The sequence below is a fragment of the Vanacampus margaritifer genome, chromosome 7 (assembly GCF_051991255.1).
Source record: "Vanacampus margaritifer isolate UIUO_Vmar chromosome 7, RoL_Vmar_1.0, whole genome shotgun sequence".
In the NCBI taxonomy this organism is placed as follows: Eukaryota; Metazoa; Chordata; class Actinopteri; order Syngnathiformes; family Syngnathidae; genus Vanacampus; species Vanacampus margaritifer.
In genome coordinates this window covers 21,744,112-21,888,290 of record NC_135438.1, presented here as the reverse complement: position 1 = coordinate 21,888,290, position 144,179 = coordinate 21,744,112, and the positions used below count along the sequence as shown (strand labels likewise).

The 144,179-nt window shown below is 43.4% G+C and overlaps 6 protein-coding genes and 1 long non-coding RNA gene across 7 annotated transcripts; 5 read left to right on the top strand and 2 right to left on the bottom strand.

The window, feature by feature from the left end:
- The first annotated feature begins 43,674 nt into the window (after positions 1-43,674).
- LOC144055104 (E3 SUMO-protein ligase CBX4-like) lies at positions 43,675-51,825 on the top strand. The gene is made up of 5 exons (XM_077570799.1): positions 43,675-43,934; positions 44,068-44,111; positions 44,459-44,524; positions 46,006-46,072; positions 49,238-51,825. Exons 1-5 carry the CDS (start codon positions 43,680-43,682, stop codon positions 50,636-50,638), a joined length of 1,833 nt encoding a protein of 610 aa, XP_077426925.1. The 5' UTR covers positions 43,675-43,679; the 3' UTR covers positions 50,639-51,825.
- A 3,033-nt stretch (positions 51,826-54,858) lies between these two features.
- On the top strand, positions 54,859-58,790 carry cbx8b (chromobox homolog 8b). Its single transcript, XM_077572129.1, has 5 exons — positions 54,859-56,094; positions 56,194-56,237; positions 56,441-56,506; positions 56,592-56,658; positions 57,487-58,790. The coding sequence occupies exons 1-5, from the start codon at positions 55,825-55,827 to the stop codon at positions 58,234-58,236; spliced, it is 1,197 nt and encodes a 398-aa protein (XP_077428255.1). The 5' UTR covers positions 54,859-55,824; the 3' UTR covers positions 58,237-58,790.
- A 640-nt stretch (positions 58,791-59,430) lies between these two features.
- c7h17orf67 (chromosome 7 C17orf67 homolog) lies at positions 59,431-62,070 on the bottom strand. The gene is made up of 4 exons (XM_077571332.1): positions 61,991-62,070; positions 61,119-61,219; positions 60,285-60,415; positions 59,431-59,632 (listed from the first exon to the last, which is right to left on the bottom strand). The coding sequence occupies exons 1-3, from the start codon at positions 62,043-62,045 to the stop codon at positions 60,299-60,301; spliced, it is 273 nt and encodes a 90-aa protein (XP_077427458.1). The 5' UTR covers positions 62,046-62,070; the 3' UTR covers positions 59,431-59,632; positions 60,285-60,298.
- A 1,513-nt stretch (positions 62,071-63,583) lies between these two features.
- dgke (diacylglycerol kinase, epsilon) lies at positions 63,584-77,050 on the top strand. The gene is made up of 11 exons (XM_077571385.1): positions 63,584-64,213; positions 66,010-66,169; positions 66,269-66,388; positions 67,400-67,543; positions 67,683-67,840; positions 69,211-69,259; positions 70,137-70,250; positions 70,377-70,448; positions 71,743-71,870; positions 72,446-72,557; positions 74,461-77,050. The coding sequence occupies exons 1-11, from the start codon at positions 63,795-63,797 to the stop codon at positions 74,683-74,685; spliced, it is 1,701 nt and encodes a 566-aa protein (XP_077427511.1). The 5' UTR covers positions 63,584-63,794; the 3' UTR covers positions 74,686-77,050.
- Positions 77,051-77,292: 242 nt separating this feature from the next.
- On the bottom strand, positions 77,293-89,905 carry trim25 (tripartite motif containing 25). Its single transcript, XM_077570693.1, has 8 exons — positions 89,201-89,905; positions 87,126-87,221; positions 86,202-86,435; positions 84,075-84,243; positions 82,163-82,252; positions 81,930-82,079; positions 81,778-81,834; positions 77,293-79,819 (listed from the first exon to the last, which is right to left on the bottom strand). The coding sequence occupies exons 1-8, from the start codon at positions 89,807-89,809 to the stop codon at positions 79,287-79,289; spliced, it is 1,938 nt and encodes a 645-aa protein (XP_077426819.1). The 5' UTR covers positions 89,810-89,905; the 3' UTR covers positions 77,293-79,286.
- A 1,014-nt stretch (positions 89,906-90,919) lies between these two features.
- Positions 90,920-96,621, top strand: LOC144054612 (uncharacterized). Its single transcript, XM_077569757.1, has 5 exons — positions 90,920-91,157; positions 91,595-91,637; positions 92,567-92,680; positions 93,850-93,941; positions 95,965-96,621. Exons 1-5 carry the CDS (start codon positions 90,982-90,984, stop codon positions 96,056-96,058), a joined length of 519 nt encoding a protein of 172 aa, XP_077425883.1. The 5' UTR covers positions 90,920-90,981; the 3' UTR covers positions 96,059-96,621.
- A 1,040-nt stretch (positions 96,622-97,661) lies between these two features.
- On the top strand, positions 97,662-102,036 carry LOC144054613 (uncharacterized). Its single transcript, XR_013294682.1, has 3 exons — positions 97,662-97,954; positions 99,321-99,486; positions 100,889-102,036. It is a non-coding gene; the product is annotated as an uncharacterized LOC144054613 (long non-coding RNA).
- The last annotated feature ends 42,143 nt before the right edge of the window (positions 102,037-144,179 follow it).

Here is a 144,179-nt window from a genome sequence, read left to right as displayed (position 1 = left end):
TCAGTGGCTGCAGGGACTGCCCCAGGCGCCACCATGCATCCTCATTGTTACAAACCTGGTGGTCACTTTCTGCCGCACTCCTGTTAAAGAGTGTATCAGTGCACCTTCTAGGGCTGGGTTTAAATAAATCGAATAATCCATATTGAATCGATTTTCCTTTTCGAGCCTGATATTGATCCTTAAAACCATGAATCGATTATTTTAATATCGTTATTTTTCATGATATCATAAGAAAATATCATTTTTGAGGGCTTTTTTTGTTAGTATTTTACTCTTTTATTTACCTAGTTACTGCCTTCGCAAAATTTTATTTGGAATTTTTATCATTCCTTGATATTTAAGAAGAATTGATGTTTCATAATGAATCAATATCGGACTGAAGTGTAGTAAATCGGATCGAATCGGAAAAAAATCCAATCGAACTGAACTCAAAATCAAATCGATTGAGGAAATTTGAATGAAGCCTCTCGTACCTTCCACACTCTGGACTCTGGTAGTTTTAAAAATTCCATCCTAAATATCAAATGTGAATGTCATGTTTACACCCTCATATTTAGGAAGGTTTTGCAATAGGACAAATTATGCATTCTGTTTAATGAAAAAAAATTACCAATTGGCATCACATTAGAAAAAAAAAGTTGTCAAAATGTCCAATGTAAATTAATACATAACCTATTTTTACTCAGGGCCACGTGACAGGTGAACACTTTTAACATCCTGGATAGTCCACTTGATGAATGAATCTTCTAGAATCCGAGACAATTATATGACGTCCAATGAAGAGTGGTTGTCATTTACTGTACATTTATTTATTTGTCTTGCTTTATATGCAGTCTACATGCATAATCTGCATTTATTACTGTATTTACTTTGTAATGCACACAAATTAAATACATAGGATTGAACAAAATGTTCAGGAAAGATATCACCTCCATGTCCTAAGTGTACTAAAAATGTCTGCCCATAATGTTGAAACCCTGGGACAGGACCAGAACATATAGAAATGGTCAACTTGCGTCTATTTCATGTGTCGGCCGAATGAGGGAAATCCCAACATCATTTTGAATAAATGTAATGAATCTTGTGCACCTCTTTACATTGTAAAAGGCCGTGCCTTACACGCGTCAAAGGGGACTGAACCAACCATGACACCTGTTGCCAGAAATTGTCAGGAATAATGGTAACTAGTTCTGTCTCTCAGAATTCCCTTGAAGATGGACTTGATGTCGCAATATCGAGAAGACCATACATGCTAGAAATCTACCATTTGTCTTGCAGATCGAGAGCTGAGAAATAATTGGTCAAACTTTTGGGAGGATTACTTGTGTATGAGGGTGGGTCCTGACTTGAGCATGTCATAAGACGATTCATGGGTTGGAGCAAGGTTATTTTAGTTAAAACTAAAATTAAAAAAACAATTTCGTTAATAAAATAAAAACTAAAATGCTTTTTAAAAAACGAAAACTAACTGAAACTGCACTAACTATAACTATAGCAAAACATGTCCTCCGTTTTAGTTTTTGGTAATCAATTTAATGCATGGGCTTTTGGGGATGACTTATTTTGATATTAACCGAAATAAGGACATTTGAAAGTGTGTCACACAAAAGTGACGTCGTCTGATCCAGATGACGTTGCTCCCATGGTGTTTTTTAAACAATGCACAATAATACACATAATAATACACACTTTAAATAAAAAAGACTAAAACTAATACTGAAACTAACTAAAACTAAATATTTATGAAAAAACTAAAACTAATAAAAACTAAGTCCAGCAATTGTGTAATATATACAACATACGCGTATCTAAAATATACCCTCACACCCACAAATATACATACATATATGTACATACAGTGTTTATACATACACACACAAACACATGCACGGCATCCTACCCTTGCATCACATTTGCAATCGGCGTTTACCAGAGGTGGGCATTCCCTCGATCCCGGGCCCTGATCCCGGTCCAGGCTTTGTGTACTCGAGCTCCGTAGGATTGGGGAGTGCCTCGGGGCCAAGGTTTTTCACAAGCAGCTCGGATATAAACTTGGCCGGGTCCCAGGCCTCTTCACTCCCCTCAGGAACATTAATTATCCGTAGGTTGGTCCTTTCAAACCTATTCTTAAAGTCCTCAAGCCAGTCTTGTAGCAATTGATTGAGGACCTCAAGTCGCTGCACTTTTGTCACTGTTGACGAGATGCACTCAAAGTTCTCCCCCTGCCAAGGTTTCCATCGCCTTGAGGCGGTCATTAAAGCTATGCACCGTCTATTAGAATGCGTCCAAAGATGCTTGTAAAGGTTTAAGAGTGGCCTGTTAAATAATCCCCACAGTTTTGAGTGGGAAATGCATATTGGAGGTTTATCTGCCTTTTTTGTAGAATTGAGTTTAAAAAACGAAATATTCGACTTTTTTTTTTACAATGCATTCCAATGGGTGTCAGTTGTATGCAAATTTTCACTATTCGTGGGCCAGCCCAGTTCCTATCCCCCATACACACTTTGTATGAATTTTTGATCTTTTATATTATATGTTACAAGACCAAATTTTGCACGTATGTACATTTTTGGTCATTATTTAAAATGTCATTTTTGTCATTCACTGTCCATCCGGTTAGGAAGTGCATGATTCTCTGTGGCTCCCCCGTAGCACTTATAAAAAACGGTGGCCTCCTCAATTATTTAAAATGCTCATTACTGGTTTAACTGAATCTTGGGTTAGCACTTTTGTGTGTTCAGTCATCAATCCACCTTTATTTTGTCGTCATTCTGGTTACTTCTTATTAAATCTGGTCTGTATTAGACATAGGCATCACGTCTCAATGAAAAAAAAAGGCTAATAAGGTGTAGTGGGGCAACTTTAATCATACTGTATGATGCATGACATAATCATAATTACTGATTATGATCTTGCTTGTGGGTAGCATCCCCATATAGAGCCATGGGATGTAATTATGGGTTAAGTTGACATGAATCCTGCACAACACATTTCTTTTGGGTGCTGTGGGTCTAATAATGTAGTTAAAGTCTGTTTTTTCCCCCCCTTTCATAATGTCATTTTTAACAAGCTAATAAAAACGGTCGCACATTTTAATTTCTTCCTTCTATGTTGTCTGTATTATGTCAGCCGTTGTTTTTTTGTGTCATGTGGAAGTGGTGAACCTCCGCAAAGCAGCACACTTGACACTTCTTCGGGTAATGGCAATAATAGGCTCATGTGTGTGTACGTGCGTGTGTGTGTGTGTGTGTAACGGTGTTTGTTTAGCAAGCCAACACATTGCTGTTAACCCGTGTGTCCATGTTGCTACGGACAATATGAGCGTAATAAGAGGAATTTGCATGTTAAAGGCCCCCTTCTCGCTCACACTCTCTTCACATATTGAGTGCAGAGTGTCTCACTCTGCTCGCATACGCATCCAATATTGCACTCTTTATACAAGGATTGCACACATGTAATCTTGCTCTTGTGGAGAGGAGCCGAGCGAGTACATGAAGCACCAGTTGAGAAACAAGCAGCGAGAGGCCTGCAGGGCAAGGTTGAAATAAGAGAGTGAGAGCACAGAAGAGACACTTGAGAAGGGAATTTCTCGACAAGGATGAAAGAAGCACTAAAAACCATTGCAGGACTTAAGGACATATTCATTTTCAATTTACGGCCACACAGTCTAGAAATTGTTTTTTATTCACGGAGGCCTCTCCTGCAGTTGAAGGTCGAGTCTTGTTTAACTTGCTTTTGATTTGTTGTGTTTAAGCAATCGGTACATTTTGAAAAACTTACTTTGTGTTTATTGTTGAGATGCTTTGCACTTTAGAATTACAGCAGGATGTTTGAGGTTTCGTGGTCGCACCAACCACTTAACAAAGTGCAGTGGTGGATTTTCTCTAATGTCATGGTTGATGTGCATTTCAGCATCTTTATGGCATCCTTTCTTTTCAACACTTTTAACTAATTCTCTTTCAAATATTTTTTTAAAAACTGGTGTTCAGAGTGCTACTTTAATAACTGTGGAAATGTTGAAAGAAAAAAAAATCCTAATCTTGGTTGTGAAGCTGTTGTAGAAGTGTTAGTGTAGCCTTATATCTTAACCTACCTCTTTGATAAAAGTCCATGGACCATTTAAAGTATAGCACTTAGGGACTTTTCAACCTTAATAAAATATTTTCATAACTCTTGTGATGAAAGATCAACTTAAACCTAGTTGAATGGTACCTTTGCCATGGCCTGAGGGGGTCAGTATCCTTTTTCCTGGCAATAAACAACTTTGAGGAGAATGGTAGGAACACTGCCACACAAAAAACTACAAATGTGCTGACTGCTTTATGGCATACGTCACTTCCCCCTTTCCCAATTCGTTACAAAGACGGAAGTCAATTTGAATGTCGGCGCAGAAGCTGCAAAACAACTGATTAAAATTTCTGAGGAGCCAAAAAAAGGGAAGCTACATGGATAAAAGGACAGTCAAGGGTCAACATTGGCCAGGCTTTCGCAATGCGCTAAACGACGCAATGCGCTTGTCCTCATGGGAAATGAGGTCTTCCTTCAGGCATAACATACCGCTTTTGTTCATATGGCGGCGCCATAATCAACATAAACTGAAGGTTCCTTAGTGTTGCTTTAATCCAATTGCATGTCAATATGATGGAGGACTGAGGAGCAGGCGTGTAATGGTGTAGCATGACATGCAGAAGAAAATGAAAACTTTGAGAGAGCCCAGACAAATGAAAGAGCCGACGAAGAAATAAAAATACTTTACAGTACATTACAAGAATAAAAATTGCCTTGAAGATGTGAATTAGTTAGAATTTACTTATAATTAACAATTGCTAATTGACTTTGTTGGGCAGGATGATCTTATACTCTAGCTCAGGATTTAGAGTATTGGTCTTGTCAACCAATCGGATTGTGGCCTTGTGGAAACATCTCACTGCAAGTGTCATCAATTTGTACAAGGTCACCACTCACCACTAATGGGTTCATGCAAATAATATCATTTGCATTAACCAGCAGGAATGCAACACATTTGACAAGCACTCATGCACAGAAAGAAGTCGAATTTTGTTATTACAAATCAGAATGTGATCATTTCGGCAGTGTGTAACAAAAGTGTGACACTATCTGACATCATTTCATCATAGGTACTTACTCTTATGCTGGCTTCCTGGCAAAAGACAATTTGAATCATGCGTTTTCCATACAATTTGATCTTACATGCTACTACTAAATTGATGCAAAACCTTCGCAGGGAATTCAAGGTGCCTAAATAGAATCCTCTTTCAATATCTACAGCCCATAATCTTTACTCTTTTGCTCACTCTATCACTATACAAGGTATTTGTATACATACATTATACACACATGGACAAAATTGTTGGTATCCCTGGGTTAATGAAAACAAATACATACATACATACATAAAAAGAAGAAAGTAATATTAATGATAATATTAAATATAAATATACAATATATATACTGTGTATGTCTATATATATATATATATATATATATATATTAGTGCCGTCAAAGTGTTAATTAATTAATTACTTATGATGATCATGAATTAACGCAGATTAATCGCACTATTAATTTTGGCCATAGATTAGCCATTAGCGTGACAGCGGATGTCTACGTTTAAGGTAGCACAGGTTATGTTTGAGCAAAAAACATAATTTCATGCATTAAAGTAAAGCGTATAATGAATGTTTGTGTATTACATTTAGAATATTTGTTCATGTCAAAATATCGGGGTCTTTTTTTTTTCATTTTAAATTATGCAAGTAATTAATTGATTAGAAAAAGATGAGGATGAGAGCGTGTAGAGGATCAAAAGATGTTGAAGATGTCCTCATAACATTAACATTAAATGTCAAACGAATTAACACATAACCGGTGCTCTTCAAATTTGGCGGGGAAATTTTTTTAGATAAAAAAGCAATTTATTATTAAGCGATTAATCGTGATTAATCAAAATTCTAAGATGTGATTAATGTGAATTTTAAAAAATTATCATTTAATAGCCCTAATATATATATATATATATATATATATATATATTAGAGCTGTCAAACGATGAATTTTTTAAAATCAGATTAATGATTAATGTGATTAATATGAATAAAAAATTTGATCGTTTAACATATATATATTAGAGCTGTCAATCGATAAAAAAATGTAATCAGATTAATCACATCTTAGAATTTTGATTAATCCCGATTAATCGCTTAATAAAAAAATAATTTTTATCAACAATATCAACATTTTTTTAATCAACATTTTTTCCCGTATATATGTATAAATTTATGTATATATTAGGGCTGTCAAACGATTAAATTATTTAATCAGATTAATCACATCTTAGAATTTTGATTAATTACAATTAATCGCTTAATAAAAAAGGGTTAGTTAAAGTAAAAACAAAGATCATATAGCAATTTCCTCATATATTTTGAAGTATATTTCATTTCAGCTATCATTGAGTACATGCTACAAGTTTGGAGTCTTCTGGAAGAGTTTGTTAAAATTGTAGCCGAGAGTTACAAATTTCGACATATTCTGTGTACCTTAAACGCATCAGTAGTTAGAGCAGAAGCTGTACACACTACACAAGCTCCATGCTCTTCCCACCTTCCCAATGGAAGAGGAATGTTAGTTTTACCGGAGATTTTTGCCGTGACGAAAGTGGATGGGAAGGAGCGTAGTCTTTATGAAACTGAGGGGGTCATCTTACCCGCATCTTAAGAGCTAACTGCGCCTAAATGTCAGGCATCATTGTAGTTGCGAGGCTGATTACAACTTGTGTTATACATTTCTTTGAAGCTGGGCTAGCACACAGCATGTTCTGTGATCATGTCTACAAGATCTATCAAATAAAGACATGTGTTTTGCTTGAGTTTTCTGCATTGTATGACCTTGGCTTTTGTTTAATGTGCCTGTGCCCCGGCACCCATAGCCCCCCTTCTGCATGTGCGTGATATATATAAATATATATACAACAACAACAACACTATGATAAAAGAAATTTAAAAAAAAACAATAGGAAAGAAAATGCAATAATCACCATTAAAACTAGAAATTAAAATAGCACTGAGATAAAACACAATAAATAAAAAAAATACAGATGAAAACAATAATAAAATAAATCCAGGTGTCCAGATCAACTTGTGTTAAAAGGCAGCATAAACAAATGTGTTTTTAAAAGTGACTTGGAGCACTCGATAAATGAGGCAGAGCGGATCTTCAGGGTAAGCTTATTTTAAAGTTTGAGTCCAGCGAGCGCAAACGCCCTGTCACCCCTAGTTTTTAACCTTTTACGGGGACAGGTTAACAGCAATTGGTCACATGACCGCAGGGATCTTGTTGGGGCATACAAACACAACATTCTGAGATGTATGGAGAAGCCAGACCATTCAAAGCTTTAAACACAAACAATTTATTTTGGAATTGAATTCTAAAATATATTGGAAGCGAATAAAGTGACTTTCATTTATGAACATTGAACTGAACTAGTTCTTTTTCAAATTTGTGAGCTGAACTTTGGAATAGTTCACATAGAAAATGAACTTTCCAAACACTGGACTATACTATGCAAACCTTAATAGTCTCAATCAACAAAACAGATGTGATCACAACATGAACTGTGGTGCAATTGCAATTGAAAACTTCATGATAGCAGAGTGATTAAGACCACCATATGAGGTTTAACGTCAAGGTCAGCCACTGTGGACTGAAAACAGCTGAATCTGCTGCCGCTCTGGGAATGATGGTCCAAAGAGAGGTGGGGGAGGCTAATGTCCCAAACACACACACACGCACACACTTGCAGGATGTTTTCTACAGCTGTGATTGAAATGTATTACTCCCACAGACATCAACTGAGACGCTGAATACCACTCACACATTATCTCCGACAAATGTGCATCTGTGGCTTACATGTATCTGGCTGAGCACAAAGTGCTTTACAGAATCTCACACCAGCAGGGGGCTCACGTATTACAAAATTTGGACTGACTCTCACATTGCTCCATGTCTTCTTACTTACAGCACATCTTGTCAAAATCATATCTAACCTGAACAAGTCATAATTGTAAAAAAAAATAAAAATATTAGCATCCACTCTAAAAGCACTTGGGTCAAAAATGGACTGCTTGGGTCGATTTGACCCAACTTTGAGTCAAGAAATGGGTCGTTCAGCGTAAAACTCATAAATGTTGGTCAGATCCTTTACTTGGGTAAAAAAATTGGGTCAAAAGTAACCCAAGTATGAATCAAAAATGGACTGATCCACTTTATGGGTCAGTTTGACCCCACTTTCTGGGTTGTTTTTTACAAAATGACCTAATTTTTTCCAAGATTTTTTTTTAGAGTGCACACGCTAAAAAAAAGTTGGGTCAAAAGTAACCCAATTATGGATCAAAAATGGACCGATCAACTTTATGGGTCAAACTTATCCAACTCTCTGGGTTATTTTATACAATATGACCCAATTTTCTGACCCAAGTAAAGGATCTGACCAATATTTATGAGTTGTTTCATGCTTAAAGACCCATTTCTTGACTGTTTTTAGAGTGTGCACTCTAAAAGTTGGGTCAAAAGTAACCCAATTATGGATCAAAAATGGCCCGATCCAATTTATTGGTCACTTTGACCCAACTTTCTGAGTTGTTTTATACAAAATGACCCATTTCTTGACTCAAATTGACACAAGTAGAGGATGGGTCCATTTTTGACCCATAGTTGGATTATTTTTTACCCAACTGTTTTTAGAGTGTGCACTTTTAAACATTCTCAGTTTTCCAACTGAGCTGTCACACATGATTAAAGTACAGTCAACCGATTGACAGCCCCACTAAATTGCAGATGTGTAAGTTATTATTGTTATTATTATTATTATTCCATCCATCCATCCATTTTCTTTTACCGCTTGTCCTCACAAGGGTCGCGGGGGTTGCTGGAGCCTATCCCAGCTGGCTTCGGGCAGTAGGCGGGGTACACCCTGAACTGGTTGCCAGTCAATTGCAGGGCACACAGAGACGAACAATCATACTCACAATCACACCTATGGACAATTTGGAGTGTCCAATCAACCTGCCATGCATGTTTTTGGAATGTGGGATGAAACCGGAGTACCCGGAGAAAACCCACGCAAGCACGGGGAGAACATGCAAACTCCACCCAGGAAGGCCGAAGCCCGGACTCGATCTCACGTCCTCAGCACTGGGAGGCGGACGTGCTAACCAGTCAGCCACCGTGCCGCCATTATTATTATTATTATTATTATTATTATTATTATTATTATTATTATTATTATTATTATTATTATTATTATTATTATTATTATTATTATTATTATTATTATTGTTGTTGTTGTTGTTGTTGTTGTTGTTGTTGTTGTTGTTGTTGTTGTTGTTGTTGTTGTTGTGGGTTTTTTAAGGCAAGTCCGAATTTATAGTGCACATGCAGCATACTTAACAGCAATAAGAAGAAAGCCCCATTAGTATAATATATGCTCTGTATGTGTTCTGTTCCAGGTGTGTTAAAGTAGCAATTGAGGAGGTACATCGACTTACAAGAGCCCTATTTTATTTCCAATGACTTGAGTTACAAGTGCGCTTCAGACCCTACACCCTCAAGTGAAGTGAAAAACATTGAGCAATGAATGTGCGGAGCTTCTGAGTGTAACCTTAGCTAACTAACCAATCAGTTTACAAACACATTTTTCAGACAAATATTGCTTAGGTTTGCAAATTGGGCTTCCTGACATCCATGCGTTTAGTGCTGTAAATTAGTCATCAATATGGTTCCCACTACCCAATCAAGTGAAATGTGCATGTGATTATGGTATGAAGAAGTTTAAAGGCCTCGTTATACTTCTGCAACAGGCTACGGCAGAGGTGTTACGTTGTGCACAATACACATCACGTTCTGCTGCAGTTTCACTCCAAGTCGTGGTGTCGCTAGACAGAGTGGAGGTTCCTCTGCATTTTACGGCCAATTCAGGAAGTTGTTTTTCGTTTCATATAACTGAAAGCAGTCAACATAGAGAATCACAACAAATGTGTCCTAACAGTGTAAGCGTAGAAATAGACACATAAAAACACTGTGCTACCAGTACTGTTAAATTTACTGTAAAATCCAAGAAAGAAAGAAAGAAAGAAAATAAATCAGAATAAAAGCAGTTAAATATTCCATCTCTATTTGCCAAGTTGGATCTGGCCAGAGACTTTCATAAACATCATCTAAATAGCAATTTAATTTTGGAGCATGTGAATGATCTAAGAAAGGCTTACTGTATCACATCAGGGTCACAAACATCATCTCACTTGCAAGTAATCAAGGTAATGAACAAATAAACAGTAAGATGGCATCACTTTCAAATCATTTCTGTCTAAATGAGCTTTAACTCATTTTTAAATGAATAAACCAGGGTCATCATTGTTCTTAGGTCTGATCACCAAAATTCCAACCTCTCAGTGACTTGAGGTTCTGTAAGAGATGAATGCAAGACTTCCTTCTGACAGTCCAATTTCTCCTTTAAAGGAGCCAGACTCGGATACATTTCTCACTTCTCCGACAGTCAAGGCTGAAGAGTGAGTGATCTTAATATTTTTGGCACAATCCTAAAAAAGAAAAAGGTTCAAGTCTGGACTGAACTGCTCACACGGTAATTTTAACTGCTTTTTTTTTTCTATGACTCTCCATAGACAAGCGTTGCTGTTTTTGTTGGACTCGACAGGAGAACCTGTTTCGGTTCCCCAGAGATGCGTCTTTATGCGAGACATGGAACGGCACCTGCTACCGATCGAAGTCGTTCAGGAAAGAGAAACAAACAGGTAACAACTAAAATACAGTATGTTAACACACACAAGCGCACTCATCTCTCGGTCCTGTGTCTTAACAGCGTCAGTGACAGAAAGACGAATGAACAAATGGGGCTTTATTCCATCCCATTTCAGCAGCAAACGATTTGCTATGGCAATCTGTTGGCGGAATAACTTGTTTGGTCGCTGTAGGTCACAATCGATCTCCTCATAACGCCTCACTTTACTTCTCTTCTGCGTTCCAATATGAATAGCATTGATTGGAATTAGCATCAACACGTTAGCTGAAATGACTCGTCCGCTAGCTTCGCTGCTAATGAATGAGCAGTGATGGATTATTTCAGCGGACACCGGGCGTAACGCTGCCTGATACGAATAACAGCGATTGGGGTTAGCATCAAGAGCTACAAGATCTACAAGAGCGATCAAATAACGAAGCATGTTTTTTGCATTCAACACGACTATGTCATTTGGCTTTTGTGTACGGTGAGACTGCTTCAATTAATCAATAAAAACAGCGCAACTGATTTACTGACAATTTCGTCATCACCAACTTCAGATGGCGTCTCCAGTGAGCTGTCAGGGCTTGCAAAATGCACGAAATATCACATTTTTACGAGGGCTTTTCATGCCGTTTTTACCCAAATAATCATTGGAAGCGTATTGTTTATACTTGTACTCTTTCTTAAAAATGCTTTGAAGGTGATTTTGTCTCATGCCTCTAACACTTTACTATGGAAAATTAGAATGCATATAAAAAGTGTATTGGAAACCTGACGAGAGACAGAAATTTATTCTTCATGATGCACATTTGTGTTATGAGTAGTACGCTGGCATCATATATGAACATCACCCTCACCCTCCCACCAATGACAGCTTCTTCTTTTTTCTTTTATTATATGGTCGGCAACTTCAAAATATTTTGGCACACCACTCCCAAGGGTTAGCCCCTGAGTGTTTCATTCTTTTGTTTTATGGTTGAGTTTTACAGCGAACTTCAACTGGAAGTGACAAATAAAAAGCTTGAATCGGTCACATTTTGCCTTTAAGTTCACTGTAAATTTTGTAGAGTAAATTTGACTCTGAAAAAGACTATAGTCGGTCCCAGTTTAAACAGATTAAACGGAAGAGAGTGAAATATTCCACACACAAAAAAATCACTCAACAGTCAAGGAACAATCACAGAACCTTCAGGTTGGGAGACAGCCAATCTACCCCCACTGAGCCATGCCGCTCCTGCTGTGTGTCAATATATCGGAGGAATCCTCGTAACTCCATTTTTGGTCTCCTTTTGGACACACCAGCAGGATGTTAAACAATAAGTCTGGCATAGCTCAAGTGGCAGAGTGGCTGTCTGAAGATGGTGGGATCGTTCCTCAACCCTTGAGTGTTTTTTTTAGAGCTGTCAAACAATTAAATGTTTTAATCAGATTAATCACATTTTAGAATTTTGATTAATCACGATTAATCGCTTAATTAAAAAGGCTTTTTATCAAAAAATGTTGCCCGCCAAATTTGAAGAGCACCTGTTATGTGTTCATTCTTTCGACATTTAATGTTATGAGGACATCTTCAACACAGTTTTGATCCACTGCACGCTCTCATCCTCCTCTTTTTCTAAATACTTGCATAATTTAAAATGGGGGGGAAATGACCCCAATATTTTTATATGAACAAATATTCTCAATGTCATACATAAACATTTATTAAATGCTTTACTTCAATGCGTGTAGTTATGTTTATTGCACAAACACTACCTATGCTACCTTCAACATAACAATCAGCTGTCAGCTAAAGGATCATCTAAAATTAATAGTGTGATTAATCTCCGTTAATACATGGTTGATGCAATAATTTTGGGGGGGATTAATTAATTAATTGATGCTTTAACTTTGACATCACTAGTTTTGTTGTTGTTGTTGTTTTAGTATTTTACTCTCTTCCAAGTGTAAAATTTACTCTGTTCAGACTGGAACCGAATATAGTCTTTTTTAGAGTAAAATTTACTGAACGAAATTTACTGTTGAAAAAATGTGTGAGCGAGAAAGTCACAGCAGTCTCTCAGGAATTTTTTAAAATGTGTGTTTTTATCAGTTCAAGTGTGTTTTAAAAAGTTAAAATGCATTTGTGTGTGTGAAAAATGACATTTGCGGAGAGGGAAAAGGGAAATCAAGATGAGAAAAACAGTATGTTTACATTGGTAGTTGACAGTGGACGCTAAATCTTATCTGTAACTGGCAAGACCAGTGTGTGTGCGTGTGTGTGTGTTATCAGCATTGGAATGGTTTACTGCCTGTTTTAAAGCGCTTCCACCGCAAAAATGTTTTGATCCGTTGCCTCACATGGTTAAGCATTCATCACTTCACACTGTGCTCCTTTCGACTGCAACCCAAGGACAAAAAAACAGACACACAGCAGCGAGAGGAACACAAAGTTCTAGTTGTCCTAATGCCGTTGGTCTAGCAGACCTTTCACTCCTCTTTATGGAGAGAGATATTTTTTTTATATTGACTTTCTCCACTTAAAGTGTCATTCTTTTTTTTCTAAATAATTCTCTGGCTTCACCTCTCTCACAGCAAGGGGAAATCCTTCAGAATCCATAATTCACGCTTCACGGCTCCTCTCCCTTTCTCGTCTCCCACTATTTCTGCCTCTGTAGGCCTTGTTGTGTGCGTGCGTGCGTGTGTGCAAGAAGGAAATCAAGACCTGAATACAGATTTTTATTTTTTTCCAAACAAGCACATGCATTTGCACCTTTGCACACACACACAATCTCACACTCCCTTGTGCATGTAGTTACCAATTTTAATGATTCAGTTTGCAAATTAGAGCAGGATTTAAATGCTTAGAGCACCAGCTGTATATCAAAGAGAGTTCTGTGGCACACAAATCAAATTGTGTGCAAACTCAACACTGCATGAGCAAGTCAACAGGGAAAATTCAATAAACGTGAAAATGTTCCCCAAATGTTCTGTTGAAATTCCTTGCAGGATTTTTTTTAAAGTCAGAACAAAACAGATGCTATCAGTGTTTCTGTCCAAACTAGTGGTGCAACGGGTCACAAAAGTCATGGTTTGGATTGGATCACAGATTTGAGTCACGGATCGGATTGTTTTTCAGATCAGAAAAAAAAAAAAACATAAATAGTACTTTATCTTCATTTATTTTGTAAAATGCTTTTTCCCATTAATTTAAAAAATCTATTTAAAATGTCTAAATATAGTCGTTTAGGAACACAACTTTACGTGCAATAAGAGGCAGAAATTAGTATTATTATTATTATTTTTACATGGTCCATGTGTGAAATACTAATGTATGGCTTAAAGTTGTGTTTCTATAATTTAAACAGCTAAGTATGTCATTTTGAGTTGAATGTCCTTTTTTAATGGGCAAAAGTCTTTTCTAAAATAAATGAAGACAAAGTTCTATTTATCTTTTTTTTTTTGTCTGTTTGTTTTTTTTAATAATGAAAAGGCACATTCCCTTCCTTTAAACATGGAGAGTGAATTACAAAGTAATAAAAGTCAAACTCACTCACCAGCCAGACGCTCGTTGGTAATGCTAACAGTTAGCCGCTAGCCACTTACATCGGAGACTTCTGCCATTTCATACAATGACGGAGTAATTAATTAGCGGTTTCTTAGCATCCTAAATTAGCGATTGAATATGAATTTGAGATAGCGTTGTGTTGATGTTGGTCAGCGCAACTACAATGTCAATCAATTACAATAAAGAAATGTCTAAAAGGGAAGTCAAGCTAGCCATCACGCGACAACGTGGGCCAACTTCAAAGTAAAAGTATAATAAGGCTATTTGCATTGCCGTCAATGTATTACTGTATTTGTCAACTTTATTTTGAAGTTAGGTTTAACATGTTACGTTGAGTATGTTTCAGCTTCCTTGACACGTCAGAAAGGTTTCCACTTTTGACAGGTTGATGAAAATGCTATACCAGAGTATTATTGTTATATTTTAAATTCCATGATTATGTTGTATTTTCTTTTTAATCTATTATGCAAATTATTTTAGAGAGTATGTGTTGTCGAACCTATAAAAATCTAAATTAAAGTATAAAGAGATCTTCACAATTGACACTGTCAGACATCTATTGGTATTAATTGAACAAAAAGTTCAATACTGTTGCCTGTCATGTAGCTAAATAAATAAACTTACTCAGATGGGGTGGCACGACCCAGGTGATATAGTGTGGGTCTCCCTAATCGAAGTTTATGGGTTCGATAGACAACCTCTTATGACCATGCGCAAGTGCCAGATACGGAACCTCTCAGTAGTCGTGCATTGGTGAGTTAAATGAGGACGTTAAACCTAGAAGGTAAATAAATAAGTGATATCCAAGTAAAAAGCTAATGGATAACAAACATATATTTAAGTGACAATGCCAACTGAAGAGTTTTAGTGGCATTAAAAAAAAGAAAGAAGCTGAAACACTGTTCAATAATACAATACAGCTTCTTGTATTTCGTCCATACTGATGATTTGTTTTTGAATGAAGCTATCATCTGGCTAGACTTGCTTTACAGGATGCCAAACAATTCTTTACTTTTGCTATCGGTTTAAAGTGAATTCATTCCTTTTGCATGATGGTATTTGGCCTCATGGTATGAGTGTCTCGGTAACAGCCTCAATCTCACACACACAGACACACGCACACACACAATGATTGGCCTCATAAATCAGCAGGCTCCCTGAGAGCGCGAGAACCCAAGGACAGCCCCGACACGTGGGGCTGACATGGCCAAGACCTTCTGGTCCCATGCCACCCTCTCTCAGCGTGCGTGTGTGTGTGCGCACGTGGGTGTGCCTGTATGTATGTATGTGTGTGTGTGTGTGTCCATGTTTATGGCTGGCTCACATTGTCTCCTGTGCGCTGCCTGCCTGAATGAGCACGTTGATCTGGCCTTTGAGCATGTTCTGGTGTGTGTGTGTGTGTGTGTGTGTGTGTGTGTGTGTGTGTGTGTGTGTGCGTGTGCGTGTGTGTGTGTGTGTGTGTGCGTGTGCGTGTGCGTGTGTGTGTGTGTGTGTGCGTGTGTGTGTGTGTGTGTGTGTGTGTGTGTGTGTGTGTGCGTGTGCATGCGTGCGTGTGTGCGTGCGTGTGTGTGTGTTGGCAAATTGGACTCTGAACCATAGAGACTTGCGCAATGCATTAGAGATTTGAATCTGTTCTTATAACACTTGCATGGTTTTTATTATTATTATTGTCATCATTTTGGGGGTTAATTAAAATATATTAAAGGTGATGTCAACCTTAAACATTTCTTGAGTAGTCTAAAGATGACATTCGGATTAATTTTACATTATGAAACAAAATTTATCCATCTCAGGGGGCGGCCATTTTGCCACTTGCTGTCGACTGAAGATGACATTACAGTTGCTCAGGCAATGACTAATCACAGCGCACCTGTTTTTTGAAGCTGAGCTGTGATTTGTTGTTAACTGAGACCTGAGCAACTGCGATGTCATTTTCACGCCACAGCAAGTGGCAAAATGGCCGCCTTCATATCTTGATAAGAAATGCTGGATTTTCTCTAGCGCATAGGTGTCGAACTCCGATCCTCGAGGGCCGCAGTCCTGAAGGTTTTGGATTTTTCCCTCTTCCAACACAAGCTGATTCCAATCAGCAGGATCGTTATCAGGCTTATGCAGAGCTTGCTGATGAGCTGATCATATACCAGCTGTGTTGGAGAACGGAAACATCCAAAACCTGCAGGACTACGGTCCTCCAGGACCAGGGTTTGACACCTATGCTCTAACGCAATATTAACCAGAATAGCGTATTTAGACTAGTTGGATTGCATAGAACATATTATTGTCAAGAAAATATTTTGGGGTTGACTTCTCCTTTAAGATTCTGTTCTGTACAGTGGTTCAATAAAAATAAGAAAATTAAAAAAAGAAGAGATACATGCACACATTTTGTCCGTCTTTAAAACGGCATGAATGTCAGTTTTTTCATTTTTCTGGTTAGTTGCCCCCAACCCAGCCACCCCATCCCAAAAGAGCCCCCCCCCCACACACACACACACACACACACCCCGATGTTGAAGAATATCCTTGAAATATAAAAATAAAGACGTGAAAATCCTTGATCCATTTCTACGTTTTATAGGTTCTTCCTGGGAAATCTGCATTTCTTTTAGCTTGGTTATTGTTGTTTGTTTTAGTGGTAGTGGCTTTTGCAGAATCCTGCTAATTGACCAAAAAAATAAGGTGATGTAAACATAACCTCCTTGGTGGCGCTAATGAGCCGTTAATGACCACCTGTGCAGGGCCTGTGGGGAGCGTGCCGTAGCCTGCCAGAGTGTTGTTTAAACATGATTAGCACCCAACATTGTGGGCTGGCGGGCGCACGATGGTGCGTGCGTCGAAAGGGAACCATTGGGTTTTAATGATGTTTTGGAGGCTCAAACAGACTTCGGAGTTGAGACTATTCAAGTGACACAGAGGCAGCGTGGCTCTTGTTGTCTTCTCTGTGTGGATGATGCCACTGGGGGGCTATTTATGAGCTCCATAAAACCTACAGAGAGCACAGGATTAGGTGACAGGACACGGGCTAGGCCTCATTTGGCGCTACGGTGGACTTCAATTTATTCTATTAACTGCTAGCTGATAACTTTAGAATTTTCCCCACTAAGTGAACTTAAGTGGCATTAAGCCTTTCCAACACTACAATTGTTTTTGTTACAAAAATAGAACTTAAATAAATATAAAAAATGTGAAAAAAGTGATAATGACAAAAAGATATAAACTGGCTTTATATTGCGTAATGAAGTCAAACACACACATATTGTAGCATTTGCATGACAGCCTTTAAAGGGGGTGGGGCCTTGTCAGTGACTACGTTTACATGCAGGCAATAACCCTTTTAAAACCCAAATATTGGCAATATTCTGGTTTTGTAAGCCCATGTAAGCATGCGCAAAAACACGAATATGCTCTTATTCAGGTTTTTAAAAACCCAAATAAGAGCCCTGGGTTACTCCTTTCATAACCGGAATTCTTGCACATATAAACGCGTTTGGAATATCTCGATCGATCGGGCATTGTTTTTCGCGGTGCGCATGCTAGCTATTTTCTTCCTTGCTGATTTGATTCGCAAGGCATCTTGGTCTATGTATTTACGACTTGTATGCGCAGCTCCGTCCTACTTGCTAAAGGAGCCTCCCTTGAGTACATTGATTTCTCCACTGCGTTTTCACATTATTTTGTGTCTCTATAGCGAAAACGCCACAGTTTGTACCTATATACACATGCAGTAAATACCACTATATAAGTCCGTGCTTCTGGCGTGTAAGGAAATACATAAAATTACTCAACCGGAAATTCTCAAGCTGTTGTCAACAACCATGATGTTTGCAGCAAAGAACCGCACTTTTGGAGCGAGGAGGAAATCTGCCAACTTTATTTAGCGTGAAGAGTGACATAAATATGTCTTTTATTGAACGTATAGTAAGTTAAAAGCGGAATTCACGTTATTTATGTAATTACGTTGTCCGCGCGTCGCAGTCCAAATGGGTTATTCCAAACGAGCACAAATGAGCATGTAAACGGGAGTAACTCTTTCCGCCACGCATGTAAACGTGTTATCTCGATTGTTTCAGAAACCGGAATTCGGACCTTAACCCGAATATTGACTGCATGTAAATATAATCAGTGATAATAGGAACTGCAGTCAGTCAGGTTCGCCTTTTTGCATGTGGTTAGTTCAGTTAGCGTCTTTTCCATGTACTTTATGATTGCTTTCATTTTGTATTTGTGTGTGTTCCAGTCAATATACGTCTAAAAGTGCCATGTCGATGTTGGCTTTCCTTTCTTGGGGGGGGATGGTCAAGGACCGATACCCGGTATTGGCATTGGGCATAACAGGCCTTATTTCAAGGTATCAGTACTCGCGCCGTTTGTCGATACCAGTATCAGCTGTTCTCTTGTGGCTGTTTTACAATCAGAAATTAGAAGAATAGAAAATTGCCATTTATTTCATGTAATGTTAAGGAAAATGCTATATTTGGAAGTATAGGTCTTTCTTAAAAAAATATCTGTTGTTTCTTTTTTTAATTTTATGTATCAAAAGTACTATTGGTATTGGTACTTGGTATCGATATCGGAGACTACTCAAGAGATGAGTACTTGTACTTGATTCTCCCAACACAAAGCAAACAAATCCACCAAATAATCACCTAAGTCATTTTTTTTATGTTTTTCAAGAAACACACGAAAAAAATTGATTTAGGTTCCTCTGTACAGCTTTATTCTTATTCCGTTGACAAAATTCCATCCCATTTCTCCTCTTCTCACCCACTTTGACTTTTTCCTCATCCGACTTCCCACAGATCTGAAGGATAATGCCCTTTTTCCCTCCGCTCAGCCTCTGAATCAAATCTAATTTCTCTCAGGCCCACTCCTGCTAATTTCGCCTTAATGCTCCAAATCTCCCTCCTTCACCCCCAGCGCTCTTATCTGTCTGCAGCTCTTTTACTCACAATGAAATTCAAGTGTAATTTGAAAACCTCCCTCTGAATCTAATCAAATTCTTCTCACCGTCTCTCACTCTAATGTCTGTTTAAAAAGATCTAATGCTATACAGTACTTTCTCCCTCAGTGGTGCAAGCCCTATCCGCTTCCTTATACCCAATTGTGTCTATCAAGGAAATGGGTAGGAGACCAAGAATGAAAAAAAGGAAAGTTTAACCATATGAACAGTGTTTGAAATGCCAGAAAAAGATGTGTGTGGAGGGAAATATGTACATTTCGTAATATAAAGACTTGAGAGCTAATCCGATGCCTATTCCACATATGATATTACAGACCAATTTCTTCACATTTTTTCCACACTCTGCTTTTTTTCCCCTTCTCGCTCTCTCTGACCTCCCCTCCCTCCTCTCCAGCCCATCCTCTCGTCTAAGGTGTTACCAAGGGTGCGAGATGTCTGGTCAGAGAAAATGTTCCCACATATCAAAAAGGCTCCTGGGTTCTGAGTGGATGTGTCCAAGAGGAGGAAAAGGTCAAGTTGAATACAGTGGCAGAGGAGAGAGCCATGTGGCCGAAGCTGGGACTGAAGGTGATTAATAGCAGCAGAGCAGAGGCTACGCTGCTGAAAGGAGGGCGCTAGGAACGCTGCACTGCTTTGTATTTTATTTGCTCCTGAAAAATCAATTTTTCCATGGTGTTAAATGTTTTAGCACCCTGTCCGTCTTTATTAGGATCTGCTTGGATTATGAAGTTTATAACAGGACAGCATTTTGCAGCTTGCAGCACTTTGTGGCTGGGCAATCTGATTGAGTTCTGCAGTTCTATCGCAGCAGATTTATCGAAACATGTCGGGCTTGTTTTTGTGAACCAGGAAGGCTGGAGAAGAAAAGTACCTTCATTAGATTATTCCCACAAAGCACACATTTATCCGTATTGTGTTGATAAGCTTAAACAATGACTTTTGAGTCAAACAACTAGGGATGGGCGAGTACCGATAGCAGGTATCGGATCGATACCTGGCCAATTTCATGGTATCGATACACGCAACGGATATCGATACTGGAATCGGCCCCTGCACTTGTGGGGGGGAACAAAAGTTTTGTTCTGTTGGTTTCCTGTGTGTCTCCTTATGAGGTAACACTTGTTCATTTCATTACTTCCGGTAGCGCCATTTCAGTGTGCATTACTGAGAGTAAGTAAGTACTCCTGTGGTTCATATTTGTTTGTAGCTCACGTAACTTCGCCGTGTTTAATTGCCTCGTTAAAGTCGTTGGAGCTGCAATGCTAAAAACAGAACAGTTCAGTCTCGCGCTAATTATAGCTCTATACCCCCTACATTATATTTGTAATGTGGTTTTTTTTTCGTTTCCCTTTAGGTTTTAGTATACTAATTCCTATACAGAGCAGACTTCCAAATTAAAAGCATGGATTTCAAAACAAGACTTAACAGCTTGAGGAATTCTTAACATGGTAGATATCACTAAATGACTTGAAGCACTATTGTATTGAATTGAATTATTTGCACTTCACTCTATTCCTTAAAAATAAGTTGTAAAACCACATATTTTGATTGGGACTTTTTTTTTGGTCACTGCATTATTTGTTTCATCATATTTAAAGATTTTTTGAAATTCATTTTATTGTGTGTGCTATGCTGTAAGCGTCTAAAATGACTGAAATTGCAAAAATATAATTGCCATTAATTTCATTCAATTTTAAGGATATTTGCTATGGTTAGGATAAATATGTCATAATTTTTTATTTTTTTTATCTGTCATTGTTTTATTCCAAATTTTATGTATCATAAGTACTAATGGTATCGACACTTGGTATCGGTATCGTGAGTACTGAAGATTGGAGTATCGGTATCCGTCTCAAAAAAAGTAGCATCGAACATCCCTGAAAACAACTAATGATTTATTCTATAGGTCGGAATTTTTGGGGCAGTGGTTTAAAAAAAATATATTAAATTGTTTGTAACGTAGTAATTGTTTCACCTATAAATCTTACCCATTTTGATCAAATCCCACACAAGATCTTGTCAGAATTGTCCAGAAGGTTTCAGCAGTAACTAAGGAGTCTGTCCCAACCCTTGCTTGATGTATTGGTTGAGAGTAGGTATGCCGATACCAGGCCTTATTTGAAGGTATCGGCACTCAATCAGATATCAGTATCAATCACCCTCTTGTGGCCGTTTAGGATTAGGAACTTAAAATTTGAAATGAGAAGAATAGAAATTTGCCACTAATTTAATGGAATTTTAAGGAAAAATGCTTTATTTTATTATTTTTGGGGAAATGTTATATGTCAAACATACTAATGGTATCGGTATTGGTGACTACTCAAGTTGAGTACTCGTACTGGTATCGATTTGTGAAAAACAATAGTGGTATTGTTCATTGCTAATTGAGAGGAGTGCTTAATCCTTTTGTTCATATTTTGGTCACTTTTTCAGCATGAAAAAAAACTGATAAAAGGAGGTAAAACTCTTTTCCCTTGCCTTATCAAGAGTTGTGCCTTTTGTCCATAAAGTGAATTGTCAGCATATGATTGCACAGTTTGCAGAAGGGGATCAATGGGACTCAAGAGCCTTCTTCTGCAGTGGTGAGTCAGATTGTGTTATCACCTCATTCTGAGCATGTGACTGCAGTTGAGCTATTTTGCACGGTGACACAAAAACTGACTCTGGTTCTTGTCATGCAGGTGTGGACTGTCCATATTTCAAGGCTACATCATTTGCTGATGTTTCGCTTTCGTTTTTTTCTTTATTGAACACGTCTAGAAACTAATTAACACTGACCTTAGATTACTGTCGCTTCTCTCCCTCTAAGGCTTGTTTCCTCACGCCATATAACAACCTCTTGAAAAATTAAAATGAACTCACAATAAGCATATTTGCTCCCCCACAGGACACTATTGAGGGGCGCTCAGCAACAGTGCAAGGTGCTCCAATCAAGGGCCTTGTTCCCACAACGCGGGGCCCGCAGCTTGTCATTTGCATGACATTAGCAGATCGGCTCCCTCTCGCTGTCACGCACGCAGTACTGACTGCGTGTTTAGCATATACGCACACTGCGCCCCACCACCGACAAAGGCTTTTCATAAAATACGGTGATGACGTAGGAAATGAAGAAACAATAACACGTTGTGGCTTCCTTCAAACAATAATAGGGACAAATTGGAAACTGTTCGGCAATCTCAACTACTCTGAAGAAGCCGTGCTCCCCCACTCTCTGCCAAGAGCGGAAAAAAAAAAATCCTGTCAAATTTGATGAGTGATATCTGCTACCTACCGCTTCCTGATTTACAGCAAATGATGAGAAATGATATTTTTGTTGCGTCACATCACTCTTTGCTTCAAACCCATCAGTGAATAATGGACGTATTATTTAGTTTTGATATTTAGAATCTTGGGAAATTACCAAGATAGTTGTTACGTTGGACATCATAACAGAAAAGGAAGTGAAATGAGTGTGTTTGCTTAGCAACAGCTCTCAGAGCACGCACACCACATTAAGGCTGAAACTTCTATAGACATTAAGTCTCTCCAACATGTCAACTAGTTGTTAGTGTGAGCATCTGTGGATGTGGCTAATGTCTGGACACATCATAAAATTGTGACATCAAAATCAAGCACACTTGGTGGGTGGGCTGGCGCTTCCGAGTGCTGAGGTGAGTATACAAACAACCCCAAATTCACCTATACATAGTAAGCTACTTTAAAAACAAACACAAAATTATTTCACATTGATCTAATAATTTTTTGTCCATCAGGATAATTAATCATTGTTATTAGTTGCTTCAAGTGTATCATTTGATTGTGATGTCACGGTGATGTTATCTTCAGCAAAATGGCCACAAAAATGTTTCTGCTTAATTCATATTCCACAAATGCAATATTCATCAGAATGCTGTCTTATTTCCTCTTTTACTTTTTTGCTCCTCAGCCACTGTGGTTCTCAGAATTACAAACAACTTCCACATTTGGTAAAACAGGTCAAAGCACTATGGCAGGAGACCAGGACAAAACAACTGTAGAAATATTAAACATCTACACTGTTTTTAGTTTTACACAAGAAATACCATACCATAACCATACAGGATATCTTCATGTAGACATTTATCATACATGAATAAATAAATAATAACCTTTTTCAAAAACATCCACAAGTTTGGGTTCAAATCATGCTAGTTATTGTGGCACACACAGGAAGTCCGCTAACCTGTTTCCCGTATTTGGTCATTGGACGTTCTGCATAAAGCGGATTATGTTAAATATGATTAAAGTTGACTATGGCATGTTAAAGTTTACTTCAAATGGATTTACAACCATTAAATGTAAATCATCCCAATGCTCACTCGAATCAAGACTACATAAGCATTTAACGCTGGTGGCCATTATCAAATAATTAGCTCTCATAATATATTTTTATTTGAAATATATTTAGTTAATAAGACTCTTTCCCTTTATAGGGTTTGGGTTTGAAACCAAAACACAAAATGATTCATCTAGAGCTGTCAAAATTAATGGATTAATCAACAAGTAATCAATTATCAAATTAATCGACAGCGTTTTGAGCCATTTTTTTATTACAAATTGTCCAAATCCTCTGATTTCAGCATATCAACAGTAATTGTTCATGGATTTCTGTAGTCCTTCATGAAAGAAGACTTATTATCTTCTATGTTTAATCAAAATAAGACATTTGCAAACATCTGTTTTTACTTTGAAAAACAATAACAGAACCGGTAACAAGTACAACATCAATCCCGCATTTGTTTAATCGCTATACGAATACAAAGTACGAAATAAACACCAGTCACTGGTTGAAAAACAGTAATCAGGGGGGAAAGTCTTTTGTATTACACGTTAATGCAACATTAAAATGAATCAAATTAGTGAATTAATCGATAGATTAATTAATTCTAAAAATATTCGATAGTGACAGGAAAAAAATCATGTTACCAGTAAGTCAAATCTAGATTTCTCGCAAACTTAATAGGTAGAGTTTGATGGCTTGTTTGTCGCACTTGGAAAACACTAGCATTTATTCTTGATTAGCTAACATTAATTTTTCTGTATTAATATCCAGACTCCATCCTTTAATTTACAAATGCTCATCGTTGTTCATTTAGTAATCCAAGTTTAACTTACTGGCAACTTACTGATTTGAAATTCATCCGCATTTGGTGGGCTTTAATGTCCAGCCCTGTGTAAGGATCATTTGAATACCAGACCTCTCATGAAGTAAAAAAATAAGAGCTGTCAAACGATTACATTTTTGAATCACATTAATCACATCCTGGATTTTTATTAATCATGATTAACATTTTTTCCCGTTAAATCTGAAGAGCACCAATTATGTGTTAATTCTTTTGACATTTAATGATACAAGGTCGTCTTTTACATTTTAGGATCTACTCTACATGCTCATCCTCCTCTTTTTCTAATCAGTTAATTACTTGTATAATTTAAAATCTGAAAAAAACGACTCCAATATTTTGACATGAACAAATATTCTAAATGTGATACGAAAACATTTATTAAATGCTACTGTAATGTATGTAATTACGTTTATTGCTCAAACGCAACCTGTGCTACCTTAAGCGTAGCCATCAACTATTACGCTAAAGGATAATCTCTGGTCAAAATTAATAAATGCAATTAATCTGCATTAATTCATGATTAATGTGATTTTTTTGTGTGATTAATTAATCAGTTAACGCTTTAACTTTGACAGCACTAGTAAAAACTTGAAAAAGTCTACCAGTAGTTGAAATGTCAAACACCCAGTAGGTTGCATACAAATAAAGAAACCCAGGCCATACTAATGAAAAATGGTGTCCCGGGCAAAGGACAAACCTTGGATTGCATTCTGTTCATTTTACAGTAGCCTATGTAAGTTAACTCATTCACTGCCATTAATTCATTTGAACTGTTTGTATTAGTTTAAAAAAAAAATCCACTTCTGTTAACAACAGTATGAAAACCTAGGAAAAAAATTATTGTACATTTAGAACAGATATAAAATTTGTGATTAATTGTGAGTTAACTAGTGAAGTCATTCGATTAATTACGATTGCAAATTTTAATTGCCTGACGCCCCAAATTTTTAATCTTTTTTTTTTTTAAATCACGTAAGGCGATTAAAATTTGTAAAATTGTAATTAATCGCATGACTTCACTAGTTAACTCTCTGGTTGCAATTCGAAAATATAGATTGCTGCCCAACCTTATTTTGATTTGTTCATTTTCAGAATACTCGATGCTTAAAGAAGCACAGCAAAGTAGCCTTGGTGGAATCACGCACAAACACTCACAATTCATCTCCGCTGTGTAGCAGATGAAAAAGGCAGAGAAAAGGTTCGTTCATTTGGCAGCTAAGTGACTCAATGTGATATCGACTAGCTCACCGTGGCAACCTGCAGAATTCCGCCGCCTCCCCGCAAGCCTGGCAGACTATCTCTTCAGTCCTGCCTCCTCCTCCCCTCGCCACCCTCCTCCCTCTCTCCCATCCCCCACTCTAGAAGCTCCGGGGAAGCAATGGCATGGTGATGGTGTGTGTGGAGGGGTGGGGGTGGGGGGGTGGTGGGGTGGGGGGGCTCCCTGCTCTGAGAAAGGAGAGTGAGACACATGGAAAAGAAGACCTGGCAGGCTTGTGGAGGCTGAGGAGAAAAGACAGAGCTGCCTCGCACGGGAGCAGGAAGGAAAAGATGAAAATGTTCCGTCCGTCTCCCAGCCCTTGTTGACAGTGACACTGGGAGAGTCATTTTGAGGCAATGAGCCAGAAAACACAGAGCGGCCACTGCCATTCATCCACAAGCACGACACTCACCGCCGTCCCACAATCACACTCATCTTGACTTGGGGCGATGAAATGTGTGGCAACCTTATCAAAACAGCATTTTTGGATGCACTGACTTTTATTCACCGTCAAGTGTACAAGACAACATAATAACACTAATAACATTTTCTCAGTTTTTTATAAGCTAAACACAAATGTAAGATTTTCTTACATAATCAAATAACATCCTGAATGCTGTACATGGAAATTACACAACTGTAAATGTAAAGTCCATTTTTTTGGTATCTTTTCTCCCCTGAGTATACAAAACTGACAACACATGTTGGATTTGATGTGAAGTGAATATTAATCTCCATCTAGCACTTTCTTGACAAATAGGGGGAAAAAACATGCAAATATCATTTCATTTCCTCCCAATCAGCCCCGGGTCATGCGCTAGTGACGAGAAGGAAAACACAGCGTGTCGTTAAGCTGTCAGCTAATCAGCATTTGCTGGTAATCCTCCTTCCTTCCATCACATCTTCCAAACAGATAGCCACCAAAATACAACCACCTGCCCCCCCACCCCCCTCTCTCCATCTTTCTCCATCTTTCTCCGTATTTCTCCATCTACTGCCGTCCCACTGCTGTAGTCAACATGTGAAATGGATGACACAACCCCTGCACGCCAACGATGGTAACATTTACACCACATGATTTGGTCTTTCTGTGTAAATGGCAAAGTTGTCTTTTATACACAACAACAAAGGTCATCAACATTTGATTGGTGTTCAGACTTCCAGCTTTAAGTGTTTTCACAAGAAGAGAACAATAGCTGCGTTTCCATGACAGTTTTTCGCAAAAATAAAAGCGATATTGTACTATTTCGATGAAGTACAATTTTGACGTGAGTGTTTTACTTCTGAGGCGCAATTCTCGTCATGTCCCGTCTCGCGTGATCTCGCAACATCTTTCTCCCCTCATCGGGCGGGTTTGGGCATTTGGTGTGAGTGTTGTGTGTGTGCACGCTTATAACTTGTGTTATGGTGCGGATGGATGGATTTTAACGAGGACGTGCTCCGTATGTCGCACAATTGCTCGTTGCCCGGGGTAACGGCCATTTGTCATGCAATGCAATGGAACGTGCATTGAACGACGGCATATTGGCTCTATAGCTAAATCGCTTTGTCCTTAAAAAGAATTGTTATCCCCTCAGGAGGCAGCTCCGACACGAAAGCACATACCGTGCTTCCTTTCCTCCGTGACTGGGCGGGTATCACATTACTACAGGGAATGCGCAAAAAGTGTTTCCGTCACACTTTTGCTAAATACTTCTATTTCGACATGTCTCAAAAATCACCTCATGAGAGCGTAAAAATTTTTCTGCGATATTTGAGAGTTTTTTCGAAAATCATGTGTCCATTACAAGCTTGCTTTGGCGCAACTTGCCTTTTGCGCAAAACTGGGGGTAGCGGAAACGCATCTATTGACATTCCAGTTACAGCGTCATTATTTGTCAATAATCCCCAGACTCAGACACACACACACTTTTTTTAAGGTGCCTCTAAATTTACGTTTATCAAATATCAGTTTTGGGAATGTTACTTTAACAAAGTAAATTATAGTTACTCATTACTCATTACTTGCTTGAAAAGTTAGTAATTTAATTACTTCATAATGAAAGTAAAAGTAACTCATTAGCAGGCAAAGTAACTATTTTCACTACTTAAAAAAAAGTTTTATAATGAATAAGATTTATTTTTTGTATATTATTATTATTATTATTATTATTATTATTATTATTAGATTTGTATGCAAAGCATTCCAATTATGTCCAAGCTATATAGGGTGTTTTATTTTTATTTTTTGTATTTGTCACAAAAATGCCTCACTCCATAATAATAATAATAATAATAATAATAAGAAGAAGAATTTGTTAAATTTGGAGTGGTGATGTATGTTCTACCACTGCCAATTACTACAGCAATCGTAATAATAATAAAAATTTAATAAATACTGGATAAATCTATGGTGATTTGTGGCACATATGTCATCTATAGGTAATTTGTAGACAGTCCCAGCCAGTCCCTCCAGGATTTCGCGGGCATTTTTTATGATTGTTGCAGGCTAAAATAATCAATAGTATATAGAAGGAATCACCAATGCTATAAAATATACAGTGCTTAATGCGCTCATGGCCAAAATAATTGCAATAACAACTACTCCATTTCCTCCTCAAAATCATCAGCTTCCACTTGATCTCTCTGAAAACATATTTTTGTACACTCTCAATTGAGAGTATGGTGATATATCTTCGGTAATAATTCTGCACATTTAAAGACATGTTTAATGATTGATTTACGTCAGAAAACGGCCCAACTCTAGGCTTGCATCATTCATATTCAAACTTCGAACTGTTTCTCACTTTAATTAGTTCGGTGCTCCCGACAGACCTCGACTCCATCGCCTCTGTCAGTGTGATTTGCCGAGACTGGATATTTCTTTCAACACTTTTCACGTGTTTAGCACTCATGAAATAAGAGAAATACAATTGTTGGCGCTATTAACTAGCGAGTGTGTGGAAACATGTCGGTCGGTATCTTTCCTTTATCGCTGTTATACAGTATGGTGCTTGTGGAGTTGCAATGTGGCTCTTCTGTGGAACAGAATTGCCAACAAATCACTCCTCTTGGCGGCCATTTTCCGGCAAATCTCTACTGTTATTTTGATTAATGTCACTCTTGTCAAAATTCAAAAAGACTTCCAGGCGAGGCATGTGGACTGTTTGCTAAAATACTAAGCCTTAAGGAAGGAAGACACGTCCTCCACATCATGACACGTTTCTCGCGGCACCTCCAAAATAAAAGTCACTATACATTTCAGCTGTCAAGACACTTTTATTGTGACAAGGTCCGACAACAACAGTGCCGCTAACTGTGCACAAAGAACACTTTCAGAGCAAGATGTCCGCAAAAGACAAACACGACTGCACAATGTCTTGTAGCTTACTTTGAGCCTCGAAACTAATAAATGTATAATTGTAACGCGACGCATTTCACATACAATAATGATAACTGTGTTTCAAATATGGGGAGAATAATTAGTTAGATTAGTTTGTTTATGAAAAAAAAAAACTGAGTTACCTAATGTCGTTAGTTTAAATTCCCAACACTGTCATATATGCGTCAACATGAATCTTCATTCTAGCGGTGGCATTGCACAAGGGAGTGAGGGTGGTGGTTGCCGCAGGCACATTATTTGGGGAAGGGACAAAGAATTTCAGAAGAGAAAATAGGCTTTGTGCAATATGTCACATGAAAAGAGGTTGGCAGACTTCATGTGCGCACAGCGACAACTATGATAACTACAGGCCGTTGACATGACGGTTCAAACCCGATGTTAAATGCAGAAACGTGATAATGAATGCTTGAGAGATTGGAAGTTTTATTATGCAGATCAGGTAGGTGGTTGCTGGTGGCCAAATGGAATTTGTTGAGTGAGTCTTGGGTCATCTGGGAGTCAGAGATGAGCAGGTACACTTTTTTCAATTATTATTATGTTTTATTTTTTAATAAAATATATTAATAATAATTTATTATTGTCATATATTATCACAGTAAAATCCTGTGAATAACACACACGCACACGTGTATAACACCAAAAAATATATATATATATTATTTCTTTACTTTGCTTTTAAATCTGTCATATTTCACATTTGTTGCTTTTGGTTTTGATTAGATATTAGTTTTCATGTTTTTCTTGTGTCCCTGATGTCATTGCGTGTCTCGTCAAGTTTTATTGTGTCCACCTGTGCTTGTCATCCGGTCCCTTGTGTCATCCAATCAGCTTCCTCGGCTACATTCATGTGTCTTGTCCAGGTGTCTCTCGTTGTCTCGTCAGTTTGTGCGTGTTTAGCTCCCAGCTTTCTTTCAGCTTTGTTGGTTCATTGTCCAGTCTTGTCCCTGTCATGTTATGTTTCCTGGTTTTCTTGGTTAGTGAATAGGCTACCGGTCACCACTTCCTCCTTTCATCCGTGAAGCGTATGTGGCCGCGTATGGAAGACACGACATAGCCAGTTCTCCTGCCTCCCTGGCTGTACACAGTGATGACAACTTGGTGACTTTCTTCTTTCCGAAACGCAACTATTTTTTATTAAAAGCAACCAGCGACAAATTTTGCAACTTTTTTTGAAACATGAAGCATATAACTCATAAAGTTATGTTGAGAAGTGGTGGCATATTTCAAAGTCAAAATTAAAAAATAAATAAATAAACAGAAGAAAGTTAATTTGTAGCTCTAAACATATTTAGTGTGCTTTTTGCTCACTTTTTGCCTCTCCTGCAACGTTATTAATCTCTCCTACATATGCAGCGTCTATCATAATTACATGCAAATTGTAAATAATGCAAATTGGGCGATGACGCCATTTAGGGACTTCTAGGACAGTGAACAGCGACTGTCCTTACTGGGGAGTTGGCAATACTGCATATACGGAGACCTGTTTGCTTTCAGCAACACCGCGACAATGGAGTCACGGCGGCTCATTGAGCTACAAACATGACAGACTTAATAATTGAGGGCTCAAGTAAACAACAGTGTCTCTCTCTCTCTCTCTCTCTCGCTCTCTCTCTCTCTCTCTCTCTCTCTCTCTCTCTCTCTCTCTCTCTCTCTCTCTCTCTCTCTCTCTCTCTCTCTCTATCTCTCCCCCCCTCAGAGTTAAACCCATGTATGAGTGGAGATAAACTTCTTACCTCTGGATGAATGCCATTTGTACACTTCTGTTGGATTGTACTGTACTTCCATTTATATGATTTTGCACACTACCAAATGGACTGTCCTAGCCTCGGTGGCCATATTGATTATGTTGTTGACTGTCTGATACCTCTACTACCACTTGTGCCAAAATATTCCTCAAGATGCACTGCCTCGAGATGCCTCAAACACTTAACTATTTATATATTCCCGTACATTCTGCTACACTGTGCCTGTGTGAACTTGCCATCTGTAACTTATCACTTGTCCTTAAATATGTCAAGAAAATGGACCTTACATATTAGCTGTTTTTTTTTCATACTGCTGTTTTTAACTGCGCATGAGCACTATACCATTGTCTGTCTTGTTGTTTTAGTCTTGCCGACACCTGGGTTTGTGAGAAATGTAATTTCGTATGTCTAGTACATATAAAGAAATTGACAATAAACTTTGACTTTGAATTCCAGCATGCAAGCTGCATCCTGCTGATATTGGAGATTTGAGTTACAGTACGGGGAGAGCAGCAGACGAGATATTTTTTCACACGGAACCTCATTCTAAATGCTCATCGTCCAACCAGCGGTGTCAGTTATAAGTCAGAAAATATATTACATATTTCAGAAATTGGAATTGAAATGTTAAAAAAAAATTAAAAATAAAGTCGTATCAGTGTGACAAAGTATGTCAATTCAATTACTTCAAGTAGTTTAATAGTCTAGTTGAAATTTCAGAACTACAAAAGTAGACTACATTTGCCAGCCAAAAGTGATGTCACATCTCCATTTAAAATTTGAGGGTTCGTGTTTCAATTTCAAATTTAGTATCTTCATAGTGGGGAATGATTATGGAAATCATGGTTACACGAAGTTGTTCATTGTGTTAGCCAGGTTAAGAAGTTTCATGAGGCAGCAGGAGAAAATGCAAAATGGCTGCTCTTGTTCAAAATATGTTCTAGTCAAATCCAAATTACAGTGCAACAATTGCATCGTAAGCATTAGGATTTCAGTTCTGATGACGCGCTGCTGGGGTTTCATTTATCGATGTGCAACAGCTCCACTCACAGTATCAACATTACAATTCAGCAAAGAAAGAAGGAATTTTCCACCTAAAATGAGCTGTTAACATTTCAAATTTCTTGCTATCAACTTCAACATAAATGGTTGGATATTCCTCATAATTTCCACCTAACCACCACAGAAGGCACTGAATTTCATTTCCATGTGACATTGTAAGGTTGGAAAAAATGTGACTTCCCCAACCGGCAGGCTATACAATATCCAGGTGGCAGATGTTGAGTTGAAGTTGTACAGTGGTGGTTGGCCGGAAACAACGGCGGCCACAAGAAAAAAAAATTCCCCTCTCTTTTTTATGCTCCTTCCCATGGTGTAACACTGTTTTCAGTACAGACTGAAAGTGCTGTAATTAATTTTGCTCCTATTTTGTAGTAATATACTGGGTAACAAGATTATATTATTATTATTATTATTATATTATTAATTTTATATAAACTATTTCAAGTTTTACAACAAAGGCTTAGTGTCACCAACGAGTTGAGTTTTTGTTTAATTATGCCAAAAGCCATCTGGTATTTCATGTAACCCTAAATTCAATGAGGGATTAATTTAAAAAAAAATGAAAAAATAAATTTAAATACCATATGTTGTGTAAAGCCTCACTCATATTGAGATATTACAGTCTAATTGCCCAAAATGTCATATTGTTATTTTGTTTGTTTTTCCTGAGGCATGATCCTCCCCCACAACTTGGCTTTTGGCTTTTTTAGTGCTTTTTTTGTTGTTATTATTCATTCCTCTTGCAAAAATAGTCAAACTCTTCACTCTAAGCATATTTGCTCCAAATAGCCTGAGAGAAAATATTTTGAAAAAATAGTCTGAATCTGTTTGTCGTTTTCAGCTTTCTGGTAGTCTTTCTCACAAGCTGTCGTCATTCTATAAGATATGTAAGACCTTGTCCGCAAAATTTTGTATCCACGCTTGAGTTTATTTACGGTAGGTGTGAATTATCTAATTTTGTTTTAGCATGTGCTAGTTCATGTGATATTTATACATGTCTGCGCCCTTTTTGACCTAAAACCTGATAATACTGTAAAAGCCAACAAGACTCAGTTGGTCTCTTCTCTGTCAAACACATTTTACTAGATATTGATTCAGGGCCCCGTCTTATGTAGTTGTAATATAAGTGTGCTCCTTTTATATACTGTAGTAAAAAATATTAATAATAATTAAAAATAATAATAATAATTAAAACAATGTTGTTGTTTTTCTCAACTTAATATTCATTGGGAGGTTGTAAATGACATCATAAACCAAACACAAAATCTCTAATCATATGTGTACGCTGTTCCAAAAGCTGTCATATAGTATTGGTTATTTACATAAACGAATACACTGGAGGTTAATCAGTATGACAGCACTTGCCAGGATCATCCTTACAGGCTCTACGTGGTCTGTAAGTGAACATTTGTCACAAGCCAACACTTTTTTTTTAAACTGCACACTAAAAATGCTGGGTTGTTTTTCTGACCCGCTCGCTAGGTAGCTGTAGATTTTGAGCAGATTAGGTTACTATTACCTAAGGTTAGGTTAAATATTTTGACCCAGCAGAATGAGTTGAAGATTTGGATTTGGAGATCGGATTTGGCACCATGATTACCATTTTTGGCACTTGTGTACTCAAGTTGATGTCAATTTAAGGTAACATTTCTAGACAATTTTCCTAGTAACTTAATAACACTGCTGACTTTGGACACGGGGATTGGGGTTCAAATGCAGTCGGGGTGGATGACCCACATATGGATAATGAGAGGGTATCTCGTGTAAAAACTGTGACCAATATGTCATGCACATGATTTGCATCATTACATGGGAACAGTTTCTCTTTCTTTTTCTACTTAGATAATGTTGTTAATCTAATGAGTGTTAATTTTAACCACAGCTTTTATGATAACCTGATAATCCCTTTCTCTGCAGTTTTAACTCAGCAGAATTGACCCAATGTGCTGGGTCAAATCCTCAACCCAATGTGGATCCAGCATGGGTTCGCTATTTCGTCCAAATTGGGTGACTTTTGACCCAGCAGTCTTAAGAGTGTGTGATTGGTTTGAAGCAGGGCAGCCCGGTGGATGTTGGTTTGCAAGTAAGCTGCACAATCCAGAGGTTCTGGGTACGAATCTAAACTCCAACTGTGTGGAGTTAGCATGTTCTCCTGCTTCAACAACAACCTGAAAGCATGCTTCGTAGATACATGGAAGACTCTAAATTGGCCATACAGTAGGTGGGAATGTCTTTTTGTACTGCAGTGTACTGGCAACCAATCCAGGGTGTTCCACGGTCCAGTTCGGTGCTTTGAATGCAGTAGCAATGCACACTTGGGCCCACCTGCACCACATAAAATTGTTTGGTGAACTTCCAAAATCCAACACCCCAAAGTGGTCTAATTTGCATCAAAGTTGGGCAAATATGTGTTTTATGTCGAACCAAACCAGGAATTCAGAAATTCATCATGCGTGACGGCATGTAAAAACAGATCAGCAAATCTCATGAGACTTGAGTGCAGTGATATCTAAAAGGATCAACTCCAGATGTGTGATTCCCCACCCCCCACACCTTAGCTTTTTGTGATACCACTACAGAAGGACTCCAGCAATGGTAAGAAGAAAAGTGATAATAACCATAGAACCTGAGCAATAAGATTAATTTCACTTAACAGATGTAATGTTGAGTTACTGTTATATAATCAGCACAAAGCTTAATGGGCTCTTGAACTGCTTGTCAACAGAAAAACAATTAGCAATAATCGTAAAACACCCACAGGAGCAAGTACAGTAACACTTTGTAAAAACTAGAGGTGTGAGTCGATTTTTTTATCGTAATTAATCGCATGACTTCAATAATTAAGTCATGATTAATCACATTTTATATCTCAATTTATATATAAATTTATAATTAAATGTAAAAAAATATATATATTTTTTACTCTTGTTAACATAAAATGGGAAGAAATTTTAACCTAATAGAAATATGGTTACAAAATGTACAACAAAATATATATTTTTAAATTTTTTCATACTCTTGCTAACATAAAAGTGGGAAGAAATGTTAACCTAATAGAAACATGATTACATTTTTTGGGTCACTGATACAGTAATTCCATAACAATTCATAAGCTTGTTTTAAAATGAAAAATATGTACTGTACTGTAAAAACCGAGTGTGACATTAAATTGTGTTGGTCAAAGTTTTTGCCCCCCCCAAAAAAAACTTTCCATTCCATCCTTAATAAATGTCTTTATTTTTGTTTTATTTTACAGTGATTACCTTCCTTTATATGTAATATAATATAGTATTATTATTATTATTATTTAAAAAATAATATATTACATTAAACATTGCTTATCCGGTTAATAAAGATTTTGTGAAATCGACTAGCACTTGATCATAATCTCCTAAAAGCAATTTTGCTTTGAAATTGAACCGGCTTTGAAGTCAATCAACGTCATACAACTGATTGTTCAAGTACGGAGATTTGACTGTGTAATGGCAAATATGTGTATGTTATCTCACTGTATGTATTAAGCCAGTGATTCTCAAACGTTTAACCCAACTAACACCATCATGGCCAATAACAAAATGTTGTACTGTTGTACGTTATGCAAGGACTTTACATCAATAGATTACGCATCGGCCTCCAACTGACTTTGGCTGAGAGGTTTAGCATACTTTTACTATTCTTCCTAAAAAATATATATTTTGTATTATTGACCCAGCGCATCTCCATTATCTTTGGTTACACCCAAGAAGAAGAAAATATTTGATTTACACCTTGCACACTCTTTGACAATAAGAGCGCCACTGCCACCTACTGCAGTGGAAGTGCACTTACACATTATTCTAGTACAGCAAACAACAACAACAACAAAAACAGTCCTGAGCTTACACACTCAAATATTATATAAGGAGATTATGCACACAACCCCAGAAACTCTGGAGTATGAGTCAGACGTGCTAATAACTGATCTACCATACTGACGCGCTCTTAACTAATTTTCTGCATTAGGTTCATCTCTTGTATGCTGTCACATGCGAACTGTTCCTAATGCCCCTCATGCCTCCCCATCCCGTGTTTTTCGACTGCTGTCCATTGATCGACTGTGCAGAGCTGTGATGCAGGCAAGGACCAATTTCTTTTTTGGTGGAAATGTCATCTGAAATAGATCACCACACCTGCTTCTCGTCCTCTCTGCCCTGTCAATATAAATGTGCCACAAAAATCAGATTTACAACCTGTGACTTGCTTCAAGTTTCACACATTATTCAGTAGACATAAAGCAGAGGCTCTCCTCGTCACTGCCTACTACTGATAAGCATCACATTTTCCCTTCATTTCCTCCTAGAATGATGATGAAATTGGGGGAGACAGCAGAGCAATTACATGCTTTATTGCTTTATAAAGAGTATAGCCGTAAACAATACTTGAAGATGAAGCTGCAGTGATGGAAATAGAGTTGCCATCCTCAACATTAGAAGGGATTCATTTAACAGTGTTTAAAATATTGGTGTTCTACTAAATCACATGAACAGATTTGTAAATCTTTTTAAACCCGCTCAAGCAGCCAAATAATAATATAAATGCTAATAGTTCACATCAGCATCATAGTGTGGCTATGAATTCTTACTCATACTGAACCATTTTTAAAGACATTTCATTCACTATTTGTTATTACTTAACATTCTGTAGCAACAATTTTAGCATATAGGTATAAACATCAAAGAAATGTGTATATGGCCAAGTGCTTGCATATGATTGATCTATTGCCTAATATACTGAACAAAAATATAAACCCAACACTTTTGTTTTTGCTCCCATTTTTTATGACATGAACTCAAAGAAAACTTTTACCACATACACAAAAAACATTTCTGAGTCCCCAGGCACCCCCCAATAAAACAAAACTGCACCTTTCAGAGTGGTCTTTTATTGTGGGCAGTCTAAGGCACACCTGCGCACTAATCATGGTGTCTAATCAGCATCTTGATATGGCACACCTGTGAGGTGGGATGTGCTCACTATCACAGATTTAGGCCCCGTCCAGACGGAAGCAAAGCCGTTCCTCAAACAAATCCAAAAAAGTCCAAAAGAAGACGCTGAGGACGTTTAACGGCTGTAATGTATATGCCAAGTCTGGAGTGGCACTGTAGCGCAGCCACAGGGAGTTAACGGAAAGCGTAAGAATCAGCGAAGAAGGCAAACACTTTTTTAAAAAAAACTTTATTAAAATCTACAGAACAAACATGGCTTTGTATGTAACGAAACAACATGAAAACGACAAACACAGGAGAAGTGACAATGGCGGGTGATTCAAGCACACCGCTTGTTTGAACGTAGGAATAAAGAAGCAAAATATTTTGCTGCAAAAGCATAAGCAAGCTAAGGAGGCTGCGCTAAACGACTACGACACGGATATCCGCCATTGTTGTTGACAGACTGACGGTTCGTGCGCAGACACGCGAGACAATGCGTCGTTATCGAGCTGCGACCATTACGTCATCACTGGAGGAGTATCCTGCATATGGTGTCCAGACGGACGTGTACGGGGCGCGTTTTTGAAATCTTTCCACTCTGAAGCCCGGTTTCAAAAGTGATCGGTTTCAAAAGTGATCCGCGCCATCGTGTGGAAGAACGGCCTGCGCGGTAAGAAACTTGTGAGGATACATTGAAACTGGCTTTCGTGTGGACGGGGCCTTAGGCTACATTCACACTGAAGGGTGTGATGCCCAATTTGGATTTTTTTTTAAATCCGATCTTTTTATGTACCGTTCCATTCCGTACATTACAAAAACAAATGTGACTCGCCCGTGATGCGACTTGCATGCGCAAAGAGCACACGTTGAGTGACGTACACCCAAAACAACGATGTCACGTTGCGGTGTCAACGTTTTACCGCCAGCCAAGCCGCCGAGGCAAGCGACTTCTATCAGTGTCATATGCAAATTTAGCTGTGCCAACGCACACTACAGATTGGTGGACTGGTGGACTCGATTCGCGGACGTCTTAAGAGTTGGATTAATGTGTCTTGTCTGCATACGTTATGCAAATTCAGCTGTGCGAACGCCCGCGCTCCTGGTTGGTGGACCGTTTTCACGCTCGCTCCTGGTTGGCTGCTGTCCTTGGCTTCCTCGTGCGTCAGTTTTGAACGTGCTGTTTACAAACAGTAACATAAAGCCGTCAGACTTATTTTTTTTCATCTCATGTCGCCAGAGTAGCGAGGTTGGAAGAGGTAATATAAATATTTGGGGGAAATGAGGGGACACTCGTCGCGTCATCGCCGTTTGTGATGAACCGTCTGTGGGGCGGCCACACATGTCTTTATGCTTATGCTTCGTGATTAAATTAAAGACAAATAAAAAGTTAACAATGTTACTCAAAACATCTTTGTATATATTCACAGACGTGTCACTAGTCTCCCTTCCAAGCAGTCTCTCCCGCCCGCGCAGAGCACATGTCAGGCTTTTGATGACATATGAATCAGATGCGCGCGGATGAGCATTCATAGTGCAGACGCATCGCATACATATCCAATTTATATCCACATACGAAAGAGGCCCAGGTCTGGTGTGAAAAAATCTGAATTGTACCGTTCACATTGCATGAAAAAAAATTTGATACTTGTGAAAAAATCGGAATTGAGCTGCACTGTTAACGCAGCCTTAAACTGGTTTGTGAACAATATTTGAGAGAAATTGTGATCTTGTGTATGTGGAAGAAATGTTAGATGTTTGAGTTCATCTAATAAAAATGGGAGCAAAAACAAAAGTGTTGCGTTTATATTTTTGTTGAGTGCAAATAATCGTGCAGCTTTTGCATTGTGCAAACTGACAGGACAAGGGAGACTGATCTTATTTGCTAGATGGTTGGAGTGTGAAAGAATGTTCCATAAATATCTGCACCCCACAGAAACATTGAAAAAACATGCATTCAAAAAGCTTTGGACTTTAAGAGATTTTCATTGTTACAAGAAAGATCTTTTTCAAGACATAGATTGTTCCTAGAGTTATTATTTTACAGTGAATGTGCAATCTCTCAATCAAGGAAGCAACCGTCACTGCTACAGGTGCATTCTTATCACCTGATCGAATCAGATCAGGAAGAAATGGATGGGTTGAAAGGGTTCATCTGATCATGTTTCATTTTACCTTCTGACCTTCCTTTTACATTAAATTTATGTTTTTTTTCTGGTGCTTTTGAGCAATATTTGGTTGTGAGTTGTATGATTGTTGCTTAGGTAGGCCTAAACATCAACAATCCATTCTTAACATTAATTACTCCCGAACAGAGTTTTTGCTATAGGCAATGTGGGCAACAGACATAGATATTTTTTTTTTCAAACAAAACTCAATAGTTTACTTGCTAGACTACCGCATGGTTCCATGTCGAGTTAGTGGAGTGTCACGTCCACTTGCTGTGAAGACTCCAATTGGAAGAGGCAAGGTGGAACGGGCAGGAGGTCAATTTGCAACTGCCTACCCATACTTGATTTGGTTCTGTGAAAAATGTAAAAAATAACAATAATAATCATCATCAACGTAAATGATTACATCACGTGATGCCAGTTTGATTGACGGGATCAAAAGTATAAGACAAAAGAAGCCATCAGTTGCTGCAGTTTAGAAAAAGAATAAGAGGAGAAACGGGCAGGAGAAAAGTAGGATTTAGATGACATTTCTATGAGTGACAGTAGGCTATTGGCCAGGTATTAGCCTCTTGCTAAAATGTTGCTAAGCCACAAAAGACAACTCTATTTCATTTGGTATTTAGTTTTGCTGAGCTAGCAACTATTAGAATTGAGATATCATGTGATGCAACTAATGTCACCTGAAGGCAACTTGTTGTTGATTTGTGAATAATGCTGAAACTTAGCTATATTCTAATGCTAATTGCAAACGGAAACAGATACAAATGTACTTTTTCCTGATGAAAGAAGAGACTCTAATGTTTCTTTTGGTATGTTCCATGTTTTTATAGCAATAGAACACAATATTATGTTGAGCCTTGCAAAATCAGTCAAAATCCAGTAAAACAGCTGGGAGCGAAGAGGATTGCTTCAGTGTAAAATTGCTGGGAGTGAATGAGTTCATGTTAATGCCAGTTCTAAACTGGGTGAAAAACCCAGGTTGAAAAATAGTTTACAGCAGGAATCTTTTTTTATGTTCCATAGAGTTGCTTTCTATTTATTTATTTATTTATTTATGTATTTGCTGTCTTCAGGGATTTCTTAAGTGTTGGCAATTTATATACTGTTGTTTTTAATTATGTTGTTCATTCTTTGTTCTAGTTACGTTTTTGTATTTAAGTTTTTATGTAATAAAATAATCAAAGTCATTTAATGTATCGATTGTTGCGTTAGTGTCCATTTTATAGTGGTGCTGGGGGGTTATTGGGGTGTTTATTGGGGGGAAGCCAAGGCAATCTTTCCCCCAGGATGCAAATCCAGAACCGCCTCTGCTCCCAAAAATGATGTGAATGGCCTCCCACCGTGATGCAGCGTTGTGGTAGAGCCAGGTGGCAGTGAATGCTAGACGGATGAAAGCAATCATCTCGTTTATATCCCCTTTTTACATTTTTATTTCTGCAAATGAACTGAGCATGTGCGTGTGTGAGTGTGTGTGTGCGTTGTAATGCGCGCGGGCTCTCTGACGCGCGCGTCCCACCAGACAACCGGTGAAACAGGAGGCCAAATATTCATGGGCGGTTTAGATACTTCAAGTGCAACGGTCGGCCATTACGCGTGATAATCTAGTTTTGTGTCAAGCTTCGCCCATTGCCATATAAGGAAATACAGTCGTGCCTCATTGCAATAGGCCGAGCATTGCAGCCTGTAATCTGCATTTAACTCCTCCACTGCTGTATTTTATTGGGTGCCGTTATTCGGGCCTTTGGGAGTTCTGTTTTTTGTTTACTGTCTCTCGTGATTGAAATCATAACATTAAAGGGCATCATATTTAAGCACCATTTCAATAAGCATCCCGGATGGTGCACGTTCTCCCCTCTTCCTCCCGCCATCTGAAGTAGCCTGCTAGATCCTGACCTACATCTCTCGCAACATGACGAAAATCCACCAGAAAATTGGCGCGACGCGGTGCCAAGAGAAACGTCTTCTCCTTATGTGACCTTGACTTCTTCATTGTCATACGCGCACAACGGAGATCCGACCCCACGCTGAACTTCAACGATTCAAGGCAAAGAATTTCTAACCGTTCCCGAAGCTTATCCTCGCAGGTAGCCTATAATTAATCCACGTGATTCCCACTTCACCAATAAAGCATTTGATACATGCATGATTCAATAACAGTGTTGTATATAGCCTGTAATTTACACCGTCCACGCACATTTATTTTGCATGATCGGGCAGTAGGCTGGCGCATGGAGATGGGGCATCAAAAATGTTGCATTTGTATATATGTGTGCATTGTATAGGCCTACGTACAACGCTCCTAGGCCATACATGCCACTTGATCCATCCATGGCACCCTCCTGCAGCATCTCCACACTCAGAGACCGGGTGATTCGTCCTGATGCCTTCAATGTCTCACCACAGCTCGTATTTTTGAGGACCACTCGACTGCTGCTGAGAGTTAAATGAACGGCAAAGCTTAGAAAAATAGAATCGTTTCTGTCTTGAGGAAGCAAATATCTTTCATAATTTAAAATAAATTAGTACGTTCATCCCATAACCAAGCTCAAACTCAGTTCCTCACATATCAAATCAATTTTCCCAGTTGAACTGAATTTAAATATCTGTTTGTTTCAGCCACAAACTCCCCACAACCCTAAACTAAACAGCACAAGTGTTATTTATTTATTTATTTATTTTAATGGATGGATCATTTACTGTATTTTTTTCCATTGGTAATGGGCATGATACGTACATAAATTATATTGAATAAATAAATATATATACTTACAAATGTGCGTCCTCTCCTCAGCCATTTTGATAGCATCACAAAATGTATCTTGGAATAGTTTCCCAGACGATTTTTTTTACAAGTCACCAACTTATTTATCCTTGGTTTAAGCTACCAGACAAGAACAACATCCGGATATCCAATGTGCTCTTGGTTTATGTGTACTTCAATTGGAACAGGATTTAGTGACGTTTCACAAAAAGCAATCTGATGGAAGAAAAGACAAGAACTCCAGTTGAGAAGTAGCTTAAAACTAAGACTAAAACTAAAATGGCTGACAAAAACAACACTGATGGCATTGCCACTCCAGTGTGCCTTGCACTGCGATGACTCGGTGGGACATTCCATCCAGAGATTAGTGAGGGGTCAAGGGGCTGAGAGCAGGTTCTTAATGGCCGGCTGTGGTGTGTCCCGTGTGACCCGAAGCACCTCTGAAGTGTGGAGCTTTTGCCCTGGTGCATGGGGAAATTTAGTGCTGACAGCGCACACCATCATGAAATGTCGTTATAGTGCATCATAGTCTCATGTATTATGTTGCATTACTTAGTTGCTGAGAAACGTCATGTTTATGGAAATTGCTAGTTTTGTTATACGATACTCCCAACACTGGCAACAAAACTTAAATAGCTTGAATAAAAGTGTTGCCTTGGCCACCACGTAAGCGACGTGATCTGAAGGCAGCATAACATTTAACCAATCAAACATCAATTTGACAATATGGAAATGTGTCTTGATTTAGTAAGTGACAATGACTAGAAAATAATTTGTGTTGGGCTGATCCCATGTTCTGTCTCTCAAGGAGTTTATCACAATTTTAGTCCATCTTTAACACCTCCCTGGTTCTTTCCTTTCTGTCAGGAAATTGTGAGGAAAGAATGGAGGTTTACAACTGCATTTAATCTTTCTATCTTTTGGAGAGCTTATTGAAGCTTTGCAATGGTGTTTTTGACACCAACGATCAAGCCTATAAATACCATTGGTGCAGTTAATAGGGCATAAAGTGCTGAAAGCCTTTTAAAGGGTAAGTCAAACCAAAAACATCCTTTGCAATAATATGTGCTATGCAGCCCTACTAGTCTAAACACATTATTCTGATGAATGTTGTATTTGTGTAATATGAATTAAAAAGCAAACTCCATCCATTTTTTCATCAATCAGTCGACAGTCGTTTTGCCACTTGCTGTCGACTGAAAATGACATCACTGTTGGTCAGAGCTCATCTAACGACCAATTACAGCTCAATTTATGAATGTCACATGACCAAACTCCGAGAGCTGGTGAGCAGTGATTGGTCCTTCCCACACACACCTATTATGACATGGATTAATATCTTATAACTATATTAACTGCGCCACACAATGCATTCTGGGAACAATATACAGTATTTGCAAAACAGGTAGCTATAACACGCCCGGAAGTCATACGGGCAAAGTGCTGTCACGTTTTAAGGTCTACAGTTAGGCATACACTTTTGCACTACAAAACATTTCTTTCTATCTTCCTTACTTCAATGACTGCTCATTTGTTTGGTAGCCATTTTGTTAAACTTGATTCTCACGCATGCAGGGAGGAGATATGTAAGTGATTTATACTCTGTTGTGTGGCAACTGCAAGGCACATCTATTTTCAATTTGCAGGACTTAGAAAATAGTGACAGAAGATCTGCAAACAAAGAAAACAGCTACAGCACAATTTGTTTGCAGTGTATTGTTGTGTACATGTTTTTTTTTTTATCTAGTAGGAAAAATGTCCCTCAAGATTTGTAATAGTCCAACCGTCCGTGAAATCAGCATCCAAGTTACACCGCCCCCTTGATCCCGCCCCTCAACTGACGTCACACAAACGGCTATTTGCATGAAGTATTTTCTGGCTGCAGTTTCCAGCCTTCCTCTGCTGCAGAGAGCGAGGGTCCGAGGGGAAAGCGAGGCGTGTTCTTGTGCTTTTTTTTATTTGAAGGAGCTAAGGTGTCGCAAGGCGAAAGGAACGAGGGAGTTTAAAAAACAAAGAGAACACGAAGCGCTGCTGCACTTGAATGTGAAAATGGAGCTTCCCGCCGCGGGAGAGCACGTCTTTGCGGTGGAGAGCATCGAGAAGAAGCGTAGCCGGAAGGTTAGTCACATGGAAATGAAGCGTCCTCTTAGCGCCGACTGTTTACATGTTCTGACAACACGTGATGTTTTTAAGATGAGCCGAAGAGCGTGTTTTTTGTCGCTGCTTACGCTGCTTATCTCTCCATTCACAGGGAAGGGTTGAGTATCTGGTCAAGTGGCGCGGATGGTCCCCAAAGTAAGTGACCCCGTAAACGTCGGCAATGACAACCGCAACTGTCACTTTCGAACACAAACGACTGCGTTGGATCATGGGCGGTTGCTTGTATTCACTTTGAGATCTTTTGCACGTTGGCCCAAATGATGAGTGCAATGCACAATGGCCCAATTAAAGACGTGCACACACCTCTCCTTTTTGACATTCAGTGTAGGCCCTTCAAAGTTAGTAGTGGTTAGCTCGTAGATGCATCTATATTTGTGTCAGCATGATCACCTATATGATTTAACTAAGCACTAGCACTATCAACATTTTCCCCCCAGTTACGACGTGTCTTGTATTTGTCCACTTATGACCTCTCCCAACAGGTACAACACATGGGAACCGGAAGAAAACATTCTGGACCCAAGGCTACTTGATGCTTTTGAAGACAGGTAAGTTTGTTTTTTTTTTTTGGACAAACCAGCCATACAGGTGTCAAAGCCCTTATTTCGCATGCATTAACATGACTATACATGTTTAAACTCACCGTTCCCAACTTTTCCTGTTTTTCAACACATTACTTGACATCTTTCAATCATCAACATGTTTTAAGCGTGTGTTTATAGCAAAAACGTTGCAGCCTCGGCAAAGAGCCAGGAAAATCCGGTGTTGACGATAAACTGTCCGCCTCACGTGTCAATTTTTCAACACCATCATAAAGAATGGATTAGGATTAAAACTGGTGTCATCAGAGGGTCAAATCGGGGTTAAGGTCAGAGCAAAGTGGAGCATCAGCCCTTTTGTCACATGATCTTTCTTTGCATGTCAGCATCAGGTTATCATGCTTGAGTGCTGCCTGTGTGCCACCATCAAGTCATCACGTGCACCTGCGACAACATCCACATAACATTGATTTTTACTTCATTTGTTTTTCTTTACAAATGATTCCAAGCTACTGTGGAAAGTTGCTGTCCACATTTGTATTGTAACAAATTGACACCAATTTAAAACATTTGCCATCACATTTATTATTGAATACAACAGTGTTTTATTCCTAGCACATTCTAAGCACATTTCTTGCTTTTCTCAGTATAATTCCAATATCTCCATGAAGTACTAGTTTAGGAGGAAGGCTACACATCTTGTCTTCATCTGTTCCTAATTTATAGAAAATGCACATAGAAATGAACTTTTTGTTTACCACTGAACAGATTTGGAGTCATAAATCACATGATCTGTAAATGTCAAAATGTGACTAACATCCTTGTGCTCCATATTAGCGGAGAGTCTTCTGTGGTGAACTTTTGGCTAACTGCTAAAAAGTCTGTTAAGTGGCTGACTGGCCTCAAGCGTGGAACTGAATATTTTAGATGCATATTGTGTTAACCTGTCACTGGCCTTTCTCTAAGCCCTTGTGTTCTTTCACACACTGCAACCTTTTAGACGCAGGTCACACGTTAACATGGACATCACTCTCCCATCTGTTTTAACAATTACCTCCCTCTCTCACTCTCTTTCTCTCAGTCTCTCGCTAAAGGAGATATTTTATTGAAACTAATTGCATGTCTCTCCGGGGAGCCAAATTGTCCGAATGCCAGGTTATGAAAATACGTCACTGTAATTAGATGTGAGGGAGGAGGATGGGGGAGGGGACTGACATCACTTCTGTCTGCAGTATTGAGTTACTGCCGTGGAGAGAAGAGTATAGAGAGTGGGGAAAAAGTCGACAAGGGCCTCTACCCTAACCAGTGGGGTGTTCTTTTGGTGGGACAAGGCTCATTTGACTTCAGTGTTGCACTTTTGCAGATCAGTAGCTCCAGTCGGGCTCACGTTGTCTTAATTTATGATTTACTGTATTGTGTTGCCATGTGACAGCAACTTTGCTCAAAATAAGGCAGCTTCCTTCACGGCCTGCTGTTTCTCTCAAACACAGGGAACGTCAAGAGCAGCTGCTGGGCTATCGCAAGAGAGGACCGAAGCCCAAGCACCTTCTCGTTCAGGTAAGACAATAGTGCTGCATGGGAATGAAGAATTAGTACCAACAACAGAACACTAAAATTCTATATTCTGTTGAGTGTGGGGACTAACATGAGACAGAAGAGCTCAGTGTAGCAAGTCCTTATCTACGACGGTGTATTAGGGCCACGTCTAAATATATATTTTTTAGTGGGTGGGGGCAATATCCCGAGAAAAAACATGCACATTTGCCACTTTATAAAGTGGCAAATTTGCCACTTTTGGCAAATATGAAAGTTTATAAAGTGGCAAATTTGCCACTTTATAAAGTGACAAGCAGATTTGCAAGAACAAAACTCAGAAACTTACGAGAAATACACATAGCGTAGCTATAGTCTAATGTGAGGATTCGTTGGTGGTTAATGGGTCACTGTTTATAAAATGAAAAGGCAGGATGGAGACGGATTCATTCTTAATTTAAGCTTTACTCGTCATACACGGCAGCTAGAGCGACAACACTTTTTGATCCCTGCAGCTGACTAACACCAACCAATCACAAGCTAGCATACTTTAGGTAAATGCAAGTGAATGACGGAGAGCAGCAGATTTGACACATCACCTTAGCTGCTCAGACAAAAAAATACCAAAAATGTGTAAATAATAATTCTGGAAACATAAATGTACAAGTAAATTTACATTTGAACATATTAGCTTAAATGCTTGATTCCCAGGGTGTGGACTTTCAAATTTGTGACTCTATAAAGTGGCAAATATGCAATTTTTTTTTTCCCGGAATATTGCCCCCACGCTCTAAAAATAATTATATTTTTCGTATTTATCTGACTATTCTTTAAAATTGAAGTGTTGTATTTTTTTATTGCTAGGAAGACCCTGTTCAATTCAATTTTCAATGCAGGATCCCCAAAATAAATGAAAATGGCACTCAGTGTGCAGACCTCCACTAAGGCCAAATAAAGAAGTTCATCTTGAAAAAAATCCCTAATGAACTCCAGCCCTGTTACTCCAGTAAGGCATTTTGCAAAGTAGGTGTGTTTTTTTAACCTCAGCACTAGTGACTGTTGGCCTTAAAGCAGGCAGGCTGTAACAGCAAAAAGTTCAAATTATTGACTCCATTTAACATATTACGTTTATTTGGAACTTACTGCAAAATATAATCTTTTTTTTTCTTCTCTCAAATTGGTTAAGTCACTTCTCTGAACAATTTTTTCTTGTTGGCTAGATTTGGCGAAATAAGTATAACCTTGTTCTTTGTTTACAGTACAATAAGAACAAAATGAGATACTACATTTATCTGTAATTGTGACCTAAGGTAAATACAGTAGCTGTAGCTGCAAGAATGTGAATGTCACATTTTGCGCATCCTTTACCCACCGCAAGGTCAGAGGACTGCTTCTATATCTCTCTGGAATGTGTCAATGGTAACACATGCTAAAGTCAGTGACAGGTCACAAAGCGTGCCGGTGGCATTCCTCCTCGCTGAGGTCACTGCCACAGGAAACACTTGAAACAAATGTCGCTAGAGGTGCTCGTGAATGGCAGGGGGGGGGGGGGGGGGGCAGAGTGAAACGCGAGGTTAGCTGGCATGTACAGTATATCAAGTGCAGCACAAGACATGGGCATCACCTCAGGCAAATTCTGAAGATAATAACTTGTTTTTTTCCTCCGACAGGGCATTTTTGCAACATTTCTCAGTGACCAATGCAATACTGTAAAATATTACTAAGCATCTAATTCAGGCGTGTCCAATTTTTTTCCTTCGAGGTCAGTATACAGAGAAATCAAAAATGCAAGGGCCACTTTGACATTGTCCAATTTGATTGTAGCTATTTTTATTTGTTGTTTTTTTTTCGTTTTGTTTTTAGTTCATTTAAACATCCAAGGCAAACTGGATTATTTTTTTTTTATGATTGGTGGATGGCCCACCTGTAACCCACTAGAATAGATACACCCCTTCCCTGAGCAGATGTCAACATTCAGAATCAAAGCAAGAGTAACACAAATTAAGATACCAATTTTTAAAGGTGTGCTTACTTGAGGATCTTAATCAATTAATAACATGATATGTTCACAAATCAGATCTTGACACAGACAGCAGAAAGTAGAGGAGGCATTACGAAGAGAAATGTTCTAACTATTGTAGTTGTAAATAGTTTCTGTGCATGTCTACATGTGTTGCACATGTGGGGGGATGTGGGTGGTGCTACCCCAACACACATACACACACATAAATACATACACTTTTTCAACATCTGTACCAAAAAGGTTGTAAGACATTTCAAAAGTTGTTTTTAATATTGTACTTGTACTGTATATCGTCGCTGCTATGTCAAAAACATTCATGTATTTTTTATTTTTTAGATTTTTATGTTTTTGGGATGAAACTGAATGCTGACATCCCCAAATATGTAAAAAATAAAAAAAATAAATGTGGGTGAGGGGGTGGACATAAGTGTTTTTCACATAGCAGCAACAATATGCTGAAGGCTGCTGGAAAATGGATGATGGGCCACAGGCCATATTTATGACACCACTAATAATTAATGCGTAATCACTGGTGTCAGGCCGAAACCTGGTAAATTTTCTTTCTTTCTTTTTTTCCTTTTTTTTTTTTTTTTTTACAAATGATTGACCAATCTAAAGTATTGAACATGGCTTGCTCTCTTTGATGATGTAAAATTAATGGTTAAATAAACATGCTGTTTTCGGGTCTCCTAAGTGAGTATTTTGAAGGTACAAGGTTTCAGCCCGACCCCAGCGATATGCAGGAGTTTATCTACAAATTCCTTACTGATCCAAATTAGAATTGTTGGACTATGTACTTGCTTTAGAAATCTTTTACTTTCTCTCTACACCAAGATTATGTTACACTCTAAAAACAGTTGGGTGAAAAGTAACCTAATAATGGATCAAAAATGGACCGATCCACTTTATGGGTCAACTTGATCCAACTTTTTGGGTTGTCTTATACAATTTTTGACCCAAGTAAATTTATCTGACCAATATTCATGAGTTGTTTTACACTGACAGACCCATTTCTTGACTCAAAGTTGGGTCAAATAGACCCAAGTAGAGGATCCGTCCATTTTTGACCCAACTGTTTTTAGAGTGTAAGCGTCTTATGAGTGTTTGAAATAGGTTCATCCTTAAACAAAAGTGCTATATTTTTTAATGTCTGTGTCCTTGAACAGGTCCCTTCTTTCGCCCGGAGATCCAGTGTACTTGCTGACCTTCACGAGTCCTCCCTGCAAGAAGACAGCTGTTCCGTTTCAATGCCGCGTCCGCAGAAGCAGCAGTACCAGCTCAACAGCAAGACGCATCATCAATACCAGCCCACGAGTCGAGACGGTGAGACTGAGCAGTGTGCCAATGGTGCCAAGTTCTACTATCAGCTCAACACCAAGAAGCACCACCACTACCAGCCGGACCTGCAGGTGCATGAGTCTGTGTTTGCAAAGCCCAAAGAGGTGGACGCTCCGGAGCGGCCCATCAAGGGCTACAATCTCCCTCCTGTGCTGCAGCAAAAATGGTTCCGGGACAAGACTTCAGGCGTCTTGACCAAAGTCAAGGACATCACCATGGAGCTGAAAAAGCTCCCAGCAGACCTCAACGGCCACAAAGAACTAGAAAAAGCAAAACCTAAAGACCAGGCCTCAGTACAGCATAATGGTGTCAGTGGCAGTAAACTCAAAATTGTGAAAAACAAAAACAAGAACGGACGGATTGTTATTGTCATGAGCAAATACATGGAAAATGGAATAGAGGCGACAGAGGTTACAAATGGCGAATCCAAGCCCGCGGAGACGTTTTCGCAAGGAGACGACACAGAAAGGCACATGGAAAAGATGAAACTGGTCAAACATCTCGGCCTCGTTAATGGATTTGCAAAGAAACCCAAAGCCGTCTCGGGATTCACGGGAGTTTGTACCAAAGAAAACGAACAGCAAACGAAGCTTGCTGTGACGGAACAGGATCAACACTTTGAGGTCGGGGGTCAGTGTCTGCTTCCAGCCCATCAGCCTTCACAATTGACACCCAAGCCTAATCTGGCCTCTTCGCCTCTGGACACTGGAGTTCCCGCATTCACGGACAAAAACACAAGCCAAGATAAGTTTCAAGGATTAAAGCGACACCTTTCTGACAGTTGCAGCGAGGAGCATGTGAGTAACAAGAGGTTTTTAAGCTCCTCACTCTCACAAAGCATTAGCACTGACCAAAATGGCCTCCAGGCTCCTTTTTCATCGCAGTACTTTGACTATGCTGATCACGATCAAGAGGAGCCCATTGACTTGAGCATTGTTAAGTCCAGGCCTCAAGTTGCTGCCTCCGCAGTGAGCCAGCCAGAACTGCACACACAGGATGGAACACAGACGCGCTCGCAAATGAAAGAGCAAACTGCAATTCAGCTCCAGGCTGAAACGCAAAATATTGCAAGTGTGGACGCAGCTGATTCGTCGACCGCTGGTGACGAGGAAAAGGAAAAAGTGGAGACATTGTTTCCATCCGTCCAGCCCTTCCTTGGGAATATAATCATCACAGACATCACGACAAACTGCCTCACAGTTACCTTCAAGGAGTACGTTACAGTGTAACTGTCTAAATGTACATAAGATATATTTGTATTTTCAGAGGTTTGAATGTGCAAACAGTTTTGATATCATTTTGTACAACTCAACAAGAATTTGGATTCTTTACTGCTTTATTTGCTTATTTCCTGCATGACATGTCATTTGTTACGGAAGAGGATTAGGGCCAGTGAAGAGAGAAAAAATAAAGGTTGGCAGGATTCTGCCTTTATTCTAAAAATTCTGACTTTAATCAGAATTCTGACTTCCCCCCACAATTCATAGGTCACAAAGTCAGAATTCTGAGAATAAAGTGAGAATACTGCCAACCTTTTTTCCCCCTGTCTTCACTGACCCTAATCCTCTTCCGTATTTGTTGTGATGTTAGCACATGCAGTAATTTCAAACTTAGTTCAGAAAGCAACGAATGTTAGAACGAACTGAAAATGCACTTAATAGATTCTTGTTGATGTTTTTTTCCCACTTGTGCTCGCTACAGTCTACATTCAAACACTTGTAAAGAATAGAGGCTTTATGGAAATGTTTGTATGGAAGAAATTTATATTGAAACATGGTAATATACACTGTATGTGTGTGTGCGTGTTAGCAAAAAAGAGTGGACAGGTGGACAGATACATGCTGTTTGGAAACATTGAAAGCACCTTTGTCAAGAAGTGTCATTTGTATTTTTGACTTGATCAATGTTGCTTATATTTTATTTGTCCCTGTTGGCGTTGTCTGACACTTGGATGCTCCATTGAAAGGCAGTACAAGCATTGATTTAATTTATTGTTTGCAGCACTGCAATGGGAGTTCTTCATGTGAAGTATCACAATCACAAATCTATGTGTTAGTTGAGCTCCGATTCGTACCACCACCTGGGTTATCTATCATTCTGCTCTCCACGCTCTGTGTGGCCCACACATCTGCTCGGTGGGTTTAGCATGTATTTCATAAGCACATATCAAACCCTTATCGAATAACTTCACTGTGGCAATCTCAAAAGATTGTACAAGCATGTACAGATAGGTCCGCTTGTGTCTTACATTATACTGTATGCCTCTCACTTTATATGGCATGTTTTAACACAACCATTCCAACATGTAATTTGGGTGCATTGAGGGGTGTGCAGTGTTGCACTTTCATGTTTTGTGTGCAGGCAAAGTGAATGCTTCCTAAGTTTTGCAATAATAAAATTATTTGCAAGTTAAAAATGGTCTCTGGGTTGATGTTAGGACTTTTACATTGCTTTGCATATTGACTGCTACACTCTAAAATCAGTTGAGTCAAAAATAACCCAACTATGGGTAAAAAATGGACCGATCTTCTACTTGGTTCGAAAATTTTTGTCATTTTGTATAAAACCACCAGGAAAGTTGGGTCAAATTGACCCATTAAGTGGATCTGTCCATTTTTGATCCATAATTGGGTTTTTGACCCAACTGTTTTTAGAGTGTACGCTCTAAAAGAGAATAGTTGAATCAACTTAAGACTAAAAAGAAATTTGTTGAACAAATTTAATTGAATTACTTCAAGCTGTAACACACAATTAAATTAAGTTAACCCAAGTTAATATATTAAGTTTAATTTTGAGATCATTATGTTTAATTGAATTCATTATACCTAATATATTACATTCTAAAAACAGTTATGTAAAAAATAACCCAAGTGTGGGTAAAAAAAAATGGACCAATGCTTTGGGTAAAAAAAAAAAAAGAATGGGTCATTTTGTATAAAACAACCCAAGAAAGTTGGGTCAAATTGACCCATAAAGTGGATCGGTCCATTTTTGACCCATAATTGGGTTACTTTTGACCCAACTGTTTTTAAGAGTGTAATTTTGTATTAACTTCAATCAATCGTGTGATCCCACTTAAAACAATTAAATTGTTCAACAATTCTCTTTTTAGAGTCTACCTACATTCATGATGAGCACTATTTAGTTTTCATGATGTCATCTCATATGTTTGCTAAATGAGCATCATTAAATAGATTAATCATATGAATGACTATAATGTAACAGTAGCCTATATTTAAACACACACAAACACACTTATGTGTTATTACATGCCAACCAGGGATTGCATCATCGTTTACAGCATGCCCAACATCAAACACCAAGGTAGGTGGTGATATTGGACGAAACTGCTGCCATGTGGAGAGCACATGGTGTATTTCCCATGAAAGTGGTACTTGGCAGCGGTTTTCCGATTTCCTACATTTATTTCACTTCGTTGCTGTTCCGCTTTAAAACGGGAGCTCGCTTTAAAGCAGAAATGTGCGGAGCAACGTGACGCTAATCGCGTTGCGCACCGTTGTCTGTCGGTATACTGCCGTGATCTGCGAATGCCTGTCAAATGCTGCCATTTCCTGTGTCTCAGCCCGCAACTCGAACCAAGTGCGTTTTTCACGCGCGGATGTGCGTAGACACAGAAGAGGAGAAAATGGCTGTCCTCTCCACGCCATCCAATCTCTCCTCTCGCTCGCTCTCGTCCTTGATGTCGGTGGGGGGAAAAGCACCGCAGCAGCTGCGGCAGTATCAGAATGTCATGTTTTGCGTGTGCAACAGCTGCCAAGTCCACAAGGGCGAATAAAAGGCGACCCAAGCTGCTCGTTCGTGTTGTTTTGCGGTTTCGTGCCACGTCGCCTTGTCATGCTGATTGTGTCGCATGCAAGTCTTGCTCACTGCGTGCAGCACGCGCCAGGCCTGCTCTGCGGCTTCTTTTATAAACAATCAACTCTTTAATTCGATATTCGATGAATACTCTAATAAATACAGATGCATAACAACAGTCTGCAGGGGACTGAGGAGGGCATTTGATCCCAATCCCATTCCATGGTTTTGTGAGAAATCACAATAAAGACACGCAGTTCGAATAATCTCATTCTCATGCACGGTCTGGAAAATTATAAAATATGTCTGCGATACATTGTCCCTCTTAAAGCAGGTGAACAGAGAAATAGGATGCGTTATTTGTCCTTGACGGGCCTGCATGGTGTACAAGCAAATGTGACTCAAGCGGCTCAATGAGTGGCGTGTATCTGGCCTGTAGCACTGCGCGCAGGCGCTACCCTGTGCATCGGGATAACGGCTTGCATTGCATTTGAATGCATTGTATGTCAATATACTGAAATTGTCCTGCACATCGCGCATATATTTTAGTAGACTCTGAAATTGTATTCGAACTGCATGCAGCAATTGTTGAGACCACATTCAGCTTGAGGTGCGCCAATCAATTCTCCTCCTCTTTCAGGGGCTTGGAAACCACCCCAAAACGCACCAGTAATGCTCAACGAGTGATTATTAAATTAATCCGCAGAAACCAGAATCATGCCGTGATACATTCTCACTAAAATGCATAAAAAGCGCCCCTTGTGGAAACATGGTACAGTAATTTGTTTCCATCGTGACCAGGCTGAAGCTAATTGGAGAATTTAATGAATAATTCCATGTTTTAACCCAGCGCGTTCGAAATTTTGTTTATATATGTGCCCATAACACAATGTAAAATCATGAAGGCTTATTTAAAAAAAACACACACACACACTCAATTGTTTTTATGTGGGCTCCTCCAAACGAAATTCATAGGCCTATAGTCGCCTAAACGATTTCTGAGTATGTATTATTGAGCTACACTATGAAGTAGGCTACAGTAAAGAGGGTCATACTTGTTTAATAATGTTGGCCTATCTCACGTGTATCCCATCCCTTCGCAAAAACAATTACGTATTTTTTCCCGTGTCTTTTTATTGGTAGGCCTATTTTAGAATGTGTACAGTTCTTACATTCAATACAATTAAAACATACAGTTAACAATAACAGCACTATAACTATCATTAAAATCCTTTTTCTCTTGTATTATTTAAACCAACAACAACGACGACAACAACTTCAAAATAAATCATTTATTAATATCCATCCATTCATCTATCCAGTTTCTATTCCGCTTGTTCTCATTAGGGTTGCGGGTTGATTTAAATTGCTACTATTAACATTTTTTCTTTTTTTACTCATCAATACGAATAATTAAGTAATAATAATAATAATAATAATAAAGATTATTATTGTTATTATTATTATTATTATTATTATTTTTATTATTATTTTTATTATTATTATTATTACTATTACTACTACCAGTATTATTATTATTATTATTACTACTACTATTATTATTATTATTAAAATTATTATTATTATTATTATTATACAATTGTTACATTTATTATGTTTGCTTACATTTTTAAATATCTGTAAATGGACAAATCAACATGTTTGTTATTGGTCTGAACAAATTGGAAGCGGCTGCATTAAGGCTTGACGACTGAGTACATTTTTGCTGTAGTTCATGAACGAACATTTTTATTTATTTATTTATTTATTTATTTATTGTATACTGTAATGCGCTCAGTTCCTGCATGATTTGGCACATCAGGCTTGAAGCAAAGATAAAGTCGCTGTCATTTATTTTTTCCGAGGGGAAGTGGAAGGTGTTTTTTGTTGTTGTTGAGTAATATGTGTGTAGTGTATACCAATAACAAAAGCGGACATGCAATTGTGAGCATGATTTAAAATAACCGACGTTCGTGTCATCATTCTAAGGGGCAATGGGGGAAAAGACACAGCCGTTTAGTTCACTTCCACATTTTATTCTGACGACACAGTTTAATTCATTCAATTGGATTTATCTGTTCTGTTGATACAATCAGATAAAAAGATGTAACCTCTAGCAAAAATTACGTTCGCAGACGCCGCGAGGCTTTGATTTCGTGAATAAAAAGGATTCCTCTTAAACATGTTTTGTAAAAAGCAAAGGAATCCAGAAAAGTGGAACAATTGTGATCAAAGTTGAAAATGCTACAAACGACATTACAAAACGAGCACGCAGGATTGAATGAACGAAAATAGACATATCATATAGAATAGAATAGAATAGAAAGCATTTAATGTCATTGTGCGGTGTAGATTTACGCATTCCCTCTATGCTGTGTGCTTAAAACATGTCGTTATTCGCTTACAGCTAATTTCTTCAAATTTGCAAAACAGCGGCAACCGTAGAAGGGGCTGTTTTTACATAATACATATATATTTATTTATTTATTTACACATCTTGCCATTTGTAGTAATGAGAAATAGCACTGTGGAGCTCTGTCAGACAAAATAAGCTCCTCCCCTCACTTAGCAACCCGATCACGTAGCAACGGCTGGGCCAATGGGCGTCGTCTTAGTGGGTCCACCGACTGCGGTTCCCTGGCAACAGTGTAAAAAAAAATGCGCTGACGTCCATTCTCTGCTCGTTAGTATTATGGTCTGTCGGGAATTCAGAGTGGCAGAGACTGGAGAGAGAGAGAAAAAAAAAAAGATCTGCCTCGCTAACGCTAGCAAGCTAACGGTAGGTAGCACTGGAGTCAACATGGAGCTGTCTGCCGTCGGAGAGAGGGTGTTCGCCGCTGAATCGATCATCAAACGCAGGATAAGGAAGGCACGTACCCGGTCGTCTCACTAGATGTGAATAAAAAATATTGTTTTGTCATACTAATGCACGCTAAGTCACGCCTGTTGTGTTTCTGACGGCATGCAGGGTCGGCTCGAGTACCTTGTGAAATGGAAGGGATGGTCTCCTAAGTAAGTCTCGCTTTATTCTCTTGTGTTTGTGGCGCATTTTGTGTCAATGCACATGTAGCTGTCGTTAGCTTTACGCGGCTAGCACAATTAAAGCTCGACGAGGGAGCGCAGCTCGCTGGGCTAACGAGACGACCACGCCGTGCCGGCTTCCTCAATCCATATCAACCGTCATTTTTGTGTTGTAAATCCCCCCCACCCGACAGATACAGCACATGGGAACCGGAGGAAAATATTCTGGACTCCCGTCTGTTTGCAGCTTTCGAGCAGAGGTACGTTAGCTGTGACGTGGTGTCATGTGCACTTTGCTCGGCTGACACTTGAAAGTGGCGTCTCGCTTTGCTGTGTTCCGAACAGGGAGCGTGAAAGGGAGCTCTTCGGGCCCAAAAAGAGAGGACCGAAACCCAAGATGTTTCTTCTCAAGGTAAGGATAGTCAACGTTTTTCTGTTTTTTCGTTTCACGTGTGGTGTTTCGCTGTAATGAACTGAGCGCAGTCTCACCGGAATTGTCTGGATCGTAATGATGCGTATTCAAAGCAGCGTGTTCTCTTGTTCTCAATCTTTATTGAACCAAAACAAACATTTTGTATGAAAAAAATCGTACTGCACACCATCAAACAAACATTTCACTAAATGTGATGGTTAATTGTTCAGTTGGACAACTGCATAGATAGAAGAACAGACGTACATAATATTTTTGTAATTAAATAATTATTTTCAGACCAATATAGGTGAAATTGGATTATTTCCGTGGCATATCTGATACCTCACATTTAATGTGCCATGGCCCACTCAATCAAGTCTTTGGGAGTCACAAGGGAACATTCTTAGAGCTAGCTATTAACAAAGTTGTACTGTAAAAAAAAAAAAAAAAATGTAAGTCCCAATTACTATCATGACCACAATATTTTTTTTTACTTAAAACTAGCTAATTAAGCAGCCTCAAGTTTATCTTAATTTAAATGGCAGCATGTGTCTTCACAAGAGTGTTGTTAAAAAGGGTCAGTGGAAGTTCAGAGGTGAAGACAAGGTCCAGGAAGGAACTTGGTCCTCTAATTGTCCATTTTATAGCAGTGTCACACCTAAATGACACTGTTAAAGCTTGGTTCCCTGTGCAGCAAATGAAGTCTAGTAACAAAACTGTTAAAAAGGTACAAAATGAGTGAAACAGTGATTCAACTTGACCCATAAACATCTAAGAATGTGTAATATTGTGTGAATTCTTTCTAATTTGTCTTAATTTTTTTTATAGGCTCAAGCCCCCAAGTCTTATGAGTTTAGGAATGAGGCAGTGCAAGGAATACGCATTAGTTACCCCACATCAGAGCCTGTTGTCACCCAGAGGGCCCGAGAAGGCCTGAGAGCTGTTGTTCCCACAATTTTCCCTCCCAGTGATGTTAACCGAGGAGAGAGCTTATGTGTCAGACCACCGAATCTAACCAACCCCGAAGGGCTGGCGCATATGCCCAAAAAGAGAGGGCCCAAGCCAAAGCTGCGTTTCCAGGACAGCATCTCTGCTGCCTCCAATCCTAGCAAGAGGAGAGGCGATGAGCTGGCGGGCCCTCAAAAACATTTGAAGCTGCAGAGTGGTCAAGAAATGAGACTGCTCAAAGTTTCTCATCACGGTTACCCTGAGAACCGCGGTCATGGCCATAAACACCATCGGCAGCACCACCATTATTCACAAAACCGACCAATGACAGCTGGGGGATCCTACACGCAGCTTTACGCAGATGGCAAACTGCACTCATACAGGACTACGAACAGCTCAAGGCCCTCCAAGCACCAGAGTGGCCCCAGTCAGCTCCTGCCCACGGAAAAGCCCTACTTTTTGGACAAGCCGTCCCCGACCCGACTGGACGTCGACTTGGACGAGGTGACTTGGCGGCCATCTCTGTGCAGCGTGGAAAAGGTCCTGGTGACGGATGTGACCGCCAACTTCTTGACTGTCACCATCAAGGAGAGCAGCACTTCAAAAGGCTTTTTCAAAGATAAGAGATGATTTGGACACAAACAGAAAGTTGTTTTTAACTAATAAGGCAAACACTTGGGCATACTGACGAAATGAAGTCCTCTTCCATTTATGCACTGGTTACATGCATGTTTTTGTTTTGTAAAATTTGTACATTTGACTAATAGCAAAATATAACAAGATAGAATGTATTGCCCTCCCCCCACGCCCCTGTTTGTGCTGGGAGATCGTGACAATTGTTATGTTGTGTCTGCTGTGTTAATAAATCTATTCTTTGTGTTGAAATATGTCACTGTAATTTAAAATGATTCGACAGATATTCATTTATGGCCGTTGTTTTGAAACTGTTCTTAAGCACTTTGTGTTAAAAAATATTAATTCGCTTGTGTTTCTGTCAAAGTTCAACTTTGTTCCAATTGTTCAGCATTTTGAAATTTAAGATAATACACAGTTGTGTACAGGCCTAACTGCATTTTTTGTATTTACATTAACAGCATATTTTATTATATGAACAGCAAAAAGCTTTCAACTGGTAAAATAACACTTTTTGTAAAACTTTTTTTTAATAAATGAAAAGTTTTCAACATGGCTTCTTTATTAAAAGTGACGTAATCGCATTATGTCCTTAAATCACTGTGAAAATGCAATAAAAAAAACAACGTTTCGTCATTCTGTGATTGTAAATGTCGGGAAACTGAGCCGCTATAACAAGGCCACATACTGCTACTATAAACCAATTCAAATCGGGCCTATAGTTATTCTCCGCAACGGAAGTGCTCTGTTTTAATTAAATGTTGACTATCTACATAGAAACTCGTCCAACTGTGAATGATTTATATCTGGCAAAAATGACACGTCAGAGTAAACAAATACGTTTGAATTGAGCAGATAGAATTGCATTCCCCGCATGACCTAAATGTCTCTTTGCGTGAGCGCATCTCCCCACCCCCACACCCCTGCAGCTCGTACACGTTTATTCCTACACGGCGACCTTTGAACCAATTTCACCACTGAACTGTTGCGTATTACACTTAAAAAAATAATAATAAAAAATGACCGACATAAATCATGCAGCATCTGGCGAGACGCTGGTATATCTGAACAACACGTCATTGTTTTAGTGTTCATAGGCTACAAAATATATAAAACGAAACATTTCCAACCAAAATGACCACCATTTTGAAATCCATTTTGGACTCAATTATTCACTCATAATTGTTATATTTGTTTATTCACTCATTCCACAACGCACATTTATTTCACCATGTTATAGGATACTAACTGTAAATACATGTAGGCCTATTCTAACAAACTAGCATGCATATTCAGGTAAAATATATATTCACTATCCATTCGCTTGTATTAGATCAGTTTGCGGAAGACTTTCCGTTTCCCATCAGTTATATCGTGTTGACGCTGCTCTTTTCTGCGGACACAAAACATGAACAATTTGTCCAGTTAGTCAAAATTGAATATCAGATTATCCCCTCTAGACATTTACTCAGACATTAATTATTATTAGCCTACTGTCTCTGTCAAATTAAATCCCTTTAGGAAGAAATGTAACTATACTTTTCAGGTAAGGTTTTTCAAACGGCCAAAGATCTCCCCCACCAAAAAAAAAAGGAAGAAAAAAACCTCTTCGTTGGTTTTTGAGTGGGCCACAAGCTGTGCGGCTGCCAATACAGTGGATTATTTTAATTTGCAGGGTGATGAACAAAATTACATCTGACTCAATGTTTCGCTTCCTATTGCAAACATTTTGAGACGAACTGACACTCATAAAAGAAGAGAATTAACATTTTATCTGTCATTATAACTGCGATTGGCTGGCAACCAGTTCAGGGTGTACCCCGCCTACTGCCCGAAGCCAGCTGGGATAGGCTCCAGCACCCCCCGCGACCCTTGTGAGGAAAAGCGGTCAAGAAAATGGATGGATGGATGGATCTGTCATTATAAACCACCATTAAGGGAAACTTCATTCATAGGGAACAGCCCTCTAACTTTTTTTTTTTTTTTTTTGCATGTTGTTGCTTTTGTGGTATGTATTTGGGTGCACGGGTGCGACTCGTTGCGACCTTTGTGCTCATCGTCAGACAGGGTGTCCATAGTTCCTGTCACAGCGCGGGTAGCAGTGAGGGTTGAGCCAGTGCTCCATGTTGGTCTCCTGTGCTCTCTGGTCCAGAGCCTGCATGTGAAGCATGTGCTCCTGATGTGGACACGCGAGCAAATGGCGGTGCAGGTGCATGTCAAAGACAAGTGAAGCAAATATATTATCACAAGAGAATGAGTGCATTCAGCATTTGGTATAGGCTAGTAGGCTAAAGATAAAAGAAGACGAGATTGGGAAGTCACAATGAAACAAAAAACTGTGGATTTCTGCTTTCATTTGATGGTGTCGACATACGCACATTTAAAATTAAAATAAGACAACTGCCTTGATTTTCAGGAGTTCAAAAGTATTTGGACACAAAGAATGTTGTTTGCGCACGGGTGTATGCGCGTGCGTGTGCGCGCTTGTGTACTATAGCCTATTTTCCTTCAGGTATTACAATTAGCCACTTGTGTCATTTAGTTAAAAATATTTTTTAGTATAGCGGAATTCAGACATTAAAAACTAAAATATATGGTTTTAGGAAACCTCGAAAATTTAAGCCAAAAGCCACGTTCGAATTGCGTTGATGTATGAAGGAAAAATCATGACTTTGTCACTGTGCAAATCCTTCCATAAGGCCTATACATAAACGCGTTATTCCTAAATACATAGACTTTCAAGAAAAATGCGTTTGTATAAAAATGACTCGTCCATATAGTTTTTCATAGATTTATGAGGTGCTTTTACACACATTTTATGGAAGATAGTCACTAATCTGGTCATTAATGTCATCTTGCGTGCTCTGAATTACCCTCACCCTCATGGGCTCATCAGGGTGGCCTGCCGTCCTTGGCCTCTCCTGTCTCTTGCTACGCAGAAGCTGCTTAGCAAAGCTCTCCTTGATGATGGGGTTGGCGTCTATCGGACAAGAAAAAAAAGATGTTTACACACATGGTTTTATCATTCATAGAACATGTTGTACCTTTTTTTTGTTTTTGTTTTTAGTTTTCAAAATGTTTGCGGCTGCGAGTTGTAGTTGGCTTAAAGGTGTTTCGCAAGTCTCCTCAGCATCGGTCCCCAGGGATCCTCATCCTCCCTGTTTCTACTAAAATAACACATTACTGACACTCTTGTCCCTCCTCCCTCCCTCCCCTTTAGCGCTCTCTCTCTCTCTCTCTCTCTCTCTCTCTCTCTCTCTCTCTAACCAGGCTTCATTTGGGAAGCGGTTATTTGCTGAAAGGTAACAAAGTGCCCATTCATCCTCGTCACTCCCGAGGGATTCGGGCCCGTGCAGCACCATCCGTCTGGGCGGACTCGTTTTCTCTCAGTTGCTGTGAAAATGAACGCAGCGCGATCCGTGTGTCAACACAGTCAGATCAGTGGCTGCTGCTCTCGCGGCAACGTGGCAAAACGCTAAATACCTGTGAAGACTGATATTTGCTTTTCGGATAAAAGATAGACACAGAAGGGCGTGTATTTTAATAGCAATTAATTATTGCAGTGGATATTTTAATAAGGTACAAGACAGCAATATAAAAAAATGTGGATCTAAATAAAATAGCTGGATGGATATAGCCCAATATAAAGTAATCACAATGTTTCACCAATGTTCCAGTCACCTAAATGCACAGACATCTTGATATAAAGTCAGTCCACTAAGGTTTTTAAGAATTATCAGGCGGATCCTACCTGTGTGGGTGGTCAAAATGACCAGGCAAAGCAGAAACACCACCAGCTTCTTCATCTTCAACACGTGTTTTTCTCCTGTGGGGTCTGGACTTGAAGTCCAAAAGGAGTGAAGGGGGGAAATCTCCTCCTCCTCTGCTGTTCCACCCACAAAATAAAATCAGCGCTCATATTACTGACATACAAAATACTTCCGTAACACTGTTGACAAAACAATTTAAATATTGATATGAATCACATATTATAACAAAAAGGCCTACTATATTGTAAATGGCAGTAGATGAGTAGTAAACAACAGATGGAATGTATGAGGTTTGTTGACAAGCGTCCTTTATCCACTAGATGGCAGTGTAGTCATCAAGCCAACCAAACATAAGGAGCCTGCACTGCGGGTTTAACATCCAAATTCACTTGATGCCGTTGCCTTTGAAATTATTAGCGTATTGTTGCTTTCTGACGCTTATTACATTTGTACCGTCTATTATATTGTGTTTGTGAGAATGATTTTACTTACACCGACAGTTTTTTTGCGTCCTAACCATAATACCATAGACATTTATTGTACTGTGAACATAGTTACCTTATTGAGGGGGATTACCGTTTCTGTTATACGTCAGTGTGTCCGCCATGTTGGATGTGGCAAACCTGCGAGACGCGAAAAAACGCCTATTTTTTACTAAAGCATCTGGCAGTCAGCAGTGCATCGACTCAAATCGAACTCATTTTATATTATGCTCTATTATTACCAAACGCAAGAACCAACATCAACCACAAAACAGGCTATGCTAGCCCCGGTGTAGAGACATCCCTGCAGGTAGACCATTTGACAGAGTCAGGGATGGCTCCAGGATTTTGTCACCTCTCCTGTGGTAAAGGGGGCGCTTGACCATACATAGAGTAAATAATTCATAAATATATTTTAGAACATCAAATAAGCTGCTTATAGTATTATTAATGTTTTTCCAACTTTCAAATGACGCTTGACCTCAGTCTCGCCTCACACTAGCATCAAAATGCCCACGAGACGTTTTGCCTCACTAGTAACAGTTGTCTGATGAGTACGCAGGAAGGTCATCAAGTAGTGGAGTGAGTATGTGGTGGTGGTTTATAAAGAAAAAAAAAGATACCCGACGCTGTGCTCCAACTAGTGCGCTGAAATGTCTGGGGTGGGACAAGATAAAATTACATTTTGAATGGTTATTATTTGGTATTTCTAAAAGTATATACATATATATATAGTTTGTTGTTGTTTTTTCACTCACACAAACATGCAAACAGACAAACATGGTCTCCCAGGCGGGGAAGCGAACCCACGCCATTTCTAAAAGTATTTGCAAGCACTTTTATCTCGTTTATTTATTTGTTTATTTTTAAGATTTGGATTTCTCAAGACAAGTACATGTACTCAGAAACGGCATACTTTAGTGTTTTGTATGTGGATTAAAATTTGATGGGTGGGATGTAAAATATCCTCCAATTCAGGAATGATCCAGTTCTTCTAATCCTCAAACAGCTCTCCGTGAGCATTGCGTGAGGCTACTATCTTGCTTCCTAAATACTCTTTGTTCCTGTTACGTCAACGCTCGTGGCTCTACGTCACGCGTACTTCCGCGAATTGTGGCCGTGAAAATGTTTACGCCGAAACGCTCCACTGTTCCAGCCTCAAGTTGCTGCGCATCAACATGAACGTCACCCGCAAGACGCGCGTCGTCTTCACTCGGCCTTGTTGCTGCCTACCGAACACCCCCCTGTCCCCAATTTGACTTTTTCCTCTTCCTGTGCGTCGCTGACTTCCAGTCCAGCCACCATGTCTGCGGAGGAGGAGTGGTCGCTGCTCTTCTGGACCTTCGCGGCTGTGATGGTCCCGGTCGTCATCACGCTGTGGTGCAGCATCCAACGCTCCAAGCGAAAAACGCACATGAAGCAGTTCTTTCGTCAGAGCAGACATGGCTGGCACTACACGGATTTGTTCAGTAAACCGGCCTACTGTTGCGTGTGTTCCCAGCACATCATGCACGGGGCCTTCTGTGATGGCTGCGGCGTGTGCGCCGACGAGCAGTGCCTGCGCGGGGCGGATCGGGAGCTGTCGTGCAAGGAGATTATGGCCCCTTCCCGGGCGGACGGGGTAGTGGCCCACCGGTGGGTCAGGGGCAACGTGCCCCTGGCTAGCTACTGTATGATGTGCAAGCAGCAGTGTGGAACTCAGCCGAAGCTCTGTGATCTCAGGTACAGTATGCTCAGTCAGACTTGTGGATATTTTGTCGTGATTGGCACCTCGCCACCTAGCGCCATTTTGCCGCTAATCTCATGAGAACTACAAACCCAATTCCCCCAAAATTGGGACACTATACAAATTGTGAATAAAAACTGAATGCAATTATGTGGAAGTGCCAAATTTCAATATTTTGTTCAGAATAGAACATAGATGACAGGTCAAAAGTTTAAACTGAGAAAATGTATCATTGTAAGGGGAAATATTTTGATTGTAGATTTCATGATGCCAACAAATCTAAAAAATAAAATAAAAACAGCAATAAGAGGCTGTAAAAGTCAATTGCACATAAAAAAAAAACAGCTGGGAGACCAGTTACTACTAATGAGGTCCATTGGCAACTTGATTGGAGTATAAAAAGAGCTTCTTGGAGTGGCAGTGTCTCTCAGAAGCGAAGATGGGTAGAAAATCACCAATTCCTCCAATGTTGCGCAAAAAGATAGTGGAGAAATATCAGAAAGGTGTTTACCAGAGAAAAAATGCAAAAAGGTTGAAGTAATCATCTACAGTGCATAACATCATCCAAAGATTCAGAGAATATGGAACAATCACTGTGTGTAAGGGTCAAATTGCAAAAAGGTTGAAGTAATCATCATCTACAGTGCATAACATCATCCAAGGATTCAGAGAATCTGGAACAATCTCTGTGTGTAAGGGTCAAGGCCGAAAAATCATACTGGATGCCCATGATCTTCGGGCCCTTAAACGGCACTGCACCGCAAACAGGAATGCTTACTGTAAGGGAAATCACAGAAAGGGCTCAGCAATACTTCCAGAAAACATTGTGGGTGAACACAATCCACCATGCCAGCCGCCGTTGCCAGACGAAACTCCACAGTACAAAGAAGAAGCCATTTCCAAAGCAGACCAAGAAGCGCATGTGTTTCTCTGGGCCAGTGGTTATTTAAAATGGAGTGTGGCAAAGTGGAAACCTTTTTTGTGGTCAGACGAATCACGATTCGAAGTTCTTTGTGGAAAACTGGGGCGCTATATCATACTGACTAAAGAGGACAAGGACAACCCACGTTGTTATCAGCACTCAGTTTATAAGCCTGCATCTGTGATGGTATAGGGTTGCATGAGTGCGTGTGGCATGAGCAGCTTCCACATCCGGAAAGGCATCGTCAATGCAGAAAGGTATATTCAGATTGGAGAACAACATATGCTCCCATCCAGGCATCATCACTTTCAGAGAAGATCTTGCATTTCTCAACAAGATAATGCCAGACCACATGCAGCACCAATTACAACATCATGGCTGCGTAGGAAAAGGATCCGGGTACTTCTTTCACTTCTAGAGGACATTTGGCGCATCATAAAGGGGAAGGTGCAACAAAGAAAGCCCAAGACAGTTGAACAGTTAAGAGAGATGTGTGTTAGACAAGAATGGAACAGCATTCCTATTTCTAAACTTGAGAAACTTGTCTCCTCGATCCCCAGACGTTTGCAGGCTGTTGTAAGAAGAAGAGGGGATGCCTCAGTGGTGAAAATGGCCTTGCCCCAACTTTTTTGACATTTGTTGACACCATAGAATTTAAAATCAACATATTTTCCCCTTAAAATTATACATATTCTCAGTTTAAACGTTTGTCCTGTTCTCTATTTTCTTTTCTGAATAAAATATGACAATTTGGCACTTCCACATAATTATTCACAAATTGTATAGTGTCCCAACTTTTTTGGAATTGGGTTTGTACAAGTGCAAATGGTGCGCCAGTGAATAAAATGACTGTGTTCTTTTGTTCATTAGATGTGTGTGGTGTCAGGCCACAGTGCATGACGAGTGCATGGACAGCCTGGGGGATGCACCCCAGTGTGACCTGGGCGAGTTCCACAACCTCATCATTCCTCCTCACTATCTCTACCAAGTTAACAAGCTCCGCCGGAGACACCCTGAGGAGTACAAAAAGGTGAGTTTGTTGAAGGCAGCAGCAGTGGCAGCTCCTCTCTCATGATGCTCACAAGCTTTCGTAAGTGACACTGGCGTCATGATCTTATTTTGTTTGTAGCTTGCGACAGACTGTGGGAGTGGCTGGACACCCGTGTTGGTCTTGGCAAACACGCGGAGTGGAAACAACATGGGAGAGGCTTTGCTGGGAGAGTTTCGCAGCCTCCTCAACCCCGTGCAGGTCAGTCAGCGGAAATTAATTACGCCTTACTTTAGGGCTGCAGGATTATGGCCAAAATGATAATCACGATTAGTTTGATCAGTTTTGTAAACATGATTATTCATTCATCGTAATTGTTACAAATGTTAGGGAATATGTCATTTTTGATTGAACTACTTTGCAGCTAGCAATATGGAAACAGTTTTCACTGCAAAATGAAAATTCAAAAGCTCTCGCAGAGTAAGTGATTTAAAAAAAATATATGAACAGGAATTTACTCAAGAATTAAGAATTTACAAATGTGAATATGCAAATACTTTTTCATGGAGAGCAGGGGTGACAAACTCAGGGGCCACTTTCACCCAAATTTGATTTCAAGTGGGCTGGACCAGAATATCCATGCCTTAATAAGCTATAAATAACAACAGGACAAAATAGTTTTTGGGTGTGCAATGAATTACAAGTAAATTCTTAAAATATTCTATTCATTATTATTTTTATTGTTGTTGTTTTCTTATTGCAGAGTAATCTGAAATTTCTTGTTAAAAATGAGTACATTTTTGCATCAAATCCAACACATTTCAGAATTTAATTTAAGAAGTCGTCAGTGCGCCCTCCAGTGGACATAGTTTACAGTTAATTTGAGTGGTAAAACTGCAGTTTGCGTTCTGTCCTCACGGGGCAGATTGGGCCCTGACATGCTGGTTCTGGCCCACGGGCCATACGTTTGACACACTCTGATGTAGAAGCTGCACATCTTCAATAACCTGCAGTCGCAATCTCTTCATGCCAAAAAAGTGTTTGACAGATAGAGTGGTCTGATCTCTTTTACTTGTTGACTGAATTTGATTTTGGGCCGGCACACATACAATGGATTAAGGCTCTCTATCATAATCCAATTGCATGTGTTAATTTTAACCAATGGAATCATTTGAACCACTTTTGAGATTTTTAGGTCCACTGAACCAGGTTAGCTGGCCATTTTCATATTTGGACCATCTGTATATTAAAGCCGTTTCTTTTTCGTCTCAGGTTTTTGACCTGTCACAACTTGCGCCTTCCAAGGCCCTTCAACTGTGCACCCTGCTGCCCCCTGGTTGTGTCACGGTGCTGGTGTGTGGCGGTGATGGCACGGTGGGTTGGGTGCTAGATGCCATTGACGGTATGAAGCTCAAGGTGAGAGAGCACATTGCCTCATTGTCAGCAATTTTTTAAAGCAAGTTTCCAAACACAAGATCAGTACTTAAATACGTATTATTTACACTTGCTGTGGTTTGGTAATGTTTGGCTGAATATCTGCACATCTCTTGGTCAGGGTCAAGACCAATTCATTCCAAGGGTGACCATCCTCCCTCTCGGGACAGGAAATGACCTTTCCAACACTTTGGGCTGGGGTGCGGGCTATGCTGGGGAGATCCCTGTGGAGCAGGTTCTTCGCAACATCCTGGATGCCGGCATGGTCAAAATGGACAGGTGGTCTCTTTAGATGGCATCACCAGCATGTACCATGTCAAGTTTTACTGTTATCCTCTGTTGCTATTGTTAGATGCTGCATAAACATAAACCGTAGTTTCCAAATGCAACAAAATGTTTTGACCAGAGGTGGGTAGTAACGAGTTACAGTTACTTGAGTAACTTTTTGGAATTTTTTTTAGTTTTACCACACAATACTTTTTACTTTTACTTGAGTAGATGTGTGAAGAAGTAACGCTACTCTTACTCCGCTATATTGGGCTACACTAGAGTTGTTACCCGCCGCCCCATTCATACACTTGATTTACCGTATTTTCAAGTAAGCGGGCACGTTAATTATATACAGGAAATGTGGCCCTGGTTGAAGACTGTCAGGCATCATGATTCACTGATTTCTCTGTCTTCCGTGAGAGGACTGAAATTACCGTAATGACAGTACTTTTTCTGTAAAGCGCAAGGGTTTAGCTTTCAGACACCATTGGAATTTTTCATCTAGCACAAACCGTGCTAGAGTTCCGATAATTCGATAAATTAAACCCAGTAATTACGGTAAATTCACCTACGGAAATGTGCCGGCGGCGGCACGCTTGGTAAAGCGTTCTACAGTAGCACAGAGAAAATTTTTAGACTAGAGAATTAAGGAAATCAAATTAGCTCTTGGCATTCTTCCTAAAAAATGGGACAAGTTGTTTCCCTGGAGAGATTTTTATTTTCCCAGGACAGCTGGTAAAAAAAAGAGAACAATTGTGGGAAAAACTGTGACAGTGTATACAATCCTGTGTTTATACTTAACAAATCCTATTTATGTCAATAATCATACCCAAAGATGTACATTAGGAAATAAAGCTAAAAAGCCAGCCTTTGTTTTCTGTATTCTTAAAAGGCAGGATGACAGACGATTGAGATGTTCCATAATGTCTTTCTAATCTCTTCAGCAAAATTGAATCCGAGTTTGAAGCACTTTTCTCTTCTTCTTTCTAATTTACACAGTTCAATACAATCTTGTGCGTCTATTCAGTGGCCAGAAGTGGAATTACACCCCAAATAGAACAAAATTGAGCTATAACCGGACACACAAAAAAACCTGTGAAATGGGTCGTAGTTGAGACATGTTTTGCTTATTCGACTGGAATCAGTTGTTGAGTGATCGGGGCTAACCTTAACCATGGTTAAAAAAAAGCTAGCTAAATAGTGAGTAAAAAAATGTTTTGACACAATAGGATTCATACAATTAATTCTATATAATGAAATCCGAAACAATGAATCTGCTGCAGCTATGGCAATAATCCTTCCTCCTATACAAATCTGATTTAGCTACAGTATGACATTGTGGTCATCTTTGTGTTTATTAACTACAAACTCATTTTCAGATGGAAAGTGCAGGTGTCTTCTAAAGGCCTCTCCATTCGAAAACCAAAGGTAAGTGCAAAATCTATTGGAATCGGTGTATTATTTCTCTTCCAACAAATGAAGCACTCTTTTGTGGACCACAACGGTTCAGCTCCCCCAAAATGTACCTACTAGCACTCCCTACATTAGGGGTGTTCAAGTTTGGTCCTCGAGAGCTCCTATCCAGCCTGATTCTCTCCACTAACACACCTGATTCATGAGCAGGCAAGTTATCAGGCTTCTGCAAAGCTTGCTGATGAGCTGATCATTAGATTCAGCTGTGCTGCAGGAGGGAAACATTGAAAACAGGCTGGATAGGGGCTCTCAAGGACCAGACTTGAGTACCCCTGCCCTACAAAGTTAGTCCTGGACTCTGATTTAACCAATCAACATAAAATTCTGTAGCCAACAGAATTTACCCGTGTCTATCATAAGACGATCGTCAAAAAAAGGTTACTTCTTCTTGTAACATTTGCTTGACTCGAAAACACTCCTTTTGAAGGTAGTTTATATTTTTACATTCTTGTTCATGTTATTCATACAACACAGTGCTATTTTTCTTGATTAAAAACACCCCCAAAATTTGGGGGTGTTTTTATTGTGGTGAATGAAACGGATTGATGGCATGTTGATTCATTTCAATAGGGAAAATTAATTTGATATTGAATAAATTGAGTTACTGGCTTGCCCAACAAACTAATTAAATTGATATACTTAATGTGGCAATAAATGCAGACACCAGCCAGCAACTGCCCATATGCAGACATTGATTTCTGCGGCAACTCTAGGTGTGAGGTCCAATTTGGTAACTGCTGTAAACGCAAACACACACATCGCCCAGTGTCTCAATAGTAAGCACTGCAGTAACCTTATGATAAGAAATTGAAGAGCCATTATACCTCCTCAGGTTCTGTCCATGAACAACTACTTCTCTGTGGGTCCTGACGCTCTGATGGCGCTCAACTTCCACACACATCGTGAGAAAACGCCATCGTTCTTTTCCAGTCGGATCATCAACAAGGTCACAGCAGCTTCATTTGCATTTGCATTTTCATTTACATTTGCATTTGCACAGGCAAAAGTTGTTTCTGCATTTCAACCGTCACAACTTCACTACCATCATGCCTTTTGTCTTTTCTTCAACCAGGCAGTGTATTTCTTATATGGCACCAAGGACTGCTTAGTGCAGGAATGTAAGGATCTGGATAAGAAGATTGAGGTACAGCAGCTTTGCTTATGTTATTAAATGTCATGTGCACCACAGTTTCATCATCAAAGTTTTTTTTTAGCCCACACAATACATCTGTGAATGTGTCATAGTTTTGTTTGAATGAATTTTTAGCACATCCACACCATAATTTTTGTGAGGCTGAGGGCTTGCGTCCCTGTTTGTTTTCTCTGGGTGCTCCTCCCCAATGGCGGAGGCACGTGGTGGCCAGGGGTGGCCAAGGCCACCGCACCCCCCTCCCCGGGGAGGCCACCCCCCTGAATCCTGGATATTCAACAATATTGTCAATGCCTACTAAATAATTGATATCTCAGCTCCTGAAGCAGATAGAAACATAATTCCCAAAACATTATTATTATACCCTTCAATATATTAAAAAAAAAGGGTGTTTTTTTTGTACACAGTTGTCATGTTGCCTGAATGTCCATGAAAAGCATCATTTATTTGTTTTAGTTATTTATTTGAATGTTTAATGTTCAGTGTTTTGAACAAATAAACGTGTAAAATCAACATAGTTAAAAAAAATTAAAAAAAACGTAGTCATGAATTTCGCTGTTCGGTTTCCTTTTCTTCTTATTGTGTACAAGCCAGTAACTGAGATTTTGCCTTATTGCCAACAAGTGCAAGAAAGCTCCATTGTAACTGAGCAACTCATTGACAATTGTAACAGCACTGAATTCATAACATATGCTCTGAAATTATTTCATGCAGCCCACTAGTCGGTGCTCGCAGCCCAAGGTCGGCATGTGAAGGGTATGGCTGCATGGTAACAACCACTTATTTAGACATTTCAGGTATGAACTTATGGCCACCCCTATATGAGTCATGGTTTCACCCTGGCCACCCCAATGAAAAATTTCTGGCTACGCCCCTGCTCCTCCCACATATAAAAAACCACAGGTGTTACTTTCATTGAAGACTAAGTTATCCATTGGTGTGAATGCTTGTTTATCTACGTGTGTTCGGCAATCGACTGGCAACTAGCCTATGTTGCCACGAGAGTCGAAATATGAGAAACTCCTCTCAATAGGGTGTAGTATAATTCTACACTACAACAATTCAAAACTCATTGGTCTGAAAACCTCATGTTGTTTCTCCCACCCTTCTTCCTCATGTCATGTAAGAAACTCGGGGCGCTAATTAGCGACCTGCCAGGCTTCCCAATTTGGTTGGTCATTGTTATTTTTCGTGTTTGTCAGAAGACAAATTCCTTGTGTGTTTTTACATACTTGGCCAATAAATCTGTTTCTGCTTCTTACATTCATTGTGTTTCTTCCCACCACAGCTGGAGCTCGATGGTGAGAAAATTGTGTTGCCCAGCCTGGAGGGCATCATTGTTTGTAACATTGGCTACTGGGGGGGTGGCTGCCGACTCTGGGAAGGAATGGGCGACAAACCCTGCCCCCCCACAAGGTAAGACAAGCGTCAGTAAATGACACGGCTAACCTCGGAGGTTGACCCTGTAGTAGAGAGAGACCGATTATCGGTGCAGATACAGTATTTGGCGTTTTGACAAATATCGGCATCTGCCTTCTTTTTTTTGTACACAAGTTTTAAGGCCGTTAAAGCTGCTATCTCACTGAGTGGCGAATGCTTGCAAACTTAGCGAAGTTGGGTTTTTCATCAGGGTTTGTAAAATGTTGCAAAATGTTTGTTTTTTTACAGTTTTTACTTGTCGTAAACATATTTGAACGTAATCAGACAATTTTTCTGCGAACTAGAGATAGACCCATATGTTTTTTTTTCAGGGCTAATACCGATACCGATTATTCGTAGTCAAGGACGCTGAGAGCCGATATTCATTTTCACTAAAAGAGAAAGTATTGGCATCAAAAATAATAAAAAAATACGAACTCTTATTTATTTATTTGTTTATTGAACAACGTTTAGGGTTCGTAAAATATTGGAGTTAAAAAAAAAGTCTTAGTCAATAGACATCTTTGTTTTACAAATCTATCAAATATTTGCTTTTGCTGGCTGTGTGGCAGGTTGGATGATGGTCTGCTGGAGGTGATGGGCGTGTTTGGCTCCTTCCACTGTGCTCAGATCCAGGTCAAGCTGGCCAACCCAGTACGACTGGGACAGGCCCACACTGTCAGGGTGAGGCCACATTGCTTACAGCATCGCCATCTTGCTACTGTATTCACAAAAGAAGACTTGCAACACTTTGAATGCCAGCTATTTAAACTCATCACAACCTGAGTGTGCCAGAGATTTTTGGCAAATTTTTAAAATACCCATCAAATATTGTGTTAAATAACACGAATGAGCATTTGGTTTTCGTTGATTATGGCGGCTCCTTTGGACAAAAGCGGTATTGTTTTACCTTAAATTCCCCTTGAAAGAACCTCATTTCTCATTTACACACATGAAGGCTGCACTCCCCCTCCCTTCCTCCATTCACGCGATGCATTCGTAAACAAGTAAGCAAACAACTTTTGAGTTTTGCGTGGCTGGTCGGGTCAGTGTGGAAGGGCGACCTATCAAGCTGAGGGCTATTGCATTACGCATTTTTCTGATAGCTAACATTAGCATAATTATTTTGATTTGAGAATGGAAAGCTTCCTACTAAAAAAGTTCCAGCGTCGGTTGTCTTTCACCTCACGCCAGCGAGTGAAATCCTGTACTGGCTATCCACATCCAGGTAGGCATGATTTTATCATTATTATTGTCACATCAGACAAAAATCTTCATGTCTTGGGGTGCTTTGTAGCTTCTGCGTGATAATAGTAATCGCGCATAGACGTTTGACTCGACTTCCGTCTGGAACGACTAAGGAAAGGACATATGCCGTAAAGCAGTTTGCACGTTTGTATTTTTTCCCGTGTGTGGCGGAGTTCACACCATCCACCTCAAAATTGTTTAGTGCCAGTAAAAAATGATACAGACGCCCTCAGACCATGACAAAGGTTTCATTAATGTAGCTGTAAGTCAATGTTTCATCAGCATAATTATGAAGAAATGAATTGAAGGTTGAAAAGTTAATTGGAGGGGCTTTAATCAAAACTACAAAATGAAAGAATAGATTCTTCTTTCACTGGAATAAAATTAGATCCTACATTTTTTTCTGTTCTGTTGTAATCAGCAGTAGAAAACAAGCTTTTTTAAAATTGAGAGAAAAATACATGTTGTGTAAACAAGCATATCAAACAAAAGTGGCTTTGATGCTAATATTTTTGCTTCTGTGGCACCTGTAACATTTAAGAATGGCTTTTAATTGCAAAACTTAATGAAGCTCTGGAGTGACGCCAATTTACCAGGACGGCTACGTCCGCCGTTAGCCGCTGTTCACGTGACAGCCTCGTCATATTTCATAATGTCGCCGCCGTACTTTTTTTCATGTATAACACGCATATCTCTGCTATCATAACACATACTCTGTGATATAGGTACCCTGTTTGAATATATGCTTCAGATCAGACGATCCATTAAGCGTCGCCGCTGCCGCCGTGACAGTGAAGGAGGGGGAGGATATTAAATCAATCTAAAACGGTGCACTGTTGCCACCCTCTGCTGGCGGTTTTGCTCATTACAACTCAAGTGCTTGCAAGTTAAATCCAAGCGTGTATGGCTGCATGCGGATCTCGACAGTGGAAGCGCGATGAATTAGAAATAAAATACAATTAAGCTTAACACTAGATACCTTGACTTGATGAGTGGAAGTAGTATTTAATTGTTTATAATGGTTAGGGTTAGCTGCTAACATTAGATCATAATATCTCAAATATACTTTTGTAGATAGGCTTTTGCAAAATAATATAACTTACTTGTTCACTCCATATTCTTCTTCTTCATTGCCGCTCCATCTTCTTGTTTTGCAAAATAAAGATGGCTGCCTAGGTCTCCAGGCTGCAGTCATACTCGACTCAGTTCAAGGGCGAGCGCGCCAGACCCCTCTCAATGAAAAAAAAAATCGATCAAACAACATAACTCAACCTTGGCGCTGAAGGTTTTGATTCCAATAATAATTCCAGAGTTAACCGGGTAATGTTCTCCTTACCAGCTGCTTCTTAAGAGCTCCACGATGCCGATGCAAGTGGACGGCGAGCCGTGGGCGCAGGGCCCGTGCACCGTCACCATCACCCACAAGACGCAGGCCCTCATGCTGTACCACAGTTCAGAACAGACGGACGATGACGACGACGGCGACTCCAGCGCCTCCGAGACCGAGAGCCCCACGCCTCAAGACTCGCCCAGGCCCCCGGGGCCAGCGTCCGCCCGGGCCTGACTCATCCCAGATGACCTTTGGTTCATCAGATTTTTAAAATGCTCTGTAATCATATCTAATTCGTGTTTCATTGGTTTGTTCCGTTTTCAATTGCCACTAGTGATGCTCCAGAGGTGGATATTCCAAAATAGTCGTCAAAGCTCCTGAAGCCCAAACTAATGGTTCAGTGTGGGGCAGCAAATGATTGACACCTCGTCAGTCACACCTTCTGTCTCTAATCGGTTGTTCTTCTTCGGGCATGATAGTTTGTTATTGTTTTTAATCCCCTTTTTAACAATTAACTCATTCAGTGCCATTGACGACTATAGACGTAAAAAAATCATGTGAACTATTTCTATTAGTTAAACATTTTATTTAATTTCATTTTTTTTATGAAAACCTAAATTTTGTTATTGTACATCTATAGCAGATATAAAATTATCATGCGAGTAATTACGATTAAACCCCCCTTATTTTAATATATTTTTTTAATTAGGCCCGTCAGGCGATTAATTTTTTTTATTGTAATTATCACATGACTTCACTAGTTTACTAACGATTAATCACAAATTTTAAATCTGTTCTAAATTTACAATAGGTTTTTTGTCTAGGTTTTCATACTCTTGTTAGCAAAAGTGGATTTTTTTTTTAAAATAGAAATCGTTTAAATATTTTTTTACGTCAATGGCAGTGAATGAGTTAAAAACATATCTTTACAAATACTTGTTACCAAACTTCCAAGTCAATCTCTCTAATCTTACTTAATCTGACTCCAAAGTTGAATCCGTAAAAATGTAATTTAGGTGTGCCACTTTTTCATAATGTGTTTTTCCGTTTCCAATTGAAAATGGAGCGAAGCAATGATTCACAGTTTATATCTACTTCAAAAGCTTGATTTTTGGTATTTTAATTTCATCCCCTCCGACAGGTGAGGGTGAATGTGGAAGAGATTGCTGTAATATTTGCACTTTCATATGATCGCTAACTAAATCGTGTTGATTTGTGTTCCTTAATTACAGACAAGGTCTACGCGTATTGAAGCGCTCAAAAGGGGTGGGCCTTAACCCCTCCAAGTTGCGGACAGTGTTGGCTCACATATGGAGACAACATTTTCAGCTACAGTACTAAAAATCACAAATCAAGCAAATTGGATGCAGATAATTTATTTAAATTCTCATCAGTGTTTCACCTGCAGTATATAAAAAAGGGGACCCTGAAGTATTTGGATGAAGTTCATTTTTTGTAACGCTGAAAAACAATCACTGGCTGCTGTATTAAACAGCAAAAAGAAGGATGGAAGTTTGAAGTGAAACTCCGCCATTAGCTTGACGAGATGTTACAGATGTAAATTGTTTTGCTTTTATGGACCATCTTTTTCTTATCCTCACATTCTTTTGATCCATTCCGTTTTGTTAGCATGTGTGGCCAATGCTGCACAATAATCACTGCTGGTAAAATAGTCGGATGACACTGGGTTAGCAGGTAATCATTTAAATTTATGCACATCCTCAGCTGTTAATTTAATTCTTTTTTTTAATTTATTATTATTGCTGAATGCCAACGTGTGTAAGGCCACCTAGTTTGACTTGCCATCCATTGTGTTTACCCATGTTTTATATTCTTGTTTGCACTGATTTGACTTGTTTTGCGTTAGCGGCAGGTTTTTAGCCATGTTTGCTTTTTTCTTCAGAATGCCTAGTGACAAGTAAGTGAAAATGTGGGCCTGACCGGTTTTGATGACACAGCAACAAATGAATTGACATTAATAGTTGCAGCTCTTTTTGTGTTATCACGCCTTCAGTGATGTCACCAAAATGCACGCAACACTGACTCACTAGACTAGACTTTTGTGAAGAGATTCAGAACATGAATGTGCTTGTACTGGTTATTGAGAGACAACTCATTAATTACATTGTGTGCTACCCGGTTTTGAAGGAGTATTTGTTTAACATGTTTTTGGACAAAATGAGCAAGACTTTTGTCATATTGTGTATCAATTTTGCTTCTAGCTGACTAAACACTGGATGTTTACATTCAAAATATGTATTCTCACATTTTCACTGTGATGCTTTATATTAATATATACAGTATTTTCATGTGTTCATTTACTTTGTCGAATATTGTGTATGATTGTTTTAGTTTGACTGTCCTAATGCTGATTTTACTATTTTAAAAAAGCCATTTTTGCCTCTGCTTGCTAAACAGAAATGAGAAAACAAGTGCAGGAATAGTCTTGGTTGTGAATGAAAGCTTTTAATTAGAAAGCTAGGAAGGTTCTGTGAATTTACTTTGGACATTATCGTTGGACTGAGTTGAATGTAAGGAGGTGATGTTTATGGATTTATTTTTCCATAAATATTTTCATATTAAAGTCTGGTTGTTGTCACTTGCTGTGATGTGAAGCTGCAAGGCACCCTGCAATTAAACACTGCTGACGTCAGATACGGAAAACATCTTGAACAGGATATTCAGTGTCTCAAGAAATCAAAATTCTCAGGATCAGCTATAAAATGGCAATAGGAGACATTACATTAGCCTACAAGGAATCCTTTCTGCAAGCTTTTTGTGAGACATTTTTTACTAAAAGGTGTATGTTCAACTATTTTAATCAAAACAAAACACAAATAGTGATCATGAAACTGTTTTATTCAATAGAATTATAATCAACATATATAGCCCACATAGTGCAAAAGCATATAACGTCAAGTTTCGAAGGGGGAAAAACACAAGACATGATTATCTGACACCAATTATACAACAACTGACAGACTCATACACTTGGCAATAAAACAATTTCTGATCAGCTGAGAATCGCGGAGCAAACAAAACAAAATACAACGGAAGAGAATGATTTACATAGCTAGCATAACAAAGCAAACATTTTCAACACAGAAGGGTGTATGTATGCTATTTGACCACAGCCTACTTTGTAATGCAGCCACTCCCAACGGGAAAGCAAGCAGCAATCAGTCAGCACACCCTAGCACATATTGATCAGTCCTCAACTTCAGCAGACATGCATGGCAATTAACAGTTAGTCTTACAGAATGCTAGCATTGATTGGTGGGCAATAGGAGACATATTGGATGTGTATTTTTAAACATTCCCTTAAGCGCTTGTACAATTACCATGACAACAAATACAAGTTGGAGTCTGAGCAGCCTTTAAAAAACACCTGACTGAAAATGTCACCCAAATTTAGGCCATGTGACTGTAGCGGAACACACACAAGCCATCATAGCACTTCACAAGACTTCATTTGTCTTTTGCTTTGGCTTTTTAAAGTACCTTGAACTAAGTCTAAGCAACCTCACACACAAAGCTGTGATTGCTGTTATAGTTTTATAATTGTGAGTGAGAGATAATGCCAATCATTTGTCAAAGTTAATCAAGCGATTCAAGATAAATATAAAATAAAATCACTTCATTGTTGATTGTTGATATGTGCCCTGCAATTGGCTGACAAACCCCGCCTCCTGCTCAAAGTTAGCTGGGATAGGCTACAGCTCACTCTTGACCAGCAGTGACCCTAATGAGGAGAAGGAATATTCCTAATATAATTGATCTCAATTGGAATTTTGGCTTTGAAAATCTAACAAATCGGAAGTTGACAAATAGGGAATAGATCGACTTTGGCGGTTTCGCTCATGTGAATGCTCATATTTGGTTTTGCCAGTTAAAAAAACAACCAAAAAAAACATGGGCACATTCACAAAAACAATAGAAATGACTTAACATTTCTCACCACAGTTTAGGAGAAAACCTTTATTGACAAAGTTATGTGTTGTATGCATTGTAAAGGATAGGAAGAAGTGTCTGCAAGTGTTGCGATTTCTGAGTTTTCTCCCCTCTCATATTTATTTGATGAATCAGATGTATTACAATTTTTCCTATTTATAAAACAGTTGAGCATGGAATGTTCTTTTAACAATTACATGTTAAAATTCAATATCGTGTCTAATACAGGCCCTGATAAAGAAACGAGATCAGCTAGTTGCAAAAAACTCCATTGGAATGCAATTGACTATTATTGTACCATGACATAAAGGAATACTTGACTCATTGAGCCATGTTCAACAGTAAGAATATCATATTTTGTCTATAATTAAATTGATAACTTAATTATTATTCATGAACAATGAATACCTTTAAAAACAAATTTTGACACTTGCTGTCGACTGAAGATGACGTAAGCCGGACTAACGACCAATCAAAGCATCATTTGCTGAACAAATCCGGAAAACAGGTGAGCCTTGATTGGTCATTATCTATTCCCTTAGCACAGGTGATGTCATCTTCAGTTGACAGCAAGTGGATTTTTTTTTAAAGGTATTAATTGTACATACAAAATAATGAAGTTATCAAATACTACTGAAAATGGCTCAATGAGTCAAGTATTCCTTTAAGCCAGGGATAGGCAAGTTCGGTCCTAGAGAGCCGCAGTGCTGCATGTTTTCGGTGCCTCCTGCCTCCAACCCAGGCGTTTCAAATCATCAGCTCATAATTACGTTCTGCAGGAGCCTCTCAGCTGGAGGGAGACATCAAAAACATGCAGGACCGAACTTGCCTACCCCTGCTTTAAGTATTTTGGACTTTAGCGGATGTCAATGTGCTGCTCAGGCCTACTGTTTGCACAGTGAGATGGACGACTCAGAGGTGAAGATCCAGAAAGCTGGATACACCGCCTCAGAGAACGGAAACACAAAAGAGTGGAAGGGATAGGCTCTATCAGTCACATTGTAGAACGTAACCGAGCCCGAGTCACAATCCAACAACACGCCAACCCGCTTGGGGTTGGGATTCACCACCACAATCTCGCTGCTGTCATACCAAGCCGACAGCTTGCTGTTAAACCATTCCAAGCACCAAGACTGGGCGTTGCGGCCAAGTCGACTTCGGGGACCTTTGCGGTCAATGCTACCGTAAGCCAATCCGATGCCGGTCAAGTTGATGTTAGTTAAGCGAACTTCCCAGTAGTGGCACCCGCGGGTGAAACCCTGAGAGGCCAGCACCTGAGAACAGACGGAGAAGCATTCGGGGCAGTCGTTGCGCGTTGCGGGTTTGGCTTGGTCTGACACAGATGCCCTTGTCAAGCCCTCAGTTAGTACGATGCGTTTGTGCGCCGTCTTTGGATCAAAAGTGAGTGCAGTGCCATCTGTTAGCACACAAAAAGAAAGATAAAGTTATTAAAATCACCGTATTCCTCTGCCGCATCTCAAATCATCTACGCTGGCAGTGGGCGACTATCAGGAATAAATTGTACGTATCTTGTATCTTATCTCGTATGTGTACCGAGACGCACATATCGGCCTTGGTGACTTTTTTTTTTTTTTTCTTCCAGGAAAGCTCAGTATTGTTCATTCGATTTGACATCATCATTGCTCTCCTTTTTTTTTTTTTAATAAAATAATAATAATAATAATAATTTTTTTATACACACACACACATATATATGTGGGTGAGTATGTGTATATGCGTGTGTGTGTGTGTGCGTGCAACCAAACGCATCAGTTCACCCAAAGCCCATCAAAAAAAATCCCATACTAATAATATAATATAATAATAAATTGCCAAATGCAGAAACATCAATGTAAGTTATCACGGCCTTGGTGACTTCATGGAGACTTTATCTACATATCTGGAACAATCAGTGTTCTGGGTGTAACAAGCTATTGTGTTACTGTTCAGTGATTTCTGTTACAAAATACGGACAATCCGGAACAGTTGGCAGCTCTTTAAATAAGGCTAAAAGTTGTGATCCAGACGTCAATGAACTGCCGTGCTCTTGTCTCATATTCAACTTTCATTTCAAGCCCGAATGTTTTCATTCTGATCGTCAGCCAATCGTAGGGCATACATAGACAATTAAACATTCACAAACACAATCACACCTATGAACAATTTAGAGTGTTTCTCAACCTTTTTTGAGCCACGGCACACTTTTTCACTGACAAATTCTCTTTTTTTTCTTCTTTTTTTCCCTAAGAGCTCAGTACTGTATTGTTCATTCGGTAATTTTACCGATTTGACATCATTGCTCTCTTCAAACTGTCGAACTCCATGCTTGCATCATTCACATACAAATGTTACACAACTGCACACCATTTAATTTGTTTGGTACTTCCGACAGACCTCAACTCCAACGCCTCTGTCAGTGGGATTTGCCGAGACTGCATATTTCTTTCAACACTGTTCACGTGTTTATAGCAAATTAGAGAAATACAATTGTTGGGGCTATTCATTACACTAGGTCAGCATGTCGCTATGACTTACCAAACACCGTTTCTTTGATCGTTAGGTGCTTGCTTGTGGAGTCGCGATGTTAATGGTTCTTGGTGGAACACAATTGTCAACAAATCGCTGCTCATTAAGTCTTTAATATTTTGCTTAATGTCACTCTTGTCAAATGTGCAATTGAAGGCGTGAGACGTGGACTCTTTGCTAAAATGTTAGGAAGAGCGCTAAGGAAAGGAAGACACGTCCGTCACGTCGTGACACACTTCCTACGGCACCTCCAAAATAAAAGTCACTGCACAATTCAGCTGTCAAGACACTTTTATTGTGACAAGGTCCGACAACAACAGTGCCTTGAACTGTGTGCAAATGACATTTTCAGAGATAGTCCCCGCACAATGTCATGTCTCGTAAGCTTACTTCGAGCCTTGAAACTAATAAATGAATTGTAACGCAACGCATTTCACATACAATAACGGCGTTCTAAATATGAGGAGAATAATTAGTTAGATTAGTCAGTTTATGAAAAAAGAATGGCGTTAGTTTAACCTCCGTTATTCCCAACACTGGTTGTTGCCAAACAGGTGGAATTGGACAATTTCCTACGGCACAGCAGGCAGTATCTCATGGCACACTAGTGTGCCGGGCACAGTGATTGAGAAACACTGAATTAACATACCATGCATGTTTTTTGGAATATGTGAGAAAACCAGATTACCCAAACACACAAACTCCAGTCAGGAAGGCCGAAGCCCGGATTTGAACCCACAACCATGAGGCAGATGTGCTAACTAGTGAGCCACAGTGCCGCCAAATACAATAACAATGATAAGAAGAGGAATACGGAAGATAAGGAGCTACCCTCTCTCAATGACGTACATTTCAGAAGATTGTGTCTTTTGTCAGCGGTAAGGTTGTCAGGACGGTCCATCGTATCTAAAGCAAAAATGAGGCAGACATGGGAATACTGAAATAAATATAACATCCATTGACATGCGTTCACAGTCTGTATTCATGCAGACAAAATGTACCTATTTTCCCCTTAGGTTCAGAATGCATCGGAGGCAGGTTAGGTCTGGGTCTTGGTTTCCCAAGCTCCAGGAGGTTTTCCATAGAACGGGACAAATTTTTCAGACGCTCCATACTGTCTTTCTGCAGTGGACTGGGCTTATTGTGTTTTCCTGAGAAAACAAATTCTTCATAGAATGAGATCATCTGACGTTTGGGCTAATAAAGTTGATTAAGTATTGTAATATTTTCTCACTGTGTGATGTAAACTTGTTGGCTTTGATGTTGATTGGCTTGGCTTCCAGGGGAAGACTGGTGATGGGATGTCCTGTCTGGATTTTCTTCACTAAAAAAAACCACATAGTATTTATTTAATATAATATGTTGTTCTTGAACTGTATGTTGTCATTAATTAACAGACTTCAGCGGACTTTATTTTTATTTTTTTGTTTGTTGCGGTTCATATTCACACTGTGCTTTTTGCAAGTGCACTATATTGTGTAATCACGTCGACCCGCGTGACGATCTGTGCTCCCATTGGACAAAAATGACGAGGGACTGAACACATAACGAAACCAGGAAATAGAAGAAAACATGAAATTAAATTTCAACGTGCTGCATTACTTCCCTGCATATTTTTGCCGTTATTAAATGCAAGATATTTGCAAGCGTCAAGAGCAGCTCATTCAACGGCGGTTCCACGACGCTGTTTCTAATTTTGGAACAGCGTCGTAGATTGCGAGCAGTAACCCGAAGGAGCCCCGACCCACAACATGCTGACAGCAGGATTATGAAAGAATTTAATACAATACTACCGGGCAATATTACAGATAGTTTTTTCTACACTCGGAGAGGGGGGGGGGTATTTGGTTTAAAAAATACCCTGGTACATGTGTACAAAGCCTCAATTGAAAGCTGCCTGCGGCCATCAAGGCCCAGAGTTACAAAACGGAAATTACTTTGCGGCTCACTAGATGGCGCTCACGCCGCGGCCCGATGGTTAGGAATCACTGCTCTAAAGTGCTTTACCAAGCCTCATCAATGACAGAGCGTACAGTGTAAGGTTTTCCTTTTAAGTTCTTTAACCACCAGGATCCCTCGCCGTACACTGGCCAATGGCAGAACTGAGGGTGTTCTTTTGTCCCAATTTTAAATCCATCCACTTGCTTGAAACCAGATGCTAGCTAGCGCTAAGCTAACCTAGGTATTTTTGTATTTCGTGTCCTTTGCTAGAATCGCGTGAGAGGCCAACAGTGAGTAAACAAAACAGTTAATACACTGCCTCGCTGGGCTTCATTAACTGACTGCTTAACAGTTGAATTGAATGAGCATTTGAAAGCAACGACCTTTCACACACGACGTGCATTCCAGACATCCATAATGTTGTAGCCTGCACCAAGCCAACAACTTCTCCATGTTATGTCTGAAAAGAACCTGCGATTGAGTTCACTCGTCGCCTGATTTGACTTTGAGTTTTGACTACTCGCCAAAAAAACATCAAGCATGACCAGTAGAACGCTCATTTTTCCTGGCTCATGAAAAAGGGTTCGGCTTACTTTCTCATCATTGTCTACATCAGTGGTGTCAAAGTCCGGTTCTCCGGTCCGGCCTGAGTCCTGCATGTTTTAGAGGTTTCCCACGTTCAACATAGCTGATTCATATTTTAGTTCATCAGCAAGCTCTGCAGGAGCCTGATAATTATCCTGGTCATTGAATCAGGTGTGTTGGAGTAGAGAAACCTCGAAAACATGCAGGACTCAAGCCCTTGAGGACTGAATCTTGACACGTGGTCTACATGGAAGCCCAACACAATGAGAAGGCAGTACACTGCTCATCACCAAAAGAACACCGTACCTACAGTGAAGTATGGGAGTGGCAGCATTATGCTTTGGGGCTGTTTTTCTTCAGCTTGAACTGGGGAATTATGAATAGTTTAAAATAACAGTGTTGGCACCAAATCTTCAGGCATTATCTCAGTTTGTTTTTTTGCTTCTCCTTCCTCTCTCAATTTGAGAGGTTCAAGTAAAAGGCCACATTAATGTGGAAAAAGTTTTTAACTAATCTATCTTGGTCTCATTTTTCTATATCATAAGCACTTGGCATTTGAACAAGCTTTTAATGTCTACTGTATGCCTGGCAGAGTACAGCGCTCCCACTGAAAATGTTACCTCTTTCAGTTAATAGCGGTCTGGCCTCAACAGGCTGAGTGAGGATGTAACACAACTGTTTCTTCAGATTATCAGCAAACTCCTCAGTTGCTGTCAACTTTTTGGAGCTAAAGTTGATTCGAGGGGCGTACGGATCAAACGCTGCAGCTTTGGGCAGGTTAAGTGAAGCCTGTGAGGAGGGAAGCACAACTGTCAAATGAATACTGCTGATGGAAGAACTGATATTAAAATTGGATGTAAAATTGTTGAGTATGATTAATTTTAAAAAAAAAGGATAAAATCCAGAAAACACACCTTGTACATTTACATGCACATACTGTGTTACCAATAAAATAAAATAGCTCCAAGAGGTTGCAGAGCTTCCGGGGAGCTTGTTTGAATGCCGGTTGAGTAGAAGCACGTGTGGCCAAACTGTGGCATGGTTTTTACTTTCACGATTAGGATTGGCCACCTCTGTTTGTTTGTTATTGACATTTTTGTGCATTTGTCAAAGATGAACACAATAAGACATTATTTTCATTTTCAAATAAATATTTTTTATGCAAATCAGTTTTCCCGTTTGATATGATTTGCCTCTATTTTAGAACTGAAATACTCCACAGTTATCAAACATACGGCCCACGGGCCAGAATCGGCCGGTCAGGGGTTCCATTCTGGCTCCTGAGGACACAACATAACTTGCTGTTTTTTACTAAAATTAATTGTTGTTGCTAATTTTGTCCACTGGAAGGTGCAAAGATCACCACCTACATGACATTGTAAAATTACTCAGGATCTGATGCAATTTTTTTGCCCTAATTTTTGTTACAAAATTTCTGATTACTATTAATAAGTTAATATAAATGGTAATATTTTCAGAATGTACTTGTAATTATTAGAAGATTTTTGCTCCACGCCTCACTAATATTGGAAAACGACGCGTTGCCTGGCGGACCGTTGGGCTTGTATACATCACGGTGGCAGAGCGACTACGTCAGATTCAAGAAGTGACGTCGGTAGTCTCTTCTTGTCCAATGAGAGGACAAACAGCCAAATTGTGTTTATCCCAGTATTTAACCTAAAGATGGCGCCACACAGATGGTTTATGCCACAAATTCAAGCGTTCAACCAACATGCACTAAAATGTCAAAATAATGCCCAGGACACGTAGACAAAATTAGTAGAAAGTAGGCGTGTGAATTGCCTAGTATCTGGCAATTCCATTTGTATAACGATTCATAGGTCACGATTCGATTTGATACTGATTAATCCCGATACGAATCTATAAATTGATTATTGCGATTTTTTTTTTAACTAAAATTTAGAAAATACAAATCAGTAAACTTGTTCATGTACGCTGTAAGATTTGTATGAAAATGTATTTATTTATCTGAAAATTCAGGCTTATAACTGAGCCACTGCCATTTAACAAGTAGAATCTCGTTTATAGATTATTAGGGGAAAGAACGTTGATTTATGATTGAGCACCCCTTTAAAAATATGAACTTGTGAGCGCAATTAGGAATTTTATGGCATTTATGGACATCAACATCAGTCATTTGTTCGTATGTGCACCCATCTGCGAATGTTTGCAAGTCTGAACTTGCCAATTAGAGGACTACCTGTACTGCAAATGTAAAGAGTAATTTATTTTTTTAATTATATAATGTGGGTGTGTAATTTCAACTTTCAAACAATTAGTAACAGTTAGACAAGCCAAGTAAGCTAGATGAGTCATTCTGAAAACATTGCTGCATTATGTAACTGCATCATCAACTGCTCCTTTGCTACTACCCGCCTTTGAAACACACCCACAACCAAGATTCATGACTCTTAAGATTGAAAAATCTCACTTATGATTCTTGTTGATTTTCTGCTGAGCCTTCACAGTTGTTAGAAGGGCCACTATTGGGCTTTACCTAACCTTTACTTTACAGTAAATGGATTATAGTAATAGCATATTAGTGTATCTCAAAATTGACAGGTCAACAACAACAAAGCTGGTGTTTTGCCTGACGAATGAAAAACTTGGACTTATTTTCCAAGTCAAAATGTTATAGTTGCAAGACTTTCAGTTTTAAGTACGAAGCAAGAAGTCGAAAATCATCAGTGTGCTTAATAAGAGAACAGGAAAAAAACATTACTTACCTGAAGAAAGGCCAATGTTTGTGACTGACCAAGCAGACTCTGGATGCCCACTTTAGCCTTGTTCATGTTATCAATATTTTCAGAAAACCTTTTCATGAGAACCCTGAGCTTTGTCTGAGTAGACTCCAGCTCTTGGTCCACCACGCTCATGGCGGCGCGTTCCTCAGTGGCCAGCATGTCTCGGATCCGTTCATAATCATGAGCCATAGCCAACTTCTTGGTTTTGGCGCTGCCCTAAAATATGAACACAAAATGATCCACAGCCAGTATTATGTACAAGTATGTCACCATTTATTTATAATGTCTCATTAGTAGTACGCCTGGCAGCTGAACAAACACTAACAGGGGCGTAACACTGACGTACGTTGCCAGTGTTTGTCCTCTTTCAACCCAAAAGCTCGAAAACAAACAAACATGACGCAGTCAGTCATACATGTTCAAATGACATACAGATAAAATTCGATTAATTAAAATCAAAAAAGTAAACACAAACATGAATCTATTGACGATAGCCATTGTGGCCAGAATGCTCACAATGGCAGAGCTGTCTCCCCAAATTCCCAAACAGGCCAAATGAGGCTCGCACTGGCACGGAAATCAAGATGCAACAGTTTTTACAGTTGAGCTCAGCTACACCATCTCTGAAGACAGAGCACATGCTTTATTGTTAAGTCAAAAGCCATAGAGATGATCTCCAAACCTGACGGATCTCATGACTGCAGTTTGGCCTGTCATGTGATTTCACTTATGTAGACAAACAGTATCGCAACAAAATAGTAGATTTTTTTGTGACTTTACACTTTTTATCATATGTTGGAAACCAGTAAAATTGGTCAGTGATGTTTCTGGTTTCGTAGGAATTGTGTTGTATTATGGTTTGGAATTTTGAAATTACCCCCACATACCATAAAAGTGTGTTGTTACCTTCAGGGTAAGCTGCATTTCTCTCATTTGAGATATGACGATCTCGTTCTGTTTAATCTTGTTGTCCAAAAAACCCAATTTCTGTCTTATGTTGGACTGCAAAGACAATAAAACAGATGCATTTAAATAATCTTGTTTAGTAGGTCACAACAACAACATTAAAAAATGTACATTTCATTTGACTTCTGACTGTCACAGCCTGTCTTGGTGTGGATTTGGACAAAAAAAACATCAACACCCATACTCTAAAAAATGATTCAGGGGTTAGTAAGTAAGCTTAAAATCAAGGAGTTTCAATGTATTAAAAAATGAGTTTGTTCCATGAACACATTATAATCAATTGATAACCAGATGGTTTAAATTAAAACAAAGAAAGCAGTCTTAACTCAAAAATATATTGTTCCTGACCAGACATGTTTACCTTGACTTAACATGGAAGTGTATTAAGTGAGGACAACATAAAAATCCCAGAACAATTCTTTAAAAGCTGAGTAAAAGACGGACGTGCCAGGACAGCAGGACAAACACTTTTTGTTTTTGATAAAGTTGATAAACATGAGGACGAGTGGGATCAATACAAATGGAATGTAAAAAAAATATGAGAATGAGAGGTGAACTTAACCATAATTAATAGAAGATTGGTGTGTGATAGCAGATGATATACAATCATTAGATGTTTATTTAAATTTCTGAGGACAACTGGACTGTATATGAGAATTTTCAATTTGCGACCACCTTGATAGCGGATTTGAGCTTAGATGATTTGTAAGTGAAGACATGCTCCTGTAGGAGTGGGCAAACTGTCCTCGAGGGCCGGAATCCTGCAGGTTTTGGATGTTTCCCTTCTCCAACACAGCTGATAAATGATCAGCTCATCAGCAAGCTCTGCATAAGCCTGATAACGATCCTGTTGATTGGAATCAGCTTGTGTTGGAAGAGGGAAACCCCCAAAACCCGCAGGACTGTCTGTTGTGGGTAGCAATGAGCACATGGGCAAAAGAATAAACGTAAACAAAACATAATTGTGAAATCTTACCCCAAAAAACAACAACCAATTTTTGTGCACACTATAAAACACTCCAGCGAAAGTTGATGCTGCCATGCCAAGTGGCACTATGCAAATAGTAAGATTACGTTTTTTATTGTATATGTTAAAATTATTCTTCTCACAGTAGTAGCAGGCTTGTTTTAATACACCCCTTTTATTCATTCAATGTTTGTTGAAGTTTTTATTTAGCACCATAAGGTTTAAAATCAGTTGGTTAATTATCTGGACAGACAGTATTGTTTCTATAGGATAGTGGTGTCCAAACTCTGTCCTCGAGGGCCGGAGTCCTGCAGGTTTTGGATTTATCTCTTCTCCAACATACCTGAAGCTTATATCAGCGAGCTCTGCATAAGCCTGATAACGATCCTGTTCATTGGAACAGGTGCGTTGGAGCAGGGAAACATCCAAAACCTGCAGGACTCTGACCCTCTGGGACCGAGTTTGGACACCATTGTAATAAAGTAATCTTGTGGCATTTACACAATGATGGCTGAGTTGAAATAACTTAAAAAGATGCATGCAAATTGTTACCTCAAGTTTTAAGTTGAGGCAACAATTCAGTTTTTAGAGTGTAGTTGACGTCACATTTTTGTTTGGACCACAAAACCATCCATCATTTATTATTTTTACGCTGATGAGCCAATCCCAGCTGACTTTGGGCGAGATGTACAGTGTACTGTTCACGTTTTGTTATTGATTGGCTCGTATAAGGCGTTATGAGTTAAATTTTAATAAGTCGTGTTACTCGTGTATCAAGCAACGCCATAAATTTGATCCTCATACAGGCATATTATATATAAATAATGACACACGTTATAAAAAGGCTCATAATCTTCCAGTCTAAATTGCATGCATTACTTTGTTAAACAAAAAGGTGCCCTTTTGATAGTTAAAAAAAAAGTATGACACTAATTGTTCAAAAGTTATAAAACATTACTCAAGTGATGTTATTCACATCTCTGGACAGTTTATTTTTTCTTCACGGAACGTTCACATTATGGTATTCTTCATTTTAGTTACAACATACCTCTTGCTTGGTCCTCTGCTGCTCGGGTGCGATAAAGTCGCAGGTTTTATGCACTTGCTGGAGACAGAGGGTGCATATGAGACGCTCGTGCTGGGTGCAGAAAAGCTCCATGAGCTTGTGGTGGTCCGGGCAGATGCGCTCCAGCACGTCGCCGACAGGCTCGGTCAGCTGGTGTACGCGAAACACCGGGTTGTCGCGGTGCGGCCGCAAGTGCTCGGAGCAATAGGAGGCCATGCAAGTGAGGCACGTCTTGACGGCTTCCGCCATCATACACGTATCACAGCGTATAGCTGCACCCGTGGGCGCTGCGCTCTCCGCCATTTCGGACACGGACACGGACACGTCTGCCTCGCTATTCGACCGCACTTTAAAAGTCTCAACCACGGCGCTGAGAACCGTGTTTTTCTTCAGTTCCGGCTTGGTGGTGTAGTGGGTCCGACATTGCGGACAGGTGTAGGTTTCTTTCCAAGTGGTGAGAAGGCACTCCTGGCAGAAGTTGTGGCCGCAAGGGATGGTCACCGGACAGTCAAAAGTACTCAGGCAGATACTGCAGGTCAGCTCGTCACCAAGGCTGAGCAGAGAGAACTCACAGCCGTCCATTTCCGCCATGTCGGCGTGTCAATGGAGCTGAAGAGACAAACGAAACTTAACTCCACTTTTCAGGAAACTGGTTGAGATTCTATGACAATGTCACATGACTGTCAGTGTGACCTACCAAACTCCGCTAAAAGGACAAAAGGGGCGTGGTCGTAGCGTAATCAAGTTGTGATTACGGAGATCATGTTCGTGGGGATTTTTTTTTTTGTCTCATTTAATTAATATTGACTCATACCAACCATAGTGAAATGTAATTAATTATATTGCTTGTAAATGTTGCCTCATTATAACTCAGTAGATCTGGTACTTGGTGTTTTGTTTGTTTTTTATTACAGTAAAAGACGCATATTTTCAAAACTGCACAATTCGAGAGCGTGAAGAGGAGCCGCATTAAAATCTTCGATTCCGGAAGTTAAAAAAATGTTTAAATAGAAATTTCTAAATTAATAATTCCATGGCCTGCGTCCTTTTGTAACTGTTTACAAGTGCTCCCGTTTATAATAAACATCAGCATACACACATGTCAATCATATTTTATTTATGAAAATACTTTTTTTTTTTACTAGCACAGACTTTTGTAAATAATACATGTTCTGTATCTGATTTATTTAGACTTTTATTGATGAAAGATAAGTGTGAGTGATTGTTTCACACTTCTCCACTTCAATGACATAGGTTGCTTTTGTCATGTTTGGGTTCTGTTTTTTTATGGAGGTAAATATGGTGCAAAACTCACTTGTAAAAAAAAATGTCTAAATTTGTATCTGTAAAAGTCGTGATTTGTACCTGTAAAAAAAATGTGTACTTGTAAAAAAAAAATTGTATCTGTAATAAAAATTTGTACCTGTAAAAAAAAAAATTGTATCTGTAATAAAAATTTGTACCTGTGTAAAAAAAATGTGTATCTGTAAAAACTAATTTGTACCTGTAAAAGTCATGATTTGTACCTGTACAAAAAAATGTTTGTACCTGTACTGAAAGTGTAAATTTGTATCTGTAAAAGTTGTGATTTGTACTTGTAGAAATGACAACTTGTAGTCAAAGAAGTCGACAAGTGTTTTTTCTGCTGCTTTCTAGTGACGTGAGTTTAGCACCAAATGTACCGCGACGTATGGGGCAAATTGATTTGTACTTGTAGAGCGCCGTGATTTGTACTCGTAGAGAAGGGGGCGGGCTCTGGTACAATGGATGGTTGTTTTGACCAATCAAGTGAGAAGGATTTGAGCGGACTGAAGCGCAAACTCATTGGTTTAGCGAACGACGGTGGCGGGACTCGCGGAAGGATACAAGCAGGACACATCGTCGCCAACCACATACAATTAAGAAGACTACAGTCTCTTTTGGTTTCTGGTATTACAAGGTAAGTATTATGTTACTTCATCATTCTTTCAAATATTGTTGTTTAAACGCTGGTCATCCAACCTGTTTTTATGATTAGCATCACATATTTCGCTTTCTAGCTAGCTGGCATTTGATTTCATGCTAAAGCAGTCTAGTCGTTATCGTCATTTCTATCGTCAACGGACTTAATTGCATCTCATGCTTTGGAATACTGTGGCTATATGACAACAATGAACAACTAAACTACTTCATTATATGCCAAGAATGGTGCAGTGCGCTGCTCCCCTGTGTTGGTTAAAATTGTTATTTCTTGTATTAAGTTAGCTGGCTAACAAACGAATTCATGTCGCTGACATATGCGCCATTGACAGGTACTGCAGGGAAGATGCACCGAATCGATGTTATGTATGTACACATTTGACTCCATAGTGTACTTTATCTTATTTTGCCTTCTAGAAAAATGACCGATCAGTGCAACAGCTCTTCGCTGCAGCAGCAGGTGAGCGGAATATCGCTACTGTCTTGACATTAATGTTTTTTTTTTAAGTGGGTGGTCGACATATAGTTCACCAGCGCTTCCTTGAGCGTCTCGTCGCTTTAACTCAGCGTCTGAGTTCTTTTCAGGTCTGTTTTGCATACATTATTCAGCACGCACACCATGGGCCTGGTGCGGTGCTTGTCAAAGTAATAGTTATGCAGTAGTCTAAACGCAAAGTTGTGAGCCTGATGTAGTTTAATTTAGGGGAGTTACCGGTAGCAAGTTTATATGTATAGCATATATATATATATATATATATATATATATATATATATATATATATATATATATATATACAATAGTTACATAACAACTAATGGACTAATGGGAGTTTCCATTTTTAATATTAATTGATCAGTTATGATGCCGAACTACTACTACTGTTACACTAAACAGGACAAGCATTTCGAATAACCCAACCAACCTTTAAAAAAAAAAACTGTCCCTTTGTAAATAATTCAGGAAAATGAGACGTCATCCCTTGATTGTGTCATTTGACAAATACCTCAGGCGTAGGTGGTATCACTTTCTTAGATGTGGTAATCATGAGCCAGTGTAATTAAGTAGGGGTGTGAATTGCCGAGTACGTGGCGATTTGATCCATATCATGATTCATAGGTCACGATTCTATTCAATACCAATTAATCCTGATACAAATCTATAAGTTGTTTATTGCGTGTGTTTGTTTTTTTATTTAGAAAATACTCATCAGTAAACTTGTACGTGTACACTGTAAGATTAGTATGAACATTTATTTATTTACTAATACTAAACCTCAGGTTAAATAAATTGTCTACTGTTTAAAGTAAGTTTTGCTTACCAATTTTTTTAAAAGTACTTACAACATCATTAGACTCTTGTAAATTATAGTGCAGTCCCATGTGCCACAGTTGGTTCGGGGTACGATTTCCCTCGCTGCTCATGGGATGACTGTCCCAGCCATCTTTAAAAACATCAAGCTGGGCTTGGAAGCGAGGAATGAAGACATAATGGCAGCAGAAAAGGTGAACACTGCTGGACAGGTCCAGGAGATCATCTTCCTCCATTTGGTGCAACACAGCATAGTAGAGGCAAGTGACTGATGTGTTGACATCTCGCCAAAGACGTTCAATTCTGTAAAGTCAATGTAATTGTGCCCCCCCCCCCTTTTTTTTAAATTAAAGAAGACATATAGATAACCTTTTAAACCATGTAAAAGAGTGAATCATATTTGGAAAAACAAGCAACTGGGTGCAACAATTAATCAACTACTTGGCTATCCAATTAATTATTTAATCATTTTTGAGAGCATGTTTGAATTGTTCCAAATCCTTTTAAATTTAAGCATTTCAATAGCAAATGTTTTTTTTCTATTATCAACAAAAAAAGTAGTTTAAAATGATAAATGCAGTTTCATAAATGAAACAAATATTCCATTAATTTCAATTAATGAGAAAGTAAGGGTGATTAAAAAAAGAACGCAGTGGAATTCTTTACCTTTATTTTGTACATTATTACTATTTGTATGTGTTGGAATGTCACCTTTGAAAATTAGATGTTGCATCTCAAGGGGATATCCTGTAAAGCTACAAATCAAATGAAAATTAAAAATCATGCGATATTGCAAAAATGAAAAACAATGGAAAACTGTAGCTTGGACTTGTGTTGTAAATAGCTTCAAGTTTTTAGGTTTTACACGTGGCTAGTGTCTACCACTGGCAGTAAAGACAACCGTAAGTTGCCAATGTTGATTGCAACTGTTACTCGGTCTTTCATGTAATTGATATTTGATGTAAGTGGTGTAACATAAACTTTGTCTTTAACATACCACCACAAGAAGAAAAAAATAAAATCACACACACTGAGGTTCTGCCAGGCCAATCACAGCCATCGACTGCTCAGTGAAGTTTTCATTCAGTTAAGCTCTTTTCTCTTTTTCAAATAAGCTAGATGTTGCCCGTGCTGCTTTAACCACTTCAAAAACAAGAATAATTTGAACGTATTTACAACATGTGTATAACCGGAGGTTTTCTGTGTTGTTATTATTATTTTTTAATATTGTGTATTGATTTTGGAGTATTCTTTTTTTTTTACTCACCCTGTAAACTTACAAGGTTATGAATGTGGTAGTTCCATAAAAATGAAGTGTCTTCTAACGTAACTCTGATTATGCACACTTTTCCCTGCAATGAAGCTGTTTCTGCCGATTCCTCTTGTGGAGAACATCAGCTGGGCTACATCCACATTTTCCACCCCATGGTCACCACGAACCCTTGAGAAGAAAATGTAACAAAAATGAGAACTCCTATTAATTATGCATTACACTTCACTGAAACGAAAACCTTAAAACAAGTCAATGGTTAGAACAGGTAGATTGACATTATTAAGGGTAGGATAGGCTAGGTGATGATGTCTGACTAAACTTTGAGGTAAGCCATACTTCTCAACAGCTTCATTGAAGAAGGCAAGGGTTGTGGAGGCTCTGTTATTATTTGCAACAGCAAGATACATTATCTATGTGAGAAGAATATAATTGTCCCATTATGACTTCAAACAACTGTACTTTTTATTTTCAAATGATCAAAGTGGGTTAACAATAACAATATCAATTTTAAGTGTCAATTTCAAAGCTCTTAACAAATACAATTTCAATAACCCCTAACAGTCATGTAGTAGTTAAAACAGGATTATATTTAAAAAGGTAAAATGCAACAATAATACTCAATGCAATTGGTGTAATGGCACTAGTCTTTATAAAATGTCAAAAAAGAAAACATGTAATCTAATTCTCAGACGAAGAGTGCCAGCGAAGTGTTAGCATAAAGTCACAGGTAAAAGATGATGGAGTTTTGATTTGTTACTGTAAGTGCAATTAAAGCTTTACAACTAAAATGACTGTAAGTAAGAGTATTACAGTACAGGCGCTCCCCTACTTACGAACGAGTTACGTTCCGAGCGATCGTTCGTAAGGTGAATTTGTTCGTAAGTTGCTTCAGCGCTATATTTTGTATTATAATTTATGTTTAAAGCCTATATAAGTATATTGAAGGTTTATATAAGTATGTTTAAGGCTTGTATAAGTAACCTGTATTGGTTTGTACTGAAAAAAACATTTAATAAAATGGAGAGAATACGTACAGTGCTGTACTGTACTACGTATGTTAGAGAGAGAGAGCGAGAGACACACATTATGTACATGTACGTAATAAGATAAATAAAATGAAGTTTAACTTACTTTTGGAAGATGTACTCGATGCTTAAGGAGATGATGGAGGAGGAAGAGGAGGATTTTATATCATGAGAGGGTCTTCGTCGTCGCTGGAATGGGCTTTAAAAGTTACTTCCTCCTTCATGGGGACAGGCGTTTCTTCCTCTTCCTCCTCGACACGTTGCTGAGCCTCCAATGCTGGGTGAGCTCTCACAGCGCCAAGCGTCGGTATTAGCGGCGGAAAGAAGCACTACTCGGAAAAAGGCGCGCATCCAAAATCTAATTTACCGGACATTTTTCAACATACTGTACGCGCAGACATGTTCGTATGTACCGTTGTTCGTAACTCGAATGTTCGTAAGTAGGGGAGCGTCTGTACTGTATTATGTTACCATTGAAGAATACAAATACAAAGGTGCTCCCAAAGAAAATGAAACCGATTTCTGAGGTAGCCATCCTAAACTAGTGCTACAATCTGAAGGTCTTCAAAAACAAAAAACAACTAATCACAATTTAAATACCTGATTCGATGACAAAAAGTTTAGACGTTTAAAGGGAATATCCAATTATTTATACCTTCCTTGAGAAGAAAAAGTACGTTTAAAAAAAACTGTAATTTTGCGGCAACTGGGGCGCCAAGAAAAAAAATACAGTGAAATAACAGAAAACTACTTCTCATAAAAATAGTTTCCCCCCCATAATTAAAGTTTGTAGTAGTAGTTTTATTTATTTATTTTCCGTTTTTTAATGTTTAATCAGAAAATTCTATTAGTTGTTTTCAATGACATGATCATTTGTTTGATGTAATAGAACAGTATATGACACAAAAATAATAATGCACCATCTTTCAAAACATGTCAAACAACTGGCGAAAAAAACAACTGATATTGGGTTTAAAATAGCAACAATTTACTGTTATGAAAATTCCTTACGATGCCCTCAAAACGCTTTACATTTTGACTACTCATTTACCTTCTGACACAGCATCAGGAGCAAATGGGAGTTCAGTATCTTGCTTAAAGGATACTTTGACATGGTCACAAAGGCCAGGGATAGAAACCACAACCTCCATCCATTTTCTTAACCACTTTTCCTCACAAGGATCGCGGGGGGCGCTGGAGCCTATCCCAGCTGGCTTCGGGCAATAGTACACCCTGAACTGGTTGCCAGCCAATCGCAGGCAACACCGAGATGAACAACCATACTCACAATTACACCTATGGACAATTTGGAGTGTTCAATTAACCTGCCATGCATGTCTTTGGAATGTGGGAGGAAACCCACGCAAGCACAGGAGAACATGCAAACTCCACCCAGGAAGGCCGAAGCCTGGACTCAATCTCAGGTCCTCTGCACTGGAAGGCGGATGTGCTAACCAGTCATCCACTGTGCCGCCAGAAACCACAACCTAAAAAAAATAAATAAATAAATAAACCACAACCTCAGGGATATTAGACGACCACAGCCATGCCGCTGCTGTTTCAAAGTGATTTTAGATTACATGAAATGTATACTTAGTTGGTAGTGCTCATGCCCCATAAGCAGAGGCAGCATCTCTATAAGTTCAAGTCCAATTCTTTGCTTTGCATATTATTCACACAGTCAAACTTTCCCTTTTCCCTGTATCTCGTTAGATGTCCTTTCAAAATAAATGTCAATTAATGCTACCATCTAGGAAATTACAATAATTGTAGTTTTATTATAAAAACACTTGTCAATTAAATAATGTATGCATGAATAAAATTATTGAAACTTGAATTTTGGTCCGTTTTCTTTTTTCAGTAATATCAGTTTACATTGAACACAATAAAGCTGAAAAATATTATTTTTAAATATTATTTTACTATTAATTACAATGAAGTCTATTAAATAAAAGTATGCCTAACTTTAAGGTTATTAATTTCAGTAAAGGTGAACATTTTAGGCCATCAATTACATTAAAATGTAGAATAAAAGCTAATGAGTTCCACTATAAACATTTAAAAAATGTTAATGCATATCTTTAAAAACAACAGGCAGATTTGCACGAGCCTCCTAACAATAGAATGACAATGCTTAAAATTACTTGTTTGGATTTTTATTAACTTTCATAGAATATATAAAACAAAAGAGAAGAATAAAAGCTAATCATTTCCACTAAAATAATATTTATAAAAAAAACTTTATGCATAACTTTAGAAATAATAACAGGCAGGCAATGAGAACTATGGCTATAATGACTTGTTTAGATTTGTATTGACTCATATCAGATAAAAGAAAACTGCTTTGCTCATTTAATGCCTTCGATTTCTTCTTTTTTTCTGGCCTTATGTTATGCCTTCGATTTCTCATTAAACTGAATTTAGAATGCTCATAAATCAAGGTTTGAACAGTTTAGGCATGTGAGTGATATTTCCTTACATTAGGTCGGGACTCGAACCTATTTCTGGCAAAGATGCGATTCCTCTCGCGAGACACGCGATGGTTCGGCGTTTCCACTATGCACAGCTGGGCCCGGGAAAAGCCACGAGGCCTGCATTGAAGACAAGTGACGGTACCACTGCCAACCAGAGCCCAGCTCGCTGTCTAGCTGTAAACTCGTACGCGTTTAACCCTTAAGATTGTTTAAAAAGACCTTAAATACAAATTATACGTAACACAGTATTCTGAAATGTGATTTTATTATTATATATTTTTTTCTCCATCACGACTTCCAGCCAATCCTGCTGCGTGACGTCTTCGGTACAGTTGTGCAGGCCGGGGAGCCGAAGGAGCAGACCAGTGTTTTTCCATGACGTCACTCACTAAGGCGTCACACCCCAGCATCCCGAGTCTCGCTAGTACCCAGACCAGTATTTTTCCATGATGTCAATCACAACGACGTCACACACCAGTTTCCCGCGCATGACGCTTTATAATCCGAAAGTGAGCATTTGTTCGGTTTGACACTTGACAGTAAGGACACGTACCGAGGGGGATGCCGGAGAAATGTTTGTTGGACACGAGCGTTATTGCGGAAACGGTGGTTTGGGTGCGGATCTGTACCCAATAACCGCGGAAAAAATGCGGAGAAACGGAATGGACGACGGAAAACAGCACATTTGGAAACCAGGTCTGTAGTATTTGTGTGTGTAAGTGTTTGGGCGGGTTTAGGTTGGCTGTGTCCAAATTCACAAGGCCGAGTTTGTCGACCGTTGAGTACATCCCGGCGCGACTCGACTACACTCACGAAATTTATATGTAAATGGTTTGTCAATGAGCCATTACCACTCCGTCTGTAGATCTGGTACCCTTACCGTGTATTTTCTCCATTAAGTCAACGTGTTACCGACAAGCAGCATTGACAGTCCATTCATATGTAAGTCCGTGTCTTGTCGAGTATCGCCGGGGATGTCGTCACACGGTCGACAAATTTGGCCTTCGGGGGACCCAACCATGAGAATTTGGACACAGAGAAAGTCCTTCGGCTGTGTTGTAGCGGGGTTGTTAGTCTTTGCAAATAATTATGGTAGATGGTCCAATGAAACAGATACCTTGACACTTGTTTCGGATTTCGTCAATCAGTGTTTCGGAGTTTGTATCATTCTACAAGTATCACGTAACCGATGACGTTCGAAGCTTCACACGTCTCAGTCTCATTTGTTTGACAGTTTGTTTTGGCGCTAAGTGCTAACTACCAAACTATTGAATAGTCTGTGCGTGTGTTAGTAATGGTGACCAGTATAAAAGTGGCGTTTGGGACCGTTTGAGATTGTGGGAAGAGGCTAGAAAATACGTCGACTTCCATCTATCCCCCCAATTTCCAATAATAATGATAATAATGATGATAATTATATTTTTTTGTACATGCTTTTCAGTATTCATTAAATACATTTTAAAAACTGTTTACGATTAAAAAAACAGACAAAATGACAGTATTTACAAAGTATTTTTTCTGCTGCTACCTGCTGTCCTTTTAGATCGATTATAGGCTGCCTTTTTATTTAGTCCGCCCTACGTCGACCTGTCTAGCTGGGCTAGCAGGGTTGTGAAGGGTAGGCTAACTTATTTTCGTATTTTTTGTTATTGTTTTTGTATTGTTATTCTCAGGTCACTTCCCTTTATAATACTGATGCCCGATTGGCCACAGTGGGGCCGCGCATAGGGCTTTGCTGTTTGCAGCGTTGGGTGCCATATCCATATACCTCGAGGATCGCAATTGGTGAACCCTGCTTTAATATTAACATTTTTTAACTGCACAATCATTGCACCTTTAAGTAATCCACCTAGCTGTACACGTTTGGACTAAAAGTCTTGGCCTGCATGAAAGTGTTCAGGTTTCTCTTTGAACCAGACTGGTTCAAGCTTGAGTTCGACAATACGATACAATGCAAGTTAGACCCTTTTCCTAATATTTCATGTTACAATAATATAATTTATCTTGATTATTTTGGCCACAATGGTGACATGTTTTCTAATTATACGGCCTCTATTTTCAGGAAAACATTTGGCGACATTGGCAAGCACGATGATACTGCTGGAGACGGATGTCACTCTGTTCTGTAACAAATAAAGACAAGAGTGGAGTATCAAAATAGGACGACTACGCTTGCTTAACGCCACAGAGAAGGAAGATGGATGAGTATGCGGCAATAACATATACAGGTAAAACCATCAATTTTGACCAATAGCCCGGCTGAAACGAGATAAAACATACTTTTTTCTTGCCTACTTTATTGACATTTGGCATTGACACTTTTCACATCAAACATGTGGTGTCAATTAGGGCTGAGCGATTATGGAAAATAATGTAATTGCGATTTTTTTTCCCCCAAAAAATTTCCGATTTACTATGCGATTAAAAAAATTAATAAATTAGGTCCTGTTCTATTTTTCAACATACACAAATAAATCCATGTTATAAACATAAATCAACCAATGAGAAGCATTAGAACTTTTATCTATAAACTTTTATCATAGAAGTGCAAACATTTTTAAGGTTCTGTACTTTCAAAAAGTCACAAAATTAATTAACACAAAATATGTGTACACTATATTCTCATTCAAATTTGAAAATAAAAAACTTTTGAATACCAATGAAAATATTAGATTAACTCAGTACTAGCAATTCATGAGAAAAATAAGTATAGCACTCTTAGCCACAAAAGTTGTTCTGTATAATTGTGAGTACCTCACAGTTTTTTTACTAGGAAAACCAGCATGTCAACTTATGCTGGTTTTAAAGATGAGCGCAAGTAACTTCAAGGTAATAATTTTTGCAATAAACACATTTTCAACCTCTGTCCCTTACACCCGGTTTATCTCTATCCCTTTCCCCCCTCCCTCCCGCTCACGCTGTCTCCCTCTCGCTCTCCCGCACACACGCATTGACCCTCTGCTCACACACACAGAAGTTGAAACACTGGTCGCTGGCGTTTTAGTCATAATGCAGCTATCATTCAGTGCTGGGTGGTGTGGGTTTTTTTAAGCACTGAAAAAGGTTCGTATTGTCCCCTCTTGAGGTAGCAACGGGAGGGAGGCAGATTCTGCACGATGCTTTACATTGCGTAGCGTCGTTTTTATAGCCAAAATGCATCCACACAATTGTCTTGCTGGTACTAAACTTTCTGTTGCATCCGCCATTATAGCGTCGTGTTGAAGTCGCCTCTACAATTCCCTCCATCCTGGACCGTTCCACTCGGCCTCGCTCGGCCCCACCACTTTCCTCCCTACCCCGTGGCTCCTACCCCTCCCCTACTGAAATGACTCCAGCTAAGACGCACGCATGTTTTTCAAACCGCAGTCAAATCGCAAATGCAATTAATCGTTCAGCCCTTGTGTCAATAGCGTAGTAGACAAAGGTGTTATTAAATGTGATTATGGCCCTGGTCCATTTATGTTTTAGCTGAGCCAGGGTGTGGATATTGTGCATAGTGGCACTCTGGCATGGCTGTGACAGTGTGAGACACTCAATAAAGTGTGACCTTAATTCATTTTGTAAAATACACCTGTGTGTGTACCCCACTATGACAATGCAACATGAATGCTGTGTAATGTGTCTATTTAGTTACAGAACCCTGAATGAAACTGCTGACCCTTCAGTCATGAGACAACCTACTCCAAATTCTGAGGTATAAATTCCCCTATACAATTGATACCCTGTGATGCCATCCACTGTGTGTGTGAGGTGGGGCTCAGCAGATTTGCCAGAGGGGGAGACAGAGACAAAGTTAGAGGATATAAACTCAGGCATGCAATCTACTGTCGGGACGTTAAAAGTCTCCCCGTCCATGGAAAATGCATGTACACAGAGGCGTCTCTGTGGGCTGGGAGATTTGGGGCAATAACTAACACATTATGAATGGGATGGGATGGCAGAAGGCCGGAAAATGTTGCAAAAGATGGTGAACTATGCCCGAGCAGGGCGAACCCAGAGGAAACTCTGGTGGAGGCCCGCAGCAGTCCTGTCGTTGTACCGCTGGTAACGAGCTTGATCGGCCAACGTGATGCCCACAGGGTGTGTGTCTAATAAACCTCTCCCTGAAAAAGAGATCTGTTGCGTGGCGGTACTGGTGTCCGATGAAGGTGTCAGAAAGTGCAGGGACACAGAGGCGTCTCTGTGGGCTGAGTGAACTGGGGCAGTAACAAACCCATTACGAATGGGATGGTTTGGCAGACGGCCGGAAAATGTTGCGCCGGCGTGGAGCGGGACGTTACAAGTCTCCCCGCTCATGATAAATGCATGCACACAGAGGCGTCTCTGTGGGCTGGGAGATTTGGGGCAATGACTAACCCATTATGAATGGGATGGGATGTCAGAAGGCCGGAAAATGTTGCAAAAGATGGTGAACTATGCCCGAGCAGGGCGAACCCAGAGGAAACTCTGGTGGAGGCCCCCAGCGGTCCTGTCGTTGTACCGCTGGTAACGAGCTTGATCGGCCAACGTGATGCCCACAGGGTGTGTGTCTAATAAACCTCTCCCTGAAAAAGAGAACTGTTGCGTGGCGGTACAGGTGTCCGATGAAGGTGTCAGAAAGTGCACGGACACAGAGGCGTCTTTGTGGGCTGAGTGAACTGGGGCAGTAACAAACCCATTACAAATGGGATGGTTTGGCAGACGGCCGGAAAATGTTGCGCCGGCGTGGAGCGGGACATTAAAAGTCCCCTGCCCATGGAAAATGCATGGACACAGAGGCGTCTCTGTGGGCTGGGAGATTTGGGGCAATAACTAACCCATTATGAATGGGATGGGATGGCAGAAGGCTGGAAAATGTTGCAAAAGATGGTGAACTATGCCCGAGCAGGGCAAACACAGAGGAAACTCTGGTGAGGGCCCGTAGCGGTCCTGTCGTTGTACCGCTGGTAACGAGCTTGACCGGCCAACGTGATGCCCACAGGGTGTGTGTCTAATAAACCTCTCCCTGAAAAAGAGATCTGTTGCGTGGCGGTACAGGTGTCCTATGAAGGTGTCAGAAAGTGCATGGACACAGAGGCGTCTCTGTGGGCTGAGTGAACTGGGGCAGTAACAAACCCATTACGAATGGGATGGTTTGGCAGACGGCCGGAAAATGTTGCGCCGGCGTGGAGCGGGAAGTTAAAAGTCTCCCCGCCTATGGAAAATGCATGGACACAGAGGCGTCTCTGTGGGCTGGGAGATTTGGGGCAATAACTAACCCATTATGAATGGGATGGGATGGCAGAAGGCCGGAAAATGTTGCAAAAGATGGTGAACTATACCCGAGCAGGGCGAACCCAGAGGAAACTCTGGTGGAGGCCCGCAGCGGTCCTGTCGTAGTACCGCTGGTAACGAGCTTGATTGGCCAACGTGATGCCCACAGGGTGTGTGTCTAATAAACCTCTCCCTGAAAAAGAGATCTGTTGCGTGGCGGTACAGGTGTCCGATGAAAGTGTCAGAAAGTGCACGGACACAGAGGCGTCTCTGTGGGCTGAGTGAACTGGGGCAGTAACAAACCCATTACGAATGGGATAGTTTGGCAGACGGCCGGAAAATGTTGCGCCGGCGTGGAGCGGGGGACGTTAAGTCTCCCCTGCCCATGGAAAATGCATGGACACAGAGGCGTCTCTGTGGGCTGGGAGATTTGGGCCAATAACTAACCCATTATGAATGGGAAGGGATGGCAGAAGGCCGGAAAATGTTGCAAAAGAAGGTGAACTATGCCCAAGCAGGGCGAACCCAGAGGAAACTCTAATGGAGGCCCGCAGCGGTCCTGTCGTTTTACCGCTGGTAACGAGCTTGATCGGCCAATGTGATGCCCACAGGGTGTGCGTCTAATAAACCTCTCCCTGAAAAAGAGATCTGTTGCGTGGCGGTACAGGTGTCCGATGAAGGTGTCAGAAAGTGCACGGAAACAGAGGCGTCTCTGTGGGCTGAGTGAACTGGGGCAGTAACAATCCCAGTACGAATGGGATGGTTTGGCAGACGGCCGGAAAATGTTGCGCCGGCGTGGAGCGGGACGTTAAAAGTCTCCCCTGCCCATGGAAAATGCATGGACACAGAGGCGTTTCTGTGGGCTGGGAGATTTGCGGCAATAACTAACCCATTATGAAGGGGATGGGATGGCAGAAGGCCGGAAAATGTTGCAAACGACGGTGAACTATGCCCGCTCAGGGCGAACCCAGAGGAAACTCTGGTGGAGGCCTGCAGCGGTCCTGTCATTGTACCGCTGGTAACGAGCTTGATCGGCCAACGTGATGCTCACAGGGTGTGTGTCTAAAAACCTTCTCCCTGAAAAAGAGATCTGTTGCGTGGCGGTACAGTTGTCCGATGAAGGTGTCAGAAAGTTTACGGACACAGAGGCGGGCTGAGTGAACTGGGGCAGTAACAAACCCATTACGAATGGGATGGTTTGGCAGACGGCCGGAAAATGTTGCGCCAGCGTGGAGCGGGATGTTAAAAGTCTCCCCGCCCATGGAAAATGCATGGACACAGAGGTGTCTCTGTGGGATGGGAGATTTGGGGCAATAACTAACCCATTATGAATGAGATGGGATGGCAGTAGGCCGGAAAATGTTGCAAAAGATGGTGAACTATGCCCGAGCAGGGCGAACCCAGAGGAAACTCTGGTGGAGGCCCGCAGCGGTCCTGTCGTTGTACCGCTGGTAACGAGTTTGACCGGCCAACGTGATGCCCACAGGGTGTGTGTCTAATAAACTTCTCCCTGAAAAAAAGATCTGTTGCGTGGCGGTACAGGTGTCCGATGCAGGTGTCAGAAAGTGCACGGACACAGAGGCGTCTCTGTGGGCTGAGTGAACTGGGGCAGTAACAAATCCATTACGAATGGGATGGTTTGGCAGACGGATGGAAAATGTTGCGCCGGCGTGGAGCGGGACGTTAAAAGTCTTCCCGCCCATGGAAAATGCATGGACACAGAGGCGTCTCTGTGGGCTGGGATATTTGGGGCAATAACTAACCCATTATGAATGGGATGGGATGGCAGAAGGCCGGAAAAAGTTGAAAAAGATGGTGAACTATGCCCAAGCCGGGGCGAACCCAGAGGAAACTCTGGTGTAGGCCCGCAGCCGTCGTTGTCGTTGTACTGCTGGTAACGAGCTTGATCGGCCAACGTGATGCCCACAGGGTGTGTGTCTAATCAACCTCTCCCTGAAAAAGAGATCTGTTGCGTGGCGGTACAGGTGTCCGATGAAGGTGTCAGAAAGTGCACGGACACAGAGGCGTCTCTGTCGGCTGAGTGAACTGGGGCAGTAACAATCCCAGTACGAATGGGATGGTTTGGCAGACGGCCGGAAAATGTTGCGCCGGCGTGGAGCGGGACGTTAAAAGTCTCCCCTGCCCATGGAAAATGCATGGACACAGAGGAGTTTCTGTGGGCTGGGAGATTTGCGGCAATAACTAACCCATTATGAATGGGATGGGATGGCAGAAGGCCGGAAAATGTTGCAAAAGATGGTGAACTATGCCCGAGCAGGGCGAACCCAGAGGAAACTCTGGTGGAGGCCCGCAGCAGTCCTGTCGTTGTACCGCTGGTAACGAGCTTGACCGGCCAACGTGATGCCCACAGGGTGTGTGTCTAATAAACCTCTCCCTGAAAAAGAGATCTGTTGCGTGGCGGTACAGGTGTCCGATGAAGGTGTCAGAAAGTGCACGGACACAGAGGCGGCCTGAGTGAACTGGGGCAGTCACAAACCCATTACGAATGGGATGGTTTGGCAGACGGATGGAAAATGTTGCACCGGCGTGGAGCGGGACGTTAAAAGTCTTCCCGCCCATGGAAAATGCATGGACACAGAGGCGTCTCTGTGGGCTGGGATATTTGGGGCAATAACTAACCCATTATGAATGGGATGGGATGGCAGAAGGCCGGAAAAAGTTGAAAAAGATGGTGAACTATGCCCAAGCCGGGGTGAACCCAGAGGAAACTCTGGTGTAGGCCCGCAGCCGTCGTTGTCGTTGTACTGCTGGTAACGAGCTTGATCGGCCAACGTGATGCCCACAGGGTGTGTGTCTAATCAACCTCTCCCTGAAAAAGAGATCTGTTGCGTGGCGGTACAGGTGTCCGATGAAGGTGTCAGAAAGTGCACGGACACAGAGGCGTCTCTGTGGGCTGAGTGAACTGGGGCAGTAACAAACCCATTACGAATGGGATGGTTTGGCAGACGGCCGGAAAATGTTGCGCCGGCGTGGAGCGGGACGTTAAAAATCTCCCCGCCCATGGAAAATGCATGGACACAGAGGCGTCTCTGTGGGCTGTGAGATTTGGGGCAATAACTAACCCATTATGAATGGGATGGGATGGCAGAAGGCCGGAAAATGTTGCAAAAGATGGTGAACTATGCTCGAGCAGGGCGAACCCAGAGGAAACTCTGGTGGAGGCCCGCAGCGGTCCTGTCGTTGTACCGCTGGTAACGAGCTTGATCGGCCAACGTGATGCCCACAGGGTGTGTGTCTAATAAACTTCTCCCTGAAAAAGATATCTGTTGCGTGGCGGTACAGGTGTACGATAAAGGTGTCAGAAAGAGCACGGACACAGAGGCGTCTCTGTAGGCTGAGTGAACTGGGGCAGTAACAAACCCATTACGAATGGGATGGTTTGGCATACGGCCGGAAAATGTTGCGCCGGCGTGGAGCGGGACGTTAAAAGTCTCCCCGCCCATGGAAAATGCATGGACACAGAGGCGTCTCTGTGGGCTGGGAGATTTGGGGAAATAACTAAACCATTATGAATGGGATGGGATGGCAGAAGGCCGGAAAATGTTGCAAACGACGGTGAACTATGCCCTATCAGGGCGAACCCAGAGGAAACTCTGGTGGAGGCCTGCAGCGGTCCTGTCGTAGTACCGCTGGTAACGAGCTTGATTGGCCAACGTGATGCCCACAGGGTGTGTGTCTAATAAACCTCTCCCTGAAAAAGAGATCTGTTGCGTGGCGGTACAGGTGTCCGATGAAAGTGTCAGAAAGTTTACGGACACAGAGGCGGGCTGAGTGAACTGGGGCAGTAACAAACCCATTACGAATGGGATCGTTTGGCAGACGGCTGGAAAATGTTGCGCCGGCGTGGAGCGGGACGTTAAAAGTCTCCATGCCCATGGAAAATGCATGGACACAGAGGCGTCTCTGTGGGCTGGGAGATTTGGGGCAATAACTTACCCATTATGAATGGGATGGGATGGCAGAAGGCCGGAAAATGTTGCAAAAGATGGTGAACTATGCCCGAGCAGGGCGAACCCAGAGGAAACTCTGGTGGAGGCCCGCAGCGGTCCTGTCGTTGTACAGCTGGTAACGAGCTTGATCGGCCAACGTGATGCCCCACAGCGTGTGTGTCTAATCAACCTCTCCCTGAAAAAGAGATTTGTTGCGTGGCGGTACAGTTGTCCGATGAAGGTGTCAGAAAGTGCACGGACACAGAGGCGTCTCTGTGGGCTGAGTGAACTGGGGCAGTAACAAACCCATTACGAATGGGATGGTTTGGCAGACGGCCCGAAAATGTTGCGCCGGCGTGTGGAGCGGGACGTTAAAAGTCTCCCCGACCATGGAAAATGCATTGACACAGAGTTGTCTCTGTGAGATGGGAGATTTGGGGCAATAACTAACCCATTATGAATGGGATGGGATGGCAGAAGGCCGGAAAATGTTGCAAAAGATGGTGAACTATGCTCGAGCAGTGCGAACCCAGAGGAAACTCTGGTGGAGGCCTGCAGCGGTCCTGTCGTTGTACCGCTGGTAACGAGCTTGATCGGCCAACGTGATGCCCACAGGGTATGTGTCTAATAAACTTCTCCCTGAAAAAGATATCTGTTGCGTGGCGGTACAGGTGTACGATAAAGGTGTCAGAAAGAGCACGGACACAGAGGCGTCTCTGTCGGCTGAGTGAACTGGGGCAGTAACAAACCCATTACGAATGGGATGGTTTGGCATACGGACGGAAAATGTTGCGCTGGCGTGGAGCGGGACGTTAAAAGTCTCCCGGCCCATGGAAAATGCATGGACACAGAGAGGTCTCTGTGGGCTGGGAGATTTGGGGCAATAACTAACCCATTATGAATGGGATGGGATGGCAGAAGGCCGGAAAATGTTGCAAAAGATGGTGAACTATGCCCGAGCAGGGCGAACCCAGAGGAAACTCTGGCGGAGGCCCGCAGCGGTCTTGTCGTTGTACCGCTGGTAACAAGCTTGATTGGCCAACGTGATGCCCACAGGGTAGGGTGTGTGTCTAATCAACCTCTCCCTGAAAAAGAGATCTGTTGCGTGGCGGTACAGGTGTCCTATGAAGGTGTCAGAAAGTGCACGGACACAGAGGCGGCCTGAGTGAACTGGGGCAGTAACAAACCCATTACGAATGGGATGGTTTGGCAGACGGCCGGAAAATGTTGCGCCGGCGTGGAGCTGGACGTTAAAAGTCTCCCCGCCCATGGAAAATGCATGGACGCAGAGGTGTCTCTGTGGGATGGGAGATTTGGGGCAATAACTAACCCATTATGAATGGGATGGGATGGCAGAAGGCCGGAAAATGTTGCAAAAGATGGTGACCTATGCCCGAGCAGGGTGCACCCAGAGGAAATTCTGGTGGAGGCCCGCAGCGGTCCTGTCGTTGTACCGCTTGTAACGAGCTTTATCGGCCAACGTGATGCCCACAGGGTGTGTGTCTAATAAACTTCTCCCTGAAAAAGAGATCTGTTGCGTAGCAGTACAGGTGTCCGATGAAGGTGTCAGAAAGTGCACGGACACAGAGGCGGACTGAGTGAACTGGGGCAGTCACAAACCCATTACGAATGGGATGGTTTGGCAGACGGCCGGAAAATGTTGCGCCGGCGTGGAGCGGGACGTTAAGTCTCCCCGCCCATGGAAAATGCATGGACACAGAGGCGTCTCTGTGGGCTGGGAGATTTGGGGCAATAACTAACCCATTATGAATGGGATGGGATGGCAAAAGGCCGGAAAATGTTGCAAACGACGGTGAACTATGCCCGCTCAGGGCGAACCCAGAGGAAACTCTGGTGGAGGCCTGCAGCGGTCCTGTCGTTGTACCGCTGGTAACGAGCTTGATCGGCCAACGTGATGCCCACAGGGTGTGTGTCTAATAACCTTCTCCCTGAAAAAGAGATCTGTTGCGTGGCGGTACAGTTGTCCGATGAAGGTGTCCGAAAGTGCACGGACACAGAGGCGTATCTGTGGGCTGAGTGAACTGGGGGGCAGTAACAAACCCATTACGAATGGGATGGTTTGGCAGACGGCCGGAAAATGTTGCGCCGGCGTGGAGCGGGAAGTTAAAAGTCTCCCCTGCCCATGGAAAATGAATGGACACAGAGGCGTCTCTGTGGGCTGGGAGATTTGGGGCAATAACTAACCCATTATGAATGGGTAGGGAAGGCAGAAGGCCAGAAAATGTTGCAAAAGATGGTGAACTATGCCCGAGCAGGGCAAACCCAGAGGAAACTCTGGTGGAGGCCCGCAGCGGTTCTGTCGTTTTACCGCTGCTAACGAGCTTGACCGGCCAACGCCCACAGGGTGTGTGTCTAATAAACTTCTCCCTGAAAAAGAGATCTGTTGCGTGGCGGTACAGGTGTCCGATGAAGGTGTCAGAAAGTGCACGGACACAGAGGCGTCTCTGTGGGCTGAGTGAACTGGGGCAGTAACAAACCCATTACGAATGGGATGGTTTTGCAGACGGCCGGAAAATGTTGCGCCGGCGTGGTGCGGGACGTTAAAAGTCTCCCCGCCCATGGAAAATGCATGGACACAGAGGCGTCTCTGTGGGCTGGGAGATTTGGGGCAATAACTAACCCATTATGAATGGGATGGGATGGCAGAAGGCCGGAAAATGTTGCAAAAGATGGTGAACTATGCCCGAGCAGCGCAAACCCAGAGGAAACTCTGGTGGAGGCCCGCAGCGGTCCTGTCGTTGTACCGCTGGTAACGAGCTTGACCGGCCAACGCGATGCCCACAGGATGTGTGTCTAATAAACCTCTCCCTGAAAAAGAGATCTGTTGCGTGGCGGTACAGGTGTCCGATGAAGGTGTCAGAAAGCGCACGGACACAGAGGCCTGAGTGAACTGGGGCAGTAACAAACCCATTACGAATGGGATGGTTTGGCAGACGGCCGGAAAATGTTGCGCCGGCGTGGAGCGGGACGTTAAAAGTCTTCCCTGCCCATGGAAAATGCATGGACACAGAGGCGTCTCTGTGGGCTGGGAGATTTGCGGCAATAACTAACCCATTATGAATGGGATGGGATGGCAGAAGGCCGGAAAATGTTGCAAAAGATGGTGAACCATGCCCGAGCAGGGCGAACCCAGAGGAAACTCTGGTGGAGGCCCGCAGCGGTCCTGTCGTTGTACCGCTGGTAACGAGCTTGACCGGCCAACGTGATGCCCACAGGGTGTGTGTCTAATAAACCTCTCCCTGAAAAAGAGATCTGTTGCGTGGCGGTACAGGTGTCCGATGAAGGTGTCAGAAAGTGCACGGACACAGAGGCGGGCTGAGTGAACTGGGGCAGTCACAAACCCATTACGAATGGGATGGTTTGGCAGACGGCCGGAAAATGTTGCGCCAGCGTGGAGCGGGATGTTAAAAGTCTCCCCGCCCATGGAAAATGCATGGACACAGAGGCGTGTCTGTGGGATGGGAGATTTGGGGCAATAACTAACCCATTATGAATGAGATGGGATGGCAGTAGGCCGGAAAATGTTGCAAAAGATGGTGAACTATGCCCGAGCAGGGCGAACTCAGAGGAAACTCTGGAGGAGGCCCGCAGCGGTCCTGTCGTTGTACCGCTGGTAACGAGCTTGACCGGCCAACGTGATGCCCACAGGGTGTGTGTCTAATAAACTTCTCCCTGAAAAAGAGATCTAATGCGTGGCGGTACAGGTGTCCGATGCAGGTGTCAGAAAGTGCACGGACACAGAGGCGTCTCTGTGGGCTGAGTGAACTGAGGCAGTAACAAACCCATTACGAATGGGATGGTTTGGCAGACGGATGGAAAATGTTGCGCCGGTGTGGAGCGGGACGTTAAAAGTCTTCCCGCCCATGGAAAATGCATGGACACAGAGGCGTCTCTGTGGGCTGGGATATTTGGGGCAATAACTAATCCATTATGAATGGAATGGGATGGCAGAAGGCTGGAAAATGTTGCAAAAGATGGTGACCTATGCCCGAGCAGGGCGAACCCAGAAGAAATTCTGGTGTAGGCCCGCAGCGGTCCTGTCGTTGTACCGCTGGTAACGAGCTTGATCAGCCAACGTGATGCCCACAGGGTTTGTGTCTAATAAACTTCTCCCTGAAAAAGAGATCTGTTGCGTGGCGGTACAGGTGTCCGATGAAGGTGTCAGAAAGTGCACGGACACAGAGGCGGGCTGAGTGAACTGGGGCAGTAACAAACCCATTACGAATGGGATCGTTTGGCAGACGGCTGGAAAATGTTGCGCCGGCGTGGAGCGGGACGTTAAAAGTCTCCATGCCCATGGAAAATGCATGGACACAGAGGCGTCTCTGTGGGCTGGGAGATTTGGGGCAATAACTAACCCGTTATGAATGGGATGGGATGGCAGAAGGCCGGAAAATGTTGCAAAAGATTGTGAACTATGCCCGAGCAGGGCGAACCCAGAGGAAACTCTGGTGGAGGCCCGCAGCGGTCCTGTCGTTGTACCGCTGGTAACGAGCTTGACCGGCCAACGTGATGCCCACAGGGTGTGTGTCTAATAAACTTCTCCCTGAAAAAGAGATCTGTTGCGTGGCGGTACAGGTGTCCGATGAAGGTGTCAGAAAGTGCACGGAAACAGAGGCGTCTCTGTGGGCTGAGTGAACTGGGGCAGTAACAATCCCAGTACGAATGGGATGGTTTGGCAGACGGCCGGAAAATGTTGCGCCGGCGTGGAGCAGGACGTTAAAAGTCTCCCCGCCCATGGAAAATGCATGTACACAGAGGCGTCTCTGTGGGCTGGGAGATTTTGGGCAATAACTAACCCATTATGAATGGGAGGGGATGGCAGAAGGCCGGAAAATGTTGCAAAAGATGGTGAACTATGCCCGAGCAGGGCGAACCCAGAGGAAACTCTGGTGGAGGCCCGCAGCGGTCCTGTCGTTGTACCGCTGGTAACGAGCTTGACCGGCCAACGTGATGCCCACAGGGTGTGTGTCTCATAAACCTCTCCCTGAAAAAGAGATCTGTTGCGTGGCGGTACAGGTGTCCGATGAAGGTGTCAGAAAGTGCACGGACACAGAGGCGTCTTTTTGGGCTGAGTGAACTGGGGCAGTAACAAACCCATTACGAATGGGATGGTTTGGCAGACGGCCGGAAAATGTTGCGCCAGCGTGGAGCGGGATGTTAAAAGTCTCCCCGCCCATGGAAAATGCATGGACACAGAGGTGTCTCTGTGGGATGGGAGATTTGGGGCAATAACTAACCCATTATGAATGAGATGGGATGGCAGTAGGCCGGAAAATGTTGCAAAAGATGGTGAACTATGCCCGAGCAGGGCGAACTCAGAGGAAACTCTTGTGGAGGCCCGCAGCGGTCCTGTCGTTGTACCGCTGGTAACGAGCTTGACCGGCCAACGTGATGCCCACAGGGTGTGTGTCTAATAAACTTCTCCCTGAAAAAGAGATCTAATGCGTGGCGGTACAGGTGTCCGATGCAGGTGTCAGAAAGTGCACGGACACAGAGGCGTCTCTGTGGGCTGAGTGAACTGAGGCAGTAACAAACCCATTACGAATGGGATGGTTTGGCAGACGGATGGAAAATGTTGCGCCGGCGTGGAGCGGGACGTTAAAAGTCTTCCCGCCCATGGAAAATGCATGGACACAGAGGCGTCTCTGTGGGCTGTGAGATTTGGGGCAATAACTAACCCATTATGAATGGGATGGGATGTTAGAAGGCCGGAAAAAGTTGAAAAAGATGGTGAATTATGCCCAAGCCGGGGCGAACCCAGAGGAAACTCTGGTGTAGGCCCGCAGCGGTCCTGTCGTTGTACTGCTGGTAACGAGCTTGATCGGCCAACGTGATGCCCACAGGGTGTGTGTCTAATCAACCTCTCCCTGAAAAAGAGATCTGTTGCGTGGCGGTACAGGTGTCCGATGAAGGTGTCAGAAAGTGCACGGACACAGAGGCGTCTCTGTGGGCTGACTGAACTGGGGCAGTAACAAACCCATTACGAATGGGATGGTTTGGCAGACGGCCGGAAAATGTTGCGCCGGCGTGGAGCGGGACGTTAAAAATCTCCCCGCCCATGGAAAATGCATGGACACAGAGGCGTCTCTGTGGGCTGTGAGATTTGGGGCAATAACTAACCCATTATGAATGGGATGGGATGGCAGAAGGCCGGAAAATGTTGCAAAAGATGGTGAACTATGCTCGAGCAGGGCGAACCCAGAGGAAACTCTGGTGGAGGCCCGCAGCGGTCCTGTCATTGTACCGCTGGTAACGAGCTTGATCGGCCAACGTGATGCCCACAGGGTGTGTGTCTAATAAACTTCTCCCTGAAAAAGATATCTGTTGCGTGGCGGTACAGGTGTACGATAAAGGTGTCAGAAAGAGCACGGACACAGAGGCGTCTCTGTAGGCTGAGTGAACTGGGGCAGTAACAAACCCATTACGAATGGGATGGTTTGGCATACGGCCGGAAAATGTTGCGCCGGCGTGGAGCGGGACGTTAAAAGTCTCCCCGCCCATGGAAAATGCATGGACACAGAGGCGTCTCTGTGGGCTGGGAGATTTGGGGCAATAACTAAACCATTATGAATGGGATGGGATGGCAGAAGGCCGGAAAATGTTGCAAACGACGGTGAACTATGCCCTATCAGGGCAAACCCAGAGGAAACTCTGGTGGAGGCCTGCAGCGGTCCTGTCGTTGTACCGCTGGTAACGAGCTTGATCGGCCAACGTGATGCCCACAGGGTGTGTGTCTAATAACCTTCTGCCTGAAAAAGAGATCTGTTGCGTGGCGGTACAGTTGTCCGATGAAGGTGTCAGAAAGTTTACGGACACAGAGGCGGGCTGAGTGAACTGGGGCAGTAACAAACCCATTACGAATGGGATCGTTTGGCAGACGGCTGGAAAATTTTGCGCCGGCGTGGAGCGGGACGTTAAAAGTCTCCATGCCCATGGAAAATGCATGGACACAGAGGCGTCTCTGTGGGCTGGGAGATTTGGGGCAATAACTTACCCATTATGAATGGGATGGGATGGCAGAAGGCCGGAAAATGTTGCAAAAGATGGTGACCTATGCCCGAGCTGGGCGAACCCAGAGGAAATTCTGGTGGAGGCCCGCAGTGGTCCTGTCGTTGTACCGCTGGTAACGAGCTTGATCGGCCAACGTGATGCCCACAGGGTGTGTTTCTAATAAACTTCTTCCTGAAAAAGAGATCTGTTGCGTGGCGGTACAGGTGTCCGATGAAGGTGTCAGAAAGTGCACGGACACAGAGGCGGGCTGAGTGAACTGGGGCAGTCACAAACCCATTACGAATGGGATGGTTTGGCAGACGGCCGGAAAATGTTGCGCCGGCGTGTGGAGCGGGACGTTAAAAGTCTCCCCGACCATGGAAAATGCATTGACACAGAGTTGTCTCTGTGAGATGGGAGAATTGGGGCAATAACTAACCCATTATGAATGAGATGGGATGGCAGAAGGCCGGAAAATGTTGCAAAAGATGGTGAACTATGCTCGAGCAGGGCGAACCCAGAGGAAACTCTGGTGGAGGCCCGCAGCGGTCCTGTCGTTGTACCGCTGGTAACGAGCTTGATCGGCCAACGTGATGCCCACAGGGTATGTGTCTAATAAACTTCTCCCTGAAAAAGATATCTGTTGCGTGGCGGTACAGGTGTACGATAAAGGTGTCAGAAAGAGCACGGACACAGAGGCGTCTCTGTAGGCTGAGTGAACTGGGGCAGTAACAAACCCATTACGAATGGGATGGTTTGGCATACGGCCGGAAAATGTTGCGCTGGCGTGGAGCGGGACGTTAAAAGTCTCCCTGCCCATGGAAAATGCATGGACACAGAGAGGTCTCTGTGGGCTGGGAGATTAGGGGCAATAACTAACCCATTATGAATGGGATGGGATGGCAGAAGGCCGGAAAATGTTGCAAAAGATGGTGAACTATGCCCGAGCAGGGCGAACCCAGAGGAAACTCTGGCGGAGGCCCGCAGCAGTCTTGTCGTTGTACCGCTGGTAACAAGCTTGATTGGCCAACGTGATGCCCACAGGGTGTGTGTCTAATCAACCTCTCCCTGAAAAAGAGATCTGTTGCGTGGCGGTACAGGTGTCCTATGAAGGTGTCAGAAAGTGCACGGACACAGAGGCGGCCTGAGTGAACTGGGGCAGTAACAAACCCATTACGAATGGGATGGTTTGGCAGACGGCCGGAAAATGTTGCGCCGGCGTGGAGCGGGACGTTAAAAGTCTCCCCGCCCATGGAAAATGCATGGACACAGAGGTGTCTCTGTGGGATGGGAGATTTGGGGCAATAACTAACCCATTATGAATGAGATGGGATGGCAGAAGGCCGGAAAATGTTGCAAAAGATGGTGAACTATGCCCGAGCAGGGCGAACCCAGAGGAAACTCTGGTGGAGGCCCGCAGCGGTCCTGTCGTTGTACCCCTGGTAACGAGCTTTGATTGGCCAACGTGATGGCCACAGGGTGTGTGTCTAATAAACTTCTCCCTGAAAAAGATATCTGTTGCGTGGCGGTACAGGTGTACGATGAAGGTGTCAGAAAGAGCACGGACACAGAGGCGTCTCTGTAGGCTGAGTGAACTGGGGCAGTAACAAACCCATTACGAATGGGATGGTTTGGCATACGGCGGGAAAATGTTGCGCCGGCGTGGAGCGGGACGTTAAAAGTCTCCATGCCCATGGAAAATGCATGGACACAGAGGCGTCTCTGTGGGCTGTGAGATTTGGGGCAATAACTAACCCATTATGAATGGGATGGGATGGCAGAAGGCCGGAAAATGTTGCAAAAGATGGTGAACTATGCCCGAGCAGGGCGAACCCAGAGGAAACTCTGGTGGAGGCCCGCAGCGGTCCTGTCGTTGTACCGCTGGTAACGAGCTTGATCGGCCAACGTGATGCCCACAGGGTGTGTGTCTAATCAACCTCTCCCTGAAAAAGAGATCTGTTGCGTGGCGGTACAGGTGTCCGATGAAGGTGTCAGAAAGTGCACAGACACAGAGGCGCCTCTGTGGGCTGAGTGAACTGGGGCAGTAACAAACCCATTACGAATGGGATGGTTTGGCAGACGGTCGGAAAATGTTGCGCCGGCGTGGAGCGGGACGTTGAAAGTCTCTCCGACCATGGAAAATGCATGGACACAGAGGTGTCTCTGTGAGATGGGAGATTTGGGGCAATAACTAACCCATTATGAATGAGATGGGATGGCAGAACGCCGGAAAATGTTGCAAAAGATGGTGAACTATGCCCGAGCAGGGCGAACCCAGAAGAAACTCTGGTGGAGGCCCGCAGCGGTCCTGTCATTGTACCGCTGGTAACGAGCTTGATCGGCCAACGTGATGCTTACAGGGTGTGTGTCTAATAACCTTCTCCCTGAAAAAAAGATCTGTTGCGTGACGGTACAGGTGTCCGATGAAGGTGTCAGAATCTGCACGGACACAGAGGCGTCTCTGTGGGCTGAGTGAACTGGGGCAGTAACAAACCCATTACGAATGGGATGGTTTGGCAGACGGCCGGAAAATGTTGCGCCGGCGTGGAGCGGGACGTTAAAAGTCTCCCCGCCCATGGAAAATGCATGGACACAGAGGTGTCTCTGTGGGATGGGAGATTTGGGGCAATAAGTAACCCATTATGAATGAGATGGGATGGCAGAAGGCCGGAAAATTTTGCAAAAGATGGTGAACTATGCCCGAGCAGGGCGAACCCAGAGGAAACTCTGGTGTAGGCCCGCAGCGGTCCTGTCGTTGTACCGCTGGTAACGAGCTTGATTGGCCAACGTGATGGCCACAGGGTGTGTGTCTAATAAACTTCTCCCTGAAAAAGATATCTGTTGCGTGGCGGTACAGGTGTACGATGAAGGTGTCAGAAAGAGCACGGACACAGAGGCGTCTCTGTAGGCTGAGTGAACTGGGGCAGTAACAAACCCATTACGAATGGGATGGTTTGGCAGACGGCCGGAAAATGTTGCGCCGGCGTGGAGCGGGACGTTAAAAGTCTCCCCGCCCATGGAAAATGCATGGACACAGAGGCGTCTCTGTGGGCTGGGAGATTTGGGGAAATAACGAACCCATTATGAATGGGATGGGATGGCAGAAGGCCGGAAAGTGTTGCAAAAGATGGTGACCTATGCCCGAGCAGGGCGAACCCAGAGGAAACTCTGGTGGAGGCCCGCAGCGGTCCTGTCGTTGTACCGCTTGTAACGAGCTTGATCGGCCAACGTGATGGCCACAGGGTGTGTGTCTAATAAACATCTCCCTGAAAAATAGATCTGTTGCGTGGCAGTATAGGTGTCCGATGCAGGTGTCAGAAAGTGCACGGACACAGAGGCGGGCTGAGTGAACTGGGGCAGTAACAAACCCATTACGAATGGGATGGTTTGATGGACGGTCGGAAAATGTTGCGCCGGCGTGGAGTGGGACGTTAAAAGTCTCTCCGCCCATGAAAAATGCATGGACACAGAGTTGTCTCTGTGGGATGGGAGATTTGGGGCAATAACTAACCCATTATGAATTAGATGGGATGGCAGAAGGCCGGAAAAAGTTGAAAAAGATGGTGAACTATGCCCGAGCAGGGCGAACCCAGAGGAAACTCTGGTGTAGCCCGCAGCGGTCCTGTCGTTGTATTGCTGGTAACGAGCTTGATCGGCCAACGTGATGCCCACAGGGTGTGTGTCTAACCAACCTCTCCCTGAAAAAGAGATCTGTTGCGTGGCGGTACAGGTGTCCGATGAAGGTGTCAGAAAGTGCATGGACACAGAGGCGGGCTGAGTGAACTGGGGCAGTAACAAACCCATTACGAATGGGATGGTTTGATGGACGGTCGGAAAATGTTGCGCCGGCGTGGAGTGGGACGTTAAAAGTCTCTCCGCCCATGAAAAATGCATGGACACAGAGTTGTCTCTGTGGGATGGGAGATTTGGGGCAATAACTAACCCATTATGAATTAGATGGGATGGCAGAAGGCTGGAAAATGTTGCAAAAGATGGTGACCTATGCCCGAGCAGGGCGAACCCAGAGGAAATTCTGGTGGAGGCCCGCAGTGGTCCTGTCGTTGTACCGCTGGTAACGAGCTTGATCGGCCAACGTGATGCCCACAGGGTGTGTTTCTAATAAACTTCTCCCTGAAAAAGAGATCTGTTGCGTGGCGGTAGAGGTGTCCGATGAAGGTGTCAGAAAATGCACAGACACAGAGGCGGGCTGAGTGAACTGGGGCAGTAACAAACCCATTACGAATGGGATGGTTTGGCAGACGGCCGGAAAATGTTGCGCCGGCGTGGAGCGGGACGTTAAGTCTCCCCTGCCCATGGAAAATGCATGGACACATAGGCGTCTCTGTGGCCTGGGAGATTTGGGCCAATAACTAACCCATTATGAATGGGAAGGGATGGCAGAAGGCCGGAAAATGTTGCAAAAGATGGTGAACTATGCCCGAGCAGGGCGAACCCAGAGGAAACTCTAATGGAGGCCCGCAGCGGTCCTGTCGTTTTACCGCTGGTAACGAGCTTGATCGGCCAATGTGATGCCCACGGGGTGTGCGTCTAATAAACCTCTCCCTGAAAAAGAGATCTGTTGCGTGGCGGTACAGGGGTCCGATAAAGGTGTCCGAAAGTGCACGGACACAGAGGCGTCTCTGTGGGCTGAGTGAACTGGGGCAGTAACAATCCCAGTACGAATGGGATGGTTTGGCAGACGGCCGGAAAATGTTGCGCCGGCGTTGAGCGGGACGTTAAAAGTCTCCCCGCCCATGGAAAATGCATGGACACAGAGGCGTCTCTGTGGGCTGGGAGATTTGGGGCAATAACTAACCCATTATGAATGGGATGGGATGGCAGAAGGCCGGAAAATGTTGCAAAAGATGGTGAACTATGCCCGAGCAGGGCGAACCCAGAGGAAATTCTGGTGGAGGATCGCAGTGGTCCTGTCGTTGTACCGCTGGTAACGAGCTTGATCGGCCAACGTGATGCCCACAGGGTGTGTTTCTAATAAACTTCTCCCTGAAAAAGAGATCTGTTGCGTGGCGGTACAGGTGTCAGAAAGTGCACGGACACAGAGGCGGGCTGAGTGAACTGGGGCAGTAACAAACCCATTACGAATGGGATGGTTTGGCAGACGGCCGGAAAATGTTGCGCCGGCGTGGAGCGGGACGTTAAGTCTCCCCTGCCCATGGAAAATGCATGGACACATAGGCGTCTCTGTGGGCTGGGAGATTTGGGCCAATAACTAACCCATTATGAATGGGATGGGATGGCAGAAGGCCGGAAAATGTTGCAAAAGATGGTGAACTATGCCCGAGCAGGGCGAACCCAGAGGAAACTCTGGTGGAGGCCCGCAGCGGTGCTGTCGTTGTACCGCTGGTAACGAGCTTGACCGGCCAACGTGATGCCCACAGGGTGCGTGTCTAATAAACTTCTCCCTGAAAAAGAGATCTGTTGCGTAGCAGTACAGGTGTCCGATGAAGGTGTCAGAAAGTGCACGGACACAGAGGCGTCTTTTTGGGCAGAGTGAACTGGGGCAGTAACAAACCCATTACGAATGGGATGGTTTGGCAGACGGCCGGAAAATGTTGCGCCGGCGTGGAGCGGGACGTTAAGTCTCCCTGCCCATGGAAAATGCATGGACACAGAGGCGTCTCTGTGGGCTGGGAGATTTGGGGCAATAACTAACCCATTATGAATGGGATGGGATGGCAGAAGGCCGGAAAATGTTGCAAACGACGGTGAACTATGCCCGCTCAGGGCGAACCCAGAGGAAACTCTGGTGGAGGCCTGCAGCGGTCCTGTCGTTGTACCGCTGGTAACGAGCTTGATCGGCCTAACGTGATGCCCACAGGGTGTGTGTCTAATCAACCTCTCCCTGAAAAAGAGATCTGTTGCGTGGCGGTACAGGTGTCCGATGAAGGTGTCAGAAAGTGCAAGGACACAGAGGCGGGCTGAGTGAACTGGGGCAGTAACAAACCCATTACGAATGGGATGGTTTGGCAGACGGTCGGAAAATGTTGCGCCGGCGTGGAGCGGGACGTTAAAAGTCTCTCCGCCCATGAAAAATGCATGGACACAGAGTTGTCTCTGTGGGATGGGAGATTTGGGGCAATAACTAACCCATTATGAATTAGATGGGATGGCAGAAGGCCGGAAAATGTTGCAAAAGATGGTGACCTATGCCCGAGCAGGGCGAACCCAGAGGAAATTCTGGTGGAGGCCCGCAGTGGTCCTGTCGTTGTACCGCTGGTAACGAGCTTGATCGGCCAACGTGATGCCCACAGGGTGTGTTTCTAATAAACTTCTCCCTGAAAAAGAGATCTGTTGCGTGGCGGTAGAGGTGTCCGATGAAGGTGTCAGAAAATGCACGGACACAGAGGCGGGCTGAGTGAACTGGGGCAGTAACAAACCCATTACGAATGGGATGGTTTGGCAGACGGCCGGAAAATGTTGCGCCGGCGTGGAGCGGGACGTTAAGTCTCCCCTGCCCATGGAAAATGCATGGACACATAGGCGTCTCTGTGGGCTGGGAGATTTGGGCCAATAACTAACCCATTATGAATGGGAAGGGATGGCAGAAGGCCGGAAAATGTTGCAAAAGATGGTGAACTATGCCCGAGCAGGGCGAACCCAGAGGAAACTCTAATGGAGGCCCGCAGCGGTCCTGTCGTTTTACCGCTGGTAACGAGCTTGATCGGCCAATGTGATGCCCACGGGGTGTGCGTCTAATAAACCTCTCCCTGAAAAAGAGATCTGTTGCGTGGCGGTACAGGGGTCCGATAAAGGTGTCCGAAAGTGCACGGACACAGAGGCGTCTCTGTGGACTGAGTGAACTGGGGCAGTAACAATCCCAGTACGAATGGGATGGTTTGGCAGACGGACGGAAAATGTTGCGCCGGCGTTGAGCGGGACGTTAAAAGTCTCCCCGCCCACGGAAAATGCATGGACACAGAGGCGTCTCTGTGGGCTGGGAGATTTGGGGCAATAACTAACCCATTATGAATGGGATGGGATGGCAGAAGGCCGGAAAATGTTGCAAAAGATGGTGAACTATGCCCGAGCAGGGCGAACCCAGAGGAAATTCTGGTGGAGGATCGCAGTGGTCCTGTCGTTGTACCGCTGGTAACGAGCTTGATCGGCCAACGTGATGCCCACAGGGTGTGTTTCTAATAAACTTCTCCCTGAAAAAGAGATCTGTTGCGTGGCGGTACAGGTGTCCGATGAAGGTGTCAGAAAGTTTACGGACACAGAGGCGGGCTGAGTGAACTGGGGCAGTAACAAACCCATTACGAATGGGATGGTTTGGCAGACGGCCGGAAAATGTTGCGCCGGCGTGGAGCGGGACGTTAAGTCTCCCCTGCCCATGGAAAATGCATGGACACATAGGCGTCTCTGTGGGCTGGGAGATTTGGGCCAATAACTAACCCATTATGAATGGGATGGGATGGCAGAAGGCCGGAAAATGTTGCAAAAGATGGTGAACTATGCCCGAGCAGGGCGAACCCAGAGGAAACTCTGGTGGAGGCCCGCAGCGGTCCTGTCGTTGTACCGCTGGTAACGAGCTTGACCGGCCAACGTGATGCCCACAGGGTGTGTGTCTAATAAACCTCTCCATGAAAAAGAGATCTGTTGCATGGCGGTACAGGTGTCCGATGAAGGTGTCAGAAAGTGCATGGACACAGAGGCGTCTTTTTGGGCTGAGTGAACTGGGGCAGTAACAAACCCATTACGAATGGGATGGTTTGGCAGACGGCCGGAAAATGTTGCGCCGGCGTGGAGCGGGACGTTAAAAGTCTCTCCGCCCATGAAAAATGCATGGACACAGAGTTGTCTCTGTGGGCTGGGAGATTTGGGCCAATAACTAACCCATTATGAATGGAATGGGATGGCAGAAGGCCGGAAAATGTTGCAAAAGATGGTGAACTATGCCCGAGCAGGGCGAACCCAGAGGAAATTCTGGTGGAGGATCGCAGTGGTCCTGTCGTTGTACCGCTGGTAACGAGCTTGATCGGCCAACGTGATTCCCACAGGGTGTGTTTCTAATAAACTTCTCCCTGAAAAAGAGATCTGTTGCGTGGCGGTACAGGTGTCCGATGAAGGTGTCAGAAAGTGCACGGACACAGAGGCGGGCTGAGTGAACTGGGGCAGTAACAAACCCATTACGAATGGGATGGTTTGGCAGACGGCCAGAAAATTTTGCGCCGGCGTGGAGCTGGACGTTAAAAGTCTCTCCGCCCATGGAAAATGCATGGACACAGAGTTGTCTCTGTGGGATGGGAGAATTGGGGCAATAACTAACCCATTATGAATGAGATGGGATGGCAGAAGGCCGGAAAATGTTGCAAAAGATGGTGACCTATGCCCGAGCAGGGCGAACCCAGAGGAAATTCTGGTGGAGGCCCGCAGTGGTCCTGTCGTTGTACCGCTGGTAATGAGCTTGATCGGCCAACGTGATGCCCACAGGGTGTGTTTCTAATAAACTTCTCCCTGAAAAAGAGATCTGTTGCGTGGCGGTACAGGTGTCCGATGAAGGTGTCAGAAAGTGCACGGACACAGAGGCGGGCTGAGTGAACTGGGGCAGTAACAAACCCATTACGAATGGGATGGTTTGGCAGACGGCCGGAAAATGTTGCGCCGGCGTGTGGAGCGGGACGTTATAAGTCTCCCCGACCATGGAAAATGCATGGACACAGAGGTGTCTCTGTGAGATGGGAGATTTGGGGCAATAACTAACCCATTATGAATGGGATGGTTTGGCAGACGGTCGGAAAATGTTGCGCCGGCGTGGAGCTGGACGTTAAAAGTCTCTCCGCCCATGGAAAATGCATGGACACAGAGTTGTCTCTGTGGGATGGGAGATTTGGGGCAATAACTAACCCATTATGAATTAGATGGGATGGCAGAAGGCCGGAAAATGTTGCAAAAGATGGTGACCTATGCCCGAGCAGGGAGAACCCAGAGGAAATTCTGGTGGAGGCCCGCAGTGGTCCTGTCGTTGTACCGCTGGTAACGAGCTTGAACGGCCAACGTGATGCCCACAGGGTGTGTTTCTAATAAACTTCTCCCTGAAAAAGAGATCTGTTGCGTGGCGGTACAGGTGTCCGATGAAGGTGTCAGAAAGTGCACGGACACAGAGGCGTCTCTGTGGGCTGAGTGAACTGGGGCAGTAACAAACCCATTACGAATGGGATGGTTTGGCAGACGGCCGGAAAATGTTGCGCCGGCGTGTGGAGCGGGACGTTAAAAGTCTCCCCACCCATGGAAAATGCATGGACACAGAGGCGTCTCTGTGGGCTGGGATATTTGGGGCAATAACTAACCCATTATGAATGGGATGGGATGGCAGAAGGCCGGAAAAAGTTGAAAAAGATGGTGAACTATGCCCGAGCAGGGCGAACCCAGAGGAAACTCTGGTGTAGGCCCGCAGCGGTCCTGTCGTTGTATTGCTGGTAACGAGCTTGATCGGCCAACGTGATGCCCACAGGGTGTGTGTCTAACCAACCTCTCCCTGAAAAAGAGATCTGTTGCGTGGCGGTACAGGTGTCCGATGAAGGTGTCAGAAAGTGCATGGACACAGAGGCGGGCTGAGTGAACTGGGGCAGTAACAAACCCATTACGAATGGGATGGTTTGATGGACGGTCGGAAAATGTTGCGCCGGCGTGGAGCGGGACGTTAAAAGTCTCTCCGCCCATGAAAAATGCATGGACACAGAGTTGTCTCTGTGGGATGGGAGATTTGGGGCAATAACTAACCCATTATGAATTAGATGGGATGGCAGAAGGCTGGAAAATGTTGCAAAAGATGGTGACCTATGCCCGAGCAGGGCGAACCCAGAGGAAATTCTGGTGGAGGCCCGCAGTGGTCCTGTCGTTGTACCGCTGGTAACGAGCTTGATCGGCCAACGTGATGCCCACAGGGTGTGTTTCTAATAAACTTCTCCCTGAAAAAGAGATCTGTTGCGTGGCGGTAGAGGTGTCCGATGAAGGTGTCAGAAAATGCACGGACACAGAGGCGGGCTGAGTGAACTGGGGCAGTAACAAACCCATTACGAATGGGATGGTTTGGCAGACGGCCGGAAAATGTTGCGCCGGCGTGGAGCGGGACGTTAAGTCTCCCCTGCCCATGGAAAATGCATGGACACATAGGCGTCTCTGTGGGCTGGGAGATTTGGGCCAATAACTAACCCATTATGAATGGGAAGGGATGGCAGAAGGCCGGAAAATGTTGCAAAAGATGGTGAACTATGCCCGAGCAGGGCGAACCCAGAGGAAACTCTAATGGAGGCCCGCAGCGGTCCTGTCGTTTTACCGCTGGTAACGAGCTTGATCGGCCAATGTGATGCCCACGGGGTGTGCGTCTAATAAACCTCTCCCTGAAAAAGAGATCTGTTGCGTGGCGGTACAGGGGTCCGATAAAGGTGTCCGAAAGTGCACGGACACAGAGGCGTCTCTGTGGGCTGAGTGAACTGGGGCAGTAACAATCCCAGTACGAATGGGATGGTTTGGCAGACGGCCGGAAAATGTTGCGCCGGCGTTGAGCGGGACGTTAAAAGTCTCCCCGCCCATGGAAAATGCATGGACACAGAGGCGTCTCTGTGGGCTGGGAGATTTGGGGCAATAACTAACCCATTATGAATGGGATGGGATGGCAGAAGGCCGGAAAATGTTGCAAAAGATGGTGAACTATGCCCGAGCAGGGCGAACCCAGAGGAAATTCTGGTGGAGGATCGCAGTGGTCCTGTCGTTGTACCGCTGGTAACGAGCTTGATCGGCCAACGTGATGCCCACAGGGTGTGTTTCTAATAAACTTCTCCCTGAAAAAGAGATCTGTTGCGTGGCGGTACAGGTGTCCGATGAAGGTGTCAGAAAGTGCACGGACACAGAGGCGGGCTGAGTGAACTGGGGCAGTAACAAACCCATTACGAATGGGATGGTTTGGCAGACGGCCGGAAAATGTTGCGCCGGCGTGGAGCGGGACGTTAAGTCTCCCCTGCCCATGGAAAATGCATGGACACATAGGCGTCTCTGTGGGCTGGGAGATTTGGGCCAATAACTAACCCATTATGAATGGGATGGGATGGCAGAAGGCCGGAAAATTTTGCAAAAGATGGTGAACTATGCCCGAGCAGGGCGAACCCAGAGGAAACTCTGGTGGAGGCCCGCAGCGGTGCTGTCGTTGTACCGCTGGTAACGAGCTTGACCGGCCAACGTGATGCCCACAGGGTGTGTGTCTAATAAACCTCTCCCTGAAAAAGAGATCTGTTGCATGGCGGTACAGGTGTTTGATGAAGGTGTCAGAAAGTGCACGGACACAGAGGCGTCTTTTTGGGCTGAGTGAACTGGGGCAGTAACAAACCCATTACGAATGGGATGGTTTGGCAGACGGCCGGAAAATGTTGCGCCGGCGTGGAGCTGGACGTTAAAAGTCTCCCCGCCCATGGAAAATGCATGGACACAGAGGTGTCTCTGTGGGATGGGAGATTTGGGGCAATAACTAACCCATTATGAATGGGATGGGATGGCAGAAGGCCGGAGAATGTTGCAAAAGATGGTGACCTATGCCCGAGCAGGGCGCACCCAGAGGAAATTCTGGTGGAGGCCCGCAGCGGTCCTGTCGTTGTACCGCTTGTAACGAGCTTTATCTGCCAACGTGATGCCCACAGGGTGCGTGTCTAATAAACTTCTCCCTGAAAAAGAGATCTGTTGCGTAGCAGTACAGGTGTCCGATGAAGGTGTCAGAAAGTGCACGGACACAGAGGCGTCTTTTTGGGCAGAGTTAACTGGGGCAGTAACAAACCCATTACGAATGGGATGGTTTGGCAGACGGCCGGAAAATGTTGCGCCGGCGTGGAGCGGGACGTTAAGTCTCCCTGCCCATGGAAAATGCATGGACACAGAGGCGTCTCTGTGGGCTGGGAGATTTGGGGCAATAACTAACCCATTATGAATGGGATGGGATGGCAGAAGGCTGGAAAATGTTGCAAACGACGGTGAACTATGCCCGCTCAGGGCGAACCCAGAGGAAACTCTGGTGGAGGCCTGCAGCGGTCCTGTCGTTGTACCGCTGGTAACGAGCTTGATCGGCCTAACGTGATGCCCACAGGGTGTGTGTCTAATCAACCTCTCCCTGAAAAAGAGATCTGTTGCGTGGCGGTACAGGTGTCCGATGAAGGTGTCAGAAAGTGCAAGGACACAGAGGCGGGCTGAGTGAACTGGGGCAGTAACAAACCCATTACGAATGGGATGGTTTGGCAGACGGTCGGAAAATGTTGCGCTGGCGTGGAGCGGGACGTTAAAAGTCTCTCCGCCCATGAAAAATGCATGGACACAGAGTTGTCTCTGTGGGATGGGAGATTTGGGGCAATAACTAACCCATTATGAATTAGATGGGATGGCAGAAGGCCGGAAAATGTTGCAAAAGATGGTGACCTATGCCCGAGCAGGGCGAACCCAGAGGAAATTCTGGTGGAGGCCCGCAGTGGTCCTGTCGTTGTACCGCTGGTAACGAGCTTGATCGGCCAACGTGATGCCCACAGGGTGTGTTTCTAATAAACTTCTCCCTGAAAAAGAGATCTGTTGCGTGGCGGTAGAGGTGTCCGATGAAGGTGTCAGAAAATGCACGGACACAGAGGCGGGCTGAGTGAACTGGGGCAGTAACAAACCCATTACGAATGGGATGGTTTGGCAGACGGCCGGAAAATGTTGCGCCGGCGTGGAGCGGGACGTTAAGTCTCCCCTGCCCATGGAAAATGCATGGACACATAGGCGTCTCTGTGGGCTGGGAGATTTGGGCCAATAACTAACCCATTATGAATGGGAAGGGATGGCAGAAGGCCGGAAAATGTTGCAAAAGATGGTGAACTATGCCCGAGCAGGGCGAACCCAGAGGAAACTCTAATGGAGGCCCGCAGCGGTCCTGTCGTTTTACCGCTGGTAACGAGCTTGATCGGCCAATGTGATGCCCACGGGGTGTGCGTCTAATAAACCTCTCCCTGAAAAAGAGATCTGTTGCGTGGCGGTACAGGGGTCCGATAAAGGTGTCCGAAAGTGCACCGACACAGAGGCGTCTCTGTGGGCTGAGTGAACTGGGGCAGTAACAATCCCAGTACGAATGGGATGGTTTGGCAGACGGCCGGAAAATGTTGCGCCGGCGTTGAGCGGGACGTTAAAAGTCTCCCCGCCCATGGAAAATGCATGGACACAGAGGCGTCTCTGTGGGCTGGGAGATTTGGGGCAATAACTAACCCATTATGAATGGGATGGGATGGCAGAAGGCCGGAAAATGTTGCAAAAGATGGTGAACTATGCCCGAGCAGGGCGAACCCAGAGGAAATTCTGGTGGAGGATCGCAGTGGTCCTGTCGTTGTACCGCTGGTAACGAGCTTGATCGGCCAACGTGATGCCCACAGGGTGTGTTTCTAATAAACTTCTCCCTGAAAAAGAGATCTGTTGCGTGGCGGTACAGGTGTCCGATGAAGGTGTCAGAAAGTGCACGGACACAGAGGCGGGCTGAGTGAACTGGGGCAGTAACAAACCCATTACGAATGGGATGGTTTGGCAGACGGCCGGAAAATGTTGCGCCGGCGTGGAGCGGGACGTTAAGTCTCCCCTGCCCATGGAAAATGCATGGACACATAGGCGTCTCTGTGGGCTGGGAGATTTGGGCCAATAACTAACCCATTATGAATGGGATGGGATGGCAGAAGGCCGGAAAATGTTGCAAAAGATGGTGAACTATGCCCGAGCAGGGCGAACCCAGAGGAAACTCTGGTGGAGGCCCGCAGCGGTGCTGTCGTTGTACCACTGGTAACGAGCTTGACCGGCCAACGTGATGCCCACAGGGTGTGTGTCTAATAAACCTCTCCCTGAAAAAGAGATCTGTTGCATGGCGGTACAGGTGTTTGATGAAGGTGTCAGAAAGTGCACGGACACAGAGGCGTCTTTTTGGGCTGAGTGAACTGGGGCAGTAACAAACCCATTACGAATGGGATGGTTTGGCAGACGGCCGGAAAATGTTGCGCCGGCGTGGAGCTGGACGTTAAAAGTCTCCCCGCCCATGGAAAATGCATGGACACAGAGGTGTCTCTGTGGGATGGGAGATTTGGGGCAATAACTAACCCATTATGAATGGGATGGGATGGCAGAAGGCCGGAGAATGTTGCAAAAGATGGTGACCTATGCCCGAGCAGGGCGCACCCAGAGGAAATTCTGGTGGAGGCCCGCAGCGGTGCTGTCGTTGTACCGCTTGTAACGAGCTTTATCTGCCAACGTGATGCCCACAGGGTGCGTGTCTAATAAACTTCTCCCTGAAAAAGAGATCTGTTGCGTAGCAGTACAGGTGTCCGATGAAGGTGTCAGAAAGTGCACGGACACAGAGGCGTCTTTTTGGGCAGAGTGAACTGGGGCAGTAACAAACCCATTACGAATGGGATGGTTTGGCAGACGGCCGGAAAATGTTGCGCCGGCGTGGAGCGGGACGTTAAGTCTCCCTGCCCATGGAAAATGCATGGACACAGAGGCGTCTCTGTGGGCTGGGAGATTTGGGGCAATAACTAACCCATTATGAATGGGATGGGATGGCAGAAGGCCGGAAAATGTTGCAAACGACGGTGAACTATGCCCGCTCAGGGCGAACCCAGAGGAAACTCTGGTGGAGGCCTGCAGCGGTCCTGTCGTTGTACCGCTGGTAACGAGCTTGATCGGCCTAACGTGATGCCCACAGGGTGTGTGTCTCATCAACCTCTCCCTGAAAAAGAGATCTGTTGCGTGGCGGTACAGGTGTCCGATGAAGGTGTCAGAAAGTGCAAGGACACAGAGGCGGGCTGAGTGAACTGGGGCAGTAACAAACCCATTACGAATGGGATGGTTTGGCAGACGGTCGGAAAATGTTGCGCCGGCGTGGAGCGGGACGTTAAAAGTCTCTCCGCCCATGAAAAATGCATGGACACAGAGTTGTCTCTGTGGGATGGGAGATTTGGGGCAATAACTAACCCATTATGAATTAGATGGGATGGCTGAAGGCCGGAAAATGTTGCAAAAGATGGTGACCTATGCCCGAGCAGGGCGAACCCAGAGGAAATTCTGGTGGAGGCCCGCAGTGGTCCTGTCGTTGTACCGCTGGTAACGAGCTTGATCGGCCAACGTGATGCCCACAGGGTGTGTTTCTAATAAACTTCTCCCTGAAAAAGAGATCTGTTGCGTGGCGGTAGAGGTGTCCGATGAAGGTGTCAGAAAATGCACGGACACAGAGGCGGGCTAAGTGAACTGGGGCAGTAACAAACCCATTACGAATGGGATGGTTTGGCAGACGGCCGGAAAATGTTGCGCCGGCGTGGAGCGGGACGTTAAGTCTCCCCTGCCCATGGAAAATGCATGGACACATAGGCGTCTCTGTGGGCTGGGAGATTTGGGCCAATAACTAACCCATTATGAATGGGAAGGGATGGCAGAAGGCCGGAAAATGTTGCAAAAGATGGTGAACTATGCCCGAGCAGGGCGAACCCAGAGGAAACTCTAATGGAGGCCCGCAGCGGTCCTGTCGTTTTACCGCTGGTAACGAGCTTGATCGGCCAATGTGATGCCCACGGGGTGTGCGTCTAATAAACCTCTCCCTGAAAAAGAGATCTGTTGCGTGGCGGTACAGGGGTCCGATAAAGGTGTCCGAAAGTGCACGGACACAGAGGCGTCTCTGTGGGCTGAGTGAACTGGGGCAGTAACAATCCCAGTACGAATGGGATGGTTTGGCAGACGGACGGAAAATGTTGCGCCGGCGTTGAGCGGGACGTTAAAAGTCTCCCCGCCCACGGAAAATGCATGGACACAGAGGCGTCTCTGTGGGATGGGAGATTTGGGGCAATAACTAACCCATTATGAATGGGATGGGATGGCAGAAGGCCGGAAAATGTTGCAAAAGATGGTGAACTATGCCCGAGCAGGGCGAACCCAGAGGAAATTCTGGTGGAGGATCGCAGTGGTCCTGTCGTTGTACCGCTGGTAACGAGCTTGATCGGCCAACGTGATGCCCACAGGGTGTGTTTCTAATAAACTTCTCCCTGAAAAAGAGATCTGTTGCGTGGCGGTACAGGTGTCCGATGAAGGTGTCAGAAAGTTTACGGACACAGAGGCGGGCTGAGTGAACTGGGGCAGTAACAAACCCATTACGAATGGGATGGTTTGGCAGACGGCCGGAAAATGTTGCGCCGGCGTGGAGCGGGACGTTAAGTCTCCCCTGCCCATGGAAAATGCATGGACACATAGGCGTCTCTGTGGGCTGGGAGATTTGGGCCAATAACTAACCCATTATGAATGGGATGGGATGGCAGAAGGCCGGAAAATGTTGCAAAAGATGGTGAACTATGCCCGAGCAGGGCGAACCCAGAGGAAACTCTGGTGGAGGCCCGCAGCGGTCCTGTCGTTGTACCGCTGGTAACGAGCTTGACCGGCCAACGTGATGCCCACAGGGTGTGTGTCTAATAAACCTCTCCATGAAAAAGAGATCTGTTGCATGGCGGTACAGGTGTCCGATGAAGGTGTCAGAAAGTGCATGGACACAGAGGCGTCTTTTTGGGCTGAGTGAACTGGGGCAGTAACAAACCCATTACGAATGGGATGGTTTGGCAGACGGCCGGAAAATGTTGCGCCGGCGTGGAGCGGGACGTTAAAAGTCTCTCCGCCCATGAAAAATGCATGGACACAGAGTTGTCTCTGTGGGCTGGGAGATTTGGGCCAATAACTAACCCATTATGAATGGGATGGGATGGCAGAAGGCCGGAAAATGTTGCAAAAGATGGTGAACTATGCCCGAGCAGGGCGAACCCAGAGGAAATTCTGGTGGAGGATCGCAGTGGTCCTGTCGTTGTACCGCTGGTAACGAGCTTGATCGGCCAACGTGATTCCCACAGGGTGTGTTTCTAATAAACTTCTCCCTGAAAAAGAGATCTGTTGCGTGGCGGTACAGGTGTCCGATGAAGGTGTCAGAAAGTGCACGGACACAGAGGCGGGCTGAGTGAACTGGGGCAGTAACAAACCCATTACGAATGGGATGGTTTGGCAGACGGCCGGAAAATTTTGCGCCGGCGTGGAGCTGGACGTTAAAAGTCTCTCCGCCCATGGAAAATGCATGGACACAGAGTTGTCTCTGTGGGATGGGAGAATTGGGGCAATAACTAACCCATTATGAATGAGATGGGATGGCAGAAGGCCGGAAAATGTTGCAAAAGATGGTGACCTATGCCCGAGCAGGGCGAACCCAGAGGAAATTCTGGTGGAGGCCCGCAGTGGTCCTGTCGTTGTACCGCTGGTAATGAGCTTGATCGGCCAACGTGATGCCCACAGGGTGTGTTTCTAATAAACTTCTCCATGAAAAAGAGATCTGTTGCGTGGCGGTACAGGTGTCCGATGAAGGTGTCAGAAAGTGCACGGACACAGAGGCGGGCTGAGTGAACTGGGGCAGTAACAAACCCATTACGAATGGGATGGTTTGGCAGACGGCCGGAAAATGTTGCGCCGGCGTGTGGAGCGGGACGTTATAAGTCTCCCCGACCATGGAAAATGCATGGACACAGAGGTGTCTCTGTGAGATGGGAGATTTGGGGCAATAACTAACCCATTATGAATGGGATGGTTTGGCAGACGGTCGGAAAATGTTGCGCCGGCGTGGAGCTGGACGTTAAAAGTCTCTCCGCCCATGGAAAATGCATGGACACAGAGTTGTCTCTGTGGGATGGGAGATTTGGGGCAATAACTAACCCATTATGAATTAGATGGGATGGCAGAAGGCCGGAAAATGTTGCAAAAGATGGTGACCTATGCCCGAGCAGGGAGAACCCAGAGGAAATTCTGGTGGAGGCCCGCAGTGGTCCTGTCGTTGTACCGCTGGTAACGAGCTTGATCGGCCAACGTGATGCCCACAGGGTGTGTTTCTAATAAACTTCTCCCTGAAAAAGAGATCTGTTGCGTGGCGGTACAGGTGTCCGATGAAGGTGTCAGAAAGTGCACGGACACAGAGGCGTCTCTGTGGGCTGAGTGAACTGGGGCAGTAACAAACCCATTACGAATGGGATGGTTTGGCAGACGGCCGGAAAATGTTGCGCCGGCGTGTGGAGCGGGACGTTAAAAGTCTCTCCGCCCATGGAAAATGCATGGACACAGAGTTGTCTCTGTGGGATGGGAGATTTGGGGCAATAACTAACCCATTATGAATTAGATGGGATGGCAGAAGGCCGGAAAATGTTGCAAAAGATGGTGAACTATGCCCGAGCAGGGCGAACCCAGAAGAAACTCTGGTGGAGGCCCGCAGCGGTCCTGTCGTTGTACCGCTGGTAACGAGCTTGATCGGCCAACGTGATTCTTACAGGGTGTTTGTCTAATAACCTACTCCCTGAAAAAAAGATCTGTTGCGTGGCGGTACAGGTGTCCGATGAAGGTGTCAGAAAGTGCACGGACACAGAGGCGTCTCTGTAGGCTGAGTGAACTGTGGCAGTAACAAACCCATTACGAATGGGATTGTTTGGCAGACGGCCGGAAAATGTTGCGCCGGCGTGGAGCGGGACGTTAAAAGTCTCCCCGTCCATGGAAAATGCATGGACACAGAGGCGTCTCTGTGGGCTGTGAGATTTTGGGCAATAACTAACCCATTATGAATGGGATGGGATGGCAGAAGGCCGGGAAATGTTGCAAAAGATGGTGAACTTTGCTCTAGCAGGGCGAACCCTGAGGTAACTCTGGTGGAGGCCCGCAGCGGTCCTGTCGTTGTACCGCTGGTAACGAGCTTGATCGGCCAACGTGATGCCCACAGGGTATGTGTCTAATAAACTTCTCCCTGAAAAAGATATCTGTTACGTGGCGGTACAGGTGTACGATAAAGGTGTCAGAAAGAGCACGGACACAGAGGCGTCTTTTTGGGCAGAGTGAACTGGGGCAGTAACAAACCCATTACGAATGGGATGGTTTGGCAGACGGCCGGAAAATGTTGCGCCGGCGTGGAGCGGGACGTTAAGTCTCCCTGCCCATGGAAAATGCATGGACACAGAGGTGTCTCTGTGAGATGGGAGATTTGGGGCAATAACTAACCCATTATGAATGGGATGGTTTGGCAGACGGTCGGAAAATGTTGCGCCGGCGTGGAGCTGGACGTTAAAAGTCTCTCCGCCCATGGAAAATGCATGGACACAGAGTTGTCTCTGTGGGATGGGAGATTTGGGGCAATAACTAACCCATTATGAATTAGATGGGATGGCAGAAGGCCGGAAAATGTTGCAAAAGATGGTGACCTATGCCCGAGCAGGGAGAACCCAGAGGAAATTCTGGTGGAGGCCCGCAGTGGTCCTGTCGTTGTACCGCTGGTAACGAGCTTGATCGGCCAACGTGATGCCCACAGGGTGTGTTTCTAATAAACTTCTCCCTGAAAAAGAGATCTGTTGCGTGGCGGTACAGGTGTCCGATGAAGGTGTCAGAAAGTGCACGGACACAGAGGCGTCTCTGTGGGCTGAGTGAACTGGGGCAGTAACAAACCCATTACGAATGGGATGGTTTGGCAGACGGCCGGAAAATGTTGCGCCGGCGTGTGGAGCGGGACGTTAAAAGTCTCTCCGCCCATGGAAAATGCATGGACACAGAGTTGTCTCTGTGGGATGGGAGATTTGGGGCAATAACTAACCCATTATGAATTAGATGGGATGGCAGAAGGCCGGAAAATGTTGCAAAAGATGGTGAACTATGCCCGAGCAGGGCGAACCCAGAAGAAACTCTGGTGGAGGCCCGCAGCGGTCCTGTCGTTGTACCGCTGGTAACGAGCTTGATCGGCCAACGTGATTCTTACAGGGTGTTTGTCTAATAACCTACTCCCTGAAAAAAAGATCTGTTGCGTGGCGGTACAGGTGTCCGATGAAGGTGTCAGAAAGTGCACGGACACAGAGGCGTCTCTGTAGGCTGAGTGAACTGTGGCAGTAACAAACCCATTACGAATGGGATTGTTTGGCAGACGGCCGGAAAATGTTGCGCCGGCGTGGAGCGGGACGTTAAAAGTCTCCCCGTCCATGGAAAATGCATGGACACAGAGGCGTCTCTGTGGGCTGTGAGATTTTGGGCAATAACTAACCCATTATGAATGGGATGGGATGGCAGAAGGCCGGGAAATGTTGCAAAAGATGGTGAACTTTGCTCTAGCAGGGCGAACCCTGAGGTAACTCTGGTGGAGGCCCGCAGCGGTCCTGTCGTTGTACCGCTGGTAACGAGCTTGATCGGCCAACGTGATGCCCACAGGGTATGTGTCTAATAAACTTCTCCCTGAAAAAGATATCTGTTACGTGGCGGTACAGGTGTACGATAAAGGTGTCAGAAAGAGCACGGACACAGAGGCGTCTCTGTAGGCTGAGTGAACTGTGGCAGTAACAAACCCATTACGAATGGGATGGTTTGGCAGACGGATGGAAAATGTTGCGCCGGCGTGGAGCGGGACGTTAAAAGTCTCCCCACCCATGGAAAATGCATGGACACAGAGGCGTCTCTGTGGGCTGGGATATTTGGGGCAATAACTAACCCATTATGAATGGGATGGGATGGCAGAAGGCCGGAAAAAGTTGAAAAAAATGGTGAACTATGCCCGAGCAGGGCGAACCCAGAGGAAACTCTGGTGTAGGCCCGCAGCGGTCCTGTCGTTGTATTGCTGGTAACGAGCTTGATCGGCCAACGTGATGCCCACAGGGTGTGTGTCTAACCAACCTCTCCCTGAAAAAGAGATCTGTTGCGTGGCGGTACAGGTGTCCGATGAAGGTGTCAGAAAGTGCATGGACACAGAGGCGGGCTGAGTGAACTGGGGCAGTAACAAACCGATTACGAATGGGATGGTTTGATGGACGGTCGGAAAATGTTGCGCCGGCTTGGAGCGGGACGTTAAAAGTCTCTCCGCCCATGAAAAATGCATGGACACAGAGTTGTCTCTGTGGGATGGGAGATTTGGGGCAATAACTAACCCATTATGAATTAGATGGGATGGCAGAAGGCTGGAAAATGTTGCAAAAGATGGTGACCTATGCCCGAGCAGGGCGAACCCAGAGGAAATTCTGGTGGAGGCCCGCAGTGGTCCTGTCGTTGTACCGCTGGTAACGAGCTTGATCGGCCAACGTGATGCCCACAGGGTGTGTTTCTAATAAACTTCTCCCTGAAAAAGAGATCTGTTGCGTGGCGGTAGAGGTGTCCGATGAAGGTGTCAGAAAATGCACGGACACAGAGGCGGGCTGAGTGAACTGGGGCAGTAACAATCCCAGTACGAATGGGATGGTTTGGCAGACGGCCGGAAAATGTTGCGCCGGCGTTGAGCGGGACGTTAAAAGTCTCCCCGCCCATGGAAAATGCATGGACACATAGGCGTCTCTGTGGGCTGGGAGATTTGGGCCAATAACTAACCCATTATGAATGGGAAGGGATGGCAGAAGGCCGGAAAATGTTGCAAAAGATGGTGAACTATGCCCGAGCAGGGCGAACCCAGAGGAAACTCTAATGGAGGCCCGCAGCGGTCCTGTCGTTTTACCGCTGGTAACGAGCTTGATCGGCCAATGTGATGCCCACGGGGTGTGCTTCTAATAAACCTCTCCCTGAAAAAGAGATCTGTTGCGTGGCGGTACAGGGGTCCGATAAAGGTGTCCGAAAGTGCACGGACACAGAGGCGTCTCTGTGGGCTGAGTGAACTGGGGCAGTAACAATCCCAGTACGAATGGGATGGTTTGGCAGACGGACGGAAAATGTTGCGCCGGCGTTGAGCGGAACGTTAAAAGTCTCCCCGCCCACGGAAAATGCATGGACACAGAGGCGTCTCTGTGGGTTGGGAGATTTGGGGCAATAACTAACCCATTATGAATGGGATGGGATGGCAGAAGGCCGGAAAATGTTGCAAAAGATGGTGAACTATGCCCGAGCAGGGCGAACCCAGAGGAAATTCTGGTGGAGGATCGCAGTGGTCCTGTCGTTGTACCGCTGGTAACGAGCTTGATCGGCCAACGTGATGCCCACAGGGTGTGTTTCTAATAAACTTCTCCCTGAAAAAGAGATCTGTTGCGTGGCGGTACAGGTGTCCGATGAAGGTGTCAGAAAGTTTACGGACACAGAGGCGGGCTGAGTGAACTGGGGCAGTAACAAACCCATTACGAATGGGATGGTTTGGCAGACGGCCGGAAAATGTTGCGCCGGCGTGGAGCGGGACGTTAAGTCTCCCCTGCCCATGGAAAATGCATGGACACATAGGCGTCTCTGTGGGCTGGGAGATTTGGGCCAATAACTAACCCATTATGAATGGGATGGGATGGCAGAAGGCCGGAAAATGTTGCAAAAGATGGTGAACTATGCCCGAGCAGGGCGAACCCAGAGGAAACTCTGGTGGAGGCCCGCAGCGGTCCTGTCGTTGTACCGCTGGTAACGAGCTTGACCGGCCAACGTGATGCCCACAGGGTGTGTGTCTAATAAACCTCTCCATGAAAAAGAGATCTGTTGCATGGCGGTACAGGTGTCCGATGAAGGTGTCAGAAAGTGCATGGACACAGAGGCGTCTTTTTGGGCTGAGTGAACTGGGGCAGTAACAAACCCATTACGAATGGGATGGTTTGGCAGACGGCCGGAAAATGTTGCGCCGGCGTGGAGCGGGACGTTAAAAGTCTCTCCGCCCATGAAAAATGCATGGACACAGAGTTGTCTCTGTGGGCTGGGAGATTTGGGCCAATAACTAACCCATTATGAATGGGATGGGATGGCAGAAGGCCGGAAAATGTTGCAAAAGATGGTGAACTATGCCCGAGCAGGGCGAACCCAGAGGAAATTCTGGTGGAGGATCGCAGTGGTCCTGTCGTTGTACCGCTGGTAACGAGCTTGATCGGCCAACGTGATTCCCACAGGGTGTGTTTCTAATAAACTTCTCCCTGAAAAAGAGATCTGTTGCGTGGCGGTACAGGTGTCCGATGAAGGTGTCAGAAAGTGCACGGACACAGAGGCGGGCTGAGTGAACTGGGGCAGTAACAAACCCATTACGAATGGGATGGTTTGGCAGACGGCCGGAAAATTTTGCGCCGGCGTGGAGCTGGACGTTAAAAGTCTCTCCGCCCATGGAAAATGCATGGACACAGAGTTGTCTCTGTGGGATGGGAGAATTGGGGCAATAACTAACCCATTATGAATGAGATGGGATGGCAGAAGGCCGGAAAATGTTGCAAAAGATGGTGACCTATGCCCGAGCAGGGCGAACCCAGGGGAAATTCTGGTGGAGGCCCGCAGTGGTCCTGTCGTTGTACCGCTGGTAATGAGCTTGATCGGCCAACGTGATGCCCACAGGGTGTGTTTCTAATAAACTTCTCCCTGAAAAAGAGATCTGTTGCGTGGCGGTACAGGTGTCCGATGAAGGTGTCAGAAAGTGCACGGACACAGAGGCGGGCTGAGTGAACTGGGGCAGTAACAAACCCATTACGAATGGGATGGTTTGGCAGACGGCCGGAAAATGTTGCGCCGGCGTGTGGAGCGGGACGTTATAAGTCTCCCCGACCATGGAAAATGCATGGACACAGAGGTGTCTCTGTGAGATGGGAGATTTGGGGCAATAACTAACCCATTATGAATGGGATGGTTTGGCAGACGGTCGGAAAATGTTGCGCCGGCGTGGAGCTGGACGTTAAAAGTCTCTCCGCCCATGGAAAATGCATGGACACAGAGTTGTCTCTGTGGGATGGGAGATTTGGGGCAATAACTAACCCATTATGAATTAGATGGGATGGCAGAAGGCCGGAAAATGTTGCAAAAGATGGTGACCTATGCCCGAGCAGGGAGAACCCAGAGGAAATTCTGGTGGAGGCCCGCAGTGGTCCTGTCGTTGTACCGCTGGTAACGAGCTTGATCGGCCAACGTGATGCCCACAGGGTGTGTTTCTAATAAACTTCTCCCTGAAAAAGAGATCTGTTGCGTGGCGGTACAGGTGTCCGATGAAGGTGTCAGAAAGTGCACGGACACAGAGGCGTCTCTGTGGGCTGAGTGAACTGGGGCAGTAACAAACCCATTACGAATGGGATGGTTTGGCAGACGGCCGGAAAATGTTGCGCCGGCGTGTGGAGCGGTACGTTAAAAGTCTCTCCGCCCATGGAAAATGCATGGACACAGAGTTGTCTCTGTGGGATGGGAGATTTGGGGCAATAACTAACCCATTATGAATTAGATGGGATGGCAGAAGGCCGGAAAATGTTGCAAAAGATGGTGTACTATGCCCGAGCAGGGCGAACCCAGAAGAAACTCTGGTGGAGGCCCGCAGCGGTCCTGTCGTTGTACCGCTGGTAACGAGCTTGATCGGCCAACGTGATTCTTACAGGGTGTTTGTCTAATAACCTACTCCCTGAAAAAAAGATCTGTTGCGTGGCGGTACAGGTGTCCGATGAAGGTGTCAGAAAGTGCACGGACACAGAGGCGTCTCTGTAGGCTGAGTGAACTGTGGCAGTAACAAACCCATTACGAATGGGATTGTTTGGCAGACGGCCGGAAAATGTTGCGCCGGCGTGGAGCGGGACGTTAAAAGTCTCCCCGTCCATGGAAAATGCATGGACACAGAGGCGTCTCTGTGGGCTGTGAGATTTTGGGCAATAACTAACCCATTATGAATGGGATGGGATGGCAGAAGGCCGGGAAATGTTGCAAAAGATGGTGAACTATGCTCTAGCAGGGCGAACCCAGAGGTAACTCTGGTGGAGGCCCGCAGCGGTCCTGTCGTTGTACCGCTGGTAACGAGCTTGATCGGCCAACGTGATGCCCACAGGGTATGTGTCTAATAAACTTCTCCCTGAAAAAGATATCTGTTGCGTGGCGGTACAGGTGTACGATAAAGGTGTCAGAAAGAGCACGGACACAGAGGCGTCTCTGTAGGCTGAGTGAACTGTGGCAGTAACAAACCCATTACGAATGGGATGGTTTGGCAGACGGATGGAAAATGTTGCGCCGGCGTGGAGCGGGACGTTAAAAGTCTCCCCACCCATGGAAAATGCATGGTCACAGAGGCGTCTCTGTGGGCTGGGATATTTGGGGCAATAACTAACCCATTATGAATGGGATGGGATGGCAGAAGGCCGGAAAAAGTTGAAAAAGATGGTGAACTATGCCCGAGCAGGGCGAACCCAGAGGAAACTCTGGTGTAGGCCCGCAGCGGTCCTGTCGTTGTATTGCTGGTAACGAGCTTGATCGGCCAACGTGATGCCCACAGGGTGTGTGTCTAACCAACCTCTCCCTGAAAAAGAGATCTGTTGCGTGGCGGTACAGGTGTCCGATGAAGGTGTCAGAAAGTGCATGGACACAGAGGCGGGCTGAGTGAACTGGGGCAGTAACAAACCCATTACGAATGGGATGGTTTGGCAGACGGCCGGAAAATGTTGCGCCGGCGTGGAGCGGGACGTTAAGTCTCCCCTGCCCATGGAAAATGCATGGACACATAGGCGTCTCTGTGGGCTGGGAGATTTGGGCCAATAACTAACCCATTATGAATGGGAAGGGATGGCAGAAGGCCGGAAAATGTTGCAAAAGATGGTGAACTATGCCCGAGCAGGGCGAACCCAGAGGAAACTCTAATGGAGGCCCGCAGCGGTCCTGTCGTTTTACCGCTGGTAACGAGCTTGATCGGCCAATGTGATGCCCACGGGGTGTGCGTCTAATAAACCTCTCCCTGAAAAAGAGATCTGTTGCGTGGCGGTACAGGGGTCCGATAAAGGTGTCCGAAAGTGCACGGACACAGAGGCGTCTCTGTGGGCTGAGTGAACTGGGGCAGTAACAATCCCAGTACGAATGGGATGGTTTGGCAGACGGCCGGAAAATGTTGCGCCGGCGTTGAGCGGGACGTTAAAAGTCTCCCCGCCCATGGAAAATGCATGGACACAGAGGCGTCTCTGTGGGCTGGGAGATTTGGGGCAATAACTAACCCATTATGAATGGGATGGGATGGCAGAAGGCCGGAAAATGTTGCAAAAGATGGTGAACTATGCCCGAGCAGGGCGAACCCAGAGGAAATTCTGGTGGAGGATCGCAGTGGTCCTGTCGTTGTACCGCTGGTAACGAGCTTGATCGGCCAACGTGATGCCCACAGGGTGTGTTTCTAATAAACTTCTCCCTGAAAAAGAGATCTGTTGCGTGGCGGTACAGGTGTCCGATGAAGGTGTCAGAAAGTGCACGGACACAGAGGCGGGCTGAGTGAACTGGGGCAGTAACAAACCCATTACGAATGGGATGGTTTGGCAGACGGCCGGAAAATGTTGCGCCGGCGTGGAGCGGGACGTTAAGTCTCCCCTGCCCATGGAAAATGCATGGACACATAGGCGTCTCTGTGGGCTGGGAGATTTGGGCCAATAACTAACCCATTATGAATGGGATGGGATGGCAGAAGGCCGGAAAATGTTGCAAAAGATGGTGAACTATGCCCGAGCAGGGCGAACCCAGAGGAAACTCTGGTGGAGGCCCGCAGCGGTGCTGTCGTTGTACCGCTGGTAACGAGCTTGACCGGCCAACGTGATGCCCACAGGGTGTGTGTCTAATAAACCTCTCCCTGAAAAAGAGATCTGTTGCATGGCGGTACAGGTGTTTGATGAAGGTGTCAGAAAGTGCACGGACACAGAGGCGTCTTTTTGGGCTGAGTGAACTGGGGCAGTAACAAACCCATTACGAATGGGATGGTTTGGCAGACGGCCGGAAAATGTTGCGCCGGCGTGGAGCTGGACGTTAAAAGTCTCCCCGCCCATGGAAAATGCATGGACACAGAGGTGTCTCTGTGGGATGGGAGATTTGGGGCAATAACTAACCCATTATGAATGGGATGGGATGGCAGAAGGCCGGAGAATGTTGCAAAAGATGGTGACCTATGCCCGAGCAGGGCGCACCCAGAGGAAATTCTGGTGGAGGCCCGCAGCGGTCCTGTCGTTGTACCGCTTGTAACGAGCTTTATCTGCCAACGTGATGCCCACAGGGTGCGTGTCTAATAAACTTCTCCCTGAAAAAGAGATCTGTTGCGTAGCAGTACAGGTGTCCGATGAAGGTGTCAGAAAGTGCACGGACACAGAGGCGTCTTTTTGGGCAGAGTGAACTGGGGCAGTAACAAACCCATTACGAATGGGATGGTTTGGCAGACGGCCGGAAAATGTTGCGCCGGCGTGGAGCGGGACGTTAAGTCTCCCTGCCCATGGAAAATGCATGGACACAGAGGCGTCTCTGTGGGCTGGGAGATTTGGGGCAATAACTAACCCATTATGAATGGGATGGGATGGCAGAAGGCCGGAAAATGTTGCAAACGACGGTGAACTATGCCCGCTCAGGGCGAACCCAGAGGAAACTCTGGTGGAGGCCTGCAGCGGTCCTGTCGTTGTACCGCTGGTAACGAGCTTGATCGGCCTAACGTGATGCCCACAGGGTGTGTGTCTAATCAACCTCTCCCTGAAAAAGAGATCTGTTGCGTGGCGGTACAGGTGTCCGATGAAGGTGTCAGAAAGTGCAAGGACACAGAGGCGGGCTGAGTGAACTGGGGCAGTAACAAACCCATTACGAATGGGATGGTTTGGCAGACGGTCGGAAAATGTTGCGCCGGCGTGGAGCGGGACGTTAAAAGTCTCTCCGCCCATGAAAAATGCATGGACACAGAGTTGTCTCTGTGGGATGGGAGATTTGGGGCAATAACTAACCCATTATGAATTAGATGGGATGGCAGAAGGCCGGAAAATGTTGCAAAAGATGGTGACCTATGCCCGAGCAGGGCGAACCCAGAGGAAATTCTGGTGGAGGCCCGCAGTGGTCCTGTCGTTGTACCGCTGGTAATGAGCTTGATCGGCCAACGTGATGCCCACAGGGTGTGTTTCTAATAAACTTCTCCCTGAAAAAGAGATCTGTTGCGTGGCGGTACAGGTGTCCGATGAAGGTGTCAGAAAGTGCACGGACACAGAGGCGGGCTGAGTTAACTGGGGCAGTAACAAACCCATTACGAATGGGATGGTTTGGCAGACGGCCGGAAAATGTTGCGCCGGCGTGTGGAGCGGGACGTTATAAGTCTCCCCGACCATGGAAAATGCATGGACACAGAGGTGTCTCTGTGAGATGGGAGATTTGGGGCAATAACTAACCCATTATGAATGGGATGGTTTGGCAGACGGTCGGAAAATGTTGCGCCGGCGTGGAGCTGGACGTTAAAAGTCTCTCCGCCCATGGAAAATGCATGGACACAGAGTTGTCTCTGTGGGATGGGAGATTTGGGGCAATAACTAACCCATTATGAATTAGATGGGATGGCAGAAGGCCGGAAAATGTTGCAAAAGATGGTGACCTATGCCCGAGCAGGGAGAACCCAGAGGAAATTCTGGTGGAGGCCCGCAGTGGTCCTGTCGTTTTACCGCTGGTAACGAGCTTGATCGGCCAACGTGATGCCCACAGGGTGTGTTTCTAATAAACTTCTCCCTGAAAAAGAGATCTGTTGCGTGGCGGTACAGGTGTCCGATGAAGGTGTCAGAAAGTGCACGGACACAGAGGCGTCTCTGTGGGCTGAGTGAACTGGGGCAGTAACAAACCCATTACGAATGGGATGGTTTGGCAGACGGCCGGAAAATGTTGCGCCGGCGTGTGGAGCGGGACGTTAAAAGTCTCTCCGCCCATGGAAAATGCATGGACACAGAGTTGTCTCTGTGGGATGGGAGATTTGGGGCAATAACTAACCCATTATGAATTAGATGGGATGGCAGAAGGCCGGAAAATGTTGCAAAAGATGGTGAACTATGCCCGAGCAGGGCGAACCCAGAAGAAACTCTGGTGGAGGCCCGCAGCGGTCCTGTCGTTGTACCGCTGGTAACGAGCTTGATCGGCCAACGTGATGCCCACAGGGTGTGTTTCTAATAAACTTCTCCCTGAAAAAGAGATCTGTTGCGTGGCGGTAGAGGTGTCCGATGAAGGTGTCAGAAAGTGCACGGACACAGAGGCGGGCTGAGTGAACTGGGGCAGTAACAAACCCATTACGAATGGGATGGTTTGGCAGACGGCCGGAAAATGTTGCGCCGGCGTGGAGCGGGACGTTAAGTCTCCCCTGCCCATGGAAAATGCATGGACACATAGGCGTCTCTGTGGGCTGGGAGATTTGGGCCAATAACTAACCCATTATGAATGGGATGGGATGGCAGAAGGCCGGAAAATTTTGCAAAAGATGGTGAACTATGCCCGAGCAGGGCGAACCCAGAGGAAACTCTGGTGGAGGCCCGCAGCGGTGCTGTCGTTGTACCGCTGGTAACGAGCTTGACCGGCCAACGTGATGCCCACAGGGTGTGTGTCTAATAAACCTCTCCCTGAAAAAGAGATCTGTTGCATGGCGGTACAGGTGTTTGTTGAAGGTGTCAGAAAGTGCACGGACACAGAGGCGTCTTTTTGGGCTGAGTGAACTGGGGCAGTAACAAACCCATTACGAATGGGATGGTTTGGCAGACGGCCGGAAAATGTTGCGCCGGCGTGGAGCTGGACGTTAAAAGTCTCCCCGCCCATGGAAAATGCATGGACACAGAGGTGTCTCTGTGGGATGGGAGATTTGGGGCAATAACTAACCCATTATGAATGGGATGGGATGGCAGAAGGCCGGAGAATGTTGCAAAAGATGGTGACCTATGCCCGAGCAGGGCGCACCCAGAGGAAATTCTGGTGGAGGCCCGCAGCGGTCCTGTCGTTGTACCGCTTGTAACGAGCTTTATCTGCCAACGTGATGCCCACAGGGTGCGTGTCTAATAAACTTCTCCCTGAAAAAGAGATCTGTTGCGTAGCAGTACAGGTGTCCGATGAAGGTGTCAGAAAGTGCACGGACACAGAGGCGTCTTTTTGGGCAGAGTTAACTGGGGCAGTAACAAACCCATTACGAATGGGATGGTTTGGCAGACGGCCGGAAAATGTTGCGCCGGCGTGGAGCGGGACGTTAAGTCTCCCTGCCCATGGAAAATGCATGGATACAGAGGCGTCTCTGTGGGCTGGGAGATTTGGGGCAATAACTAACCCATTATGAATGGGATGGGATGGCAGAAGGCCGGAAAATGTTGCAAACGACGGTGAACTATGCCCGCTCAGGGCGAACCCAGAGGAAACTCTGGTGGAGGCCTGCAGCGGTCCTGTCGTTGTACCGCTGGTAACGAGCTTGATCGGCCTAACGTGATGCCCACAGGGTGTGTGTCTAATCAACCTCTCCCTGAAAAAGAGATCTGTTGCGTGGCGGTACAGGTGTCCGATGAAGGTGTCAGAAAGTGCAAGGACACAGAGGCGGGCTGAGTGAACTGGGGCAGTAACAAACCCATTACGAATGGGATGGTTTGGCAGACGGTCGGAAAATGTTGCGCCGGCGTGGAGCGGGACGTTAAAAGTCTCTCCGCCCATGAAAAATGCATGGACACAGAGTTGTCTCTGTGGGATGGGAGATTTGGGGCAATAACTAACCCATTATGAATTAGATGGGATGGCAGAAGGCCGGAAAATGTTGCAAAAGATGGTGACCTATGCCCGAGCAGGGCGAACCCAGAGGAAATTCTGGTGGAGGCCCGCAGTGGTCCTGTCGTTGTACCGCTGGTAACGAGCTTGATCGGCCAACGTGATGCCCACAGGGTGTGTTTCTAATAAACTTCTCCCTGAAAAAGAGATCTGCTGCGTGGCGGTAGAGGTATCCGATGAAGGTGTCAGAAAATGCACGGACACAGAGGCGGGCTGAGTGAACTGGGGCAGTAACAAACCCATTA

What these genes read in the sequence shown, in the direction of transcription:
- LOC144055104 (XM_077570799.1), top strand. Translation starts at nt 43,680, where the DNA reads ATGAAGTATTTTCTGGCTGCAGTTTCCAGCCTTCCTCTGCTGCAGAGA. An exon ending in AGAAGAAGCGTAGCCGGAAG is followed by an intron (nt 43,935 to 44,067) that starts GTTAGTCACATG and finishes CTCCATTCACAG; the next exon opens with GGAAGGGTTGAGTATCTGGT. An exon ending in TGGCGCGGATGGTCCCCAAA is followed by an intron (nt 44,112 to 44,458) that starts GTAAGTGACCCC and finishes CTCTCCCAACAG; the next exon opens with GTACAACACATGGGAACCGG.
- cbx8b (XM_077572129.1), top strand. Translation starts at nt 55,825, where the DNA reads ATGGGCGTCGTCTTAGTGGGTCCACCGACTGCGGTTCCCTGGCAACAG. An exon ending in TGGAAGGGATGGTCTCCTAA is followed by an intron (nt 56,238 to 56,440) that starts GTAAGTCTCGCT and finishes CCCACCCGACAG; the next exon opens with ATACAGCACATGGGAACCGG. An exon ending in TTTGCAGCTTTCGAGCAGAG is followed by an intron (nt 56,507 to 56,591) that starts GTACGTTAGCTG and finishes TGTTCCGAACAG; the next exon opens with GGAGCGTGAAAGGGAGCTCT.
- c7h17orf67 (XM_077571332.1), bottom strand. Translation starts at nt 62,045, where the DNA reads ATGAAGAAGCTGGTGGTGTTTCTGCTTTGCCTGGTCATTTTGACCACC. An exon ending in CATTTTGACCACCCACACAG is followed by an intron (nt 61,220 to 61,990) that starts GTAGGATCCGCC and finishes CTTGTCCGATAG; the next exon opens with ACGCCAACCCCATCATCAAG. An exon ending in ACCCTGATGAGCCCATGAGG is followed by an intron (nt 60,416 to 61,118) that starts GTGAGGGTAATT and finishes TGTCCACATCAG; the next exon opens with GAGCACATGCTTCACATGCA.
- dgke (XM_077571385.1), top strand. Translation starts at nt 63,795, where the DNA reads ATGTCTGCGGAGGAGGAGTGGTCGCTGCTCTTCTGGACCTTCGCGGCT. An exon ending in GGCATGGTCAAAATGGACAG is followed by an intron (nt 67,841 to 69,210) that starts GTGGTCTCTTTA and finishes ACTCATTTTCAG; the next exon opens with ATGGAAAGTGCAGGTGTCTT. An exon ending in ATCTGGATAAGAAGATTGAG is followed by an intron (nt 70,449 to 71,742) that starts GTACAGCAGCTT and finishes TTCCCACCACAG; the next exon opens with CTGGAGCTCGATGGTGAGAA.
- trim25 (XM_077570693.1), bottom strand. Translation starts at nt 89,809, where the DNA reads ATGGCGGAAATGGACGGCTGTGAGTTCTCTCTGCTCAGCCTTGGTGAC. An exon ending in AAACATTGGCCTTTCTTCAG is followed by an intron (nt 84,244 to 86,201) that starts GTAAGTAATGTT and finishes CCCTCCTCACAG; the next exon opens with GCTTCACTTAACCTGCCCAA. An exon ending in TGAACCTAAGGGGAAAATAG is followed by an intron (nt 81,835 to 81,929) that starts GTACATTTTGTC and finishes TTTTTGCTTTAG; the next exon opens with ATACGATGGACCGTCCTGAC.
- LOC144054612 (XM_077569757.1), top strand. Translation starts at nt 90,982, where the DNA reads ATGGATGGTTGTTTTGACCAATCAAGTGAGAAGGATTTGAGCGGACTG. An exon ending in TTGGTTTCTGGTATTACAAG is followed by an intron (nt 91,158 to 91,594) that starts GTAAGTATTATG and finishes TTTGCCTTCTAG; the next exon opens with AAAAATGACCGATCAGTGCA. An exon ending in ACATAATGGCAGCAGAAAAG is followed by an intron (nt 92,681 to 93,849) that starts GTGAACACTGCT and finishes CCTGCAATGAAG; the next exon opens with CTGTTTCTGCCGATTCCTCT.